Below are 127,373 nucleotides of genomic sequence, written 5' to 3'. Positions count from 1 at the left end.
TTGTTATTCTTTCCATTTAGAAATTTCAAATGAAAAAATCCTTGAATCAGACTGCTATTTATATAATTGAATTCGAATTTTAAATGTAAAATTTTTCATGAGATTTTAAATTCTATCCAATCGAGTTTAATTCAAATATCAAACCAATAAAAATATAGAAGGGCATGTGGACACGGTAAAGAAGGCGACTGCCCACTCACTTCGACATCGACAGTGTAAATTTTCTTCTTCAACTTCAATGGTGTGTTGGATTAGATGGTCATAAAGTAAAAAATTATTAGTACTGTTTTATCCATTACCTTTGATTATTAATTTTAAAATAAATTATATGTATTAGAATAACTTATTTTTGTCAAAAAGTTATAATGATAGTAGTATCAAGGTTAGTTGTTTCGTGATAAACTAATCTTTTTATCACCTACCCATTGCAATACCATTTTAAACTAATCTTTTTATCACCTACCCATTGCAATACATTAAAATGGTTGAAAAATACTAGCAGGCTTCTATGTTCTCTATATAATATAAGTAAAATAATAAAATAATTTGTTTACTTACTTATGGGATGACTCGACACGTGAAGTCATTAATTAATTAATATAAGACAGGTTCAAAAAGTCGTTCACCGCAATGAGGTGAGCTCATAAATAAAACTTGCATACTAGACGTGTTCTATTGAAATTGTCCTAGTAAATAGTGTACTTGCTACTTTGATATGTTATGTTAAACTATAACCTTGCACGTGACATCTTATATAATGATCGATTTATTTAGCGTAATCCAATCCACTTTAATTTATTTAAATTAAATTTAATCCGCCATTTTATAACCCTAGTTATTTTGAGTCCAACTTTTCTACAATTTTTTTATTGAAACTGTCTTATTACACTTGTTTTGTTGATTTTTTCTTGTGAGAGCGTGTGTTCTATACGTGCAAGTTATCATATAGAAAAAAAGCTAATGTTAGCTGTGAGGAATCAAGAATTTTTTATCAATGACTTGGATCTTGAGTGATAAAATAAGGCGGCCAAAAACAATGTGTAAGTTATGATCGAAGCTTGTGTTTTTCACTTGTCTCAAAAATAATATTGTCACATAAATTTTGCATAAAAAAATATGACTATTGCTAGTTTACCTTCCAAAAGGTGACCATATAGGAAGTAAGGGAAACGTAAAACATCATTATTGTATTCAAGATTTATTTATTAAGTACTCCTATTATTTATTAGAGAAAGCACTTCTACCACAAGAATAAAGATAGTGCTCATGACACATCACTTTAAAAGTATATTATAAAATACAGATGGAAAGAGGAATCTCAACGACAAGAAAACACTTTGTGATGTTCTACTACATTTACATCTTTTGACCTTTATATTCTTTCTTTTTTCAACGTTTGAACTAAATGCCAGAGCAAGTGAAGTTGCTTAAAGAAACGAATGTGACATAGGGTTCATTTGATATAATTCAGGTGACCTCTAGTAGCAACTATTTATGATAAATAATAAATACTTTTTAAATGTGGTTGATTATACAAGAATGATATGGCTATTTGCTTAAGCTAAACTCAAATGTATGTATTTATATAACATCTCAAATTATTCATCAGACTATGATTTAAACCGTTTCACCTATGAAATTAGATTCAAACTTGGCGAATTTGATTGTGATTAGGTGTAAAGGTCAAATATTAAGAGTGGGAATTGTGTATTGGATGTGAATTAAGCTTATAAGGGAACTTTAGCGCATAAAGCTTAGTTGAAAGCTTCTCTACGATTAAATTTTCTGATAAGTATATCTCCTAGCTAGAATATGAAGAGTTACGTGACACAAAGCATATCTCATATGGGATGAGCAAGCACTGTATCATTGATCAATTCCTACAATTCTTCTCGTGTTTGTAGAAGCCAAAAAGTTATACACGATTAGAGTTTTGAAGTTGTATCATTAAAAAGCTATATCAAATAAATAAAAAAAACATATTAAAAGGTAAATTAGGTAGATCATAATTTATTTTATTAATGATAAATAAGTTAAAATAATTGTTCAAAATAATTAATTAAAAAAGATAGGCGTAACATTGTTAATCACAATGAAGGTTTTATGAGTAAATTTTAGATTTAGCAAACATAAAAATCATATTTGTATGCTATAACTATAGTTTGTATAATTGCGCTCCATAGCAAACATGACTATTAATCTGTATATTTTGGTATACATATACATTAAAAAATAGGTATTTGGGTCTATTTGTATATTTCGGTCTATTTGTATATTTTGGTATACAAATGGATCCTGCATTTGTATATTTCGGTATACAAATGGGTCCTGCATTTGTATATTTCGGTATACAAATGGATCCTGCATTTGTATAATTTGGTCTATTTGTATATTTCGGTATACAAATGGGATGACAAAAAACATGAAATGTTTGCTGCGAATTACAAAGAGATAAGTGTTAAAAACACACCTAAACTATCCCTTTTTTTTCGAGTTTCATACCTAAATTATTGAGAGTGTGAGTTTCATACCTAAACTATTACTTTTTAGTTTGAGAAACACACCTCACTAGTGTGTATAATACACTCTCTTTTATTTGAAAAAAAAAATTGACACATGACATTCCACATGGATAAAATATTTTACCTTGACAAAAATTAAATAATAAACTATTAATATTAATTAAAAATTAATAATTAAAGTGTTACTATTCATAAAAAAATATTTTTTTAAAAAAATAAAATTTAAATTATTTTTCTTATCCCACTCTACCACCTCCTCCACGTACCCCCGTAATCCCCATCCATTTTTTTAAAAAAAATCTTGTAAAAAATATTTTTTTAAAATTCATACTTCACCCTCCCCTTCCAAAAAAAAAGCCACCCACTCATTCCCACTCATTCCCCCACCCCCCAAAAAAAATTGATATTGTTTTATTTTTTTTTTAAAAAAAATTCTACCCTATCCTATTTAACCTTCCACTCTTAATTTTTTTTATTTTTTTTTTACATTTTTCTCATTTTGTGTTAGATATGTACGTACATATATTTTTAGAAAAAAAATTTCTACTAGTGTACCGAATATAACATAAATAAGTAAAAAATTAAAAAATATCTTGCGGCGGCAAGTAAAAAATATTTTTGATATGTATATATCTAACACAAAATGAGAAAAAATTTGGAAGTGGAGGGTTAGGTGGGGTGGGTAGATTTTTTTTTTTTTTTAAATAAAATAATATCCAAATTAGTTTTTTTTTTGGGGGGGCGGGGGGGAGAGGGAGATGAAGTAAACTAAAATAAATTCTCTTATAAAAGAAATTTAAACAAAAAAATTTTAAAAAAATGCGGGGGGGGGGGGGGGGGGTGAGAGGAAGTGATGTAGTGGGATAAGAAAAATATTTTACATTTTATTTATAAAGAAAATATTATTTTTTTGGATAATAATTTTTTAATTTTTGTCAAAGTTGAATGTTTTGTCCATGGAGTGTGATGTGACAATTTTTTTAAAATAAAAGAGAGAGTGTATTACACACACCATGATGAGAGTAGTATAAAAGAGAGAGGTGTGTTTCTTAAACTAAAAAGTGATAGTTTATGTATGAAACTCACACTTTCAATAGTTTAGGTATGAAACTCAAAAAACGGGTATAGTTTAGGTGTGTTTTTAAAACTTATCTCAATTATAAATAAAAGAAACTATGACTATAACATTTAATTTAAATTAATAATTTGCTATTTCATACAATTTTTCCTTTTATAAAGCTAAATCTAAAGGGAGTTTTCTAAATTATTCTAACAAAATATTATCATGAGCTAAATGTCACAAACTGTAAAATTTAAAACAAGTATATTTGTATGGGAATTCAACAACCCAAATTTAGGATAACAAATTTTTTTTACCATATTAAACGCTCCCTTCATTTAATAAAGAATGACTTAGTTTGACTTGACACATAATTTAAGAAAATAAAAAAACTTTTCAATTTTGTGTTCCTAAACTAAAGTTATGTCAAATATACCAAAATATTCTTTAATCTTATAGTTTTAAACATGTCATGTGGAAGATTGAAATTAAAATGTTGTCAAAAAAGAGAAAGGAGTCATTCTTTTAAAACAAACTAAAAAAAAAAAGTAAATTATATTTTTAAAGCAGAGAGACTAATAAGAAAATCGCACAATAATTTACTGTTGAAGCAAAGTTGACAAGGACTAATGATATCCTTTGACAAAATATCTCGGATCTTATCTTATTAGTCGCAATGCGGCAGAAACGTAGTCATGTTGAAAGTCCTAGATAAGACTGAGTTAAATTTAAAAGGAAAACTTACGCGTATAAGTAAATATATACTAGTTAATTAGTTAACATAGTTATAGTTTGAATTAATTACAACTTGCAATTTAAATTTAGTTGTAATTACGTTGCTTATACATATACAAATACAAATTTTATATATATATATATATATATATATATATATATATATATATATATACACACAATTATATGACAGATATACAAACACAATTAGCCTCTCTGCCCTCTCTCGCTCGCCTCTCTCCATTCCTCTCCCAATCTCGCTCGCCATATATACAAATACATATGTATACCAGTTACATATATCCTATTATTTGACAGATATACATATACAATTCGACAAATATACATATACAATTCACCTCTCTCCACTCTCTGTCCTATCTGGCTCGCCTCTCTCCTCGCTCTCCCAATCTTGCTCGCCTCTATCCTCCCTCTAACATGTAGCTACGAATCGTAATTAGTAAACTATAACTATGAGACATAATTAAGTTATTACAGCTATATATGGAAATTCCCCAATTTAAAACCACTAAACCAAGTACTTTTTGCCTAAAAATATATTGAAATCACTAAATGTTGAAAAATTTGAAAATCATAGACAAAACTATTTTTTAATAAGTCAAACTAGATTTGAACTATTTAAAATATATGAAATTATTATTGACATTCCACTTTCGTGGTTCAAATTGGCATTACTAGCCACTAGGTGATAAAAAAATTCAAAAGCATTACACTAACCTTGGGTATTTTATAAAATATTAGATATCTATTTTAAAATGGTAGAGATTTGTGCAAGATGGTTCAAAGGTCAAACTTATAAACAAGTTTTTTTATATATATATATATATATATATATATATATATATATATATATATATATATATTTTATAAAATATTAGATATCTATTTTTAAATGGTAGAGATTTGTGCAAGATGGTTCAAACGTCAAACTTATAAACAAGTTATTTATATATATATATGAATCTTAATTTATAAATACAAACTGCTCATTTTAGTTTGACCTTAAGATACTATCTTTATCAAACCATCCTTAATCATAGAGTTTAATTATTTTTTTAAATAAATAAATTTCTTATACTACAATCAAACAATATAAAGTAAACTAGCCAATAATTTTCTCCAGGAGATTATAGCCAGGGGCGGATCTACGTAGAGCGTGCCGGGTGCTCGAGCACCCATTGACCCCGACAATTTTTTTGTATATTTATATAGAAAATCTGCAAAAATGAATATATAATAGATATAAGCACCCATTAAGATTTTGAACAAAAGCACTGATGGGTGCTTTGGTTCAGGGCCCGGTCTTAAAAGTCATGTGTGCGGGGCTGTAGGTCGAGGGATCGATTCTCCCCAGTAGCAACCCATTTTTTTCTCCATAAATATACATTTTCATAATTAGATCTCAACCTTTTACAACATTCATAAATGTTCTTCCATAGTCTTTTTTAGCTGGATTTGACCACACTACATAATTTAGGTTGGAAGTTAGATCTCATTCTTGAAAATTAATTAATGAAGCCTTAGTTATCTTTAGAAACATATCTCCCATTCACATCATGTATTTTCTTGTACATAAAATAAATTATTATTTATAATATCATATTAAAATGCATTTCAAATTGATTCATGAGAAATTATATTTGAATGTTTTGAAAAATTAAAGACATTTGTAATTTCTCATGAATTAATTTGAATTGCATTATATTAGCCCAAATTTAAAATGGGATGAAATAAACAGATCAAATGAGTTCATATAATAAAATAAGCGGATTATTAACTTATCCAAACATAAATGAATTAGACGAATCATGAATATTTGGACTGACTTTGCCCACCCCTACCAAAGACTGATTTGCATGACTCGTGAGTTAACAATAGGTGATCAACATCTGATATAACATTTAAAATTTTATTTGCAAATTATGTATCAATATGTATAGATACAAAAACAAAAATAACATTTAGCGACAATTAATTAACGATAATAACTTAATTACTGCTAAATGTGTATTTTTAGTGGCAATTAGCAGTTCTTGATGTTACATTTTCATTAATGGTAGATACTTTCCAAGAAAGTCCAAGCGTAAATCTCTTGATGTTATATATTCTCATCATTTGCGTGTTGATATTTGTTATGTCTTTATTAATTTACATCTTCAAGAGCTTAATAACTGTTTTAATGTTGTGAGTAGTGACTTACTTCTTGGTATGACTAACTTGAATTCAGTTAGTTCATTTGGTGGTTTTGATAAGAACAAGATAATGATATTGACCGAGTATTATAAAAATGAGTTTGATAGCAATAAGCTTCGAGATCTCAGTTGTTAGCGTGATAATTTTATTTTTATGCTCGTAATTTTGATAAGAGGTTCTTCAACTTGAAGAGAATTAGTGACTTTGCTAAAGTATTGGTGAAGTCAAATTTGCATCAAACTTGGCTACATGTTTATTTGCTTATCAATTTGACTCTCATTCTTCGTGTTGCTACTGTTTCCGTGGAACGAGCTTTTTCATCCATGAAGTACATCAAAAATGAATTTCGTAATAGTATAGGTGATGAATTTTTTAATGGTTGTGCAGTGCTCATTTCCTTAACATAAAAATAAATGAGGAAAGCTTGCAAGAGTAAATTATTAGTTATAATTGGTAAGAGAATCTAGGAAAATTTGGACTTCATTTCTTAGTTTTTCTAAGAAATGAAGAGTTTTTAACTATAACGTTTAAATAGTTGTACACTTATACAGTTATACAATGCATTTATAGTAACTTTATAATAAGAGAAGTGAGCACCCACAAGTCTAAGATCCTGGATCCCCCACTGATTATAGCATGAGAAAGCCGCTATTGAAAGTTGTTATTGATGTTTTGCTTCAAACTCAAACTCCAGCCTAGCAACACTTTCGTAGGCCGTTATTGTTGACAATGAATTTTAGGATGATATAATGCTTGATATAGCGAGTAACCTATTATGTGCTCTTGCCATGTGTGCTAACATGCAATCACTAACAAGGCAATCTCATAGCAGACCTAACCCTTAATAGGACACACCCTAAACAATAACACTTGACATGAGTTTTGAGAGTGATGCTTATAATTCTTGATCCCTCTTAGACTTTGAAGATTGGTGAGTGTTCATGTTCTGAGGATCGAGACTCTTTTATTGCTTTCATGTCTTTTTATTTTGGTTTTTGTATGTGATGTATTAGTTATGTCTCAATCACTCCTTTGATGTAATAGATGGCTTTGAGACGACTTCCGCTACTTTTATCAAACTCTTTATGAATCAAAAATGTCTTTTGAACTCTTTAAGTTCTATTATCTTGTATTGTTAGGACCGAAATAAGCAGGTGTAACGCGGAAGCTAGCAAAACAATCCTCGAAAGACCACAAGTAAGAAGACAAACGAGAAATATACCAAAAGACACAAAGATTTAACGTGGTTCGGTCAATCGACCTACATCCACAAAGGAGATGAGCAATCCACTATAAATATGAGAGTACAAAATATAGAGAGAAATAACCTCAACCAATTCACTCGGAATACATGGGAGGTTCACACAAGTGATAACGTATCAAGCTTGTGACCCACAAATTCTCCCCCTAACCAAAACTCTCAAAGCCCTTAAGACTACATTGTGAATGCTGATTAAGTTAGAAGGAACAAACCTCTATTTATAGAGTCCTAAACCTTTTCCTACCAGAAAAGAACTAGTCAATCCAAAACCTTTTCCTAAAAGGAAAACCTATTTATGGTAAGAAACTCAGGGCAAATAATACCCAACATGTATATGCATGATAAATGGCTTGTATAGGGTCTCCCGGAGTCCTATACGCCATGTTACGACTTACGACTATGGTGTACTTTGGGTCATGATTTTCTAGAATATTTTCTTATGTGCTAACAACCAACTCCTAATAGGCAACCCCTAGCTAGTTTTAAAGAAAAAAACATATTGCTTTTCTGAAATTGTTACTTTGTGCCTGAATTTTGAATTTTGTTTCAAATCCTGCAATCATCCTTTGTTGGATTGATGTGTTTCTCTCAGTTATTCAAAGCAGGTTTTAAAGGAAAATTAGTGTAACCTTGTCTTTGCCATAAGTAAATTATGTTGTAATATTCGTCGATTTACTATGTTATTAAGGATAGAAATAAAGATATGTAAAGAGTAATTTATACATGTAAATAGCCAATATCTGTTATTAATGATTGCAATAAAGACATGTAAAAGTCTGTTCATTTTTCATGTAAAAAACCTTGATTTCTAATTCAGGTTGAAAACATGATAACAGGTTGCAATTGAAAGCTCGATTTTCATGATCAATCCATGGAAGAAACTAAAGTAGTCTTCTTGTGGTTCATTTTGGAACGGAAGAAATTCTTCCACTCCACGAATCAGCTTTGAATTTCGAAAAGTTTTCTTGGCAGCCATTGTAGAAAGTTTCTTCTTTGCAATTTTGCTACAAAGAAGATATAATTATTAGAGAATTTTACTAATTAGTTTCTATTAATTAGTGTAAAATATATTTAACAAAAAAAAAGTTAATTATAAAAAAATTATAATTTCTGACATGGCGATGCCACTGATGTATCGCTGATGCGGTGGCGAGTGTAAAACTTCACATACTGTGAGAATGGTGTTACACGTGGTATTAAATTCACTTTTAAGTATTAAAAGAGTGTAATAAATTTTTTTAATCTAACTTAATTTTGTTGGACAAAATTACCCAATATTAAAAGTAGCAATCATATATATATATATATAAGAAAACCCTAGGCACGTCTATGTGGCGCCATCACACACCAGGATTTCCTTTTAATTTATTTTATTTCCAAAACTAGCCTTCTCCTTTCATGAAAAATTGTGACTTTTATGAATAGTTGTGACTTTTATGAAAAGTTGTTACTTTTATGAAGAGTTGCGACTTTTATGAAGAGTTGCGACTTTTATGAAAAGTTGTGACTTTTATAAATTATTGTGACCTTTTCGAAGGATTGTAACTTTTCCAAAGAGTTGTGACCTTCCAAAGGATTGTAATTTTTCCAAAGAGTTGTGACCTTTCAGATAAGACACAATAAACATTTGTTCACACAACCCTTTGTTGTCTATAAATAGAGGAATTTCCTCTCATTTTAAAACAACGAAAATTTTGAACTTCTTATTCTTCTTCTTTTGGACAGTTAATTTTTTTTTGTGTATTTTGCTCCTGTTGAATGACACACTGACACAATTGTTTTTGTATCAATACTCTGTTGAATAGAAGCGGTTTTATTCCTTTAAACCTCGGGTACTAGAGGGGAATAATTTCCTTAAGGGGACACTGTGCATTCAGTGGGCTCGATTTTTCCATTCTGTTTCATTCTATTGTTACAAATCCTTGTATGTTTTTTACAGTCATTAATTTATGCTTATATTATTAATTATTATTTTTGAGTACATGCTTTAAAGTTTGTTGTTTATGTTTATGCAAAGTTATTGTTATAAGTATTTGTTAGTACAGATTAAATAAAAAACATTAATTAAGTATTCAAGCAAGTTTTCTCTACTAAAATAGTTGAAGGTACAATAAAAGAAGCCCTTACAAATCTCTAATTTCTTCATCAACAACGTCATTCCTTCAAATACAAGGATGATATTTTGTGTTCTTCAGAAAATTCTCTGACAGTTAATAACTTTGCATGCCCATGTTTTTCGGTTGTTATGTTGTTATTATCTATTTTTACTAAATTTTATCTGTGGATATTATGGGTACTCTAAGGATTGAAAGTTGTTTGAAGTGTTCGTCAATTTTTTGAGGTATGTTATTTCCAAACATTGGAACTTTTCTGGTTAGAATGATTTGTTATCATCATTGGATATCTCATAGTTTACTCCCTTTAATGTATGCTTTTTCTCGCTATTATGTTCTCTCCTTAAAATTGTATTGATTATTTTTCATTTGGTATGTATATGATCTCATTTGGACAAAGCTTTCATTCTTTTAATGTTTTTCTTTTTTTCCTTCTCATTCGGCACTTCTAAATATTTTTGTGTGAGTTATGACTGTTTTCGACAAGATTAATTTGAAGAATATGAAACAAAACCTACTCTAAATAAAAGTAATATCTTAAGCTACAAAAGATATGTGTATTAACATAGAGTTGTTGTCCTTCATGTCCCAAGTCATTGTTGAGCGTTTAAGTTATCTAGGTTAGACTCATTTTTAATTTTTTAATGTTCTAGAATATTTCTATAACATGTGTCTAGAATCCAAAATTTTGATCTACTTGTACTTTCATAATGCAACAATTATAGATACATATTTCTGAAAAAGTCGTAAACTTGCATTGATGAAGCATCTAGAAGGGCCTTCAGAGCTGCAGTTTAATGAAGAATGAATCTCTAAAAGGGTCAACAATATTATTTTGCCGTTGTTTCAAATTTGTTTTTCTCCTTCTATAAATTTTGTTAGAGTAACAAAGTAACAATAACGAAAAGTGGTGAAGGTTTGACCTCAAACAAGTAAATTGTTTCTAAAAAAATTATTAATGTTATTGTGGTGTACATTTTTTAACGGTCTTAACTTATTTGTTACTAATATTGATTATTGAGAACTTTCATATAATTTTTTTTTCACAAGTAACCATAAAATTATCAGATTGTATATTTTTCAGGTAGAAAAAATGATGTTTAATCGCTACATAAAAACATCACTCAATTTTAACAAAGACAATTATATCATCAAACATATATTATGATAAATTATGTAAAAGATAAAAATCATTAGATATCAAGATATTTTAATGATTCATTTATATATTTACAATTCTTGAGATATGTGATAATGTCAAATCATTTAATTTATGTTGAAATGTTCTTAAAACCCACTAAATTTACTTATTTTTTTCTTATACAGTCGATTATTGGAAATGTTATTCAAAAACTTAGAAAAATTATTTATACCCGCACAAAGCGCGAGTAAATTACCTCGTAGTTGATAAAACTGTTGAAATGCGTACATACAAACCAAAAGAAGTTGAGAGGGAATATTATAGTAAGCTTTTAATTCCAAATAACCAGGTGCCGTACTGTGGAGATACCTTTTCGTTTCTTGGTGCTTCTTAAGGGAGAAAAAGTCACCAATATTAGGTAGATGAGCAAGGCAAGTTGTGTAAGTTGATTCAATGGAGTATTATACGCTGCCAGCATCCTTTCTTATCTTCATTCCCTTCTTCTTACTCATTCTCAAACAACTCATACCAAAATCTCCAAACCTTCCACCAGGTCCACGACCATGGCCTCTGCTAGGAAATATTCTCCAGATTGGGAAAAGCCCTCATATTTCCCTTGCACAATTTGCCAAAATTCATGGCCCATTGATTTCTGTCAAGTTGGGAACTCAGCTGGTTGTGGTAGCTTCATCTCCTGATTCTGCAGCTGAAATCCTCAAGACTCAAGATCGTCTGCTATCGGTCCGATCTGTGCCTAAAGTCGCTACATATGAACTCTCTGTTATTGATCAACACTCAATTGTCTTTTCCAGTGATTTGAGCAATCACTGGAAGTTCTTGCGGGCATTTTGTCGAACACATTTGTTCTCACCCAAAGCGGTAGAATCACAGGCTGCTCTGAGGGAGAAAAAAGTGTCGGAAATGATAGATTTTCTTAGGTCTAGGAAAGGGGAAACCGTGAAGATTTCTGAAATTATGTTTGCAACCATTTTAAACACGTTAGGGAACCTTTTCTTTTCAAAAGATTTATGTGATTTGGATTATGAAACGAACACCAGCGGGATCAAACATGTTATTAGAAAATTTGTTGAATTCGGAGCTATGCCAAATATATCAGAATTCTATCCTCTATTTGATGCTCTGGATTTGCAGGGATTGAGAAAGCAGACTGAAATATATCAGAATCAATTGATCAACATCTGGAGTGAAATTGTCAAGGAAAAAAGGCAGGCAATTAGTCGTAGTAGCTCGGATTTTTTGGATGTCATGATTGATAGTGGATTCTCGGATTTACAGATCAATATCTTATTGATGGTAATTTCTCAATCCCCTTTGGATCAATTTCATAGAACTAATATACTCGGGTTGAGCCCTGTTTCAAATAGGAGAATTTGATGTAAATTTTTTTGTCAAAAATGATTGAGACTGACATGGAACAATCGTGTTCTTCAATTTCAGGAATTAATTTCTGCGGGTTCTGACACCACTACCTCAACAATTGAATGGGCAATGGCAGAATTGCTAAGGAACAAGGGCGCTATGCACAAACTTCAAGCTGAGCTTACGAGTAAGATCGGAGAAAATGATATAATCACAGAATCAAACATCACTGAACTTCCATATTTGGCTACTTGTGTCAAGGAGACATTGAGGATCCATCCGCCTACTCCCTTCTTGATTCCTCGTCGTGCTCCTGAGACATGTAAGATTATGGATTACACCATCCCAAAGAACTCAAGGTTGTTTGTGAACGTTTGGGCTATAGGGCGCGACTCTAATACATGGGAAGATGCATTATCTTTCAGACCTGAGCGGTTTCTTGACTCCAATGTGGACTTCAGGGGTCAAGATTTTGAGTTCATACCATTTGGTGCTGGGAGAAGAATATGCCCTGGCTTACCCTTTGCTAGACAAGAAGTTCACTTGATTTTAGCTAGTTTGATCCATCACTTTGAGTGGTCACTTCCTAATGGTGAGGATCCAATGCAGATAGATATGAAAGAAAAGTTTGGCGTTACTCTACAGAAAGCAAAGTCTCTACTAGTTGTCCCTATATAATACTAGATGGGTCAAGGCCCGTGATGGAATGCTTTCTACTCCAAGAAAGTGTAGTGGTCTTCCTCTCCACTCTAGATACTGACGGTGGAAGCCTGACCTCAGCTGCAAACATGAACGTCGGGAACTGTCAATATAGGAAAGAATTGATCATCTTGCATAACATAGGAGGAGATTATCTTCAAGTAACTTGTAGTCACCTGCATGGTCATATTATAATCAGTCCTTTACTATGTACTTGGAAGGAAAATAATCTTCTAACATCTGTTAATAAATCTTTTATTTGGAGATGGACTATGTTTTAGTCAATTGATGTACTACTTTTCAGGATATAGAGAGACTTACATGGTTTGCCATAAATTCTAACCGTTCTTCCAAGGCTACCACAATTCGTCCAACTGTTTGTATCATGAAAAAATGGATTTCATACCTCATAGACCAGCCATGTGCAACCTGGTGGTGGATGGTCATGAGGACTATGCTACTACTTTTAGCAATGTCTTTAACTGTTCCAACAACCCTAAAAGTACTTGAGGATCAATAAATGTAGGTTCATCAAGAAACAACAGAGATAACGTTATAACATGTATAACAGACTATCTTAAATCCTTCGACTGATAGTGGAACTATTTTGAAGGTGTGGATGAAAAATGAAGAAATCAATAAGATTTGTGTTCTCCTTGCTGGTTTCATCATATTTTTTTAACCAACAAATAGACAAGCATTTGCAGTCACTGGTGGACAGTATAAATTTGAACTAACCTTGCCTCTATATTTGATGGCTCCAAAGCCACCTTCTTCAGTCTTATTTGAAATGCTGAAGTCATACGAAAACTCCACAGATTTTTCCACATGTATGCCCAAAACTTGCTGCTGAAGCATCATCATCAAAGTCGGTGCCTTATACCTTACTGAGAAGAAAGGTTGGTAATAAACTTGTAAACCGAGCAATCACTCCCCCAGCAGGTTAATTACAGAATAAAGAAAAATTGAATAACCATCGGAAGACATTGAATAAGTATAGAGACATGTAGCGTTTAGATGACCAATACAATAATCCCTTTGATAGTGATTTTATTACTGCCAATATGCTTGCAAAATGTTAATTCATCGGAGAAACCATTAGACACATATGAAAGGAAGCAAGACACCAACCATGAAGTTAAAGTTTAATAGTGAATGAGAGTAAGTGGCTATTTTAAAGAGCATGGTTGAAAGAATCTTCAAAAGAATTTTATTGCGAAAAGCACTTCAACTAGCAGCTTCACTCAGAGGGTAATTATAACTTGATAAAATAAGTATCCATGGATAAAATAGGATTTACAAATAGAAGATCCGTGACACCAATGACATTTTATAATGCCTATCCATATATTGTAATTATTTCACTTGTTGTCCATCAACTACACCTTTGAGCCTGATCTTAGGCCCTGACTCACTCTCCATTTACGAACCTTGCAGAAGAACGCCTAGTTTTTTGGGGTATTGGATTTTCCCCAATAATGTTTGTGTTACTCAAGATGACATTCTCGCTAAATCATATGGATATGTAAAATATAGGATTTCCAATCCTAGCAGTTAAGGGAGAGAACATGCAAATACTCAATTTAAAGTGAGTGAACATAATTTCATACTCAATCTTGTAGATACATATAGAGTGGAAATTTGTATTCGATAGAAGTTGTATGTACGGCTTAGAGGGAGATCATTCATATCTTTCAAGCCACCAGACAAAATAGGTTAAAAGTTACAAAAATGCTAAACAAACCATAAAAAGCAGACAGAAGAATCTTATAGCTCCAAGTCATATAGTTGTAAAACCTCTGAAAGAGGAAATAAATCCCAGTAATGTCTGTCGAAATCCTGTAGTACTAACAGTTTATTTGTGCATTTTTCTACTTCCATAAATCAAACGACAGAATATTTGAAACAACAGATGCATTACTCTATTTTCAGAAATACTCATGCATGCAATATCATCTTTTTGAGTTAACAAATTTCAATATATTCATACAAGTGTAATCATCTTTTTGCAAAATCTTTACCCAAGCGCATGTCCCTTCATCTGACAAATTAGAAATTTTGAAAGGTTAAAGCAAAAAAAGAGAAAAAATATTAATTAAAACGCCAAAAGTACTACCCATAATCACTTAAAGAGGTGTTACCTAATTTTAGTACGAAAAAGACAGAGACAAATATAAGATTTAAATTTCTATCCTTACTGAGTTCACGCATCTCTATAAAAAAGTATAACACTACTCTACATGATCTTGGGCAGAGAGCATGGATTCATGTGAACCCAGTGACCCCTCCTGGATTCGCCCCTGCTACATATCTATATTGACTCAATTACTGAAAGTCTGAAGAGTAAAATGTTTAAGCCGGCTATCATAATTCATAGAGTAACAACAGCTTTGGTAGAGCAGTATTAGCTTATATCATTTTCAGAGAAGATTTGCCACCAAATTGAGAAAGGGATCGTATATTTGGGGCTAAACAAAATAACAGGCTAACAGTAGCACCAAGGGTTGTGACTTCATAGTTAATGAAATAGGAAAATATATTATGAAATTCAGATTCATCCCCTGATTCCGCAGCTGAAATCCTCAAAAACTCAAGATCGTCTTCTCTCAGCCCGGTCTGTGCCTAGCGTGGCTCCATATAAACTCTCTGTTATTGATCAACACTCAATGGTTTGGTCCAGTGATTTGAGCAATCACTGGAAGTTCTTACAAGCATTTTTTCGGACACATTTGTTCTCACCTAAAGCGGTAGAGTCACAGGCTGCTCTCAGGAAGAAAAAAGTGTCTGAAATGATAGATTTCCTTAGCTCCAGGAAAGGGACAACTGTGAAAATTTCTGAAATTTTGTTTGGTGCCATTTTAAACACGTTAGGAAACCTTTTCTTTTCAAAAGATTTATGTGATTTGAATTATGAAACGAACACCAGTGGGATCAAACTTGTTATTAGAAAATTGCTAGAGTTGGGGGCAATGCCAAATATATATCAGATTTCTATCCTCTATTTGATGCTCTAGATCTGCAAGGATTGAGAAAGCAGATTTTTTTTTTTTTTTTTTTTTTTTACCGTGGTTTCCGAGCGTCGCTTTGCGAACCCGACTAGCTGTACCCACCAGGTCCCGCTGTTTCAAGGCGGGTCCACCACGGTTAGTTCCACGGGGCCCTGGAGACGCGGCCGGTTTGTAATGCCTCCAGTGGCCCTGCTGGGGCTCGAACCGGCGACCAGAAAGCAGACTGAACTATATCAAAATCAATTGTTCAACATCTGGAGTGAAATTGTAAAGGAAAAAAGGCAGGCAATTAGTCTTGGTAGCTCGGACTTTTTGGATGTCATGATTGATAGTGGATTCTCGGATTTACAAATCAATATCTCATTGCTAGTAATTTCTTCATCCCTTTCTATCAATTTCTTAGAACTAATTTACTCTGGTTGAACCATATTTCAAATACACGAATTTGATGAAGTAGATGTGAATTTTTTAAATCAAAATTGATTGAGACTGATATGGTACAAATCTTATTCTTCAATTTCAGGAATTAATTGTTGCGGGTTCTGACACCTCTACCTCAACAATTGAATGGGCAATGGCAGAATTACTAAGAAACAAGGGCAAAATGCACAAACTTCAAGCTGAGCTTACTAGTAAGATCAGAGAAAATGATATAATCAAGGAATCAAACATCAGCGAACTTCCATATTTGGCTGCTTGTGTCAAGAAGACATTGAGGATCCATCCGCCTACTCCCTTCTTGATTCCTCGTCGTGCTCCTGAAACGTGTAAGATTATGGATGTGTAAGATTATGGATTACTCCATCCCAAAGAACTCGAGGTTATTTGTGAACGTTTGGGCAATAGGTCGCGACTCTAAAACATGGGAAGATGCATTATGTTTCCGGCCTGAGCAGTTTCTTGACTCAAATGTGGACTTGAGGGGTCAAGATTTTGAGTTCATACCATTTGGTGCACGGAGGAGAATATGCCCCGGCTTACCCTTTGCTAGACAAGAAGTTCACTTGATTTTAGCTAGTTTGATCCATCATTTTAAGTGGTCACTACCTAATGGTGAGGATCCAATGCAGTTAGATATGAAAGAAAAGTTTGGTGTTACTCTACAGAAAGAAAAGTCTCTACTGGTTGTTCCTATATAATATGTGTATCTTTTTTTCCCTCTCCATATACCATATGTACCTTCACTTACAGATTGTTATAGCAATGGTTTGATAGATTGCATTATTTTCTATTGTTACGTAATGTTATATATATAATTTGAATGATAAACATACGAGAAAAGTAGAGTACAAGATAGAGCTATTATAAAAAGATAGGGTAAAAGATAAAATATGATTATTAAATTAATAATAAGTAAAGACAAAATAAGAAGAAAATATTAAGGTAACTACGTGGTTACATCAAATCGGTTGATATGCAAAATGAGACTTTTCGTTGTTATCTAACAATGCATTTAATAATACGATACAATAAATTTAATTAGCAATCAAAACAAGCATTATATTTAAACTAATAGTACAATACAATACAACAGGTACCAATCATCCAAACAAGGTATTTTTTTTAAATGGAGGGAGTGCAATTAGTCGCACATTATTTAATTAATAATACAAAATAGCTAAAGGGTCAATTTCAAATATATACAATAAAGTAATTAGTTTACAATAAATATAGTCATGCTTTATTTACCTAAAAATATCATTAAAAGTAGAAAAAAAAAAAAAAAGGTATACACAAACTATACAATATAGTTTGCAAAGTAAAAAAAATAGTATACATTGACTATACAGTATGACTTACCTATCAAACTATTCATGAAGTATACACTGACTATACATAAAGTTACACTGACTATTCAATCTCGATCAACTCAAAATCACCTCTAAACAGTTTCAAATTTTAGTTATGAAATTTTCTCAATGTTTTGAGTTTTTTGATATAAAAATTCATTCGAAATAATTCATGTTTACGATAGGTTGAATTTTTATTTTTTTTAAGGAGGAGGATTAAGCCTACAATTGAATTTAAATGTAATTCTGATGGTGCTTTTAAAGGAAATACAGGACCTAGTTTTGGAGCCTTTTGCATTAGGGATGTAGGAGAGAACTTTGTATATGTTGAAGTAAGAGGCTGGAGGAAACTAACAATTTAAGGGCAGAGATCAGTGCTATCAAAATGGGACTGAAATTTTGTATTGCAAAAGAATTGCTTCCTATTACTCTTGAAATGGATACCCTTACTGTGAAGAAGATGATAGATGGGGAATGAGAAGTGTATCAGTTGAGATCAGAAAAATAGGGCACTTAATGAAGGAAAGTGAGATTGTGGTTGAACACATTTTCAGAGAAGGCAACAAGGTTGCAGATTTTTTAGCTAAGTTATGTTTTCTATTTTGCAGGTACACAAAGTGTTACATTCTCAACTTTTCAGGAAGTACCAAATGAGGTGAAAGCTCTAGTAAGCAGGGGCTGCAAACTTGAGAATCAGAAAAAATACAAAACAGAAATTATGATAAGAATTCTAATGCACAATAAGGAAACACCAACAGTAGCTTAAGGAAAAGCACAGAGACAAGAAATCATAATGGATAGGATTTACCTGGCCTATGCAGTGGTATTAGTTAATTTCTGGCTCAATCTGCAAGAAAGGGTAAATCTTAGAAATGGAGTTCAAGGATCAGATATCTGCTTAATTGCGAGTTAAGAAGTTGATCGATTCGTACCTGCGTTGCTCAAGCTGTGTTGAAGAGTGTTATTCAATGGGAGTCGTTTCCATGTCATTTAGAGTGTACTGAGTGGAAACGATCCAAACTCAGCCATATATGAATCAATTTCTCTAAAAGGAATACGTTGCTTCTTCGTCCTCCATGGCAGGTGAATCTCAAGCAAGAAGAAGATCAGTTCTACTTTAGTTTTCCCTTTCCTTTTTTCGTTTTCTTGAGTTGGACAGATTGTGAATTATTCTATTTATTTAAAAAAAGAAAGAAGAAGAAAATTGGCCAAATTTTGTACTCCATAAAAGTGTCGAATGACCATTTGCTATTAAAACTATTTTCTGTATAAAAGAATAAATATAATGGACATTTTTGTCTAATTTGCCTTTAGTTAAAACCTACTTTAAGTACTCTTATTTGGTCAATGATCTCGTTACAACTGTTAGCTGGCGTTTGATTATAAATTTTTAAATATTTTTGGCAAATTAATTTTGAGTAAAGTTTCACCAAGTGTTTAGCTTAGATACTAGGAAAATATTTGACTTTTTAAGAAAATATTAATTATATTCATAAGTTCTAAAAATTATTTAAAAATATTCATAAGTTTGTATTTCATTTTATAATGAAAATGTTCCATTAATAGCCGTGACAACGAACATAATTAATATGAATTTAAAAAAAGAGAGGAAGAAAACAAAAGGAAAATATCATTAATTTGTATATAGAAAACTACTATTACTACTTGTAAGTTGTAATTGGAAATGACTTCGGAGAGCAAGCTTGGGCAAAATTTGTATAAAATATGTATATAATGATATAAATTTATGAAATTTAGTCCAAAACTATAAATGATGAGTATTTTAAAAAGGGGAAACTAAGCAAATACCACATAAAATCAAAATAATTACAAATATATATCCCTTTACATTCATACCCCACTAACTAATTACACTATATACCCATCAACTAATTTCACTTAACTGATATTAAAGTAGTATCAAATAATGTATTGGTATCATTAAGACTGATAATTTCGCTTAACTGAATCAGTATCATATATTGTATTGGTATCATTAAGGCTGATAATTTCGCTTAACTGATATTAAATCAGTATCATATACTGTATTGGTATCATTAAGGTTTCTTATTCAGAAATTACTTAACAGTCAATGATATTATAAGTGTATGTATATACAATAAAATATTTATATATACTCTTATAATATCATTGACTAATGAGTAATTTCTGAACAAGAAACCTTAATGATACCACAACAATATACATATACTCTTATATAATTGATACTAAATCAGTATATATATATATTGTATTGGTATCATTAGGGTTTCTTATTGAGAAATTACTTATTAGTCAATGATATTTGTATGTGTCTAAAGTTTCAATCCTGAAATACAGCAAAGAGGAAAGGAAAATAGAAAGTAAACAATAGTATTTGTATTTGAATTTATGTGAAGGTTACAATCTTTATAAAATATTTAAGAAAATATATGTAATCCCTTGATTCTTCTCTTCACGGATGTTCTTGATTTGATGGAATACTTGTTGCTCAACACTTGGAGCGAATATACTTCTTTGTATGTGGAATACTTGCAGATCATCGCTGAAGAGCAAGGATTCTATATGTATTTCTTTGTGTCTCTTTCTGCTCTTACAAAAACCTCTTTATATAGACTTGAGTTAGGGTTTTAAGCGTATTTTGGTCCGAGCAATTTTGGCATGTGGACTTGAAGAACATGAGTTGTGCTCATCTTGTCAACTTAATGGGCTGACCCAAATGTAATTTGGACTTGATTTAAGTCATATGATTTGGCTTAAATATTAATCCGACTTTGTTAACTAGTAATTTGACTTGGTCAACGTTTCACGAATTTAAGATTTAATCCAAATTTAATATGGATTTATCAATAAAACTTCACTGTCTACAATACTATAAGTAGTGGTGTACATAGGTCGGTTTGATTTTGTTTTTCATTAAAAAAAAAACCTAAACCAATTATATCGGTTTATTAAATCTAAAAACCAAATCAACCCACATAAAGTTAGTTTTTTTGGTTTCGGATTTAGTCGGTTCTTTCGATTTTTTTCGATTTTTTTAGTTTTTACAACTATATGGTGTTTGAAAAAGAGATCAAATATATTTTCACTTACCTGTGTGATAAGCTAAACTTAAAAAATGTTAAATGAATAGAAATTTTTCGAAAAGACGGTAAAATTCACTTGAGTACAAAATATTTTTTTTGAAATATCAACGCTCATTATGTTAAATTAATAAGATTAAAGGCTACATGCAAACTGAATACAAAACAAAATATTTTCAAAGTAAATTGTTAACTTTGAATTTGAAAAACTATAACAATATAATTGTAACTTTGGATCTTAATACAAAATAAAATATTTACAAATTTTACAAGCCCAAATTTGAAATAAAATATACGAAAAAGGGCCAAAATACCCCTGTACTATTTGAAAAGGTTTACTATTCGAAAAGGTATAAAAATACCCTTCATCCACCTATTAGACTAAAAATACCCCTCAGTCAATCTTTTTGGTCCACTATTACCCTTTAAACTAACAACCTTATATTTTTTAATTATTACGTGGCGTATTTCTATTGAATAAAGTTTAATTCCAACCCACCAAACTTTCTCCTACCCCACCTGACCCATATTGACGTCCCTTGACCCAAACCCAAATACAAGATCCATTTAAAAATAAAAAAGATTGAATCATCTCTTCTCCCTCTAAACCTAATATCCTATTTTTCTTCTTCCCCTTTTCTTATTAAGCAATTTCAAGATCAATTTCACCCAATTTATTTTATCCCTAAAACACATAATCTATTTTATCCTCATTATGATGAACCCCATTTACACGTTTCATTTGATTTTGCTGCTTTTGATCCTCAACGCCACTCATTTACAAGTAGTTGTATAAATGTGTATGTATGTTGGTGTGTTTTAAAATCTTCAATTATAGCTACGTTGTACTATTACTGTCCATTTATGTAAAGATTGGTACTATGTTGATTAATTTAATTTCTAATATGGAATAATAGGGGTCTTAATTTAAGGTGAAATGCCCGCAAAAATGCGATGTAATTAGCCTTTCAAGAAAATAACTTATGATTATAGTGCTTATGTGCCTTATAATTACAATAACTTATGGTTATTTTGGGTGAAATTGATCTTGAAATTGCTTCATAAGAAAAAGGGAAGAAGAAAAATAGGATATTAGGTTTAGGGGGAGAAAAGAAGATTCAATTTTTTTTAATTTTTAATGGATCTTGTATTTGGGTTTGGGTCAAACTATGTCAATATGGGTCGGGTGGGGGTAGGAGAAAGTTTGGTGGGTTGAAATTAAACTTTATCCAATAGAAAGACGCCATGTAATAATTAATAATAATAATAATTAAAAAATATAAGGTTGTTAGTTTAAAGGATAATTTGGACCAAAAATGTTGATTGAGGAGTATTTTTAGCCCAATAGGTGGATGAGGTGTATTTTTAAACCTTTTCGAATAGTACATGGGTATTTTTGGCCCTTTTCCGTAAAATATATAAACATTGAAAACTACAAACTAACTAAAAATATATTAACAAAGTAGATTATAAATAATATTTTTTATCTATAAATAAAATAAAATTATATTTATATATATAAAATTTTCCAAGCCCAAATTTGAAATAAAATATATAAACATTGAAAACTATAAACTAACTAAAAATATATTAACAAAGTAGATTATAAATAATATTTTTTATCTATAAATAAAATATATATATATAATTTTTCAAGCTCAAATTTGAAATAAAATATATAAACATTGAAAACTATAAACTAACTAAAAATATATTAACAAAGTAGATTATAAATAATATTATTTATCTATAAATAAAATAAAATTATAAATAATACGGTGTGGTTTCGGTTTGACTTTTTTTCTTTTAATACCAAATCAAACCAAGAGTGGTCGGTTTTTTTTCAACCGCCACCAAACCACAAATCGATTTTTTTCGATTTGATTTGGTTCGTTGGTTCGGTTTGACTTTATGTTTTGACTTGTACACCCCTAACTATAAGAGTATATATATACCATAAAATATTTGTGTATATACTCTTATAGTATCATTGACTAATGAGTAATTTCTGAATAAGAAACATTAATGATACCACAACAATATACATATACACTTGTAGTATCATTGACTAATTAGTAATTTTTGAACAAGAAACCGTAATGATACCAATACAGTATATATATATATATATATTGATTTAGTATCAAGTTAAACGAAATTATCAGTCTTAATGATACTAATACAATATATGATATTGATATAATATCAGTTAAGTAAAAATTATCAGTCTTAATGATACCAATACAATATATGATACTTATTTAGTATCAGTTAAGCAAAAATTATCAACATTAATGTGGGGGTATGAGCTATAATTATTTATGAGAGAATGACTATTTGAGGAATTACATTGGGTTTGGGTATGAACTTGTAATTATTTTAGATTTTATGGTCCATTTATATAGTTTCCCCTTTTTATTAAGAGAAAAGGCTCAAATATGTCATTAAACTTTTAAAAAAGACTCATTTATGTCATCCGTTAAAAGTTTGGTTCATCTATGCCATTACCGTTTAAGAAAAGGTTCATTCATGTCATTTTTTTAACTTCGATTATGCAAAACCTTTTTTTACACAACTTTTAACACTTTCAAATATATTCTTTTTGCTTCTTCTTCCTCAAGAACACATGAAGAACATAAACAACTTCAAAATTTTCAATATCTTCAATTCTTCACGAAATCATCTCAAATTTCGGGTACATCATTAATTTCTTTTTTAAAAATCCAAAATTCTAAATCATTTGTAGAGTTTATAGAATTCACCCGTATTAAAAAATTCCAAAAAAAATGAAAATCAGTCCCAAAAATTTTTAAAAATTGCTTTGATTCGTATTTTGTAGTTGTTTTTGACATTAGATCTTTGTTCCCTAGTGTTTGTTGAGCCTATGGTCAAAATTTCAAATAATTTGAACTTGTGGAGAAAATTCTACCATTAAAGAATATTAAGTTTTGAAACTTTGAAGAAATTTCATGTGAATCTTGTTGAGTTAGGTTGAATTCAAACTCAAAAGTTATTGAGTTTTAATATCTAGCTCGGAGGGAAACTACTCTTGAAATTTGAGGTGATTTCGTGAAGAATTAAAGAAGTTTCAAGTTTGAGAATTGTTAATGTTCTTATGTGTTCTCGGTGTTTTAAGGAAAGATAAAACAAAAGGAGTACATTTGATCCAAAAACTCCGTTTTGCAAAATCGGAGATAAAAAATGGTATGGATGAACCAAACTTTTAACAGATGACATAAATAAGCCTTTTCTAAAAGTTCAATGACATATTTGAATCTTTTTCCTTTTATAAAATATAAAAGTTTGGGATAATTTTAAATTTCTAAAAATCCCAAATAGAAGTATTTGACCCAAATTCTAGTTTTTTCAACAACTTGAAAAGTTGGAATGTTTGCCAAATATTTTACCAAGTAATGATAAATTATATGACCAAATGCTAAGTCTCATTTTTTTTTCCATTTCTTTCCAAATATATTTATGGTCAAACCGACCCTTAGTTGTTTTTTCCATTAATATTATGTTGTTATTCGTCATATATTATTTTTGGGAAATGAAAGAGAGTGAAAAAAGAGGCTCACTTTTTGGCAAACTTTCTTTATTTGCCTTTTATTCTAATTATTGCTCCTATCTTCCTTGTCTATATATTTACAAAAAAAATGGTATAAATCTAATAATTAGTACATCTCAAGAGTAAATAATAAATTAAGGTTGATAATAAGTATGCATATCTACTACTCCTTCAGTCCATTCTTAATTGTCATGTTTTTCTTTTTTAAAGTCAAACGATCAAAATTTTGACTAACATTTTACTATGTATTTTTTCATCATATTGATATGCAAAAATTGCATTTTATAGTACTTTTCGTATAATTTTTGAATATCTTAATTTTTTGTTTAAAATAACAAATTAATGTAATCTAATTTCACTTTAAAAATTAGTCAAATTAACTTTCGAAAAACGCAACATTACTATTAAAAATGGAAAGAGGGAGTAGTTAGTACAAAAATTACACCTAAATAGGAGTAAGTATTAGGAGGTAGGAGTCGGTAAAAAATCTTCAAGTCCTTCATATTTAATCTTGAGTAAGTATTCCCTCCTTTTAATAATTGACTTAACATTCTTCTTATAAAGAAAATATATAAAAGAGATTTATTAAATTAAATTAAATTTATTAATTTTATTTATGAAATCTAGATTTAATCACTAATATTTTATATAGTTATTTAATAAGCATAGTATAAGAAGAAGAAACAATTATATGTTAAAATAAATAAGTAAAAAAATCAAATTTTCAGTAAAGAAATCAAATTTTTATGTAAGTGTCAAATAAATGAAACAAAAGGAGGTTCACTTTTAGCAAACTTTCTTTATGTGTTTGATTTATTTTTTTTAAGTGACTTATTACAAGTTAAAAGGCTAAAAATTATAAGTAACATTCAATTTTTGACTTTTCACCTTTTTGGATACTTTTTCAATATTAAAAAAGAGTTTAAAAGTACTTTTTAAGTTATTCAAACACTTTAAAAAGAAAAAAAAAAAACTTAAAAACTAAAAGCCACAAAAAATAAGCCAATTCAAACATCACTTATTTTAATTGTCTTCCTTGCCTATTTATACAATTTAGTATAAACCTAATTTCTTGTAGTGCATCACAGAATGATTAATTAACGTTGATAATAGGTGTGCATACACTTAGTTAGTACTCTCTCTATCCCTAATTACTTGTCAACTTTGACAAATCAAGAAAGGATAAATTCTTTTTACATATTATACCCTCAATTAAATGACTAATTATTTTGAAAAATGTAAAACTTTTCATCCATTTCATAATTAATAGGGGTAAAATGATAAATTCACTATGTCATTAATTATTTTCTTAATAAGTGTGCCAATTCAAAAGTTGATAAGTAATTAGGGACAAAGTAGTAGTTAGTACAAAAAGTACACCTAATTATGAGTTGATTTGAATTTAGTTGGGTTTCAATGTATGCTTTAGATATCGAGAGAAAAACAAAAAAAAGTACTATCTCAGTTCCTTTTTTACTTTTCAGCTCTCGTTTTTCAAAAGTCAAATTATATAAATTTTGATCAATATTATAAGATGTATTTTTTCATCATATTAATATGTAAATAATTACAACTTATAATTTTTTCATGTTAATTTTCGAATATCTAAATTTTAAATTATTCTAATTCAATTTAGCTCAAAAATTAATTAAAATAACTCTTCGTAAAACTAAATATGAAGAGTAAAAAGGGACGAATGGAGTATATAATGTAGCAGGAGTCTTGTAAAAAAAAATCTTGATGAGTATCCCCTTATATAATCTTGAGCAAGTACTATACCCTTCACTTATATATATATATATATATATATATATATATTTATTGCAACCTCTAGTGATTCAATCTTAAAAGTAAAACTATATTATGTGTGCATTTTCATAATGGTATCGTATGCATTAAAAAATAAAGCTTTCATCTTATTTAGCTAAAAATATAACTTCCATTTTAAATTTGTTAAAGTAAAACATGATTTATTATTGATATCACTTCATTTAAGCACATATCACTCTTAAATTGTACATTATTAAAGTTATCTTCATTTTAATTGACATATAAAATACAAGTTTTCAAGTGACTAAAAAAATATATAATTAAAAATATATAATTCAGTAGTAGACAAATCAAAATATAAATAAATATAAGAATCAAACTAATAAATTCATTAAAAAAATTCTATTTATATAATGTAATTTTTAAAATTTTTTTATGCAGAATTATCATAGAAAATAAGGAGTTGTGAAAGTTTTGAGTGTTATTATACATGGTATTATAAATAATGTGAATATATATGAATGTGAAAGTGAGGTATAAAAAGAGGGAGTCAAGTATTATTCCCTCAAGTAATGTTCAATTGCTTAGATCAATATTCTATGCCATGTGGATCATAAAATAAATGATGGTTGCAATTCATTTCAAATTTTACACTTAACAAAAAAATCAAAAATAGTAAAAGTAAAGCTAACGATATCCATTAAAATATTTGATATCATTGACTCTTGAAAAGATTTGTCGGTAAAATGCAAATAAATTTAAATTCAACGATAAAATATTTTTTTTAAAAAAATAAATCATCTAATTAAGATGAACCTAATCATAAGGAATTAAACTATCCAATTCTACAAACTGCATACAAGTATAAGAAATATGATCTACTTTTGTCACATTAACAATATGCTCTCGAGCATGCCTATATTTGTTAATCTTGTGTATGATGGATAAATTGTTATTTTCATGTTCATTCATTTTAATTGACAAAATATATATCATATTTTGGGAGTTGAATTAGAAAAATAATACTGAGTAGTGTTTTTTTATAAGCATCTTGTGCATTTTGCTTCTGCACTTAAAATGAAGAAAACATTAAGCAAAAAGAAATCAGAATAATTTTAATGGGTACCGTCAGCTTTACTGTTACTAATTTTGACTCTTCTGTTAAGTGTAAGATTTGAAAATGAATCTCTACCATAAATTATTATATGATCCACATGGCATTGATCTAAGAGGCCATTGAACATTACTTGAGGGAATAATACTTGACTGGATCTTTTTCCTAATTACTTCTCGATTCCAACATCTTCTCTTTTTGGGATCATTTTTAGCAGCATTAATTATAGTAACACATTTGCTAGAACGTTAAAGATTTTTTTTTCCGTCAACTACTACCGTATGTTTTTCAAAAACATTATGACTAAATAATTGGAACGGGTTGATAAGATAATTAAAATGGATATCTTTTTATCTCTTAAAAAATAGTTTAAAATAACAAATAGATTCAACAAAATTTAAATAAAAAATTATTTAAATTAATTGGGTGACTTTCTAAGAAAAATATCAATAGTTGAGTGACTTTCTAAGTGAAATATCAATAGTTGAATGACTTTTGAATTATAAAATAAAGTTGAGTGACTTTCTAAGTGAACTACCGAAAGTTGAGTGACTTTCTAAGTGAACTACCGAAAGTTGAGTGACTTTCTAAGTAAACTATCAAAATTTGAGTGACCATTTGAGATATTTTCTCCCTGTATTTGGTTTGTTACATGTATAATGGTGAGACTGTTCTATTTTTAGTCAAAAGTATTGACTTCGAACCCTAGATGTAAAGAAAATTTGGTTGAAAGCGCCACTTTAAATGAATCCGGCAATGCACGTACTAAATTTGATCAAAATTCTAATACAAATTTCAAACACCGAATGAAAAACGAAAAACAACTACGGTCAACGATACTTATTCCTTATGAAATGGGGGCAATATATTCTTTTTTTATATGTGCAATCTATTGAAAATGAGAAAAATAATGTTAAACGTGAGTTTGACCTGTTCACATTGACAGTTCTTAGCTTTCTTTTCTTCAAAGAATCAAGGAGATCGTATATTTGGGGTTAAACAAAATACTTAACTGCGAAGATAATATAAGTAAATTTTAATTAATGTTTTTTTTATTTAGTAAGGAAATCAATTAATATTTCTATTAAATTATTTTAATAAGATAATTAACTAATATGAAACAGAGGGAGTAACAATTATAGAAATGTTAATATGGAATTAATATTATGAGCCTTTAATTCTGCATGATTAAGCAGTGTAAGAAGATCACATGCCAGGATTTTCTTGAAGTTATACTTCATCTCTTTCATGTTTACTTGTCATAATTTGATTTGACATACTGATTAAGAAATATAATTATTGATATAAGTATTTTACTATATTATCTCTATTAATTGATATTTAGTATTAAGTCTTAAAAAATAATTTAGAGAATAATATTTATTATTAAAGGTAAAATATTATAAAAAAATTATTTTTTTATATATATCAAAAAGTAACAAGTAAATAAAAATTTATTTAAGAAAAAGTGACAAATAAAAATTAACTAAGGGAGTATTTAGGAAGAAAAGTCAACTATATTTAGATGGACATGTAAGTCAACTTGAATTATTTGTATGCTCCCTCTGTCTTATTTTGTGTGTTACTTTTCAAATTTAAATAAGTTTATATTTGATCGTAAGTTTTTTATAGATCTTTTAAATATTTTGAATTATTAATTATTGTCACTTATAATATTTTTTACGTAGTTTAAAAATATATACAAAAAAATTAAAAATTTCATGTGTAAATTTCCAATCAAACTTAAATTATTTAACTCCCAAAAAATAAAAAATATTACATAAATTGGAAGTTTGGGACACAGGGAGTAATATTCTCTAGTTCAACATTAGCAATAAATAAATTATTAAAAACGTGACAAGATATTAATTAAATAATAATTAATCAATGTATTCTTTTTGACTCTTCTAGAAGATATAGATAATTATTTGGAATTTAAATACTCGAAAACTTTTTTCTTTTTTAATAAAGGGTAATTCTAGTAAAAAAAATAGTGATGAATAATAATTTTTTTTAAAACTCATTTATTTTGGACTATAAATATTCTTTTTTTTACGCTAAAACTCTCGTCATTTTGCTCTCTTACACTTCGTTTGGAGGATTATTACACATTGTTTCATAATGTATCGTATTGTATTGTTTTAATGAATACATTGTTTGGATAGATTGTATCGTTCTCTATCATTACATAATGTCACATATTCATAATTTGAATGATAACCTACAAAAAAAAGTAGGATACTGAATAGAGCTAACAACACGGTCACGCCAAATCAGTCGTTACATAAAATGAAATCTTTTCGTCGTTATCTAACAATAAATTTAAACGATACAATACAATAGAATTTAAATAACAATTAAAACAAATATTGTATTTAAACTAACAATACAATGACAGGTAAGTGTTAATGACTTTATAGTACTTATATGTGTCACGACCCAGACAGTCGTGATTGACACCCACACTAACACTCCGGTGGGAGAACCACTACTACAACCCAAACCAAGTAAATTGTTAAATTAGGTCTTGGGCCTAACTCACACCCCAAAAGCTAGCTCAAAGGGAGGAGGATTGCCCAAGCCATATAAGGAGTTCACCCATCTCATTAATCACCGATGTGGGACATTTGTCATTCTTTAACACCCCACCTCACGCCCAGTGCTTAGCATCTGGTGCGTGGGCAATTTTGATCTTGGGGGCCCCAACATCGGGTGAGACGGGCCCTGCTCTGATACCATGTTAAATTAGGTCTTGGGCCTAACTCACACCCCAAAAGCTAGCTCAAAGGGAGGAGGATTGCCTAAGCCATATAAGGAGTTCACCCATCTCATTAATCACCGATGTGGGACATTTGTCATTCTTTAACATTAATAATCTAAAAACTAAGGCATTTAAATCAATACTAAGGAAATAAAAATAGAGTTCCCATAAACTCTAACAAAAGTCTAACAATAATAACTAACAATGCGGAAGAATAACCTAGAACTTGAAAGTCAATGTACCAAAACATTCTAACAATGAACCAAGTCTAAACAATAAAGGGATACAACCCCAACTAATGAACTAATCAACTAGCTAAAACAAATGTTTAAGTCCGGAAATGGTGGACATAGACGAAAGAGAATCCCATGGTAGCCCGGAAGAGTTGGCTCACCCTTGAATTCGAAGCGACGATCACTGATCTTCTAAGCGAGGTCTTTCAATAGCCGCTTGAAGATCCCTGTACTAAACAAAAATAAAAGTAAGTGCGGAATCAGTACACAACCACAGTGTACTGGTAGGATCACGCGACTATTCTACTAGTGCAACATAAACAAGTCAAACAACATTATAATCACACGCATATATATATACAACATTATCAACATTTACGAACAACTGACAACTTCACATTTTATGTCAAATCATTGGTCCTCTCATGGAACCCAAACCCAAATGTTAGCATGCGGAAATGTGGCAATCGATCCCATATTTATGTCGAAACGTGGCAATCGATCCCATAGTTATGCCAAAACGTGGCAACCGATCCAAGTTAGTTATGTCGGAACGTGGCAACCGATCTCATACACACACCACAATCACAATCACAATCACAATCACAAGTATATCATCAAGATCATACATTTAAGTCATGATTTCATGGCATTCATCAATTCTCTATCTCATTTACAACAAGTGTGATCAACGTTGCAACATTCATACATATACAAGTATCTTAATGAAGCAAGAACAAACATACATCACACAATCATAGAATCACAACCATTACCTACCTCGAAACAAGCATGAAACCCTAAGAAACTTGATCCTTCCCTTTTCGGATTCGTTCCGCTTGTTCTGGTCTACAAACAATCAATATAATACGGGAATCAATAAACAATCATTAACTACCCGGATTACTAACAATTCTATGAACCCTAGATCAAACCCATGATCCCAATTATCCAAATTAGAGTTGTTTCCACTATAAAATCTATAACAAAACCTTCCCCCATCGATATTCACCCATTCTATTACGTTCTACGGATCGAAAAATGGATTCGGGGAGTGAAATCTTACCTTTAGCCTCAAGAATGGTGAAAAACGAGTAGGGGTCGACTGGGGTTCATTCCTTAGCTCTAAAAGTCGAAAAGTGCATAATGAGGTCGTTTAGGAGTTTATTAACGACTTTAATACGCGTCGGGCCCGCCACAACGGCCACCATCCCGCCACAGCGGCATTCTTGAGACAGAGAGTTATTTCAATAATTTCAAAATTCTCATTTCACAACACACCTCTAACCCACGACGCTCAGTAGATACCCTTTACGCTAAGATCGATTTCGGGAGTTCTATTTGCCCGAATTAAATCTGTAAAGTCGTACGAATTTCTTAACGAGTTATCTAACTACTCATGTAGTTAAAATCATAATTACTTCACCCGATTGTTACAATATTTCCCTACACCTCAAGGACTACGATTTTATCCAAATCTGGACAAGGTTGGGAAAATCCAAATACTACAAAAAAGTATTTCGTCCCCAAATTTTCCCCCGTTGACTTTTCTATAACGACGGGAACATGTCGTTACAATATGGGTATGGCAATAGACAACCTTCTCAGCATACTTGCATGTTTTTATTTGGTATGTTATGTCATTGTTGTGGTAGCTTCATCCCCTCATTCCGCAACTGGAATCCTTAAGACTCAAGATCGTCTTCTCTCAGCCTGGTCTCCGCCCGATGTTGTTCCATATGAATTCTCTCTTATTGATCAACACTCAATTGTCTTTTCAAGTGATTTGAGCAATCACTGGAAGTTCTTGCGGGAATTTTGTCGAACACATTTGTTCTCACCCAAAGCGGTTGAGTCACAGATTGCTTTGAGGGAGAAAAAAGTGTCTGACACAATACTATCACAACAATTGAATGGGCAATGACAGAATTGCTAAGGAACAAGGGAGCTATGCACAAACTTCAGGCCGAACTTACAAATAAATTCGGGGAAAATGATATTATCACAGAATCAAACATCACTGAACTTTCATATTTGGTTGCTTGTATCAAGGAGACATTGAGAATTGCATTCGCCTACTCCCTTCTTGATTCCTCGTCGTGCACCTTAGACGTGTAAGATTATGGACTACACCATCCCAAAGAACTCGAAATTGTTTGTGAACGCTTGGGCAATAGGTGTGACTCCAACACTTGGGAAGATGCATTATCTTTCAGGCCTGAGCGATTTCTTGACTCTAATGTGAACTTTAGGGGTCAAGATTTTGGGCTCATACCATTTGGTGCAGGGATAAGAATATTCCATGGCTTAGCTCTTTCTAAGCAAGAAATTCACTTGATTTTAGCTAGTTTGATCCATTACTTTGAGTGGTCACTTCCTAATGGTGAGGATCCAATGCAGTTAGATATGGAAGACAAGTTTGGTGTTACTCTACAGAAAGAAAAACCTCTACTCATTGTTCCTATGTAATATGAGTATATTTTTTATAGTCTATATCCAAGATAGAATGTCAGTGGGAGTACAAAATAAATGATTTATTGTGCGACAAATAAAATAGTAAAAATATTAAGTACAACTTGTTTCTTAGGGTATAAAGATTTTTCACAAAAGTCATGACATTATTGTATGGAGATGCGTTCTCCTATGGTGGGTGCAATGAAATTTCTTTCAGTCTGACAATATATGAAAAACTTCAATACGATAATAAATTATTATTATGTTTAGCTAGACAGTAAATATTATATGAAAATCCTTGAATGATTTAAAAGGTTTTAAAGTTATCCTATTGAATAGTACCCCAATGATTGTGAGATCGTTTTATATAAAGAAAGATTAATTTCAGTCACATTAGAATGAAATCCTCAAGACTCAAGATCCTCTTATATCAGCCCTGGTTTCAAATAGATGTGAATTTTTTAGGCAAAACTAATTGAGGCAGACATGACACAATCTTGTTCTTGAATTTCAGGAATTAATGGGTGTGGGTTCTGATACCACAGCCTCAACAATTGAATGGGCAATGACAGAGTTGCTGAGGAACAAGGGTGCTATGCACAAACTTCAGGCTGAACTTACAAGTAAATTCAGGGAAAATGATATAATCACAGAGTCAAACATCAGTGAACTTCCATATTTGGCTGCTATTGTCAAGGAGACATTGAGAATCCATCCGCCTACTCCCTTCTTGATTCCTCGTCGTGCTCCTGAGACGTGTAAGATTATGAATTCCACCATCCCAAAGAACTCGAAGTTGTTTGTGAATGTTTACGCAATAGGGCGTGACTCCAACATATGGGAAGATGCATTATCTTTCAGGTCAGAGCGATTTCTTGATTCCAAGGTGGACTTCTGGGGTCAAGATTTTGAGTTCATACCATTTGGTGCAGGGAGGAGAATATGCCCTGGCTTAGGTTTTGCTAGACAAGAAATTCACTTGATTTTAGCTAGTTTGATCCATTACTTTGAGTGGTCACTTCCTAATGATGAAGATCCAATGCAGTTAGATATGGAAGAAAAGTTTGGTGTTACTCTACAGAAAGAAAAGCATCTACTCATTGTCCCTATGTAATGTGTATATCTTTTTTGTTCTCCATATGCAACAAGTACCTTCACCTACAAATAAAAACTATACTATTATGTTCCAAAGCTATCTTATTTTTTAGAATGGAATTAGTTTTTGCATTTTTATGATAGGGGTATGGGTAGGGTGAGAAAAAATAAATTAAAGAATGAAGTACAGTTTCAGAAATGTTTTCCTCAATTTTCGAAGGGAAGTCATTTTCCTTAAATTTGAGGAAAATGAGATGATTTGGAAAACATTCTTCAAACATGGAAAAATTGGCCATACCAAACACACCATTTATTTATCAATATTTTCATAAATTGACAACTCTGTTGGTAAGGTGAGAAAGGATAAATGGTTTTTTAATTCTTCATTACGAAAATGATTGGTGAGGTGATTCAGTACACACATGTATGTATTTTACTGTTTTTTATTCTTTATTTTTTGTCGTCATTTTAGAGATGATATTATCAATGAAGATGACTAGATACTTAATTGATATGAGTTTATTTGTTTTGTATTTAGATTTATTTATTACATTTGCAATTTAATTTTGATTAAGACTTAATTTTTCAAGACCAAGAAGAGTTGGTTGATATTGGACAAAGTTTCTAATTATTCAATCGTTTTTAAATAATTTATAGTTGAGTTTTGAATATATTTTGTTTTGATGTTACAGTTTTAATTCATTGAATACAAATAAGTTTTCCACACAATTTTAAAATCCCCCTCCCCCCTCCCCCCACACCTCCAGAATCAAGTAGGATTAACAAAGAAACTAATTAAGTGTCCATCATACTTATTGATAGTGAAGATGCGCAACTCCAATTTCTAAAAATGTGTATATGACATAAGTTTAAGAATGGTATTATAGAATCCTATTGATAAACTATTACCTACGTAGCAATAGATGAGTGACTATGTAGCAATACATGACTTCATATTTTATAGTCACTCATCTATTGCTACATAGGTAATAGTTTATCAATAGGATTCTATAATACCATTCTTAAACTTATGTCATATACACATTTTTAGAAATTGGAGTTGTGCATCTTCACTATCAATAAGTATGATGGACACTTAATTAGTTTCTTTGTTGATCCTACTTGATTCTGGGGGTGTGGGGGGGGGGGGGGGAGGGGGATTTTAAAATTGTGTGGAAAACCTATTTGGATTCAATGAATTAAAACTGTAACATCAAAACAAAATATATTCAAAACTCAACTATAAATTATTTAAAAACGATTGAATAATTAGAAACTTTGTCCAATTTCAACCAACTCTTCTTGGTCTTGAAAAATTAAGTCTTAATCAAAATTAAATTGCAAATGTAATAAATAAATCTAAATACAAAACAAATAAACTCATATCAATTAAGTATCTAGTCATCTTCATTGATAATATCATCAATAAAATGACGACAAAAAATAAAGAATAAAAAACAGTAAAATACATACATGTGTGTACTGAATCACCTCACCAATAATTTTCGTAATGAAGAATCCAAAAACCATTTATCCTTTCTCACCTTACCAACAGAGTTGTCAATTTATGAAAATGTTGATAAATAAATGGTGTGTTTGGTATGGCCAATTTTTCCTTGTTTGAAAAATGTTTTCCAAATCATCTCGTTTTTTCTCAAATTTTAGAAATGAATTAATAAAATTATTTTCTTATTTATAATTTTTTAAAATGCGTGTAAAATGAAAGACAGAAAGAGTATTTATTTTTTTGAAAAGGCACTTTTCTAAGAATATTTAAAAAAAAGGGCTGATAATTTTGCTTGTATTCGCTACTTTCGGCTAGTGCGAATATTGTATGTATATAATATGTTCAATAGAGTTCAGACGAATTAAAAAAAAAGAACACAATTTTTTTGTAGCGCTTAATCTCCTTAATTCGTAATTGGCAAACCTATAAATAATTTGAAGAAAAGAAAGCCAAGAACTGTTAAAGTGAACAGGTCAAACTCACGTTTAACATTATTTTTCTCATTTTAAATAGATTGCTCATTTAAGAGAAGAAAATAGTGCCCCCATTTCATAAGGAATAAGCATCGTTGACAGTATTATTATTTTTTTCACTTGATTCAGAATTCGCATTAGAGTTTTGGTTAAATTTGATTTGCGCATTGCAGGGTCCATTTGGGGTGACACTTTCAACAATTTTTTCTCTATATCTAGGATTCAAAGCCAATACATCTGATTAAGAATGAAACAGTCTCAGCACTGTACATGTAACAAACCAATACGGGACGGAGCTAGAGTGCATTTATTTTAAGAAATTATTAAATATTTCACAATTTTGTAGTTTCCTTACTTTTTTCGCAACCAACTTCTCTGGGGCAGATGAGTAGTTATGAGGAGTCGTTAGTAGAGTATATAAATGTAACATCTCGTAATTTGAAATAACTAGGAAGAAGCTAATAATTGGAAATAGTCATTTTTGGAAAGAATGAAAATCTGGAAATTTGTTCAAGTTAGGAAAAGTTGAGTTTTGGTCAACTTCCAATGGCCATAACTCCTAGCTCAGGATGAGTTAGGTGTACTTCCAGATATGGTTGGAAAGCTCTTGAAATGATCTTTCCAACGTCACCGAGTTTGCACGATTCCGAGTTTTTATGAATAAATTATGCCTTTTGGAAGTTGGGCTGTTGGATTAAGAAAAGTCTAATCCGGATTTTAGAAGGGTTATTTAGTCTTTTCCTTACCTAATTATTCTAATTCGTTTTTAGGAGATTAATTGGGGTAAAACCAGATTTTGATCAGTTTAGAAAAGTTAGAGTTCACGCTAGGGCTTGGAGAAAAGACATAAGAGGATAAAGGAGAAGAGGAAGCAAGATTCATCAATTTCGTCAAGGATAGCTTGTGGATTTCGTCGGGGGTGATCCCTAAAAAGGTATGTGAGATAACATAGCATTGGGTTAGTTCACCCACGCACCAATCATGATTCAATTCAACGAAATATGTGTGATTTGAAAGTAAATCCTTTGAGTTCTTGATGAAATTAATCTGTATTCTTGTGGGTTATTTTGTTGAAGTCTCTTGTGATTTGATTCATGTTTCCAGGTGTAATTTTGATTTGAATCTATCATATATTGAGGGTATAAATGATCCTTAGTGTTTGGGAAAAGAACCATTGAATTTTAGAGGGTTTAGAGTTGAAAAACGGAGAAGAAAAGTCGTCAAGCACCTGGGGAAAGGGGTGGGGAGTCGCGCCAGCCAGAGCACCCCAACTTGGTCTCTGAATGTTGAGGGCTGGCGCCCCGCGCCTCTCAGAGTGCCAGGGACGCCAGTTCTCCCCATTCGTTTCCCACTTTTTCGTACTTGTTCCTTAGAAATGTACCTATATTTTCTAGTTGATTCCAACACTCTAAGGTATATCTAAACATCATGAAATCATCCATAAACATGAGATCATGAACCTTGAATCCATAATCCAATTCAAGGAAAGATAGGATCAACGTCAAGAGAAGTAGGAGTCAAGTCAAGAAAAGTTTTTAGAGTTTTCGAAAAGTCTTTTCCAAATGTTTTAACTTTGTTCTAAGACTTAAATTTCAAGTTAAGCAAAGAGTAAAGAGTTGAAGTTCATTTTCTTCAAAAGTATATGGGGACCATGTATTCCCAAAGAGTTTCAAATGTTTTCACATTTAAACAAGAAAGGAGTAAATGCTTTCATAATTAAGCAAAAGGGGAAACTTTGATTTCCAAGATAGCCTTTGAGCTAAGTTTTTGAGCACTAATCTCAAATCACAGAAGAAGTATGTTTTTAAATATAAGAGCTAATATATATTATATTTTTGGGAGTAGTACTGAGCACCGATATGGGGATGCGAGTTCACATTAACTCAAGTCTCCATAAACCATGTAGCCATCATGGGTAGAAAAGGGTCATACTATTTAGATGAATCATTTTCGCATAGACTAGTGGATCCACTTAGTAGTTCAGGTCCTATACCACGGTAAGGTATAGGATGGCCCAAGCTGCGTGGGGCTAATAACATTGTATCATCACTATAGTTCTTAAGTGTTGGTTGTCGGTTAGAGAAACTCCCACAACAGTAATTGCATGGTTCCTCAAGGGGTTCTGCTTAGTATGGATGGGGATATGAGACTTCATTCATGCATTGCACAAGTAGACTTTGAGAGGGATCATGATATGTTTTTTTATGATTTTATGATTATAAGTTGACAGCATGTTTTAAACAGTTTTCTTTTTCTTTATATTGCACTTGTCTTAAACTGTTTTATAATGAAATGAGTTTAGTTAAGTATTCATGAGTTGAGAAGAGCCAAGGTAACTGTTTCTTTCAGATCCTTTTCAAGCCTATGTTATGTTTAGCTTTCCAACTCGCATACTCGTACATTCAATGTACTGATGCCAGTTGGCCTGCATCTTCTTATGATGCAGACACATGTAACTAGGATCGACATTTCGGCGCATCGTTGATCCAGTGAAAAGTTCAGAGTCTGTTGGTGGGCCTCCTTATATTTCGGAGGGATCCATTTCATTGTTTTCTAGTTTAGTTCATTAGGATGTTGTGGGGTTTGTCCCAACATCTATATCAGTTGTTATTAGAGGCTTCATAGACAGTCAAATGTTAGTTGTTTAGTCTTTTCATTGTCATTATTCCATGTTGAGACTTGAGTTTGCCTTAATGGACAGTTGAATGTTCCTTTATAACATTCCAGTTTACTATATGAACTTACCTTTGTTAAGTTTAAGTCTTTCGCTGAGTTAAGTAAGCCAGACCAAGGGTTCTCTTGGGGCCAACAATGGTCTTCGAGTGCCAGTCCCGCCTAGGGTGTAGGCTCGGGGCATGACAAACTTGGTATCAGAGCACAGAGTTCAAGAGTCCTGGGGAGTCTATGAAGTCGTATATGTAGAGTCTTATTTATTGGTGTGAAGTCATATCTATAATTATGGGGCTGCAACATCTAGGAAAATTTCTCACTTCTTTCACACTCATTTCATGCGTTAGAGCTTGATCTCTAAAAGGTTTCCTTCTAATTCGTGACTGCGTGTGTTTGAGATAATCATGCCTCCATGAAGAGCAGTTAGAGGTTATCCAGCTAGGAGAAACGCTGAGGATGAAGAGTTACCTAATGCACCTAAAGTACAACCTTAAGGGGAAGTTAACCACGCTGAATTTTGTGAGACTATCCGGATGTTAAGCCAAGTTGCGACTCATCAAGTTGGACAAAGAAGTAATCGACATGAAGTGGCTGATACTTCAAGAATCCTTGAGTTTTTAGGGATGAATCCCCCAAGCTTCACAGGTTCAACAGTCACAGAGGATCCAAAGAACTTTGTTGAAGTACTTCAGAAAATTTTCGAGATATTGCATGTTGTTGATACTGAGAGGGTGGAACTAGCTGCATACCAACTGAAGGGTATCACTAGAGTCTGATTCGACCAATGGAAGAAGAATAGGGCTGAGGATACGCCAATAGTGAGTTAGGTTATGTTTGAGAGTGCTCTCATAGGACGTTTCTGTCACGGCCCGAGCCTACACCCTGAATGTGGTCGGCACTCGAAGACCATTGCTGATCCCCAAACGAGCCCTCATCCTGACTGACTACAAGCGGAAAACTGATTCAAGCATACAAAGCTTAAAAACTGAAATAAAAGTTCATAAAACTTAAATTCAAACTTTAACTCAAATGAAAACTCTGAATAATAAAATATATTCAACTCCCCCCAAAATTGGCAACTTAAGTCTTTGAAATATTTAATAAAATAAATAAATAATACAAACTTCTCAACTATACTGACTATCTATGAAGCCTCTAACTGATAAAGAAGGAAGTCGGGACAAGACCCACGACATCCTGACTAAACTGAAGGTAAATGAAATCCTTCGGAAGCAAATGAGCTCACCATAGTTAACTCGAACTCTCGGATGTATCAATGAAGCTCCTGATGATGATCCTGAATACCTGTGTCTGCATCATGAGAAGATGCAGGCCAAATGGCTCGGTACGTGGAATGTACGAGCATGTAAGAGGAATTCTAAAGCATAAACATAAGCTTGAAACTTGATAAAAAGGAAACATACTTACCTCTTCTCAAACTTTCTCAACTCAAGGAATACTCAAGGATACTCAAAGCTACTCAACTTACTCAACTCATAAGTACTCAATGATAAGATACTCAACTTAGAGATTAGATAATCAACTCAAAGATATGATATTCAACTCTGGGTACTCAACTCAATATAAAACAACAATACACATGCAATATTTGGAAAGCTTTATAAAACAGTAAAAACAACTTAGTTCGTTAAAGAAAATGCAGTAAAATACTCAACTTTACTTATATAATAAAGTAATATAGTTTATGTGGGAGATTCTCTAACCGACAACCACCACTATGAGCCTAAGTGGTGATACAACGTCTTGCCCACGCTGCCAGAATTATCCAATACTTTGCCGTCATATAGAACGCTTAAATTAGTGGATCCACTAGTCTATGCTAAAAGCATCTTAAAGAGTCATCTAAAAAGTATGGTTTATGGAGACTTGAGTTAATATGAACACGCATCCCCATATCAGTGCTCAATACTACTTCCAAATTATACTTAGCTCAATGTTTGTAAAAACAAAACTCTTTCTTTGAATTGAGGTAATTACTCAAAACTTAGCTTAAGAGATCTCTTGGAATCGATGTTCCTTTTTCTTGCTCAAATGTGAAAACATTTATAAACTTTTTGGGAATACTTAGTTCCCTTATAGCTTTTTGAGAAATGGACTCAACTCTTTACTCTTTGCTTAACTTGAAACTTTTAGTCTTAAAACAAAGTAAAACATTCGTAAAAGACTTCTTAAAATGAGGTTCATTCCGAATTATGGACGTGAACGACTCAATGCAAGGTTTTCAATAACCATAGATAGAACTCAAATACTTGGAACTCAAGAACTTCAATAATACTACTCACTTCAAGAATGCTCAACTTAGAGGGTTCATGCGGAATTTATGAGCATGAACTACTCAACTCAAGGACTCAAAGATACTTCTCATCTCAAGATTGTTCGACTAATAATGTTCATGCGGAATTATGAGAATGAAAAACTCAACTCATGGACTTCATGGGTAATAGGTAATAGTCCCATGATTAGGATTATAATATCAAATGGGTTATAAACTCAATACTTAAGACTTAGGACATGGAGATATTACTCCTCTCATAGATACTCAATTTATGGAGTTCATGCAAAATTTATGGGGATGAACGACTTGACTCGAAGGTCTACAAACTACATGGAACTCATGTATATGACACTTCTTATTCTCTTACTTACTACCTCAAGACTTAGTTCAAATCGATGGTTGATCTCAAAGGATTCACAATTGAACTCCATGGCTTTCTTGAACTCTACTTTTAACTTTCTTGAATAGGAATTATGAATTCAAGAGTTATGGTTCACGATTTGAAAGATCTCATGATGACAAAGTATACTCATGAGTACATTCTCCTCATCCTCACACTCACTTGCTCAAGTCTTGAAACAAGTTACTAGAAGTTGTAGAAGACTCCACAAAAAGACTCAAAGGGACTTTCTTAGAATATTCAAAAAAATTCTCAAAACTTAACTCTCAACTCTACCTTGAATTTGAATTATGAATTCAAGGTTATGATCATGTTAGGAATGATTTTAGTTGTTTAAAAGTAACTTAGAGTAGTTAGAATCGAAAATGAGTGAATGTGCACTTTAAACGAACTCAAACGGGGAAATCGACGACAAACTGGGTGGGGCAGGCGACCCTGGCGCTATGGGTGGCGCGGGGTGCCAGCTCCTAAACTTCAGAGGTGGGTTTGGGGTGCTCTGGCAAGCGCATCGTGCCAGGCCCCCAACCCAGAAAATCTGACGAGCTTCTTTGCTCGTTTTCTCACCCTAACTCGCCTAGAATCGAACGGTTTCTTCCCCAATCACTTAGAATCAATTACTTAACATAAGTACACTCTAATTTACTCAATACATCCCTTATAACACTCACTTTGATCTCAAGAAATCATCCAAAACTCCACACAACAAGACTTAGAATGAACTTCAAGAACACCTATCAAGAACTCTAATCTTTCAACTTCAAGAGTGAAATTTGCTCTGAAAATAACATGTTTGGCATGTGGGTGAACAAACCCAACACTATGGAAGCTTACATACCTCTTAGGGATCAAACCCATGGCGACAATCCGCAACAACTCTTAAAAACGTCGTCGAACGCCTTCATCCTTTCTCTTTTCTCTTCTTCTTTCTTCTTCTTTTCTCTTCTTGAACTCTCAACTAAAACCCTAGGCGTAAACTAGGAATATAAAACTGAACCTAATCATATTATACCCCTAAAATATTACTAAAAACGAATTAAATCTGATTGGGTAAGGAAAAGACCAAAATACCCCTCTAAAACCCGGTTTTGACTTTCCTTAATTGGAAAACCTAATTTCAAAAGGTCATATCTCACTCATCCGACCTCTAAACTTAGCAAACTCGGAGGCGTTGGAAAGATAATTCAAAGGTATTTCCTACGGTATCTGGTATCACACCTAGCTCATCTTGAGCTGGAATTTATGGTCGTTTGAAGTCGACCCAAAACTCATACTTTGCTTAACTTGCAAAATTTCAAATTTTGCTATTTCCAATTTAATTCTTTTTCGAACTCAAGGTGCTACATCTAGTGACCTTAACACTTAATAAATTTTAATTCCTCGGTAAAATCCTACTCACAACAAAGAACGGTTCGAGTCTTAGTTCAAAAAATTTCTGGGGTGTTACAGCTTTCTTCCTCGTGAGTTACGAGAGGCAAAGATAAGAGAGTTTCTCACCCTTAATCCGGAGTCTATGAGTTTTCATGAGTACAGTCTGAAGTTCGCACAACTTTTCCGCTATGCCCTGGAGATGGTTGCTGACATGAGAAGCAGAATTAGTTTATTTGTTGCTGGGTTGTCTTGTCAGTCAAGTAAGGAAGGTAGGGCAACAATGTTGATAGGGGATATGGACATAGCAAGGCTAATGATCCATGTGCAACAAGTTGAGGAGGATAAGCTGAAAGATAGAGAAAAGTTTAAGAATAAGAGGGCTAAGACATCAGGGAACGAGTTCAGGCAGCAAAAGAGTAGTACGAACTGGTCTTCCTTCCAACAGAAACAGAAGGGACATTCCCCATCATTTGCTAGTGCACTTGTACCTAAGAAAAAAAGTGAGTATAATAGTCAGAATTCCTAGAGTTTCAGAGCTAAACCTGGATATTCTCAAGGCAGTATGACATAAAAGGGTTGTAAGCCTCATGCATGTGCTAAGTGTGGCAGAAACCACTCAAGTATTTGTCGTGAGGGCTCTACTGGTTGTTTCAAGTGTGGTCAGAATGGTCATTTTATGAGGGAGTGTCCTGAGAATATGCAAGGTAATGGTAATAGGGGCAATAGGGCCTAACTTTCTTCAGTTGCTTCACCAGACAGAGTTGCACCTCGAGGAGCTACTTCAGGTACTGGAGGGGAAACAAACCGCTTGTATGCTATCAATAGTCACCAAAAGCAAGAAAATTCGCCAGATGTGGTCACTGGTATGATCCAAGTCTTTACTTTTGATGTTTATGCTTTGCTAGACCCAGGAGCAAGTTTATCTTTTGTTAACCTTTATGTTGCAAATAAGTTTGATGTTATTCCTGAGAAACTGTGTGAACCCTTCTGTGTTTCTACACCTGTTGGAGAGTCTATTCTAGCTTAGCGAGTTTATAGTAATTATGTCATTTCCATCCATCACAAAGACACCATGGCTGATTTAGTTGAGTTAGACATGGTAGATTTTGATGTCATTCTTGGTATGGATTGGCTTCATGCCTATTATGCCTCAGTTGATTGTAGAACTCGAGTAGTTAAGTTTCAGTTTCCAAATGAGCCAGTCTTAGAGTGGAAAAGTAGTTCAGCAGTGCCTAAGGGTCATTTTATTTCGTACCTTAAGGCAAGAAAGTTCGTTTCTAAGGGGTGTGTCTATTATCTAGTCCGAGTTAATGACTCTAGTGTTGAGATACCTCATATTCAGTCAGTTTCAGTAGTACGAGAGTTTCCAGAAGTCTTTCTTGATGATATTCCCGGAGTCCCTCCTGAGAGAGAAATAGACTTCGGTATAGACATTCTTCCAGATACTCGTCCTATCTCTTTTCCGCCATACAGAATGGCACCAACATAGTTGAAGGAGTTGAAAGAGCAGTTAAAAGATCTATTAGATAAGGGCTTCATTCGACCAAGTGTCTCACCTTGGGGTGCTCCGGTCTTGTTTGTGAGAAAGAAAGATGGTTCCCTTAGGATGTGTATAAATTACCGTCAGTTGAACAAAGTTAATATCAAAAATAAGTATCCTCTTCCGAGAATTGATGATCTTTTCGATCAGCTTCAGGGTGCTTCTTGTTTTTCTAAGATTGACCTCAGATCTAGCTACCATTAGTTGAAAGTAAGGGAATGTGATATTCCCAAGACAACATTCAGGAACCGTTGTGGTCATTATGAGTTTTTGGTCATGTTTTTTGGTTTGACCAATGCACCAACAACGTTCGTGGACCTTATGAATTGAGTCTTCAAACCTTACTTAGATATGTTTGTTATCGTCTTCATTGATGACATACTAATTTATTCAAGGAATGAAGAAGATCATGCTGGCCATTTCAGAATAATTATTTAGACTTTGAAAGATAAGGAGTTGTATGCTAAGTTCTCGAAATGTGAGTTTTGGCTTGAGTCTGTGGCGTTCTTGGGCCACATAATTTCCGGTGATGGAATTAGAGTTGATACCCAAAAGATTGAGGAAGTGCAGAATTGGCCTAAACCCACATCTCTAACTGATATTAAGAGTTTCTTGGGTTTGGTTGGCTATTATAGAAGGTTTGTAGAGGGGTTCTCATCTATTTTATCCCCTTTGAGCAAGTTAACTCAGAAGATAGAGAAATCTCAATGGTTTGAAGCTTATGAGAAAAACTTTCAGGAATTGAAAAAGAGGTTGACTACTGCCCTAGTTTTGACCTTACTAGAAGGTACTCAAGGTTTTGTGGTGTACTGTGATGCATCTAGAGTTGGATTGGGTTGTGTCTTAATGCAGAATGGCAAAGTTATAGCTTATGCCTCCGGACAGTTGAAAGTTTATGAGAAGAACTACCCCACCCATGACTTAGAGTTGGTTGCTGTAGTATTCGCTTTGAAGATATGGCGTCATTACTTGTATGGTGTGCATGTTGATGTATTCACTGATCACAAGAGTCTTAAATATGTGTTCACCCAGAAAGAGCTTAATCTTAGACAAAAGAGGTGCTTAGAATTACTCAAAGATTATGACATGAGTATTCTTTATCACCCAGGTAAGGCTAATGTTGTTGTTGATGCCTTGAGCAGGTTGTCTATGGGTAGTACCGCCCATGTTGAGGAAGATAAGAAAGAGTTAGCAAAAGATGTGTATAGACTTGCACGATTAAGATTTCGATTAATGGATTCCATAAGAGGAGGAATAATGGTGATGAAAGGGGCTGAATCATCATTAGTGTCAGAAGTAAAACGCGAGCAAGACCAAGACCCTATCTTGCTTGAATTGAAGGCAAATATTCTTAAGCAAAAAATATTAGCTTTTGAACAAGGGAGAGATGGTATGTTAAGACATAAAGGTAGGTTGTGTGTATCAATGGTGGATGGAAACCAAGAGAGGATCATGAAGGAAGCTTAAAGCACCAGATATTCCATTCATCCGGGTTTCATTAAGATGTACCGTGACTTGAGAGAAGTCTATTGGTGAAAAAGTATGAAAAAGAGATATCCACATCTCTTCGAACCCAGAGAAGTTCCAGATCAAGGTACTAATCCTTTCTTAGTATTTATTTATGAGTAAGCATGTTGTTTGTTGGGTGTTTGAACTTGATGTTACGCCTTGAGCTATGTGAGAATAATCTCATTTGAGGACGAATGTTCCCAATGGGGAGATATTGTAACATCTCGTAATTTGAAATAACAAGGAAGAAGCTAATAATTGGAAATAGTCATTTTTGGAAAGAATGAAAATCTAGAAATTTGTTCAAGTTAGGAAAAGTTGAGTTTTGGTCAACTTCAAATGGCCATAACTCCAAGTTCAAGATAAGTTAGGTGTACTTCCAGACATGGTTGGAAAGCTCTTGGAATGATCTTTCCAACACCACCGAGTTTGCACAATTCCTAGTTCGTATGAATAAGTTTTATGCCTTTTGGAAGTTGGGTTGTTGGATTAAGAAAATCTAATCCAGAATTTAGAAGGTTGTTTAGTCTTTTCCTTACCTAATTATTCATATTCGTTTTTAGGAGATTAATTGTGGTAAAACCAGATTTTGGTCAGTTTAGAAAAGTTAGAGTTCACGCTAGGGCTTGGAGAAAAGAGAAAGAAGGAGAAAGGAGAAGAAGAAGCAAGATTCGTTGATTTCGCCAAGAATAGCTTGTGGATTTCGTCGGGGGTGATCCCTAAAAAGGTATGTGAGATCACATAGCATTGGGTTAGTTCACCCACGCGCCAATCATGATTCAATTCAGCGAAAGATGTGTGATTTGAAAGTTAATCCTTTGAGTTCTTGATGAAATTCGTCTGTTGGTTGTTTTGTTGAAGTTTCTTGCAATTTGATTCATGTTTTCGGGTGTAATTTTGGTTTGAATCTATCATATTTTAAGGTTATAAATGATCCTTAGTGTTTGAGAAAAGAACCATTGTAGTTTAGAGGGTTTAGAGTTGAAAAAACGGAGAAGAAAAGTCGTCAAGCACTTAGGGAAGGGGGTGGGGAGTCGCGCCAGCCAGAGCACCCCAACTTGGTCTCTGAATGTTGAGGGCTGGCGCCCCGCGCCTCTCAGAGTGCTAGGGACGCCAGTTCTCCTCATTCCTTCCCCACCTTTTCGTACTTGTTCCTTAGCAATGTACCTATATTTTATAATTGACTCCAACACTCTAAGGTACATCTAAACATCATGAAATCATCCATAAACATGAGATTATGAACCTTGAATCCATAATCCAATTCAAGGAAAGTTAGGATCAACGTCAAGAGAAGTAAGAGTCAAGTCAAGAGAAGTTCTTAGAGTTTTCCAAAAGTCTTTTCCAAATGTTTTAACTTGTTCAAAGACTTAAATTTCAAGTTAAGCAAAGAGTAAAGAGTTGAAGTTCATTTTCTTCAAAAGTATATGGGGACCATGTATTACCAAAGAGTTTAAAATGTTTTCACATTTAAACAAGAAAGGAAACCTCAATTTCCAATGAGCCTTCGGGGTAGTTTTTAGAAAAGAGTAAATGCTTTAAGAGGGATCATGATATTTTTTTGTATGATTTTATGATTATAAGTTGACAGCATGTTTTTAACAGTTTTCTTTTTCTTTATATTGCACTTGTCTTAAACTATTTTATAATGAAATGAGTTCAGTGAAGTATTCATGAGTTGAGAAGAGCCAAGGTAAGTGTTTCTTTCAAATCCTTTTCAAGCCTATGTTATGTTTAGTTTTCCAACTCGCATACTCGTACATTCAATGTACTGATGCCAGTTGGCTTGCATCATCTTATGATGCAGACACATGTAATTAAGATCGACTTTTCGGCGCATCGTTGATCCAGTGAGTATTTCAGAGTTTGTTGGTGAGCGTCCTTGCATTCCGGAGGATCCATTTCATTATTTTCTAGTTTAGTTCACTAGGATGTTGTGGGGTTTGTCCCAACATCCATCTCAATTGTTATTAGAGGCTTCATAGACAGTTAGATGTTAGTTGTTTAGTCTTTTCATTGTCATTATTCCATGTTGAGACTTGAGTTTGCCTTAATAGCCAGTTGAATGTTCCTTTATAACATTCCAGTTTACTATATGAACTTACCTTTGTTGAGTTTAAGTCTTTCGCTGTGTTAAGTAAGCCAGGCCAAGGGTTCGCTTGGGGCCAACAATGGCCTTCGAGTGTCAGTCCCGCCCAGGGTGTAGGGTCGTGACGTGACAATAAATTTAATGCTAAATAGAGTATATTAGTAATGTTTGATTAATAATGCTTGTATTAATTTGTAATGCTTGTATCAATTATAGATAAATTATTTGTATGCATTGTTTAATTAGGTGCATTCAAAATAACATGTATTGCATAAAAAAAATTATTTACAAAGATACTCTTCACAATTATGGTGGAAAAGATGTAAAAAAAAAGTTTTAAGGGGCAATTGGATCTTTAACCATGCTAATGCATGCATTAAAACCATTGCATTACTAATACCTAGAATCCATGATATTAGTAATAGTGTAATACACACTTTAATACACAATAGAGAGTATAACTAATGTTTTCATTAGTTATAAATAGGTTGGAAAAAATACCAAACAAGGTATTAATAAAACGTAAAGTAATAATTTCTATTTCTAGCTTTATTATTATATATAAATTTTATGATAAATTATTGTTCAGTATTAAAGTCTCACATTAGTTAAATGTATGAGATTCAGTTTTGTTATATGGTGGAGATGTGAGAGAAGTGATCAAGATATTTATATGTTATATTAAGAAAATGAATAGATTAAAGAATATGTAAAAAGACTTTTTTTTTTGTATTTTAGCTTCTGGCTAATACACGTAGAGTGTATTAGGAAAAATAATGCATGTATTAGCTTTGTGTATTACTATAAATAATGCTTGCATAAGTTAAACACTCTATTGTGTATTAAGGTGTGCATTACTAATACCATGAATTTCTAGGTATTAGCAATGTGCTGATTTCAATGCATGCATTAACATGACAAAAGACTCGATTGTCCATGAAAACCTTTTTTACATCTTTTCCACCATAAAGTGGACGGTATCTTTGTAAAAAATCTTTTTAATGCAATACATACTATTTTTAATGCATTAAACCAAACAATGCATTAAAATAATCTATGTATAATTAATGCAAAAATAACTAATACATGCAGGAGTCGTTTCATAGAGTGTATAAAAATAATGCTCAATAGAGTGTATAAGAAATACTTGCATTAATAATGCTTGTATTAGTTATACTTGCATTAGTTGTACATAAATTATTTCTTATACATTGTTTGGTTTGGTGCATTAAATATAGCATGTATTGCACACAAATATTTATTTACAAAAATATCCTTCATAATTATGGTGAAAAAGATGTAAAAGTATTTTTTGTGTCTTTAAAATGCTAGTGCATGCATTACTAATACCCAAAAATTTCATGGTATTGGCAATACACTCCTCAATACACAATAGAGTGTATAATTACTGCTTGCATTAGTTATACATAGTATGAAAAAAAGTATCAAACAAGATATTACTAACACACAAAGCTAATGCATGCATTTGTTAATACACTCTACCAAATGACTCTGCACTGCTTATGCAAGTATTACTAATACACTCTATTTAGCATTATTCTTATACACCCTACCAAACGACCCGGTACCGGGTCGTTTGGTAAAGTGTATAAGAATAATGCTAAATAGAGTGTATTAGTAATGTTTGCATGTATTAACAAAAATAATGCTTGCATGCATTAGCTTTGTGTATTAGTAATATCTTGTTTGATACTTTTTTTCATACTATGTATAACTAATGCAAGCAGTAATTATACACTCTATTGTGTATTGGGGAGTGTATTACTAATACCATGAATTTCTAGGTATTAGTAATGCATGCATTAGCATTTTAAAGACACAAATACCCTTCAAAAATACTTTTACATCTTTTTCACCATAATTATGGAGGATATTTTTGTAAATAAATATTTGTGTGCAATACATGCTATTTTTAATACACCAAACCAAACAATATATAAGAAATAATTTATGTACAACTAATGCAAGTATATAACTATTACAAGCTTTTCTTATACACTCTATTGAGCATTATTTTTATACACTATCAAACGACTCATGCATGTATTAGTTATGTTTGCATTAATTATACATATATTATTTAATGCATTGTTTGGTTTAATGCATTAAAAATAGTATGTATTGCATTAAAAAGATTATTTACAAAGATACCCTCCACTTTATGGTGGAAAAGATGTAAAAAAGGTTTTGAGGGACAATTGAGTCTTTTGTCATGTTAATGCATGCATTGAAATCAGTGCATTGCTAATACCTAGAAATTCATGGTATTAGTAATGTACACCTTAATACACAATAGAGTGTTTAACTTATGCAAGCATTATTTATAGTAATACACAAAGTTAATGCATGCATTATTTTTCCTAAGACACTCTAAGTGTATTTGCCAGAAGCTAAAATACAAACAAATAGTCTTTTTACATATTCTTTAATCTATTCATTTTCTTAATATAACATATAAATATTTTGATCACTTCTCGTACATCTCCACCATATAACAAAACTGAATTTCATACATTTAACTAATGTGAGACTTTAATATTGAACGATAATTTATTGCCAAATTTATATATAATAATAAAGTTAGAAATAGAAATTATTACTTTATGTTTTTATTAATATCTTGTTTGATATTTTTTTCCAACCTATTTATAACTAATGTAAACATTAGTTATACACTCTACTGTGTATTAAAGTGTGTATTACACTATTACTAATATCATGGATGCTATGTATTAGTAATGCAATGGTTTTAATGCATGCATTAGCATGGTTAAAGATCCAATTGCCCCTTAAAACTTTTTTTTTACATCTTTTCCACCATAATTGTGAAGAGTATCTTTGTAAATAATTTTTTTTATGCAATACATGTTAATTTTAATGCACCTAATTAAACAATGCATAAAATAATCAATCTATAATTGATACAAGCATTACTAATTAATACAAGCATTATTAATCAAACATTACTAATATACTCTATTTAGCATTATATTTGTACTCTACTAACGACTCCTCATAACTACTCATCCGCCCAGTGAAGCTGGTTGCGAAAAAAGAAAGGAAACTACAAAACTGTGAAATATTTAATAATTTCTTAAAATAAATGCACTCTAGCTCCATCCCGTATTGGTTTGTTACATGTACAGTGGTGAGACCGAGACTGTTTCATTCTTAATCAAATGTATTATATTTGAATCCTAGATATAGAGAAAAATTTGTTGAAAGTGTCACCCCAAATGGATCCTACAATGCGTAAATCAAATTTAATCAAAACTCTATTGCGAATTCTGAACCGAGTGAAAAAAAATAATACTGTCAACGATGCTTATTCCTTATGAAATGGGAACGTGAATTTGACCTGTTCACTTTAACAGTTCTTAGCTTTCATTTCTTCAAATTATTTATAGGTTTGCCAATTAAGAATAAAGGAGATTAAGCGCTACAAAAATATTGCATTTTTTTTTAATTCGTCTGAACTCTACTGAACATATTATATACATACAATATTCGCACTATAGCCGAAAATAGCGAATACAAGCAAAATTATCAGCGCTTTTTTAAAAATATTGTTTTAGAAAAGTGTTTTTTCAAAAAAATAAATATTCTTTCTGTCTTTCATTTTACATGAATATTAAAAAATTATAAATAAGAAAATAATTTTATTAATTCATTTCTAAAAAGAAATTAGAAATTTTACAAATAAATGTGAATATTTTTTAAAAAAAAATTATAGAGGTAACATAGGTAAATTTTTATTGATGTTTTCTTAATTTAGTAAGTTAAACGACTACTCCATTTGTTTCTAATTACTTGTCCACTTTTCTTTTTTAAGTTATTCTTAATTATTTGTCCATTTAGACAAATCAAGAAAACAAATTTATTTTACCTATTATACCCTTAATTAATTACTTTGAAAATGTAGAATTTTTTGAATGTTTTAAGTTTTAATTCATCCATTTCATAATTAATAAGGATAAATTGATAAACTTACTATGTCAATAATTGTTTTCTTAATAGGTGTGCCAATTTTAAAAATGGACAAATAATTAGGAATAGAAAGAGTATTTTCTTCAAAAGTAAAATAATCAACTAATATGAAAAATGAGTGTTTAGTTCGGCGTGATAAAGCCGTGGAAGAAAATCACATGCCAGGATTTTGGAAATATCTTTAAGTTTCTTAAAGTTATTTAGGAAGAAAAGTAAACTTTTATTCTCCTTATTTAGAAGTGGGAGTTGGAAAGGACCAACACAACATCAAACAGTTGTACATTTAGAAGTGGGAGTTGGAAAGGACTAACACAACATCAAACAGTTGTACTACAAGTAATGAAAATTGTACCATAAACTTGGGGCCCATTTTATTTCTTTGTTTGCTTAAGTCCACGTGTATTTTAAGTTCACTCTCCCCGTTTTCCTTCTTTTTTTTTGGTCAAAAACGTATTACCTTGTTTTTTACCTTTGTGAGAGACATCTGATTTTCACTTTCTCCCCAAATTTCTTCAGCTTCTCACTCCTTTCTCTACAAAAATTGATGCATTCCTTCGCTCGAAATTGGTTCTTGAACAAGGTTGGTCAAAGAGCCCTTCGTATTTTCTCCTTTTTCGGTCAGTTTATTTTTCTGAAAATTTTGATTGTCTTCTATATTGGGAAGATTGGATCGGGTAATGTGCAGAAAGTTCAGTACTTAGAAAAATAAATCACGTACTGATTTTGTTTATCTTCTATGTCCAAGCTTTTAAGAAAAAGTTTGCTCTGCAAAGTGACCGTATTGTTCATGTTCGTCTTCATGGAAGGCATAGGGATGTCCGATGAAACTTTACCAATTCTCCATACCAACTACCTCTTTTATTATCTTCCAATTGTTACTTTTTAACCAGCTTTCTTCCATCTTCTTTCAAATGTTATCATCAATCTTCCCACAGAATTCCAATAGTATCTGACGGCTATCGATATTTGTGCTTTTATTTCTTTTGTTTTGAATTTAGTTTTTATTTTGTCGATTTTTTATTCGATTGGTTCAATTTTTCATTCAATTTTGCTGATCTATTTCGCTTTTCTGTTTTAGTAATGTTGCATGCACTGGATTTAGGGTTAATTAGATGTTGCTTCTGGTTCTTTTTCTCCTTCTCCTGTCCGTTTCCCTATTTATCAGTTTAATTTTTATTTTTAAAAAAAAATTGGTTATTGAAATTTAGTTTTCCTTACGCTTTGTTCTTGATGTGAGTGTTTTTAAGATTTATTAATTTTTCATGTGTAGGTCTTTGCATTTACTTGAAGGAGAAATGAGAGGATTGCAAACATGATATGCAGGGATGGGCATAGAAACTTCATATTCAAAAAAAATCTACTCAATTTCTCCAATTTTCATAGGTAAGTTCATAGATTTCTGGTCTGCGATCTAAATAGTTATACTCCTTAACTATGCTTCATCTTCTCTAATTTGATTGTGACAGTTTGTTTCATTTTTTCCTTGGCATAGTATTATACTTGCTCATATTCAGCTTTGTCCGTGATATGTGTGCTGTCGATATTTTTATTTCAAAGCATTTGCTATAATTTTTGAATGTAGAATCTTATGTGAGATAATCCCTTTTGTGGGACTAACCTTCAGGAGTTACATCCTGCTACCATTATAACTGTTCTTCATTTTTCTTTTTCTCGATCATTAGTACTCTATTAAGCCTTCAAGGGGTTTGAAAGCTTCTTTGTTCACTTATATTTTCCATTTCATGTTGGCTAAATTGAATGAACTGAAAATCCAACCATCTTGGAACTTAACAAAATAAAACAAACAAGAAGCTAGCGAAAGCTGGATTACCTTTCAGTGTACATATCTCTTTTTCAGAAATTGGCACTGACTAAATGAATAATGGATACGTTGATAAATATTTTTCGTCATTCGTATTCTCCTAAAGAAATTACGATCTTCATGTGTTTTTAGTCAACGTGTTTCTCATTAGTTTCACCTTTATATTTTGGTACGGTTAGAATAAATTGTCATCTTTGTTTATCGATCATTAAATGTTAAAGTTTTGTATGGACTATAATGTCTTATACTTGAAGATAAAACGATTCTGCTAAATTTGGAGGTGTATGTAAATCTTTCTGATTGAGGCAGATCACTTCTGTTACGCGTCCCTCTGCTAAAGCTGTGTATATACTTTTTTCCTACTAATCGTTATCTCCAATTTCTTTTAGATTTACAGGTAACGCAATCTGTCACTTTCTTTTAGTTATTTCAAATGAGTTTTGCTTTAACCACATGGGTTCAGTAATATTTTGTACATATTTACTTCCTTATGGATTTGACATTTCACCTTTGCTAGATTGTGAAGATTTTCTCTTTGACGTTCTGAAATGTTTGTATTTAAAATAACATGATATATAATTTTCAGTTTTTCTCCTTCTCTATCCTTCATTCACTACTTAGACCAAAACGGTAATATTAAACATTGATGCACTAGAAAATGAATTCAAGATTCCATACAAACAATTCTTATATTCACCTATTTTAGTCTCTATGCTTGCTTTACCTTGCAAGATAAATGAAAAGGATAGATAATCCATAATGATATAGCCCTCTGAAAAATGATGTGTTGAAATATTCTACTTTTAATAGGAAGTTGAACAAATGTATGGTCACAACTGGATCTCTCAGATGATAATGTTGACAAAAAGGGAGATGCAAGAACATGTACTGCTGATCTCAACACCGCTTGTAACATTCTCACTTCTCTTGATGCTCAAGATGACAATGTTTGTGATGCTTGTGTTAAAGAGAAGCATGTCAGACCATCCTTCAAGTAGAATAAGCAGTATTTTAATCTTTCAAAGAACTTTTGGGCTGAAGTGGTGAATACTACATGTCTTGTGACATAAAGGATGATATTGGGAAGTTTGATCCAAATAATGATAAAAGAGTGTTTGTGGAATGTTCTTCCTCCAGCAAGGCTTATCCGGTGTATAAAAAATGTGTGGATTGAAAAAGATGTTCATGTGATTTTTGATGATTCTGGAAGAATTGAGAAGCAAGTTGAAAAACAAAGAAGATTCTGAGATGGAAAAGATGTTATAGATTTAGAAAGATGACCTAAACGATGAGCTTGTTGAAGAACATCCTCTTTATGAATCCAGCAATCCCAAAGAAGCTGATGCAGATGATGAACCTGATGAGGGACCAGGTCCGGTAGACAATGCTGAACAAAGATGATGCAGTTCAAAGTATGACACTCAGTTCCCGGACAAGCTGACAAGAAAAACATTGATGATTATTCAAGTATATATCGATGATATCATCTGTGAAGCAATTTTTGAGATGTTATGTGAAAAGATTGCCGCACTCATAAGTAAAAAGTTATAACTGAGCATGATGGGAGATGTCTTCGTAAAGGTACAGATCAATCAAACCTCTAAAGCTTTTCAAAATGGAAGATCAAGTGGCTGACATCTTCACCAAAGCCCTAAGCAAGGACCAGCTTGTCCAGAACAGAGACCTGGTTCAAGCTCAGAGAAGCTAGTAAAGAACTTTCATATTATGGATGCCAAGTCAACTGATAGTCCCATAGGGACCAACTTGAAGTTGGGTGCTGATGGATCCGGTCCAGATGTAAATGATACAAGTGTTAGGATTTATGCAAGATACCAAGCTTTTCAACGGAATCACATTTGAAGGCTTCTAAGAGAATCCTAAGACTTTTGATGAAGATAGGGACCTGGTTATACTCTATCCATCGGGAGATTTTGTGTTGATTGAAAGAAGATGGTGATTGTCACGCCCTGAGCCTATACCCTGGGCGGGACTGGCACTCGAAGAGTATTGTTGGCCCCAAGCGAACCCTTGGCCTAACTTACTTAACTCAGCGGAATACAAAATTCATATCTATAATGATAAATGAACTTAACTCAACTGAAATAAAATAATTGAGAGTGTTTTAAAGATTAAACATTCAACTTGGACAAACGTGGCAACCCAAGTCATAACAATAAGAAATGATAATGAAAAGACTCAAAGGAATAACATCTGACTGTCTACGAAGCCTCTAATAACAACTGAGATGGATGTTGGGACAGACCCCACAACATCCTAAAAAAAACTAAACTAGAAAACAATAAAAAGAGTCCTCTGGAATGCAAAGAGGCTCACCGACTAACTGAATTAAGTTCTGTTTTTACCCCAATAAATCCCTAAAAATGAATTAGGAAATTAATTAGAGAAAATACTTTGCCCTTCCCTAAATCCGGATTGGGACTTTCCTCAATCCAACAGCCCAACTTTCGAAAGGCATATCTCACTCATACGATGTAAAAATCGTGCAATCTCAGTGGCGTTGGAAAGATATCTCCAAGGGATTCCGACCATATCAAGAGCTGCTCCTAACTCATCCTGATATAGGAGTTATGGTCGTTTGAAAATAGTCAAAACTCACTTTCTTAACTTAGACAAAATTTCCAGATTTCCTTATTCTTTCCAAAAATAAATATTTTCATATTTTAAACTATTTATAGTCGTTTCTAGGTGCGAGATGTTACAATATCTCCTCCTTGGGAACATTCATCCTCGAATGAGTTTTATTTCACTAAGCTAAGGGTAGTTACATCAGTTCAACACTCAACAAGCAAAAAAACAAGTAACAACATGCATACTCATAATTTAGCTAGTACTAAGAAGAGGATTAGTACCTTGATCTGAATTTTCTCCGGATTCAAAGAGATGTGGATATCTCTTCTTTATATCCTCTTCAGCTTCCCAAGTAGTTTCTTCAATAAATTGGTTCCTCCAAAGGACTTTAACTGATGCGACCTACTTTGTTCTCAATTTGCGAACTTGGCGATCTAAAATTTGGACCGGAATCTCCTCATAAGATAAATTATCCTTAATCCCAACATTTTCAGTTGGTACTATCAATGAAGGATTTCTCATGCACTTCTTTAACATAGAGATGTGAAATACCGGATAAACCACTGCTACTTCTTATGGTAGCTCCAACTCGTAAGCAACACTACCAATCCTCTTGGCTATGCGATAAGGTCCAATATACCGGGGACTAAGCTTTCCCTTCTTACCAAACCTCATAACACCCTTCATGGGTGCAACTTTCAAATATACCCAATCATCTACTTCGAACTCTAATGGCCTTCTCCTAACATCTGTGTAGGATTTTTGACGACTCTGCGCCGTTTTCAACCTCTCATGAATCACCTTCAACTTCTCCATGGCTTGGTGAACTAAATATGGTCCTATCAACTCTGCTTTACCAACTTCAAACCATCCAATAGGAGATCTGCACTTCTCCCATAAAGAGCTTCATATAGAGCCATCTGGATGCTAGAATGATAATTGTTGTTATAAGCAAATTCAATGAGAGGTAGGTGATCATCCCAATTACTCTTGAAATCAATCACGCAAGCTCTCAACATATCTTCTAAGGTCTGAATAGTGCGCTCTGCTTGCCCGTCAGTTTGAGGATGAAAGGCAGTGCTCAAGTTCACCTTTGAGCCCAAACCTTTCTGGAAAGATTTCCAGAACTGTGCTATAAATTAGGCACCTCTATCTGAAATAATGGAGACCAAAACCCCATAAAGTTTTACCATTTCTTGGATATACAACTTGGAAAAATCTTATGTTGAATGAGTAGTCTTTACCGGTAGAAAATGGGCTGATTTAGTCACTCTATCTACAATCATCCAAATGGAATCATGTTGTCTGCGAGACCCTGGAAAACCTATGATGAAATCCATATTAATCATCTCCCACTTCCATTCTGGAAGCTCTATATTCTGGACCAAACCACCAGGCCTTTGTTATTCAACATTCACTTGCTAGCAATTCGGACATGTGGCAACAAACTCTGCAATATCCTTCTTCATACCATTCCACCAATACACCTTTCTCAAATCACGGTACATTTTGGGGGAACTCGGATGGATGGAATATCTGGAGCTATGAGTTTCCTCCATTATCCTCTCTGGGAGTTCATCCACCATTGGTACACACAATCTACCTTGGTATTTTAACACACCATCTCCCCCTTGTTAGAAAGTTAATACTCTCTGTTTTTGAACATTTGCCTTCAAGTCAAGCAAAATGGGATCTTGGTCTTGCTTTTCTTTCACTTCTGACACTAGTGATGATTCAGTCGCATTCGTCAAAACTATTCCTCCTTCTGTTGAATCCATCAGTCGGACTCTTAAGCGTGCAAGTCTATGCACATCTTTCGCTAACTCTTTTTTTTTTATCAACATGGGTAGTACTACCCATAGACAACCTACTCAAGGCATCATCAACAACATTAGCCTTACCTAGGTAGTAGAGAATACTCATGTCATAATCGTTGAGCAACTCTAACCACCTTATTTTTCTGAGATTGAGTTCTTTCTGAGTGAACACATATTGTAAGATCTTGTGGTCAGTGAATACATCAACATGAATACCATACAAATACTGACGGTAAATCTTCAAAGCGAAGACTACCGCAGCCAACTCTAAGTCATGCGTTGGATAGTTCTTCTCATGAACCTTCAACTGTCTGGAGGCATAAGATATCACCTTGCCATTCTGCATTAGGACACAACCCAAGCCAACTCTAGATACATCACAATACACCACAAAACCTTGAGTACCTTCTGGTAAGGTCAATATTGGGGCAGTAGTCAACCTCTTCTTCAATTCCTGAAAGCTTTTCTCACAACCTTCAGACCATTGAAACTTCACTATTTTCTGAGTCAACTTCGTCAAAGGAGACAAAATGGACGAGAAACCCTCTACAAATCTTCTGTAGTTGCCAGCTAAACCCAAGAAACTCCTAATATCAGTTAGAGATATGGGTCTAGGCCAATTCTGCACTACCTCAATTTTCAGAGTATCAACCTTAATTCCCTCTCCCTTCACAATATAGCTTAAGAATGCCACAGACTCAAGCCAAAACTCACACTTAGAGAACTTGGCATACAACTCCTTATCTTTCAAAGTCTGAAGAACTATTCTGAGATGACTAGCAAAATCTTCTTCATTCCTAGAATAGATTAGTATGTTATCAATGAAGACGATAACAAACATATCTAAATAAGGTTTGAAGACTGTTCATAAGATCCATAAACACTGCTGGTGCATTGGTCAAACCAAAAGACATGACCAAAAACTCATAATGACCATATCTGGTTCTGAAAGCTGTCTTTCGAATATCACATTCCCTTACTCTCAATTGATGGTAACCTGATCTGAGGTCTATTTTCAAAAAATAAAAAGCACCCTGAAGTTGATCGAAAAGATCATCAATTCTCGAAAGAGGATACTTATTTGTGATAGTAACCTTGTTCAACTGACGATAATCTATACACATCCTAAGGGAACCATCTTTCTTTCTCACAAATAAGACCGGAGCGCCCCAAGGTGAGACACTTGGTCGAATGACGCCGTTATCTAAAAGATTTTTCAACTGCTCTTTTAACTCAATTGGTGCCATTCTGTATAGCGTAATAGAGATAGGACGAGTATCTGGATTAAGATCTATACTGAAGTCTATCTCTCTCTCCAGAGGGACTCCGGGAAGATCATCTGGAAACTCTTTTACTACTGGAACTGACTGAATAAGAGGTACTTCAACACTTGAGTCATTAACTCGGACTGAGTGATACACACCCCTTAGAAACCAACTTCATTGCCTTAAGGTACGAAATGAAACGACCCTTAGGCACTGCTGAACTGCTTTTCCACTCTAAGACTGGCTCATTTGGAAACTGAAACTTGACTACTCGAGTTCTACAATCAACTGAGGCATAACAGGCATGAAGTCAGTACATACCAAGAATGACATCAAAGTCTACCATGTCTAACTCAATTAAATCAACCATGGTACTCTTGTGATTGACAAAGATGGGACAATTACGATAGACCCTCTCTGCTAGAATAGACTCACTAACAGGTGTGGAAACCCTGAATGGTTCACGAAGTTTCTCAGGAATAACATCAAAGTTCATAGCAATATATAGAGTTACAAAAGATAAACTCGCTCATGGATCTAACAAGGCATAAACAGTAAAGTCAAAGACTCGAATCATACCAGAGACAATATCTGGCGAATCATCTTGCTCTTAGTGACTAGTGATAGCATATAAGCGGTTTGTTCCTCCGCCAGTACCAGAAGTAGCTCTTCTAGGTGCAGTCTTGTCTGGTGGAACAATTGAAGAAGATTGGGCTCTATTGCCCCTATTACCCTACCGGTTCTTTGGACACTCTCGCATGAAATGTCCACTTTGACCACACTTGAAACAACCAGTAGAGCCTTCACGATAAATACCTGAATGACTCCTACCACACTTGGCGCAGGCAGGAGACTTACTACCCCTTTGCGCCGCACTACTCTGTGAATAGGTAGGTTTAACTCTGGAATTTTGACCATAGTACTCACTATTGTTCTTAGGTGCAGGTGCACTAGAAGATGATGGAGCAGGTCCCTTCTGTTTCTGTTGCAAAGACAATCGGTTTGCTTTACTCTTCTGCTGCCCGGATTCATTCCCTATCTTGGCTCTCTTGTTTTTGAACTCTTCTCTATCCCTCAGCTTCTTTTCCTCTACCTGCTGCACATAGACCATCAACCTCGAGATGTCCATGTCCCCAATCAGCATTGATGCCCGACCCTCCTTGCTTGACAGGCGACCCATACCAGCAACAAACAAACTCATCCTACTCCTCATGTTCGCAACCATTTTAGGAGCATATCGAGACAGTTGGGTGAACTTCAACCCATACTCATGCACACTCAAAGAATTCTGCTTTAGTGTGAGAAACTCACATACCTTATCCTCTTTCAGTTCTCAGGGAAAGAAATGCCCCAAGAAAGCCTCTTCAAAACAGGCCCAACTCACAAGTGGTGCATTCTCAGCTCTACCCCCTTTGCACTGATGAAACCAGGTCCTAGCAACATTCTTCATCTGATATGCAGCTAGCTCAACTCTCACAGTATCAACAACATGCATCACATCGAACACCTTTTTCAGTTCTTCAATAAAATTCTCTAGGTCCTCTGCAGTTCTCGAACCGGTGAAACTTGGGGGATTCATCCTCAAGAACTCATGAATCCTTGAAGTGTCGGCCTCTTCTTGCCGAACCCCTCTCTTCTGCCCAACCTGATTGGTCACAACTTGGCTAAGCATCATTATAGCCTCTCTAAACTTAGCATTAAAGACCTCTCCTTGCGGTTGCACTTCAGATGCATTAGGTAACTCTTGCTCTTCAATATTGCTCCTAGCTGGACAACTTCTAACTGCTCTTCGTGGAGGCATGGTTATCTGAAAACACGCACAAGCACGAATTAGAGATAAAACTTTTTAGAGATAAACTCTAACACACGAAAAGAGTGTGAAAAAAGTGGGATAGTTCCTAAATGTTACAGCCTCCTAATTATAGATGTGGCGCGCTTCACACCGATAATAAGAACTCTACAGACACGGCTTCATAGACTCCCTAGGAAACTTGAACTCTGGGATTTGATACCAAGTATGTCACGCCCCGAGCCTACATACCCTGGGAGGGACTGGCACTTGAAGACCATTGTTGGCCCCAAGCGAACCCTTGGCCTGGCTTCCTTAACTCAGCGGAAGACAAAATTCATATCTATAATGATAAATGAACTTAACTGAACTGAAATAAAATAACTGAGAATGTTTTAAAGATTAAACATTCAACTTGGCCAAAAGTGGCAACCCAAGTCTTAACAATAAGAAATGATAATGAAAAGACTCAAAGGACTAACATCTGACTGTCTATGAAGCCTCTAATAACAACTGAGATGGATGTTGGGACAGACCCCACAACATCCTAAAAAAAACTAAACTAGAAAACAATAAAAAAAGTTCTCTGGAATGCAAAGAGGCTCACCGATTGACTCTGAACTGCTCACTGGATTAACGATGCACTGGAATGCCGATCCTATTTACCTGTGTCTGCATCATAATAAGATGCAGGCCAACTGACATCAGTACATTGAATGTACGAGTATGCGAGTTGGAATGCTAACAAACATAGGCTGGAAGGAAATCTGAAAGAAACTGAATAACTTACCTGGCTCAACTCAACTTAACCTGATGACTCATATCAATATAAAGCAATTTAAAACAAGTGCAATATAAAGAAAAGTTGTTTAAAAACATGCTATAAACTCTGTGTGTATGCAAAGATACAATAAATTTGAGATGTATGTAGAAATACAAATAAACTGATGTATATAAAAATACAATAACTACTGTGGGAGTTTCTCTAACCGACAACTATCACATAAGAGCTATAGTGATGATACAGCGATCTACCTTACGCTGCCAGAGCATCCTATACCCGGCCAAAGGTATAGAACTTGAACTGCCTAATGGATCTACTAGTCTAATCTGAAAAAGATTCATCCAAAAAGTATGAACCTCTTCTACCCATGATGGCTACATGGTTCTATGGGGGCTGTGGGTTCTTTGAACGCTCCCCCAATTCGGTGCTCAATACTACTCCCAAAAATGTACTGGCTCTTATGTTTTTAAAACATATTTCTTCTGTGATTTGAGATTAGTGCTCAAAAACATAGCTCAGAGTCTATCTTGGAAATCAAAGTTTCCCCTCTTGCTTCATTTAGGAAGCGATTACTTTTTTCTGAAAACTAGCCCGAAAGCTCTTTGGAAATCCCAGTTTCCGATCTTATTTAAATGTGAAAACATTTTAAATCTCTTTGGAAATACTTAGTCCCCATATACTTTTGAAGAAATGAACTTCAACTTTACTCCTTACTGAACTCAAACTTAAGTCTTAAAACAAAGTTAAAACGTTTGCAAAAGACTTTTAGAAAACTCTAAGAACTTCTCTTGACTTTGATCTAAACTTTCCTTGAATTGAATTATGGATTCAAGGTCCATGATCTCATGTTTATGGATGATTTTATGATCTTTAGATGTAATTTAGAGCGTTGGAATCAACTAGGAAACATAGGTACATCACTTAGGAACAAGTACGAGAATGTGGGGAAAGAATGGGGAGAATTGGCGTCCCTAGCGCTCTGAGTGGCGCGGGGCACCAACCCTCAACATTTAGAGAGCATGCTGGGGGCTGGCGCGTCGCCCCACATCTCCACATTCAGAAACTGCTTTGGGGCGCGCTAGGTGGTGCAACGCCCCACCCCCTCCCCAAGTGTCTGACGACTTTTCTTCTCCATTTTTCATCTCTAAACCCTCTAAACTCTAATGGTTCTTTCCCCAAACACTTAAAATCATTAGTACTCTCAACTTACAACAGATCTAACTCGAAAATCTACCCAGAAACACGAAGCAAATCAACAAGAAACCTCAACAACACAACCAATCAAGAACTCAACGATATCCTTCAAGAACTTCACTTTTTAACATGTAAACGACCCAAAATCGCTGAATTGAAACAAGTTGGTGTGTGGGTGAACTAACCCATCACTAAAATGTCTCACATACCATAATAGGGATCACACCCGACGAATTCCACTTCAAACGCTTGACGTTCTTGGCAAAATCTTGGCTTTTCTCCCTTTCTTTCTTCTTTTCTCCTTTATCCAAGCCCTAAGCGTATTCTAATTTCCCAAAACTGAATTAAGTTCTATTTTTTCCCCAATAAATCACTAAAAACGAATTAGGAAATTAATTAGAGAAAATACTACTTTAACCTTCCCTAAATCCGGATTGGGACTTTCCTCAATCCAACAACCCAACTTCCGAAAGGCATATCTCACTCATACGATGTCGAAATTATGCAATCTTAGTGGCGCTGGAAAGATATCTCCAAGGGATTTCCAACCATATCAAGAGCTGCTCCTAACTCATCCTGAGCTAGGAGTTATGGTTGTTTGAAAATGGCCAAAACTCACTTTCTTAACTTAGACAAAATTTCCAGATTTCCTCATTCTTTCCAAAAATAAATATTTTCAAATTTTAAACTCTTTATAGTCATTTCTAGGTGCAAGATGTTATAGTGACACTGGTTATGCTGGGTATCAAGCTGATAGAAAGAGCATGAATGACTCATTTTATGGGATCATATCTCATTCATAGGAATAAAAGGCAAGATTTTGTTGCTCTTTCAACAATTGAGGCAAGGTATGTAGCAGATGCATGTTGGTGTGCTCAACTCATATGGATCAAACAACAACGTGAAGTTCTTAGAGTGGTTACTCTGACTATCTGTTTCCTATGTACTATCACAAGTGCTCTCACTATGGCTAAGAACTCAGTCCACCATAAAAGGACTAAGCATATTGATGTGAGACATCACTTTCTGAAGGATCATGTTGAGAAAGGAAATATCAGCTTGTAATTCTATAAGATCAAATCAATGATATCTTCACAAAAGCTCTGACGAGAGGCCTGGTCAAGATAAACAAATTGAAGTTGGGAATGCTGAAACTAAACTGAATGGATCCTGCCTGAAGCAATCAACCCTCTCATGACTATGCAAAAGGAGCAGGTATCCTTGCTTTTCAGTTATATATGTTTTAGCAAATTCAGTCTCATACGTTTTGCAGGTATACACACATGGCAAAATGGATTAAGGAAAAGGGAGGTCAGGACAGATCTAGGCAATCACATTCAACCTACAGAGAGGAACCTGGTCCGTTCTCGAAGGTTAGCACTCTTAACATTGCATCTTGAATTATGCATGAGAACCGTTGCAATTGTCACATGTCTGATCGTTGTGCCATCTTTTGAATACCAAGATGACACTTGCTTCCATATGATACACTCTTCCACTTCCCTTGTACTCCAATTTCTTTCCATCTCTCCAGAAAATTCAAATTCCCTTCCTATAATCAGAAAATTTCAAAACCTTTTTTTTCTCTTCTCTCTCAAGAACCTTCAAAATGTTTAAACCGTTGTTCTTACAGGAGAACTTTTTGATAAACAAATTTTTGAGTGTGAAGAGGGACCAGGTTCATCAAGCAAAAATGAAGAAGATGTTCAAAAGGAAAATGTTGACATTCTGAGAACTCAAAGTATTATGAATAGGGTGTCTGGTTTTTTTTTAAATGATGACGAAAAAAAATTGAAATGGTTCCTCAATTATTGATCTATTCATCTTGGAGGCTTTGAGTAAGTTTAATCTTGCTAATCCTTATGTCATGAGTAACTCAGGCTTGATATGAAAGTTATGACAGTTGCTCTTGCTAACAGGGATACTAAAATAGTTTGTTTGAAGGCTTGGCTTCTGGAGGAACAATCAGAGGGACCTGGTTGTAAAAAAAATTGGCAGCCCTGAAGGTTGGCAGCAAAGCATGTTGAACATTAGGAGAAGCTTCTAAACACCATGCTAAGGGATATGTTCTACTAATTCTATTCTTTCCATCCCTTGCTCCTAAGCCATCCCCTCTCTCCCTAAATTCCCATGTCAATCTTCATTCCTCTTTTATATCGAAACTTAGTGGGTATTGCCTTGGTTCTCATTCATAATGATGTCTGCAATGCTTGGATGACTGATCTTTTATTTGTGAATGAAAAATGTCTTGTTTCTACTAACTTGTCTCATTACTTTATGCATTTTTACTCATGCTCAGTGTTGCCTAAGTGGCCGTGAATTGGCTTGAACTACATTTGTGGCAACTTGGTTTAATGTTTTAACCCTTTTTTGTGATGTCAAAAGGGGGAAGATTGTTAGGGTATGAGATCAATGATGACATGGTGATCAAATATGACATGGTCATGTCGTTAGGGGGAAGAAGTGCTACTTAAAGAAGATATGGTCCTGCCGATAGGGGGAAGAAGTTGAAAAAGTTTGTCATCATCAAAAAGAGGGAAAATGCTATTTTGTTATTGATGTGAAGTTTTGATGATTTGACAAACTTCGAGAATGATGCAAAAAGGGGACCACTCCAGTTACCTCAAGAGGCATGCTGATAGGGGGAACCGTTGAAAGGGGTAAGAAGACTTAGGGATCTAACAAGGGACCAAATCCTTGATATTGGGACTGACGACATGGCAAATGAATGAATAAACTCAATGTGAGAAATATTTGTGTGTCATCATCAAAAATAGGGAAAATTTTATATTCTAGGTGTTTTGATGATCCTTACAAATGCAGAGTCTAACAAGGGACCAGATCCAGGAAATGGTCCTCTAGTATTGAGACTGATGAAAGGGGTAATGAATGAATAAACTCATCATAAGGATTATTTGTGTCTCTTGATCAAAAAAGGGGAAAATGTTATATTCTAGGTGTTTTGATGATCCTCAAAAATGCAAGGACCTGGTCCTTGGAAGAGTACCTCCGTCCAGATTAAAAGTGGTGCACAGCTGTAAAGCTATCTTTACAGCTGTCTTGTCAGGTTGAAAAGGAGTAATGAATGAATAAACTCATCATAAGTATTATTTGTGTGTCTTCATAAAAAAAAGGGAAAATATTATATTCTAGGCGTTTTGATGATCCTCACAAATGCAAGGATTTGGTCCTTGGAAGAGTACCTCCGTCCAGATTAAAAGTGGTGCACAGCTGTAAAGCTATCTTTACAGCTGTCTTGTTAGGTTGGTTGGTGAGATGTGTAGCGTACTTCACCAATAGGAAATGAGGACGGAGTTGTTTGTTTAAGTGGTCAAAACTCGAGTTGGTAACTGATATATACAACAATAAACAAACAACATTATTCATTCAAGAAGAGAGAAAGCTAGCAAGTCTTTTTCAAGAACTCAAGCAGCAAAAACGTAGCAAGGGACCTGGTCCCGAAAAGTCTGCGTACGAGAAAAGGACGAAAAGACAGTTGTCAAAAAGCTCCCAACTCTGATGTGGTTGGTGCACAGCTTTTCATGACAGCAGGCTCTCAGCCAATAGCCTCGTCCCAAGGGTTTGTGTCCACTTTGATAAAGTCTCTTCTCCAACACACAAACTCAAGATTTTTGGCAAACAAAAACTCACAAGCTTATAAAGAAAAACCCGTCTTCAAGGAAGAACAATACTCTTACTCAACAAAAGGATCTGATAAAGTGTTGAAGCATCTTTGTTGAGTTTGAGTTTTGTGTCTATCATTTTATAGGTTTTTGCATCTTGAAAATTCTCAAGCATACAAGCAAAGACCATCTTGGTGAAGTATTCTCCGGCAAGCACAACAAGGACTTGATCGAGCTGCAAGCGTCAGAGTGTGTCTTAAGAGTTATGCTTTCGTGCTTATATTGTAAATTTGTTCCTAATCTATAAAAGATTCAGATCTTTTGTTTCGGTTTCTAAAAGTCTAAGTCAGTTAAGGTTGACTGGTTTAGTGGGCAACATTGTTGTTGCTTAGTCAAAGTTTAAATCGTCCAGAGGGTGGTGGTTTAGTGGGCAACCTGTGTGTTGCTTAGTTGAAGTCTAAGTTGTCTAGTGGTGATAGCTTAGTGGGAAGTGTGGTATCTGATTAGGCTCTTTAAGTAATAAAGTTATTATTTGGTTGTGAGATTAATAACTTCTTCTCACGTTGGCTGTAATTGTGGTTCGCTTTTGCTTAAAGAAGATTAGTGAAACAGTTGAAAATCCTGTGAGACAAGTCGTGGTTTTACTCTCTTGAGCAAGGAGGTTTCCACGTAAAATCCTTGTGAAGATTTTACCTTCAGCTATTTACTTTCTGCACTTATTTCAGCTACTATTCTTGCTGAGTCAAGGGACCTGGTCCATTGACGTATAGTGGATGCTAACTACTGCCTGTGTTTACATTTTGTTCTTATTGTGTCAAGGGACCTGGTCCATTGACTCTTAGTGGACACTTATATTCTTCAGTTGTCAATGGAGTACTATACGCTACCAGCATCCTTTCTTTTCTTGATTCCATTCTTCTTCCTCATCATTAAACAACTTATACAAAAATCTCAAATCCTTCCACCAGGTCCTCGACCATGGCCTGTGTTAGGAAATATTCTCCAAATGGGGAAAAACCCTCATATTTCCCTAGCACAATTTGCCAAAATGGATGGCCCATTGATTTCTGTCAAGTTGGGAACTCAACTGGTTGTGGTAGCTTCATCTCCTGCTTCTGCAGCTGAAATCCTCAAGACTCAAAATCGTCTGCTATCGATCCGATCTGTGCCCAAAGTTTCTACATATGAGCTCTCTGTTATTGATCAACACTCAATTGTCTTTTCCAGTGATTTGAGAAATCACTGCTCAAATCACTGAAAGTTCTTGTGGGCATTTTGTCGAACACATTTGTTCTCACCCAAAGCTGACGAGTCACAGACTGCTCTGAGGGAGAAAAAAGTGTCGGAAATGATAGATTTTCTTAGGTCTAGGAATGGGGAACTGTGAAGATTTCTGAAATTCTGTTTTGTACCATTTTAAACACGTTAGGGAACCTTTTCTTTTCAAAAGATTTATGTGATTTGAATTATGAAACGAACACCAGTGGGATCAAACATATTTTTAGAAAATTTATAGAATTGGGAGCTATGCTGAATATATCAGAATTATATCCTTTATTTGAGGCTCTAGATTTGTACGGATTGAGAAAGCAGAGTCAAGTATATCAGAATCAATTGATCAACATCTGGAATGAAATTGTAAAGGAAAAAAGGCAGGCAATTAGTTGTGGTAGCTCGGACATTTTGGATGCCATGATTGATAGTGGATTTTTGGATTTACAGATCAATATCTTATTGAGAGTAATTTCTTCATCACCTTTGAATCAATTTCTTAAAACTAATAGACAAATTTGATGAAATAGGTGTGAGTTTTGTTTTTAAAAGATGATTGAGACGGACATGACACAATCTTGTTCTTCAATTTCAGGAATTAATAGGTGCGGGTTCTGACACCACTACCACAACAACTGAATGGGCAATGATAGACTTGCTAAGGAACAAGGGCAATATGCACAAACTTCAGGCGGAGCTTACAAGTAAATTCGGGGAAAATGATATTATCACAGAATCAAACATCAGCGAACTTCCATATTTGGTTGCTTGTGTCAAGGAGGCATTGAGACTCCATTCGCCTACTCCCTTCTTGATTCCTCGTCGTGCACTTGAAACGTGTAAGATTATGGATTACACCATCCCAAAGAACTCAAAATTGTTTGTGAACGCTTGGGCAATAGGGCATGACTCAAACACTTGGGAAGATGCATTATCTTTTAAGCTCGAGTGATTTCTAGACTTTAATGTGGACTTCAGGGGTCAAGATTTTAGGATCATACCATTTGGTGCATGGAGGAGAATATGCCCTGGCTTAGGTTTTGCTAGACAAGAAATTCACTTGATTTTAGCTAGCTTGATCCATTACTTTGAGTGGTCACTTCCTAATGATGAAGATCCAATGCAGTTAGATATAGAAGACAAGTTTGGTGTTACTCTACAGAAAGAAAAGCCTCTACTCATTGTTCCTATGTAATATGAGTATTTTTTCTATAGTCTATATCCAAGAAATAATGTCACTGGGAGTACAAAATAAATGATTTATTGTGCAACAAGTAAAATTGTAAAAATATTAAGTATAACTTGTGTCTTTGGGGTTTAAATATTTTTCGCAAAAGTCATGACAGTATTGTTTGGAGATGTGTTCTCCTATGGTGGATGCAATGAAATTTGTTTTAGTTTGACAATATATGAAAAACTTGAATAAGATAATAAATGATTATTATGTGTAGCTAGACAGTACACATTATATGAAAAATCCTTGAATGATTTAAAATGTTATAAAGCTATTCCATTGAATAGTACCCCTATGATTGTGAGATCGTTTTATATAAAGAAAGATTAGTTTTGGTCACATTAGAATGAAACGAAAATATCATTTTAGTGCAATTGGTGTACTTATGTATCATGAAAATATTAGAGTGAACCAAATATTGATACAAATTATTTGTTTTGATCAATCATGTCAAGGTTTATTGATTATGAAATAGTAGGTGATTCAAATGAAATTTGATCTCAAGAAAGTTGTATGTCTTCATGTGGAAATGTTGTCATGTCAAATCATTCCACAAGACAATCAATTTTATATATCGAAATAGTTCATCTTCCTCACTGAACTTATTTTTTTTTATAAATATCAAAATTGTATAAATAGTTATGTTATGTATATATAATGTATATATACATTCATATATATTGTTTATATAATATTTATACATCGAAATAGTTTATCTTCCTCAACAAACTAATTTTTTTATTTCGATCCCTGACTATTCAAATTTCTTTTAAACTGTTACAAATTTTAGAGATGAGCTCCTATTAATATTTGATTTTTTGATATATTATTCACTCAAAATAATTCACATTTACGACATGGCTGAGTTTTAAAATTTGTGTAAAGCGCTGAATATACAAAGAATTGTTTGCTTGACTATTATTAATACAATAAAACAAAATAGCAGTAGTGTAAATGTTGTTAATGAGCTTATAAAGAGATTTTTCGCTTATAACCACTCAAAAATAACTTAATTATGTTTCATAGCTATAGTTTGTTAATTACGATTCGTAGCTACATGTTAGAGGGAGGAGATATGCAAGCGAGATTGGAAGAGAGAGGAGAGAGGCGAATTGTATATGTATATATGTCGAACTGAATATGTATACATGTCAAATAATTGTATATATGTAACTGATATACATATATATTTGTATATCTGGCAAGTAGGATTGGGAGAGGGAAGAGAGAGGTGAGCGAGATTGGGAGAGAGAGGAGAGACGCGAGCAAGAGGGTAGAGAGAGCCTAATTGTATTTGTATATCTGTCATATAATTGTATATGTATATGTATAATTTGCATTTGTATATGTATAAAAGAGGAGAGAGGAGAGAAATGACGTAATTATAGCTAAAATTAAGTTATGAGTCGTAATTAATTTATATCATTATTATATTAGCTAATTAACTACTCCGTGTAATTTTCCCTAAAATAATACTATAAGAGAAGTTTGACTTGTTTTCTTCTAGAAAAAGGAGGTGAAATCCTATATGGCGGCTGGTGAGTATGACAACTTGGAATATTTTGGTGTTATATATGTCTATTGACCAATTATGAAATACCTGTGCATTATACTTGTGTTGATTTAATGGAGTATTATATGCTGCCAGCATCCTTTCTTATCTTTATTCCATTCTTGTTTCTCATAGTTAAACAACTCATACCAAAATCTGGAAATCTTCCACCAGGTCCTCGACCATGGCCTGTGTTAGGAAATATTCTCCAAATGGGGAAAAACCCCCATATTTCACTGGCAAAATTTGCCCAAATTCATGGGCCATTGATTTCTGTCAAGCTGGGAACTCAACTGATTGTGGTAGCTTCATCCCCTGATACTGCAGCTGAAATCCTCAAGACTCAAGATCGTCTTCTATCAGCCCGGTCTCCGCCCAGTGTTGTTCCATATGAACTCTCTGTTATTGATCAACACTCAATTGTCTTTTCCAGTGATTTGAGCAATCATTGGAAGTTCTTGCGGGCATTTTGTCGAACACATTTGTTCTCACCCAAAGCGGTAGAGTCACAGGCTGCTCTGAGGGAGAAAAAAGTGTCGGAAATGATACATTTTCTTAGGTCTAAGAAAGGGGAAACTGTGAAGATTTCTGAAATTCTGTTTGGTACCATTTTAAACACGTTAGGGAACCTTTTCTTTTCAAAAGATTTAGTATGTGATTTGGATTATGAAAGAAACACCAGTGAGACCAAACGTGTTTTTAGAAAATTTATTGAATTGGGAGCTATGCCAAATATATCAGATTTCTATCCTTTAGTTGAGGCTCTGGATCTGCAGGGATTGGGGAAAGCAGACGGAAATATATCAGAGTCGATTGATCAACATCTGGAGTGAAATTGTCAAGGAAAAAAGGCAGGCAATTAGCCGTCACAGCTCGGATTTTTTGGATGTCATGATTGATAGTGGATTCTCAGATTTACAGATCAATATCTTAGTGACAGTAATATCTCTATTTTTTTTAGAACTAATTTACTCTGGTTTCAAATAGGAGAGTTGATTTCTCAGACGGTGACTCAATTAATAGTTATTGTCTCAAAATGATAACACTATTAGTTAAGTGACAATCTAAGGAATCAACCCAACAAAATTTGATGTGAAATTTTTAGTCAAAATTAATTGAGGCTGACATGACGCAATCTTGTTCTTAAATTTCAGGAATTAATGGGTGCGGGTTCTGACACCACAACCTCAACAATTGAATGGGCAATGACAGAGTTGCTAAGGAACAAGGGTGCTATGCACAAACTTCAGGCTGAGCTTACAAGTAAATTTGGGGAAAATGATACTATCACAGAATCAAACATCAGTGAACTTCCATATTTGGCTGCTTGTGTCAAGGAGACATTGAGACTCCATTCGCCTACTCCCTTCTTGATTCCTCGTCGTGCTCCTGAGACATGTAAGATTATGAATTACACCATCCCAAAGAACTCGAAGTTGTTTGTGAATGCTTACGCAATAGGGCGTGACTCCAACACATGGGAAGATGCATTATCTTTCATGCCAGAGCGATTTCTTGACTCCAAGGTGGACTTCAGGGGTCAAGATTTTGAGTTCATACCATTTGGTGCAGGGAGGAGAATATGCCCTGGCTTAGGTTTTGCTATACAAGAAGTTCACTTGATTTTAGCTAGTTTGATCCATCATTTTAAGTGGTCACTACCCAATGATGAGGATCCAATGCAGTTAGATATGGAAGAAAAGTTTGGTGTTACTTTACAGAAAGAAAAGCCTCTATTTATTGTCCCTATGTAATATGCCTCCATATGCAACATGTACCTTCACTTACAAATAAAAACTGTACTATTATGCTCCAAAGCTATCTTATTTTTTAGAAATTAAAGGATGTTACTGATTGTGAAATGATTGTATGCCGAATGTATTACTGGACTTACGTATCGATTTGGTAGAATATTTAAGAATAGTATTGAATAGAGTGTAGTATGAGTTATCCGAATTTGGTGGACTTTATATGATTTGATAGGCTCGATATGAAAGTATTATACTAGAGTTTGTGGGAAGAAAGAAAAGAAAGGAAGTATCTCCAAAATCTCTTAAAATTTGATTTCTAGTTTTTGAAAATTATAGGCTGACAATCCTTAGCATTGCCTAATAACTGAGATTGGAGAAACACTTTCTGCCCATCCAGCGTAATTTTTCTTTGGACAACTTTTGCATATAGCCACTCAAAAATAGCTTAATTACGTTCCATAGCTATAGTTTGCTAATTATGATTCCTAGATACATGTTATAGGGAAGAGAGTGGCTAGCGAGATTGGAGAGGGAGGAGAGAGGTGAGCGAGAAAGGGCAGAAAGTGTGAGAGAGGTGAATTGTGTATTACGTATATCAGCTAGATAATTGTATATATGTAACTGGTATACATACGTATTTGTATATCTGACGAGAGAAATTGGGAGAAGGAGGAGAGAGGCGAGTGAGATTGGGAGAGGGAGGAGAGAGGCGAGCGAGAGAGGGCAATAATTAGTATAATTCGCATATCGTTTATATAATTCAGGGGTACATTTGTATAATTCGCATGTTTTTGTATAATGGAGTGATATAAAGTCTAGAATTATACAAATATGATAAAACTCGAAATAACGAATTGATACAAACTAAACATTTGAACTTTAAACGACTATAAAAATTATATTATACAAATTACATTATATAAATTATATTATACAAAATCCGAAAACTACATGTTTATACAAGCTTTAAAAAGTTATTTACAAAAAGATTGAATGTATATGGTGACGAAACTGAAAAATCAAAGGAAATCATCGTCATATACAAATACAAACCATTGTATACAAATACAAATCAAACGAAGAATTGTTAGTTGCGAATTATACAAATGTGGTGAATTATACAAACGTGACTAATTATACAAACTCGAAGTCAACCCACGTAATTAATGATTAATATTAGTCACAAGTGGTAATTATAGCAAACTATAACTATGATGACTAATCAAGTAATATAAGTTTGATTAACCGCATAATTTTCCCTTTTTTTTTTTACCAAGTAAAATTTTGACACATTTATATCACTTGATGAGTCAATTATGATCAAAATGACTCCATATTCATCTTAGCCTATTTTGTATATAATTTAAATAGGGAAAATTGTATATAATAGCAAACTATTAATTCAAATTAAATGTTATAAATATAGTTTGATTTAATTGTACCTCATAGCAAACTATTGTTATTTCACCTCTCTCCTGGTGAATCTCGCTCGCTACTCTCGTTCTCTCCCTTGCCTCTCTCGTTTTTTATACAAACGCAAGTGTATAAAGTGCGTTTGTGTTTGTATAAAGCGCGAGAAAATTGTATATATACATATATTTTCGTTCCCCTCTCCCCCCTCTCCCAGATCTCGCTCGCCACTGTCCCAGATCTCACTCTCTCACTCGCCTCTCTCACTTTATACAAAAAACGCAAATTGTATAAAATGCGTTTGTGTTTGTATAAAGCGAGAGAAAATTATATATATACATATATTTTCGTTCCCCTCTCCCAGATCTCGCTCGCCACTCTCCCAGATCTCGCCTCTCTCACTTTATACAAAAACGCAAATGTATAAAATGCGTGAAAATTGTATATATACATATATTTTCGTTCCCCTCTCTCCCCTGTCCCAGATCTCGCTCGCCACTCTCCCAGATCTCGCTCGCTCCCTCGCCTCTCTCACTTTATACAATTGATCTTTTTGTATATGTATACCAAAGCAGATTATACAATTGCTTTCTTTTGTATATGTATAGCGAAATATACATATTTATGTTTGCTATGAAGCGCAATTATGCAAACTTTGCTATAGCATACAAATATGAATTTTGTGTTTGCTATATGTGAAAGTTGCTCATTTAAATATTGATGAACATTTTGTCAAGGCCACTAGAGATGTGATCGAGTTCGCTTACCTTCCACTAGTGAAATTTGACGATATAAAGATTTATACATAATATATTGCATATAATTTTCTTGAGTCGACGATTAATGTATATCCTTTTTTATATAAGAACAAAAAATGCTGGAGAAAATATTTGGGGGCTCTGGGACTCATATCACTAATTTAATTTATAGTTTTTTCAGGGAAAATTATGGAAAATGACAAAAATGTCAACATATATGCAAGGCAATGAAAAATAGCTATAGTTTAACCAAATTATAAAGAGATGAGTGTCAAAAACACACTAAAACTATCATTTTTTATTTTGTTTCATACCTAAACTATTGAAAGTGTGAGTTTCATACCTAAACTATCATTTATCAATATAGGTAAGAGTTTTGTATTTTATATCAATTGTATTCAATTCAATCAAATATAAGTGAGAGTTTTGTGTTTTATATCAATTGCATTCAAAAACCATATTTGTATTTTTGTATCAATTGAACTTGTATTCATACAAATACAATATGCATTCATCTTCTCAGTCAAATATATTCAATATCAATTGTATCCAATCAAAGAGTGGATGAATACAGTTGTATTCGTTGTATTTCGAATACAATTGATACATAATACAAAATAGTTATGCACTAAATAAATTCAGAATACAATGCAAAATAAATACAAAATACAATCCTTTCTCCTACCTCTCTCGATCTCGCTCATCTCTCCTCCTAATATGTACTCATTTTGATACATATCAATTTGTATTTGTATTTTTTCCTATAAAATTCACGAAAAAATATAAAAATATAAATGCGTAACAAACCATAATATTGTTACGAATTGTATAATTAGTTAAAATGTAGCTATGATGTCCTATTTAAGGGCTAATGTTCGTTGTTTTCTGGAAGTTTCCCAATTATATATTTTTTTGGCATAATACATAAACATGACCGTTAACTTGGCATCAACTGGCAACTATGACCTTTAGCTTTGGGTGTGCATAATTAGACACTTAAACTTGCATAAAATTGAACAAATAGACACATTCATCCTACATGACATCCTACATGATCCTATGTGGCGTCTTACGTGTATTATGTCATGTATGATATGTGTGTCTACTTGTTTAATTTTATACAAGTTTAAGTGTCTACTTGTGCACACTCAAAGTTGGAGGGCATAGTTGTTCGTTGAAGTCAAGTTAAGGGTCATGTTTATGTATTATGCCTATTTTTTTGAGTTATGAACAAGAGCTTGAAGAAAAATAATTTATTTAGAATATCATAAATCTCTGAATAATTTCATTAACTCTCCACTACAAGAAACTAGATAGAAAGTGAAAAACCTATTATTCCTATATAAATTTGACTATAAGTTCTATTTAAACATGAATTAGATAAACTAAAACAAGTATCAAATCCTATACAAAATTATATATATTCCCTAGTACAACTATATGAATTAGTCTTTCAACAAATTAAAATTCTTAATTCCTAGTACATCTTTGAATAAGAGCTTCATTACTCATACTAAAAACTTAATCAATAATACATATAGTATAATAGTAGGGACATTTTAGGCTGGCTGCCAATTGCAATGGAACTAGCTAGTTCAAAATAGATGCAGCTAGAAAACAATAAGAGTAGTCATCATCATCAATTAAAGCCTCCCCCAATAGTTTTCTCCATTCTCTAGCAATCTATTTTAGTTTCTACCCCATTTTGTTTGATTCCTTGACAATGACTGACATTTTATGTGGAAGCCAAGAGGCAAATTAATGTTTAGGAAATGCATGTATATATGTCCACAGGGCTTGGAGCCTACCCTAACAAAAACAAACGATTTAGCAGTAATAATATAATTGTCGCTATATTATATTTAGTGGTAATAATTAATATGAGTATTTATAACCAACACACTCTATATAAATGTCGTTAAAGACTTTGAAAAGACTCTTAATGTAATGACATCAACTCAATTGTCAAAATTTATTACCGCTAAATGTTTCATGGTTATAGTGCTATTCAAGTACAAACACGTTTTCTTTCATTAGCTACATATATTTTCTTGAATTTATTGTATCCGGAGAAATTTTTTTGAGTATACAAGATCAGAATGAATAATCTTAAGATAATTGGTAGGTTAGTTCAAATAATGTTAAATAAAATTCATTGGACATGTATTCCCTAGGTGTACCTCCAACGAGATATTATGCATCGATCTATTATTGGATCATGTGCAAACGTCTCACAATGGGAAGTTGATAAGAAAAAATAAATACATATCAGATATAGTTATATTTTAATCGTTTGAAATTATTTTTGGAGAGAACTATTGTGGCTATGCCTAAATCATAGCTAAAACTTATAGCAATCTAGGTTGGGAATTTTTTTCTTATATATGATTCAATAAAGTTAAAAATTTAAGACAGATATATTAGTACATGATAATCCTTTTTCTATTTTAGGATTAGTTAAATATTCTCATTCAAACATTTAATAATTTCCACTCATATTCAAAAGAAAAAAATAATAATTAACAACTGGCATTAGCACACAGCTATGAATATAACTATGCACATGCACTAACATATAGCTATTCTATAAAAAGTTAACTGAAGATTAAATGCGAGGTGAATTAACGTGCAATTTATCTTTTGCTTTGAGATCACAAACAAATGAATATATCAAATTAAGCATTTGAGGAAAATCTTGCTTTTGAAAAGAATATACTACTATTAGGAGTAGACTATATTATATAATTATTATAAATATAGAGATTACGTACGATAAATGGGGTGGAAATTAAGGTACGCCATTCTTTAATTATTTGACTAGCTAGACTAGCATGCATGTCAATTCGGAGGTTTAATTATTTAATTTAGTTTAACTAAAAAAAAATCCCGATTTTCTATGAACATTAGGGTCCATCTAACTAGACTTGCACTGAAAAGTCCCACGTTAGGAGTAAAAGACTTCCTAAAACTAGCGACTTCATATCTGATAAAACTCAAATTCGCGATCGCTGATTAAGAATAAAGAGATAGGTACTCCACTGCAAGGACCTTTAGTAATTTTAGTTTTATTTAGTCCAAGCGAGTGGCTCATTTGATCTCGAAGTAATAAATTAGTAATATTTTCCTATTATAAGTCAAAGTCGTTCACGCACGCTTCGATACCATATGTTACGTTCAATGAAATATTAAAGTTTATGCACTTGCTGTGTAGTTAGACTAATTAATTAATATATTCATTAACTAATCCCATTACTGGCATATTGTAATGACTTTCAAATCTAAGAAGGCGACTAATTGAATATTCATTAAGTGGTGGGAGAATTAGTCAATTTTTTTTATAAATAACAAATATCTTTTTTCAAAAATAATACTAATAAAATGCATCCAGCTATATATCTGGATAAACTGAACTAGAAAAGTTTTCAATTTTGATATAATATTACATTTTTTTTATCAAACTATACACCCCCAACCTTACGTTTAGCTTTTTGTGTAATTTGTACTCAACGCTTAAGAGAGAAAAAGAAAAACATTAAAGTATGAAGTAGTTGGTAGAAAGAGAAAAAAAAAAAAAAAAAAAAAAGAATGCGTAATGTCGGTGTCACAATGAGCGCAGTGATCTATACGTATAGATTTCAGTTGCGAGTTGCGATTAGCGTTTGACCATGAAAATAAAATTTTATTTTTCTAATAGATATTGTTTTTGACTAAACTGTTACAAATAAATATTTAAAATTTGAATCTACATTTTCTAAATATAAGTTATAATCCCCTCATTTTCTAAGAATTAGAACAACCTAACTAATTTATCAGAAACATAAATCAATCTTATGTAACATAGTACTCCTTATATCTCAAAATATAAAGTTGTAGCAGCAATAATTACTATATAAGAAGAGGGAATAAGTATTCCACAAGTCAACATGTGTTCCAATAAGAAGAGAGAATAACCAATATATTTATAAAAAGAAATGACATATAAAATAAAATGGAGAGAGTGTTGGTTTTTCAAAATGGAAAAGGACAAAACACATATAGAATTAAAAGACATATAAAAAAAGTTGGTTTAACTCTCAAACATAAAAAGTAATATATGTTACTAAAAACTTTAATAAAAAGTACTATAATTTACAATAAATAATAAATTAAAATATCTACAAGACAACAAAAAAAAGACTATTTTTTGTACTGCTTCTGTCACATAAATTAGGATTGGGATGATTTTAAAATTTTAATTTTGGTTATACATTATAAAATAGCCGAAAAATTGAATGATATAAAAAAAATTTAAATAATCGAATGAATCGTCCTATCGATAACCCTAATGTTACTTCTACTCTGTTTATTTTTACTTAAATTTAGAAAGATATGCTTCATTTCTACCCTCAATCTTATCGCTACATTTATTTGCTATTTGAAATTGAAATTAAAAAGACAAATGACAAATAAGTTTCTATATTAGCTCACTTATGAGCAAAATATATTATAACAATCTTTACTAATTTTATAACAATACATAAACTATACTCCCTCCGTCCCATATTAGATGGGCACTTCCAACTTTACACGGTGATTAAGAAATCATTAATACATTGGAAGACTTCACCATTTTGCCCTTTGTTTATATCAATGCACATTGAAATGAGTTACAAAAAATACACATACAATATAGGAATGGGCATATTAATTGTAGGGGTAAAATGAAAAAGAATTAATTAATTCTATCCTAATTTAATAAGTGCTCAAATAATATGAAAAAAATATTTTTAGAAAGATTCTCATCTAATATAGGACGGAGAGAATAACAATATAACTTTATTAATGTTGGGCCCGGACAGCACCCGGACTTTCTTTACTAGTCTAACTATAATAGGCAACGCATGCTGTTCAATTAGTTAGCTAGTGGAGTTTTAACGTGTGGAAATTTGTAGCAATTAAAATTTGACGGCTTCCGAGGAAGAGATGCCATATAATAGTACTCTACTACTCTTCTGTCCTTAATTACTTGTTCATTTTTAAATTGACACACATATTAAGAAAATAATGATTGACATAATAAGTTTATCATTTTATCTCTATTAATCACTCCCTCCATTTCAAATTAATTGAATTGTTGAGGTATTTCACACCCTTTAAAAAAAGAAGACAAAGACATAAATTAGGCATAACTTTCCATTTTTATCCTTATTAATTATATCAAATTTATGATTAAAATAACTAAATATTAATTAATGAAGGGTAAAATTGGAAGAACATTCTAAAAGTAGTCTTGAAAATTGAACAATTAAGTTAATTTGAAAAAATGAAAAATGTCTCAACAATTCAATTAATTTGAAATGGAGAGAGTATGAAGTAAATGAATTAAAAATTTAAGATTTTCAAGAAGTTTTACTTTTTTCAAAGGAATTAATTGAGGGTTTAATATGTAAAAAAAAATTTTTTATCCGTTCTTGATTTATCAAAATGAACAAATAAAAAAGAAAAATTAGACAAAGAATATAAATTTAGCGTATTTGGGGATTTGAGAAGAGCCTCCGTTGCCTTCACGTTTGGTGATCACCATTAATTACTTACTCCCCTATTCGAATGTTTCCTGTGAAAAAACCTATGACTTAAAAGATAATATTTGTAACGTATATACATATCGAACACAAAAAAAAAATCATTTATTCTTTAAAAATACGTTATGGTTGGCACAGAACGTATCCTTAATGAATGTGCTCAGTAGAATTTCAGCACTGTAGAATAGACAAAGAAAATGAATTGGTATGTGATATCTCACTTTTTTTATGTTCACAATTGTAAGGGGACCAATGTAAGAGAGTGTGAGTAGGATATTCATTTAAATGGCAAAACATAACTCATATCTTACATTACCTTAAACAGAGGCATCTATGGGACAGAGAAATCAACACCTAATTCTAACGGTATACTCCTATTTCAATTAATTTACTCTAGTTACTTCTTTTATTTTAAAAAATAAGTGTTCATTTAACTAATTTTAGTATGTGCAGTAACGGTAAAAATATCAAATTATTAAACCATTCTATGAAGATTTGAGAAGAGGGAACTAAATATGATAGGGATCATGTCTATTTTTGATAACCAGTTCGAATGAATCATGGCGTGGCATATAGGAGACCGGTGAAACAATGTAAGAGAAGAAACATGGACTTTCACATGGTGGTCATTGACTTTAAAAAAATTTATTGACAAGCCTCCGAGGGAAATTCTATAGAGGTGCGTGGAGGCTAAAGGCCTTTTTATTACATATACTAGAGCGATTAAAAGCATATATGATGAAGCTAAGATCCGAATAAAGAATATGTTTGGGAACTAAGAACATTTTTCAATTGTGATAGGGTTGCACCAAGGATTAACTTTCAGCATATTTTTATTTACCGTGGAGATGAATGAATGAATGAATGAAATCTAAAAGGTTCGAGTTGAGCAGATACACATGAATCACACACTTAATAGGAAAATTTTATTAATTTTCTCTTAATTCTATAAATTGATAAGTAATTTGGGATAGATATTTTTAATAAAGTGGGCAACTTATATGAGACGGAAAGAGTACTAATTACTCTCAAAGTTTCAATATTTTTATCCTACTTTCTTTTTTTGTATGTTCAAAAAAAAATATTCACCTGCATTTGATGAGATTGTTAATTACTTTACATTTTTAATAGAATATTTTGAAAATTATTTTTTTTAAAATTTATATTCTTAAATATTTTTCAAAAAATATGTGTCATATAAACCCGCTATTCATAATATAAACTAGGATAGAGTAAACTCCCCTTCACATGTCCAACTTGGAATTCTTTTTTTCCAACACTTCTCAAATCTATATCTAACTCCCCCATATCCGCCACCCCAGCTTGCTTGTCTTCTTCCTAACTCCTATAAAAGTACTGGCCACCAAAATTCATCATATCCCTTCAAACCAGAGGACCATTTTTGCTCTGCCATGGCGGGTTCTAATCAAACCCCATACTATACTCCAACTTCCAAACCTTCACAACCTACACACCCTTTTTCTTCTTGGAAAAGACTCAATCTTTACTATTCTTTAGCTGCCATCACTTTCCTCTGTTGTGCTTGTTATTACGCCGGCCAATTACAACACACCACCACCACCGTTGGCCTTCACCTCTCTAACATTGCTTCTAGTTGCTTCTCTTCTCAAAACACAACTTCCCCTGTTTTTTCATCTTCCCCTGTTTCATCTTCCCAATTGGATTTCACTACTCACCATTCCGCCGGCGATGGCGCTGGAGGAGCTGTGGTTCCAGATGACACAGTCAAGATTTACCCCCCATGTGACGTTAAGTACACTGAGTATACTCCATGTGAAGACCCCACAAGGTCGTTAAAGTATAACAGAGACAGATTGATATACAGAGAAAGACATTGTCCAGAAAAGAGTGAATTCTTGAGATGCCGTATACCGGCGCCGTACGGTTACAAGAATCCGTTCAAGTGGCCAATGAGTAGGGATCTGGCATGGTATGCTAACGTGCCTCATAAAGAATTGACGGTGGAGAAAGCTGTTCAGAACTGGATTCGATTTGAAGGTGACCGGTTTAGATTTCCCGGTGGTGGTACTATGTTCCCTAATGGTGCTGATGCATATATTGATGATATTGGAAAATTGATTAATCTTAAAGATGGTTCTATTAGAACCGCCATTGATACAGGATGTGGGGTAAATTTTTTACTTTCTTTATCATCTTTTAGTATGATCAATTTCTTGCAGCTAAAACAGGGGTATAATTGAATGCCTCACGCAAAATACTTTTTTTTGCCTTTTATGGGTGTTTTCTTCTCCGTTGTTTACGCTCCATGAATCTTGATTTTTACTATCTTGGATTAGTTTTCATTTCTTGATTTTTTTTTTTTATTTTATGTAATAAAAGCTAATTTCCCACCTTTTTAGAAATCAGGGGAAGTCTGAAAAAAGTCTTATTTTGGTTGAGCTTCACATGCTCATTTCTTGGTTGGCACTGCATGCATGATGTTTCTTCCTAATTCTACAGTGAAATTTGGCAGTATTGCATAAACCATGTTTTAGATCACAAAATTTAAAAGTCATGGTTGATTTCTTTAACTTTGTGTTAATGTCAAATGACGGTTATATAAACTGGGACGAAAGGAATAGTATCTATGAAGCTGTTAAAAATTTACAATATACGCAGGTGGCGAGTTGGGGAGCGTACCTTTTGTCAAGGAATATCCTAGCTATATCATTTGCACCTAGAGATACACATGAAGCACAGGTTCAATTTGCTCTTGAGCGTGGAGTTCCTGCTTTGATTGGAGTTATTGCTTCCAAGCGACTCCCTTATCCCTCTAGAGCATTTGATATGGCTCATTGCTCTCGTTGCCTCATTCCTTGGGGCGAATATGGTGCGTACTAATTCTGTTAGTTTTGATCATTAGTTAATAACGCTGACATCGCGATTCTATTGTAATTGATGTTTTGATGGATGGATCGATCAGATGGTACGTACTTGATTGAAGTTGACAGAGTCCTAAGGCCTGGCGGATATTGGATTCTTTCCGGTCCACCAATTCATTGGAGGAAATACTGGAAAGGCTGGGAAAGAACGAAAGAAGACCTAAATGCTGAACAAACAAAAATTGAGAAAGTGGCTAGGAGCTTGTGCTGGAAAAAGTTTGTTGAGAAGGATGACATTGCTATATGGCAGAAGCCATACAATCATTTACAATGCAAGGAATTTCGAAAGACATCAAAAAATCCACCAATGTGTCCTGCTCAAGATCCTGATAGAGCCTGGTTTGTCCCTCTTTCAATCATTGAATGTCGATTACAGGCTATAATTTTAATTTATACTGAGGATTTGTCGTATTGATGTATACATTCAGGTACACAGAGATTGAAACATGTTTAACTTCCTTGCCTGAAGTTTCGAGTGAAGAAAAGGTAGCTGGTGGACAGTTGGAAAAATGGCCTAAAAGATTACACGCGATACCACCAAGGATTAGCAGAGGAACTGTAAATGGGGTCACGTCGGACACTTTCAACAAGGACTCACAGCTATGGAAACGAAGAGTTTCGTACTACAAGACAGTGAATAATCAACTTGGCCAACCGGGGAGATACCGAAATCTATTAGATATGAATGCCTACTTGGGTGGTTTTGCTGCCAATTTGGTTGATGATCCTGTTTGGGTCATGAACATAGTTCCTGCTGAAGCTAATGTTAACACGCTTGGTGTTATCTATGAACGAGGATTAATTGGAACATACCAGAGCTGGTAATTTCACTAAACAAAAATTACTACTACTACGTACACCTCAATCCCAATCAAGTCAGGGTCGACTATATTACTCATATATGAATTCTCACTATGCTTTATTCAATTTTAGTTTACCTTTCTTTTCCCTTTGTTACATTTAGACATTAGTATATTTTTTTAATTTACCATGAACATTTGTTGCAGGTGTGAGGCTATGTCAACTTACCCAAGAACATATGATCTTATTCATGCTGATTCTGTATTTACTCTCTATAAAGACAGGTAATAATTTTTGAACCTTTTAAATTGATCTATATACAACGGTGAAAAACTACACAATCAAAATTATTGTTTTATGTATATATAGTTGATATTGAATCTCTTCGTATGTTATATTTTGAGTGAAAATCTTGATTGTGTATATATACAGATGTGAAATGGAGGATATATTACTTGAGATGGACAGAATATTAAGGCCAGAAGGAAGTGTAATAATTAGAGATGATGTAGATACATTGATCAAAGTAAAGAGGATAACAGATGGACTGAACTGGGATAGCCAAATAGTGGATCATGAAGATGGACCATTGGAGAGGGAAAAACTTCTCTTTGCAGTAAAGTCATATTGGACAGCTCCATCTATCCAAGAATCTTAAAAAGTCCCTACTAGATATTTTTATTTTTTTTGAAAAAAACTTTTATAGATTTCTTCATATGATTCCTCTGTCTTTTTCATCTTTTTACAATTGTGATATATTAAGCTCATATGATTCTTTAGCTACTTCAATCTCTTGACTGACATGAATGAATGCAGTGGAGTTCCTTTAGTTTTGGCTCAAAAGATGATTAGTATTAGCATAACAGCACTAGCAAAAAGAAGCTGCTAATTGATAAAGAGACACACTTATCATCTTGTTTAATTAAACATAATGCCTTCATTCAATCTTTAAGCTGTTATGATCACCTTTAATTACCAGATTTAATTTCTTAATTCAAGTGTTGGATTTGCCATTTCTTTAGGTGGATCAATTTGTTTGATCCAATCCATTATCCTACCTTTACTCTAGTTGTCATATTTTCTTTTTACCCGTCTCTTAAGAAGAAGAAAAAATATACTCCTTTAATAACTACTTTACCTTATGTCTCTACAATAAATTATTTAAGAACAAGAATAAGCTGATCTTATTTCAAGAACATTAAATACTAAGGATAAAACATTGTCCCAAGAATAGTGAAACATTGAATTTGAAGTTATGCAACTTGAATCTGGTTTTATTAGTATATATATATATCTGGGGATGGGAAACTATTTAATTTTATAGTCCAAGATTTAGGGAAGTGGATTGCTGACATAGATGTACTACAACATTTTAATTATACATTTAAAGCTGTTCCCTTGTTAAATTAATTAAGCAGCCCTGCTTAGTACTACTTCATCTACATTATTAAATTCATTTTTAGTCAAACTCCCTTGACCAGATAGTTTAATTAATTAGTTAACTAGAGTATAAAATATCCGTCATACTAAACATTTTAGGATGTTGCTTTAGTTAATTTGACTGAATTGTTGAGAGAGGGAGTTAAAAATTCTTGTAAAAGGCAGCATGTTTAAGTGATGAGCTTGAATTCCGTTATTCAGTTAGAAAGCTGACTGAGGCAGAGAGTGTTATAACTAATTCAGAGAAGCCAGTAGTACTCGATCGTTCCTACTCCCTAATCATTATGCATTCAGGATAGGCGCCATGTTGCAATTAGGGATCGTTTGATAGTCTATTGATAAGGTTAAGATTTAGTTATGTTGGGACTAGTAATACTGGGCCGGGATTACTTCTTATCCATTGTTTGGTTTGGTATATTGAGGACAATTCTCCATGTACTAATAAGTATTGCTAATATCATGATTTGTTATGTAGTAGTATTAGTTATACACCCTAAATACTGAATATCCTATTAAATAATACGTCCTACCAAACGACTAACAATATTGTTTTAATTTCGATATACTGAAAAAAGAATTTGTAACCTGCAAAATATAAAAGTGTTAATCTGTTACAAGTTGTATCCACATATGTGGAGGCAGAGCTGACTGTTGTGTATCAAAACTCAGTATTAGGTTGGTCATGCATAATGGCCTGTTTCATTCTCATTATTACTTATATAAATAGAATCCTTGCTGGAACAACATACATTAACTCAGCTGATACATACAGTTCTTTTGAAGAAATAACATGAAGTCCATTGTGGTACTAGCAATTGTGCTGCTTCTTCAAAGCCAAGTGATTCAATGTCAGGAGCAGATCACAACATGCTCACCATCACTTAACAACTTGAACATCTGCGCGCCATTCGTGGTGCCAGGGATAACCAATCCAAACCCCAGTTTCGATTGTTGTTCTGCCCTTCAATTAGTGGACCATGACTGCATCTGCAACACTTTCCGCATCACTGCTCACCTTCCCTCTCAATGCAACCTTCCTCCCCTCTCTTGTTGGTCAGTAATATGAAAAATGAACATATTAGTTTCTTAAATTTAAAATCATATACCTCTCAGTGACTCATATATACCTCTACTTAGGGTGTACAAAATCAAATCGAACCGCAAACTGAGTCAATCCGAAAAAAACTCGACTAGTGGTTTGGTTTGACTTGATTTGGTTTTGAAAAAAAAAAAACCCGACTATATTTGGGTTGGTTTGGTTTTAACTAAAAAATACCAACCCGAATTTATATATATAATTTTAAAATTTTATTTTATACATAAAAATATTTACTTTGATATAATTTTTAAATATTTCTTATACTTTTCCATAGTTTTTATCTTTTAATATATTATTTCAAGTTTGAAACTTAGAATTATGAATGGGCCAATAAAGATTATAGTTCACAAATGTTGGTAATTATAATAAAGTTTAAATCAAAATCAAATTAATACTAATGCAAAAAGAAAATCAATTCAACGCTAAGAATGACAATAATATTGAATTTTTGTTCTTTAGTTTTACATTGGTTTAGACAATTAAATTACATAATCTAATTTTAATCTTCTTTAATATTTAGTCATGTAACTAATACTTATTAAACTTAATTTTAGCATGATTTAGTACTTTTAAATTATGATCATTTTCATTATGACTTGTTAATTTGCAATATTTGTTTTACGCGATTTCATTATTATTATTTTTGTTGGATATTTTAGTGTCATTAATCATATCATATTGTGTTATATTTTTAAGAAACATCTTAGATAATTGTATTTTGGTAGGACTAAAGAAGCATTTAAAGTACAAGTAAATTATATGTTTGTATGAATACTTTACCAGAAAACCCGAAACAACCCGAAAAACCGAAAAAACCCGAGGTTGAAAAATCCGAGTTTTATTGATTTAATTTGGTTTATAAATTTAAAAATCCGACACAAATGATTTGATTTGATATTTAAAAAATCTGAACCAACTCAACCATGTACACCCCTACCTCTACTGTTATACTCCCTCCGTCCCTATTTACTTGTCCATATTTCCTTTTTTAGTTGTCCCTATTTAGTTGTCCATTTTGACAAATCAAGAAAGGACAACAAATTTTTTCCTATTATACCCTTATTTACACTTTTTGAAAATTGTAAAAGTGTATGTTGTTTCCCTCCAATTTATTTCACTTAAATTCAAATAAGTTGTTGTAATTTTGAAGTGAAAAGTTGTCATAAGGGTAAAATTGTAACTTCACTGTGCTAATCATTGTTGCCTTAATCTGTGTGTCATTTCTAAAGTGGACAACTAAAAAGGGACGGAGGGAGTATAAATAGCTCACATTCTTAGTGCTTACTGACTTTTATTTTTTGCTGCAGAAAACTGAGCTGTATGTTGAATGCTGCCAATTATTCCTAGCTATAGCTATAGGAGAATAATATTCAGATTTTCTAAGGCAATATACGTCGTCGCTTTATTTTTTGTTTGTGTTGTTGTTTAGGGAGATATGCTATGTCCTATGTGAACTGCAAGTTAGCAATCTGATGTAATGTAGGTCAGTTAAGAGTCCTTTATGTGTCATGTGAAATCAATAAGACAAACTACAGACTCTGAGTTTGATATTTGGAGCTAGTTTCTAAATTTGTGGGGGCAGAAAAGATTGTCTTATAAATCTGATTCTATTTCACAAGAAAATTATGTCTTGGCTTTTGTTTTTATATGTTGAAATTATATTAAACATGATTTTACATATCATAGGTTTGTTATATAGAACAAATAAAAGGGTTATAAAAAGGAATTTCCATATTAGTTGGCAACAAATTGTGAGAACCAATTATTAAATTAAGGCATAATACATGAATACGCCTTTTAACTTGAATTCCACTTACATTTATGTTCTTCAATTTTGAGTGTGCACAATTAAGAATTTATACTTGTATAAAGTTGAACAAATAAACATACGCGTTCTATATGGCAATTTACATCCTATGTGGTGTCCTACATGTATTATGCCACATAGGACACATGTCTATTTGTTCAACTTTATACAAGTTTAAATTCTTAATTGTGCACACCTAGATGGAGGGTATAAATGTAAAATGAGGTCAAGTTAAATGACAAATTTATGTATTATGCCTAATACATAAAGATGTCCTTTTAACTTGGTTTCAACTAATATTTATTCCCCCAATTTTGAGCGTGCACAAGTAGACATTTAAACTTGTATAAAAATAAATAAGTAGACACATGCATCCTACATGGCATAATACATGTAGGACGTGACGTATGATACAAAATTGTCACGTAGAATGAATGTGTCTATTTATACAAATATAAGTGTCTACTTATGTAGGCATATGCGTAAACTGACTACCACTTTTGATACTTCTACTTAGGGGAAAATTATTACAATTAAACCCCCCATCTTTGTTCCATTGATCTAAGAAAATAAATTTAAATGATGATTAATGTAGGACTTTAGAGTACACAATTTAAAGCATCAACCCAACAATGCTAGTCCAAGACCAGGTTACGTGATTAGGGGACAACATTGCCCTAATGGCCCATGGACCTGTGTCTGTTTTGTGTATCAGAGGACGATCTCCAATATGTGAAGATCTTTTTCAGTATGTAACTGGTGGCAAATGGGCGAGTTGGATCAAATTTGGGCAGGTTGAAAATGGGTTAACATAAAATGGGTAATAATTCAATCCGCTCATATTTGATATGGGTAAAAATTGATTGGGTAAGAAATGGGTTGGGTAAAATACTAGTTTACTCATATTTTCATGAGTAAATAGTACTTTCCTTAAGAATTCAACATGGAGAAAATATTTTAGTCTTTTTTTAGATGAAAAATGTTGAAAATGCTTCATTTAGTTTTATTGTTTCATAAAAGTAAAAAATAAATAAAAAATTATAACTTTTCAATATAAAATAAAATTATGTAAGGGGAAAATATTTTTTATTTCAAAGTAAATGAATATTTGCATTTTAGGACTAAAACATGCTTAATGCACTTTAAGCAATGTCAATACTAATACATAATTTGCTTATTTTACACTATGTATTTATTATCCAATATAAAATTAAACAAAAAATATATATAAGTAACAAAAGAAATGTTCATTTAAAATATATATTTTTGGAGGGCCAAAAGACTTCACCTTTTCAATTATAGTGGAAAATAATTAGTTCTATAGAAGAACATAAAAAGCAAGAAAAATTAAAATATTTTTAGTGATATCATGAATTTATAGTGAATAAAAGTTAGAAGTTTAACCCATTTGACTAATCCATACTTTACCCATATTTTTATGGGTTGAATATGGGTATCAACCCATATTTTACCCATGTAAAAAATCACTCACCCAACCCAATTAAAATATGAGCGAATTGGACGGGTTACCAAAATATGAGTTCATTTTACTGGCAGTCTGGCACTATGTGACACAAATCATTTTAGTTGGTTAGCTATCTCAACTGTCTACCTTCTTTGGTGATGATTTGAATACTCCCCTATTTACTTTCACCATTCTACTAGGGCTGTACAAAACTTAAATTAAAATCAATAACCTAAATTTAAAAAAATTGTTATTGATTTATTGGTAATTGGTAAATGATTCAACAGTTAGTTAGCGATTTAGATTTAAGAGTTTGGTCAAATAGATTATTACACGTACATATATAACTAATGATTAGTTCATCTTTTTAAATTGTGTTCCCCTTATTAGGATGAAAAATAAAAAGAAAAACTATTTATTATGGAGTATCTCATATTAATCTTGATCTTAATTAAAGTGCAATGTATTGGAGAGAGATAAGAGTAAAGTAGTAAAATTTACGTTTTTATTTAGGCTTAATAAATAGTGAGACCTTTAAACTTGATACGATATTTTATTTAGACACTCAAATCAAGTCATGTTTCAATTAAACACATTCAATCCAAAAATTGAAAAAAATTACTCGTGCTTTCATTTGTCTATTAGATAATTATGTTAACTACATTAGAATATGTCATTTCCTTCAATTATACGCATTAATTTCAAGTAGAGAATGTATGAGTTTTTACAGTTTATTGAGGTATATGCATATAACTAAAAGAAGTGATATATTTTATATGATTGATTTAACTATCTAATTGACGAATGAGAAAACACGCAAAAAAATCTCAAAATTTGAACTAAAAGTTATGAAAAATATGTCAGAACATACCTCAAATAATATGTGATATGTGATAATGTGTGATACGCTCTCTTTTTATTAATAAACATTGTCACATGAATTACCATTGTGAAAAAATAATTTATTATGGGGTAGGGGTAGTGGATCGTAGGTTGTTGTTCATTTTCAAGATCTAATATTGAGGTAACGAAGGTATTTGAGAAGCTATCTTGGTGTTGGTTGCAGAGGAAATGAGGATTTTTTTTTTCTTTTTAGCCCTTTTCACCAACGTGTAGATTTTTTAATTGAAGATTTTGAATGCAATTTTGATCAACTTTCGTTATTAACTTATTATATTAATTGTGATTCAAAATTTCGGACGTTAGGTGGTGTTTTTTTCCTTTATACTGGGTAATACTTAGGTAATATGAATTATTAAAAGCAAGCCAGATAAGTACTCATCATGTGGCATTTTTTTCACGTGGTAATTCATGTGACATTTTTTTTTACAAAGAGAATCTAATATATATACCATTACGAGATGCGTTTGTCAAATTTATGAGTTATAATATAAGTGTGTTTTTACCCTCATCATAATTTAGGTGTGAAACTCAAAAATAATAATTTAGGTGTATTTTTGACACTTCATAATCTAAAAATGTGTAAGCAAAAATAAAGAGAAAATGACATAAATAGTCCCTTAACTATAGGAGTAGGTCTAAAATAGTCTATTAACTATACACTTAACGGATTTAGTTTTTTAACTATTCAAAAACTTTTCAACTTTGGTCTCTTAATTATACGCTTACCGGTTTTAATCTCTTAGCTATAAACTTACCGATTTTAGTCCTTTAAATATTCGAAAACTTATCAGGTTTGGTCTTTCTCCATTTTTTTTAAAATACAAATAGCTTAGGTTTATATTAACAGAATCAATGCCTCGAGAAATTAAATCATTTAGCAACTTTTTCTTCAAATTAAACTTATGCGAAGAACCTTAACCTCAACGATTTAAAATAAAATTCACGAGGAAAAAAATTATAAATCATAATTTTATTCAACAGAGGATAAAATGAAGCATATTATTGTCACTAATGACTTGAATATGCTAAACTTTATTATATAAAGAAAAAAATTATTACCCGTTAAATCCAAAGTTTGTACTCCAACTTCATTGAACGGAATTTGTTTAATTTTTCAAAAATTGAAATTTATAAAATGGTAGATTTGTAATTTTTTTTTTTAAATAGATCAATTTGATTATTCTATTCATTTTATTTTACGTAAAGAAATTTGAGTAAATTAAATAAAATCTACACGAATTAGCATATTCAAGTGCAGATTCAAGTCATTAACAACAATTATATGCTTAATTTTATCCTCCATTGAATAAAATTAGGACTTATATCTTCTTTCCTCATTAATTTTATTTTGAATCGTTGACGTTATTGTTCTTTTCATAAGAGTAGTTTTAAGAAAAAAGAGCGGAAATAGAGAAACAACTTAAAAAATGGATTAAAGATTTAATTTCACGAAAATTTCCGTTAATATAAACCTAAGCTATTTGTATTAAAAAATGGACAAAGACCAAACCTGATAAGTTTTTGAATACTTAAAGAACTAAAACCGGTAAGTGTATAGTTAAAGGACCAAAACTGATAAGTTTTTGAATAGTTAAAGGACTAAATTCGTTAAATGTATAGTTAATGGATCATTTTAGACCTATTTCTATAATTAAGAGATTATTTATGTTATGGAGACGGAAATTCATGTCCTACATGCCTAAGTACGTGTATACACACATTTGATCTGCTAACATTGATATGTGTTTATTAAATTAATAAGTGATAATTTAGATATGTTTCTCACACCGAGCCAGCAGTCAAACATGAATTCTGTGATGTGGACATTGTGCTATGGTAACTCTTGTTGAAAAAAATGACTTTATTAACCCAAAAAAAGTATATAGAGAAGCGAGATATTGTGATGTGAGGACGGAAGAGTGGGTGCCAATGGAGAAGCACAAGGACCCAATTCTTACCTGTCAAAACTCGTCGTCTTTACATTTATAGGGTCCCAATTTCCAACCACCCTTATATACCCACGCCCATACTCCCGTCAATTCATTACCACTGTCTCAAGATCCACTCAAATCCTCTCAAAAATGAACTCATGATACATGGGTAAAGCCAGCAGATGGTTACGTTCGCTTCTCGGTTCCAAGAAATCGCCGTCGGAATCATCACCGCCGGCGATAGAGGGAAAGAATAACAAGTGGGGTCTCCGGAAATCTTCCAATGGAAGTGGGAGAACCACTGGAGCTGAGATTGCTTATGGGAATGAAGACCCACCGGCAAGCCCTTATGCGGAAGCACTGGACGCGAACAAGCACGCCATAGCGGTTGCGGCAGCCACTGCCGCGGTTGCAGAGGCGGCACTGGCCGCCGCTCAGGCTGCGGCGGAGGTTGTTAGGCTTACAAGTGGTAAGAGGTCTGCTTCGGCTTATGCGAGTAGCAACACCGAACGCCGCCGTGAATGGGCTGCCGTTAAAATTCAGTCAGAATTTCGAGCTTACTTGGTTAGTGTTTTTTTTTTTTGATTCGTTTCAATTTGTTTGTTTGATTTTAATTCGAAACTTTTTAGAACGAGGATTAAAATTAAAACAAATAAATTGAAACGTAGTTAGTATAATGTTAATATGATTTTAGTAAAATTAGTTGTTATCAATTTTTGTGGTTGGGGAGGGAGAATTGAAGGAGACAACTGACAAGTTGCACAGTAACTTCGCAATCTTAACGAAATGATACCATGGGTTTCAAAACTATCCACTCCTTCGTGTCTGTTAAGTCATTGTCACTCTTTTTTGAATCTTCCATTAATTAATTTTTTGACCTTGTGTCCTCTTCACTTCTCCTGTACCAACAATAATTTGTTCTTTTTTTCATTTTTTTTAGCTAAACCTCTTGGGGTTTCAAAAAGTGTGTATAAAAGATTGCTTTTTTTTTTTTGTTTTTTGGCAGTATCAGCAAAGAAACACTGTTCATTCAAGGTTTTAAAAAGAAGTATTAAACTTTTTTTTTGACAAACCTCATTTTCCTACCTACCTGGATCCAAATCAATAATTAAAACAAGGAGGGCGGGCATAGCATACTAGAGAGTTGGTTCATCTAATGTCTTGCTGAACTTAAGTAATGGACTAGGTGAAGTGACTTGTCTTTCTCTACTATAATGGAGTAAGATTTTTCTTCTTCTTATGTTAAGTGTTGTCAAGATTGAGGAAAAGGACTTCCCAACCACCCTGTTTCACTCCAGTTAACTTAACAAAATAATAGCTCATTGGTGTCCATACTAATGTTATAATCATCATTAATGGTGATGAATATAGTGACAAGTCTTTAATCTTGTTTCCTGGAGAAATTTCTTGAGACAAGTTGACAATTTTAGATTAATTGGAGTGCAGTGTGCTGCAGCACTTTGTGATTTTAGGTGCAGGTTTAATATAAGTATATGTTTTTTCAACAAATTTCAGTTGTATATGTAGAGTCGGATAGGAGGAAAATGAGTCTACCTTCAGCTGCTGCCGACAGTATAGATCTGCAACAGGTGCTAATTGAACACTTAAAAGGTTCAAAATTAAGCTGCCTATGGACTTCACTGGATGATACCTACTAGATAAAATTAATATAACTCATGCAGCATGATTCAAGAAGAGGATCAAGCACATTGCTGCTGTTTTTTCTGTTTGGTCCTCATAATTTATTGCCATAGTGCTTTGTATTCAACTATAAAGAATTATTGCTTAACCCACCCTGATGTATGGGATCAAATAAAACTGCAATATCTTTTTGGGTAATACAGAATTTTAATTCATGAGCTAGGCACTGGATGCTACTGGTTAATTGCGATGGCTAAGATTAATTGACATTTTTGTTCTGTGGGGGGCATGTTGTAGGCTAGAAGGGCACTGAGGGCACTTAAGGGACTAGTGAAGCTGCAAGCACTAGTCAGAGGTCGTATAGTGAGGAAACAAAGTGCAGATATGCTCCGACGTATGCAAGCCATGGCTCGAATCCAGGCCCGAGCTTCTGCCAACCGGAATGTAACTTCAGATCCTTCTCATTCCAGCATCAGAGCTTCACGATTTGAGCATCCTGTAAGTATTATATTTTAGAGATGAGCCATGGACAGCCTTGTCTAAACATACTCTAGTCTTGACCTCATGATCTCAGTAAAAGCTAGGGTCTTTTGAATGTTCTTTTGTCGACAAACTATTGTTAATCTACTTCAACTGGTAAGATCTTGAAGTGTAAATGACTCATGCAGGAATGTTCTAAGACTAAAATGTTGCCTCAATATACTTGGTCAGAGCGACTGTTTACACTGATCAATTTTGAACTTGTACATTGATTGGATTGTATGGTAACCATTTTCTATTTCACCAAAAATCTTGCAGGGCATTGCAACTCCGAGAAAGTATGATCCACAGCAGTATTCATTCAATTGTAAATATCATGGGCCAAACCTGAAGGTAGCACTCACCAGTAATTCTGAATTATATTTTATTTTCTCTTCGCAAACTTCACATGGAGGCATATTCATTCTCAGAGATGTCGGCAGTTCCTAGAAGTAAAAGGGACCTTATTTATCCAGTAAAACTCATTTCAGTTAGATGTCTGCCAATTACAATCATGCATGCATTAATGCATCTTCTTTTTTTTCCATATTAAATGCAGAAATCTGGTTCCAAATTGAAACCACATGAGAGCTTGGGTCAGGATAGGTCACATTTGGCTTCACAATATATACATCACTGGATGGAGGAATGTGCAAAAAATGGCTACGGAGATACTTCCCTGAAAAAAAATGGTGGAGATCATGATGAGAGCACTGACAAGATACTTGAGATAGACACATGGAAGCCACGTTTACACCCCAAACGAAGTGAGAAAAAGTCTCACAATTCACATTATTCATCTTGGAATGACAATGCACACGGAACAAGAACTGTCAACTCTATGTCGAAACATTTGGCAAACCATATGAAACCAAATCCTAGTATATCTTCAGGGGAAGTGTCATCTTTGAGGTCACTGGCATTTTGTCAAGATACTGATCAGCCAGTTGCTTGGACTGTTGAGCACAGCCCTGGAGTACACTCCACATTGTCCAGACCAGGGAGTAGCAGTAGAAGAGGCCCCTCTCCTTCGAGAAGTGAGTGCTCACGAAGCTTGTTTGGGGACTACCTAGGTCACCCCAACTATATGTCTAATACGGAATCATATCTTGCGAAACTTAGGTCGCATAGCGCACCCAGGCAAAGAGTGCAGTTTGAGAAAATTGGTTCGACAAAGTATGTTGATGGACTTGTGGATGCAGATACAAATTCAGAGAAGAGTTGGAGATCACTTGGTAACTTTAGGAACAAAGCAAAACCAGGATCAGGTCAATCAGACCGAGTAGGGACACCTGATCATCGCAGTGCTGTCCGGTCCAGCTCTCCCTTTGGCCCGAGACAATAGAGTGATGCTTCCTTTGACATGCAAAGCAATTTAGTCTTGCTGTACAAATTCTAGTAGTAAAAATCAACCTTGGTCTCAATATGACCTAAGGTAAGTACTTGCCAAGTTGATGACAAGACTTATGTTTGTAGAGTGAAAATAACAGGTTGCTTGGATTGTCTTCTGTTGAGTTACTAAATTTTGCTTGTAACAATGTTGAGTTATTAATTATTGCCTGTGACAATGTTTGATAAAATGTAGTACTACCATTCTTAAATGACTTGTAATATGCCTGATGTGCACTATTAATGTGCCATCAAGAACTTTTTTTTTTTTTTTTGATAAAAGTGAAGTGAGAAAATTTCATTAAAGGATGCCCATAATTACAGCATCTAAGCAAAAAAGGTAGTTCATGTACAATGAACCTGCCATTACTACTAGACATCTAGATTTAAGTGCTTTTAAAAGGAAAAATGACCCCTCAAAGCAGTGGGACAGGAATAACTATGAAGGGACCAAAAGAATTGGGAGATTGGTGAGTCACTTTTGCCAAAAGAATAACAATACATATTACTTATTAGCTGATATCCATTTTTGTGATTTGTTGGTCTTATGTTTAATTATTAACTCTTACCAAATACTCAGACAATAAGCTATAGGTTTGTCTTCACAATTGTCGGTTTTTCCTCCCATCAGTCACTTCCCCTCACATGAACTATGCATTCACGAAGGCAATACCTTTTATGTTAGGCTAAAAATCTTTACTTTAAGCTGCCTTTTCGATGACATTAGACCCCAAATAGTTGCTCAATCATTCGTAAAATTGAAGATCCAAAACTGAAATGACAAAAGAAAAGTAGTAATCAATATATTCCCAGAAAGTTTTCATCCCACATACTTTGATTTGGGTCCCATGGATGAAGAAAATGCCCAAAATAATATTCTTTCCATGCTTTTGAACCAAACAGCCCCACAACATGAAGCTGATGCCAATGTTACTTATTACATGAAGATATACAGCTGCACTTTTTACTTTTCTCTTATGCTAATTGTTGAATTACCCAAGTTGGTGATATGCTGACTAAGAAAATTCAAAGCAAGAAGTAGGCAAAAGGTTGAACTAGTTGTTGAATTGGTACCTTGAGACAATTTTGTAGTCTAAAGTAGTATTAGTTTTGTCATTTTTCCTCCTTTTGTTTTTTAGTCTCAAGTAGGATTTTCCTGCTGTAATTATTGACATCCTTTAATGGAATTGTGAGTCAATGGGGAGCAATCTTAAGTATTATTCACATCATACTAGTCATCAGAGGAAGTAAAGACCAACTCTTTGTTTAGTTTCCCTTTGGACAACCATATTAAAAAACAAAATACAAACTGTTCTTGTAAGGTTGCTCGTCTTGATTCGAGTGACCATAAGTTCTCCTTCTTCAGCATCATTTTCCAGACACCAATTTGTCATGAGACGCTGCAAAAAGAAAAGAAAAGGATTGATAGGACGTTGTACTGAAAGTCTGAAAGGTTGTGGTGAATGGCTGGATTCTCTCATCCCTAAATGAGATGTCTCGTGTAAAAAGTTCTTTGTAGAATACACTTTAACCCCCTTATTTGTCCTAAAAAGGAAAAAAAGGAACTGCAAAGTATTTGGCGGTAAGAAACTCATGGTAGTCTTACTATTCACAATCAGTGTTAGGGTCAATGCTAAAACCAAGAGAAACACCACAGAAACCAGGCAGAGTGGCAATGGCAGTAGCATTTGGATTGTAAGTAGTAATAAGATCCATCATGCATCTACTGACAGACTGGCGAGTCTGAATGCCAGTGGAGCTTGCTATGGTGCTTAGAGTCGTTATAGCAATGCAGCATGGTGCACCTGGAATTGGATCTGGTGTGCCATAGTTCACGAAGCTGGCGCATGCTGATACCAGTGATGTCACTGTGCTGCACTCGTCATCAGCTGCAGCTTTGCGAATTATTAAGGCAACCCTGAAAACCATCACCATCCAAAATACAGATTCATCTTCAGAATAGTTGCAAGTTGCAACTGATATAATAGAATCTCTTCTACTTGTATTCAAAATAAACATGAGGGTGATTGTGTGTCCATTTCATCCAGGTTGCATGACAGAGTTGTCAGGTCCATCATGCATCCAACACTGGACTCTTAAATATGTAAATAGATATTAAGTCATGTGCCTTAGTACCTTACTAGTATTTCTTTTGTCTTTGTTCTGCTAATTCTTTCATCTCAGCAACAAACATAACAAAATGAAGGCTTCTTTTTGTTATGTTTGTTGCTGAGATGAAAGAATTAGCAGAACAAAGACAAAAGAAATACTAGTAATGAAACGCTCTAGATATTTAATTTAGTGGTAAAAACTAGAAAGAAGAAAACATGCTAAAAGAAACAAATGATTTAACTACTGCTCTACAGGCTTTGTGCTAGCATCTCTAGTTACTGTCCATTTAGAGGTGGGAACACAGCTGAGGTAGTGACACCAATGGCCATGAATCATGATCATATCCATTAACCCCTCGGAACAGCAACACCAGTCCGACTATAATTAATGCAATGACTCCATCCTATAGTTTCTAATAGAAACACTGTCTGAACCTTTCTTTCGATTGAGGATGTAAAATTGGACACTACAACAATTGTTTTGGAATCCATTACCACCTTGTTAGTGTAAATTGACAAAAAGGATGCTACCCAGATATGCACAGCCAAGAAGATTTGAGGGAATCTTGAACCAAGCCTTTAGCTTATGCTCAAGGATTGATTATTAAATATATACTCGTAAATCAATCCTATATATATACTAATATTTTTGAACAACTCCGACCCCCTAAGTTTCATGTAGCTCCGCCCCCACCAACTAGAAACAAAGAGTGCCCCGAAGATTAAAAGACCACCTTTTACTTTGTTTACTTAATTATTTCAACACTCAACCAACCAAATTTATATATATATATATATATATATATATATTATTCCTATTTCCCAGTTAGGGTTTTTAGGACTTAGAAGTCAAAGCGCCACTAATACAGTCCTCAGGCGAGGCGACGGCAAGTCTCACTCCTCATCCACTCAGGTGACGACGACAACTCCACGAGTCACAATTTCACTGATTCATCGTGCTCACAAATTAGAAGCTCGAGTCTTCTCACTTCTTATTGACTCTCAGGACTTAGAAGCTCGCAATTTCACTCTCCGCTCACAAGTAAGTCTCAAAAATTTTAAATTCACTTAATTTCAAGATTTCACTGTCAAGGGTGATGTTTGGGTTTGATTTATGAGAAAATGATTGTGAATTTTCACTTAGGTCTTACAAAACTCAGTCGCTCACTGCCTCCATTTCACTCTCAGAATTACAACTCTGCTCACGCGTTCACGATTTCTCAATCTCTGCAATTGTAAGTCTAAATTGCACTTTGATTTCACGATTTCACTGCCACGTTTGGATTTGATTTATGAGAAAACTACAATTGAAAGAGTTGAATTGGCATTACTGTTTTTTTTTTTTTTGAATTGGCATTTAACTTGGCACTTTGGATCATTTGTTTGTACTTTGTAGTCTTCTACTTGCTGCCTTGTGTCTTGTGTGTAACTTCTGATTCTACTTAGCATTTGTAGTTCTTGCTACAATAAACTATTGTTTGAATTGGCATTATAATTTGTTTTAGCTATTGTTCAGTCTCTGTTTAGTTCCTTCAACAGTTCATCGGCCTCTTATAAGAAATTGTTCAATGAATGATTATTTTATATGTTTTTGCAGTCTTTGGTGAAAGTATCATGGCTGAAAATATCATAACTTGTAAGGTTGTTGGTGAAAGTGGAGCTTCTAATTAAAATGCAATAGGTCAAACTCAAACTGCTCAGTCCAAAGTAAAGAAAGAAAGGAAAAAAAGATCCCGTGCATGGGATCATTTTACTTGTAAAGCTAATTCTGATGAAAATGATAAGGGTGTTTGTAACTATTGTAAGCAAGAGTAGTTTGCTGACACAAAAGAACATGGTACGACGGCAATGATTGGTCATATACCTAAATGCAAGAAGATGCCTTATAATATTGATATTAAACAATCAAAATTAGCATTTCAACCAGTGATATGGGGTAACAAGGGTGATCTAGTTGTTGTTCCATGGAAATTTGAGCAGGAAGAGTGTAGGAAGGCTTTGTGTCGTATGGTAATTCTTGATGAACTTCCTTTCAGATTTGTTGAAAAAGATGGTTTTAAACAATTTATGGAAGTAGCACAACCTTGTTTCCTCATTCCTTCTTGTACCACTGTGACTCATGATTGTTTTGATCTTTTTGATGAAGAAAAACATAAAATGATGGCTGTTTTCAAGGAAACACAACAAAAGGTGTCTTCAACCACTGATACTTGGACTTCCATACAAAGAATCAATTATATGGTCATTATTGCTCATTGGATTGATAAAAAATGGACTTTGCATAAAAGAATTATCAACTTTTTTCCAATCTCTAGTCATAGAGGTGAAGATCTTGCAAAGTCTATTAGTAAGTGTTTACATGAGTGGGAATTGCATCGGATTTTCACTGTTATAGTTGATAATGCTAGTTCAAATAGTGTGGCAATAACTGAGTTGTCTAAGCAATTAACTAAGTGGGGGACCAACCTAATGGGTGGTAGTCCAAGTGAGTCTCTTCCCAAGCTCGTAGAATATACAAAACTTTGAAGCAGCTGATTCTGTAACATAAAATTCAATTCGCTAGAATTTATCCTCTCATTCAGTAGTTAAAACTGGTAGCAACCTAATAAAGTATCAACTAATTAGGAAAATGTATTGAAAGAAAAAGTATTTATGTTGAAAGCTCCACAAACAAATGTATTATCAATACTGATGGTTCAAAGTAGACGAACCCTTGTAACATTTTGATTCGTAACTGTTATTTCTCATTCAGTTGAATAAAGTGCTTATTGTTAACTTACTTGTTCTTCCATAGGAAGAGTGTTGGCCTGAGTAAAAGAGGAAAGAGGGACAGATTTTCTTAGGTGCAGATAGAACATAGAAGAAAGCCTCAGTTTTTCCAGAACAGTTTAATATGAACATTTTTAATCACAATTTATGTGTCTCAGTTATTCTTCCTTAAGAATAATGTTGGCCTGAGTAAATAATTGGCAAGTGGTGATTTTGTGGAACTCTCTTTTTTTGAATTCTAGAAGAATCATATCTAATTGTACTCGTACTTTAATTTGACGGTTTTACTTACTAGCTTGAGATCATTGTCCTAAATTCAGAACCCATAAGTCCCAAATCCTGGCTCCGCCTCTTTTATGGATAGATCACTCACTGAGATCTTTTGTTCTGTTATGAAATTATTAGGAGATTAACTAGAGAACAATTTAGCTTTTCTGGGCTATTAGATTCTGTTTTATTCTTATTTGGGTGCTCATTTTCTTTGTAACTTTATTTGAAAGCTTTTAGTATAATGACTGGTAATATCTAAATTGTTTAGAACTAAAATGACGATGGAGCAAGATAGTTGCACAAGAGATACATGTGATGCTGCAATGCAACAAAAGTTGTTAATTCTAAGCAAACAATTAATACTTGCTTTGTCCCGTATTATGTGAAGGTGTTACTGTTTGGGAGTCAAATAATCTTTCTTCTTTGCAGAAAAAGAAGAAGCATAAATAGGCACTGAAAGCCAGACCCGTGTTTGTGATTAGAGCCACGGGTGGCTGTATCACAGTAAACTGAGCAAAGGCAACTGAGACTGAGAGGATGGAGAATACAACGAGTGTATTGCCACTAGTCTGCAAAATCATTCACATACCTGAAAAGTCATCCTTTCTTCCTCATCTCCAACCCACAGTTAACGTGCTTGCTTCTGTCATTGAACCCAAAGATGCCAATACTCTAGTCAGGAAGTTAAATAAGATTGCACCACTGGAAAATTTGCAACATGTGAAGCGTGTGCAGAAGAAAAGCATTGATGGGGGGAACCTCAATTATCTCTGCTTTTATGTATGACTGTTGGAAATGATGGTGGAGATGATTGCATGCCATACGAGATTCTTGAACTTGTCAAATCATACCAGTTGAGTACTTTCATCACAAAAGTTTGCAAATATGCTGCAACATCAAAAGAAGAATGGGACGAACAGTGCAAGCTCTGGCCTACTTCGTATCATCCGCCAACCTACAACATCAGTGGCATAACTGGATTTAGTGAAGAGGAGTCGCAATCAGTTGTCGGTTTCATGAGACACACCATTAATTTGGCAACATCTTCTATTGGTCAGGTGGTCAATGCTGCTGTTATTGTAGATCCTTCAACTAAGCAGGTCATTGCAAGTGCTTGTGACCAGGTAATATCCTCGGCCAGTCTTGCAAATGGGGTCAGCAAGGAAGGTAGCTGCTCGAACTATCTAGAAAACCTCAAAGCCTCTAATTTGGAAAACCAGCAAATGTCACTTTTGGATGGTTCAATTAGTGAATTCAAACCTATAACTGACAATGTTGCTTGTGTACATCCTTGGCAATGGGCACTGCAAAACTCTAGTTGCTGGCATCCTTTGCGGCATGCGGCTATTGTTGCCATTGAAAATTCTGCTGCCAGGGATCTACAACTTTTTCCTGATCACAAAGCTCTATCTCCTTTGAAAAGACAGAAGATCGAGGAGTCTGGCTTCCAAAGCAATGGCCATAGTTATCAATCGCTCAGACCTTATCTATGTACTGGATATGACATTTATCTGGCCTGGGAGCCATGTGCAATGTGCGCAATGGCGCTTGTACATCAAAGAGTTAGACGGATATTTTTTTCTTCCCCAAATTCCAGTGTTGGTGCACTAGGAAGTGTTCACAGATTGCAAGGGGAGCGGAGCTTAAATCACCATTATGCTGTTTTCAGGGTCGTGCTGCCTGAGGAGGTGTTCAGGAATAAAGTTGTAGATGGAAAGACTTCTGGAAGTGGTTGAAACAAACACTAATCAGCTTTTTGGGGAGGTTAGGTCTTATGACACTTTAACTAAGTCAGAAAAATGTTAATGTGCATAATTATCCATGACATGTACACTCGGTCTCCCTTCTTATGTATATGCAAGTAAGGGTGCTACTGTGTCGGTGCAATGATCTGTTCCCTTGTGGTGAAAAAAAGGTTCTTTGACTACAATTTTCTCAAGCTATTTTTAAAATATGTAAAATTTTATTTTGAAGATTCCATACATGAATTCATAATCAAAATCAATTGTTTGATCCTCGTACTCCGAACCCCTTCACATAACTTGGGACAAAGGGAGTAACAAATAGTAATTCATATTTATGTGGTTATCATATTACAAATACAATTCATATTTTACCTTGGGAATTTATATTTGAAGAACTGCTGAAGGTAGATGTGAATATTTACATGGAGAATAGCAAAGGAAAAATGGAGTCATGATTATGAAATGTATTACTTGTTGGTATCTTCCAGCTTCTTTTTCTTCATTCTGTTATTTGTTTTTAGCTTTTCCATCTTCAGAAGAAGGATTTGGTAGTATTGTGATGCACTCACTAAATCTGTGAAATGGATGAATCACCTCATACTACCTCCTTTGGGGCATTTGGCTTGAAAAATGATAACTTTGTATATTTTAGTTGCAATGTTCCTGGAACGAGATCATAATAATTATAAGAATCTTATTGTTTCCATATTATTTATTCTTTAACATCGCTTCATTTCTTTTCTCTTGTAGTCTTTAAAAATTAAAGATAAATGACAAGTGACATGTTACCAACGATTCAACAAACCAAGAATGGTTCTTATATGTGGATTATCCGGAGGGGAAAATTACTGTCAGCATCAACCAGAAGATTGAAGTCACAAAAGAGAAGAAACTGTTCCAATGAATCAAAATTTGGTTCACCAATACTTATCCATGTTTAGCAAGATATGCCGAGCTGAGTACGATATCCCACAACATTTCCAGATGGGAGTTTGAATCGAATACATATGGAATTTTTTAATATCAAGATTTGAGAATAGATTTGGGTAGTGCATTTGATTAAAAGTTATGTAACCATTAAATTACTCTGAAGATTTTTTCATCTGAAGTTTTCTGATGGTTCCGAAGTGGGTGATTTTAACATTCATATGAATATTTCACCTGTGCAACAATATGAAGGCCAGATTTGCTGGTAGAAAACCAGTTTCAGAGAGCCAAGAAAAGAAGATTGTGGAAGGACAATAACATTGTCAAGCACATCTTGGTAACTTTCTTCTTTTACTGGATTTTTAAATGGATATTGTTTGAACTAGCTGTGGAAACAACATCTTGCAGAAATGCAGGGTCTGGCCCTTGTGGTATGTACAATAGACCCTTGTGGTCTGACCCTTCTCTGGACCCTGCACATAGCAAGAGCTTAGTGCACCGGGCTGCCCTTTTTTAGGTCACATAGCGCACCTAGGCAAAGAGTGCAGTTTGAGAAAATTGGTTCGACAAAGTATGTTGATGGACTTGTGGATGCAGACACAAATTCAGAGAATAGTTGGAGATCGCTTGGTAACTTCAGGAACAAAGCAAAACCAGGATCAGGTCAATCAGACCGAGTAGGGAGACCTGATCATCGCAGTACTGTCCATTCCAGCTCTCCCTTTGGCCAGAGACAATAGAGAAATGCTTCCTTTAGGCTTGCTGTACAAATTCTAGTAGTAAAAATCAACCTTGGTCTCAATGTGACCTACGGTAAGTACTTGCCAAGTTGATCAAGACTTGTGTTTGTAAAGTGAAAATAACAGGTTGCAATTATCTTGTTTGATGGTCGTTTAAGTTGTTAAATTTTGCCTGTGGCAATGTTTGATAAAATGTAGCAATCATATATTTCCAGAAAGTTCTCATCCCACATACTTTAATTTGGGCCCCATGGATGAAGAAAATGCTCAAAATAATATTCGTTCCATGCTTTGGATGGCACCTCCTTTCTAACCAAACGGCCCCACAACATGAAGCTTTTTACTTTTCTCTAATGTTACTTGTGGATTTACCCAAGTTGGTGATATGCTGACTAAGAAAATAGAAAGCAAGAAGTAGGCAAAAGGTTGAACTAGTTGTTGGTGCCTTTTTACTTTCTCTCTTAGTTAAGACACTTATTCTCAACTAGTATTAGTTTTGTCATTTTTCCTTCCTTTGTTTTTTAGTTTCAAGTAAGATTTTCTCCTTTTAGTTTCTGCGGAAACTTTTACTATCATGCAATGCAAATTCTGTTGTGAGTCAATGTGGAGCAATCGTTAAGTATTATTCACGTCATACTATAGACATCAAAGGAAGTAAAGACCAAGTCTTTGTTTAGTTTCCCTTTGGACAACCCATATGTAAATAGCAAATTACAAACTGTTCTTGTAAGGTTGCTCTTCTTGATTAGAGTGACGATAAGTGTTTCTTCTTCAGCATTCACTTTCCCGACACCAATTTGTCACGAGACACTGCAAATAGAAAAGAAAAAGATTGATCAGACGTTGTACTGAAACTATATACCACCAAAGGCAAAGGTTGTGGTGAATGGTAGGATTCTTACGACCCTTAACCAGATGTCTCATGTAAAAAGTTCCTTGTAGAATACACTTTAAACCCCCTTATTGGTCCTAAAAAGAGAAAAAAGGAACTGCGAAGTATTTGGTGATAAGAAACTCATTGTAGTCTTACTATTCACAATCAGTGTTAGGGTCAATGGTGAAACCAAGAGAAACACCACAGAAACCAGGCAGAGTGGCAATGGCAGTAGCATTTGGGTTGTAAGTAGTAATAAGCTCCATCATGCATCTACAGACAGACTGGCGAGTCTGAACACCAGTGGAGCTAGCTACAGTGCTTAGGGTTGCCATAGCAACGCAACATGGTGCACCTGGAATCGGATCTGGTGTGCCATAGTTCACGAAACTGGCACATGCTGATACCAGTGCTGTCACTGTGCTGCATTCATCATCAGCTCCAGCTTCGTGAATTATTAGGGCAACCACCACCATCCAAAATACAGATTTCATCTCAGCAGAGTTGTACTTTCATCTCTTCTACTGGTGTTCAAATAAATATTAGGGTCCAATTCATGCAGGTTGCATGACACAGTTGTCAGGTCCATCATGCATCCAACACTGGACTCTTATGTGAAGTTGATTTTAAGTCCTGTGCCTTAATTAGTATTTATTTTGTCTTTGTTCCGCTCATTCCCCTTTTTTCATCTCAGCAACAAACATAACAAAAAGAAGGCAAATATGTTGAAAAGCCAAGGCAAAATCACCAACAGGAATTATCTACTAAGAATCATTTGTTTCGTAAGGGGAAAACAGTAAATGAATAAACACAAACTAAATCTAGATATCTAGTGGTAAAAACTAAAAAGAAGAAAACATGCTAAAAGAAACAAATGATTTAAGTACTGCTTTACAGGCCAAACTGTGCAAGCATCTCTAGTTAATTCCATCACACTTCCATCTAGAGGTTGGAACACAGCTGAGGTAGTGACACCAATGGCAGTGATCATATCCATTAACCCCTCGGAATAGCAACACCAGTCCAATGGTAAACCTGCAATTTTAAGCACAAATGGATAATCTGGTCAGGGTGCATTGCGATTTTCTTTCAGATGAAAAAATAAAAATGACAAATACATATATATACTTAATTATGTATAAACTCATACTATTACTTTTAGAGCCAAAGTTGTGTCTTATACTAACCCTGCTACAAGCAGAACAAGAGAAACAAGCCCCAGCCCGTATTGGTAAGCCTTGTATTTAGAGTTCACACGAACACCAGCTGGAAGATTCCGACGTTGCATCCACCCTAGTTGAGGGCGTGGAAGCAGAACAAAGCCAAGGAGAAATCCAGTCAAGAATCCACCAATGTGAGCAAAATTATCCACATGAGGCAAGATTCCAACTGCTAGATTGATGGCAACTATCACCAAAAGCGTCAAGAGTGCACAAACCTATGCCAAATATCAAAATGATGATAAGTATACATATATAGTGCATTGTTCTGACTCCGTCCTATAGTTTCTAACGGTAACACTATCTGAACCTTTCTTTCAATTGAGAATGGAAAATTGGACACTGTAACAATTGTTTTGGAATCCATTGAGTGGCATTATCACCTTGTTAGTGTAAATTGACCAATTCGTAATAAGTTCTGAAAGCATAGCTCCAAGTAGGCCAAAGAGTGCCCCTGAAGCACCAACAGAGATGTTCCTCTGGATAAACAAGGAAGATAGTATGCTCCCACCAATGCCAGACAATAAGTATATAATTCCAATGCGCACTGCAAAACAAAAGATGACTTTTAACTGAGTACATAATTGCATTTCAAGACCCAAACTAGAAAGACCATTACACATAACATACCAAAGCCACATTGCTGTTCAAGACGTATGCCAATAATTACAAGACTCAACATATTCGCAATCAGATGAATAACACCAGCGTGTAACCAGATACACGTGATAAGCCTCCATCCTTGATGTTGATGGACCACTTTCTTCCATTCAAGTCCCCCCAGCCTCTCCAACCTTCAGCAATAACAAAATGCATAATTTACCAAAGACATTTAACCATCCTAATATAGGCCATTATATTGAGGGTAGAAGTACTTATAAACTTTGTATACTTGATATTTCATAAGCCAAAAAAAGAAAAAACAATCACTTCCAAACCAAAACTACCATATGTGTGGACAGTTATTAAACCTTAAATAGATAGACAACATTGATGCCTAGTAAAAGTTTGCCGTATTAAGTTGGGAAGAAGTCTTTGCATGCACCAACTTGAGGCATACAAATAACAGGTCCATATACAAGAGTAGGACAGGCATTCAGATAAGACACTTTCAAGTAGTAACTCCCACCAAGAGACACACAAATTGGAGCAAGGTCCCCACAATAAATCTATTCAAGAACTGTACAAGACTAGAAGTTTCTATCCTCAGTGCCACTTATAGCTTTCTCCGGTGAAGACAAACAGAACTGCAGTTTACAATATGTCAGTAAAATCTCTAAATCTTTTATGTGCAAACCATAGGGATAGGTTGACAGTCACCAAAACAGTTAAACGATGATAATGAATATAGAATCCCATATGTTTATTGTTGACTAGTTTGGGATAAATGTAAAACTGACTTCTATATAACTAATCGTAGCAATCAAACAGACAAACAAAAGTTGAAAAGGATGTAGAGGAAACTGGCGTAAAACAGTAGAAATCTGCTTACTAGTCACCTCAAACAGCAAACGAAAAAAAAAATACAAATCTCACAGCAGCTACTGGAAAGGTTGAACAAGAACACAAAGGTCTAAGAGGTAATCCAAATTAAAAATTATACTATATTTCTTTTACCGCGCTCTCAACCGACACTTTTTGACAATTAAACAAGAAACAGTAACTGAAAAGGAAATCCTATAAGCAAACCAAATACAGCTAGTAATTACATAACAAATTGTATCTCCTATACTTAAAATTTCTTTTAACACAAACAAGCATCAACCATAAAGACTCAACCTTTAACCCAATAAACGACTCAAGAACACATAAATATCCAAAATTACAACATGGGGTATCTAAAAAATTCAAACTTACGTTGAAGAGGAAGGTCCAAACAGAGGATTTTCCCTCAACGGCTGAAAAGAAAACCTTCCAAGAAACCTAGCTACACAACCCTGATCATGTTTGGAACAATTGTTGAAATACATGACAATAACAAACATAACAACATTAGCCACCACAAACAAAGGAATCAACCAAGAAAGCCACGGCGTATCTGTGTCTTCCACAGCATGCGAAGAAGCATGATTGCTTCCCCTGTTTTTTTTCGCCTCTGCTTTCTATATCTCCTCCTCTCATATCTCTCTTATGTAACAATAACAACTCTGTATCTTCTTTTTTTCTTCAATTTCAACTCAAAATTAGAGACTTATAGTTATGTTTTTAAGTAATAAGAGGGGGTTTAATGGGGGGAAGGAACGTGGGAATGTGTGTAGAGAGAGAAACAGGGGAGTTGTTATTTTTGTTTGTGCTGATGATTGATCGTGGGATAATGGGATTAGTGCGTTTTAGTTTTGTGGTTTTTATTAATTACTTGTAATTAATGGGTGGATAATGAGAATTTATAGGATATGAGAGAACAAACTAAACTTTATTCAAGATTTTATGGAACCGGTAAGATATGCTCTTTTTTGCCTCTTCACTACTTCTATTATTGGAAATATTTGTCGGTTATACTATTAGGATAAGTTATTCTTATTTGGGTAAAATAATAATCATAATATAACTTATTTCAAAATAAAATATTTTAAATGACAAAAATATCTTTATGATACTATTTTTTTAATAAACCAAATATTCACTAAAAAATAATATCAGAATAACTAATTTCTTCAAACCTAATGACCCTTCATTATATAAGTCGTTATCAAACTTGAGAGGGACAATTGGTGAAGAAATTCATGAAACATTAGTACTTTTTCATTTTGATTTTGTATAAAGTTTAAGACAGTAAAAGTTACTTTTGACGAAAAATGTTCTTTCATTCTTTGGTCTTCAACTTAAAAAAATTTGTCTAAAGAAATAAATTTTTTTTTAAAAGAGACTAAAGAGAAAAATATAACAAACAAATTGAAATAAAGGGAGTAAAAAAAAGAGCAACTTTCACATATAGCAAACATAAAAATCATATTTGTACGTTATAGCTATAGTTTGCATAATTGCGCTCCATAGCAAACATAAATATGTATATTTCGTTATACATGTACAAAAGAAAGCAGTTGTATAATCTGTTTATGTTTATGTTTCGGTATACATATACAAAAGATCAATTGTATAATATGTGTTTGTATAAAGCGAGAAAGAGAAAAAGACAAAGGAAAACTGGGCAGGGAAAGATCGTATTTGTATAATCATAAGTGTATAGAATAAAAATATATGCATTTGTATTTGTATATACAATTTTCTCTCGCTTTATACAAACAGAAACGCAATGTATACATTTGTGTTTGTATAAAGTGAGGAGGCGAGTGAGAGTAGCGAGCGAGATCTGGGAGAGTGGCGAGCAAGATCTGGGAGAGGGGAGAGAGGGGAGAGAGGGGAATGAAAATATATGTATATATACAATTTTCTCTCATTTTATACAAACACAAATGCATTTTATACATTTGTGTTTGTATAAAAGCGAGAGAGATGAGGGAGACTGCCAGCGAGAACGAGAGTGGCGAGCGAGATTCACCAGGAGCAACAGTTTGTTATGGGGTACAATTAAATCAAACTATGTTTATAGCATTTAATTTGAATTAATAGTTTGCTATTATATATAATTTTCCAAAAAAATCTGATGCATGAACAACTTCTTTTTTTTTAGCAAAGATGGCCAAACAGACCATAATATATATAAGAGAATAAAGTGAGTAAAGGCCAAAGCCCACAAATACGAAGAAGCAAAATTTAAGGCATAAAAAAAAAGTATAACTTACATGATCCCTACTCTTTTTCTAATTACAATAATCCCTTAAAATTTGTACCTTCCGGATACATAAGTCACAATTCAGATACATTAAATCACCATCCGGATACATTTATTCTAATACAAGAAGAATCTTTCTGTTGCGCTAAAAAGGGAATAAAATCTGAAAATCTAATTAAATCCCATAAATTACTCTTACGTTTCTTCTTACTCTCAAATTCAAAATTTCAAATTGTTCCCCCTGTTCAGTAAGGAACCTTTCAGACTTGATTAAAAAACTTTAGTCGGAATTTTGGGTTAGCAAGGTGAGTTATGAAGGATACAAAAGTGATGGAATTGTTGTTGGACAAATGATTTCCTTTTGAATCTTCAAGTTCATCGAAGATCCTTTCAATTTTGATTCAAGTTGTTTGGATTTGCTATGTATACCCTCTGTTTTTAATTTTTGAATTTGTATTGATATATAAGTCGTAATACATTACTAGTTTGATGTATATGTAATGTGTTTTTAGATCTCAAATTTCTTCTTTCTCAATTTTTGAATCAAACTTGTCGACAAAAGTTATGAAATTGTTGTTGTTCAAAATATTGGCGTTGAACTTATAAACCCGAGCTAATCAAAGGTTATTTCGTTTTTCGCTTGGGGATTGGGGGCTATTTGTTTTCTTGCGTTGCTTGTTTGTCACCATTTTTGCCATTTATTGTTGTTCTGAACTCCTGATTGTTGCTAGTTTTGCCATTGATTGTTGTTCTGAAAAATATGATGTTGATAAAGGTGGGCATTTTGCTAAATATATGACAAAGGACATTATGGTATTGATATATAAGTCATGATACATTACTGATTACAAATTGATACATTACTAGTTTGATGTATATGTAATGTGTTTTTAGATCCCAAAATTCTTCTTTTCATTCTTCCAAACAAATTCTCAATTTTTGAATTAAACTTGTCGACAAAAGTTATGGGATTGTTGTTGGTCAAAATATTGGTTTGTGAATCTCAAATCAGCCATTGCAACTGAATTAGAGATCGATGAGTTGAGGAAAAGATTGGAGATCAGATACATCGTTGAGGTGAATATGTAAGTCATGATACATTAGTGGTAAACAACGCGCGTGTATTGTAATTTTGCATCTATGGATTATGATGTGGTCATTATTTTATATATGGATGTGATTTGTATAAAAATGTATCATCATAATATATTGTATATGATACATGCTATAAATGAATTAACAATTGAGATGGATCAGATAAGTTTTGAATATCGAGCGTGTGTATCACATATTTGTATAAATGTATCATGCTATTATTATGTATATTGTACATATAAAAAGTGTAACAATTGAGATATGTAAATTACTTATTTTGATCAAGAAAAAATGTGAATCATACATTAATATATATTATGACACCTACATATAATTGAATGAAAAGGTTGAAATGTAAGTCTTCCAATTCTAGGCACCTTTACATCCACGTAAAGAAACAAACATATATACATGAGGTTATGATAAGCCTAAACTTTATTAGAAAAAAGATGAGAAAAAGAAGACGATGATGAAGAAAAAAGAAAAGAAAAGAAAATAATATATTTTATTTTTAAAATTGTTGAAGGTATTGATAGATCGGAGAAAAAGAAGGAATTGTGTTGGTGTGACTAAAAGTAGAGAGAAATTTGTGGAGTGAAATAAGGAAGGGATAAACGTTGGTTTTAGGAGTTAGGATTTATGTATCTGGCGTTTGGGGGTTTGGGAGTAAAATAAGGGATTTTGGAAAATTTTAAAACTAGTAGGGAATAATGGAAATTATAGAAAAAAAAGGTGTGTATATAAGTAATTTATCCTAAAAAGAACAGATCCCCAAAATGGCCCAAAACAAAACTTTCTAAAATCAGATTCCATGTCTGTAAGAATTATTATTAAATATTATTTATAGTATTACTTGGGTTATAAGTAAACTTGGGCCTTAAGTAAGAAATAATTAATAATAATTCTTACATTCTCCCACTTGGCCCAATGACCATATAACATTAATATTTCATAAACACTAGTGGCGCATGTAATAAATCTCTTCTATAATGTCCAACATGCATACCACAATATAACAAACTACTAATGCAAGTTATAACAGTTGTACATAAATTTTAAGCTACATACTTCATTCCATATACTACTACATTAGCAACTCATCATATTAGGTTCATAAGCTATAAAACATATAACATTATGGTCCACAATAATGTCTCATAGAGACTTATCTTGTAATATCTCAGAACAATAATGTGTACACCATTATGAGAAACAAGAAATTCATTAATGTATATCAGAAACACATAATTTGAGCTCAGAGTGTAAAAACATCATAAATGCATCAATCATAAGTACAACCAAGACACATTATTTGAACATGTTCTTTAAATGTCTTTGGATGTAAGCCTTTTGTTAACGGAACTGCAATCATGAGATCGGTTCTAATATTCTCAAGTAACACTCTTTGTTTCTGAACTCCTTCCTTGACGGTAGAGTACTTTAATTCCATATGTTTGGCACCTTTGGAGTACTTATCATTCTTGGAAAAGAATACTGTTGCAGTATTATCACAATAAATTTTCAGCGGCTTGGTAATGGTGTCGACAACCCTAAGTCCTAAAATGAAGTTTTGCAGCCATAATGCATGAATTGTGGCTTCATAACATGCCACAAATTTTGCTTCCATTGTGAATGTAGCAATGACAGATTGCTTAGCACTCCTCCACGATATTGCTCCTTCAAGTAACCAAATGTGGACTTTCTAGTGTCAACGCATCCAGCAAAATCTGAATCTGAGTATCCAGTAACTTCTAAGTGATTGAATTTCCTATACATGAGCATGTAATCCTTTGTTCCTTTCAGGTACCTTAAGACTTTCTTTGCAGCTTTCCAGTGATCAATTCCAGGGTTACTTTGATATCTCTCTAGCATTCCGACCGCAAAACTAATATCCGGTTTTGTGCAAGTTTGAACATACATCAAACTTCCAACAATAAAAGAGTAAGGAATTGTTTCCATTTCTTTTCATTCTACATCATTCTTTGGGCATTGCATGAGATTTAATTTGTCCCTTTTTTGAATATGAACTATTCTTGCTGAACAATTGTTCATGTTAAATCTCTTTAGAACTCTTTCGATATAGCCTTTTGAGACAGTACCAATAATCCTTGTGATCTACAACGGAATATATCTATCCCTATCACATGGGATGTCTCACCGATATCTTTCATTTCAAAGTTCATAGAGAGAAAGTCTTTCGTCTCACGCAATATGTCTAAATCATTAGCAGCAAGTAAAATGTCATCAACATATAGGACTAAAAATATAAACTTACTCCCACTGATCTTTTGGTATATACACTGATCATCGATAATCTCCTTAAATCCAAAAGATATTATGGTATCATTAAACTTTATATACCATTGTCGTGAGGCTTGTTTGAGTCCATATATTGACTTCTTTAGTTTACACATCATTTGATCTTTTTATTTAATTTTGAAACCCTCTGGTTGGTCCATATAAACATCCTCCTCGAGATCTCCATTAAGAAAGACGGTTTTCACATCCATTTGATATAACTTTAAATCATAATGAGCTACCAAAGCCAACACAATTCTTAATGAGTCTTTCTTCGAGACCGGTGAAAAGATCTCTTTATAATCAATGCCTCTTTTTTTAGTGTATCCCTTGGCAACAAGTCTGGTTTTATATCGTTCAATATTACCATTAGAATTGCGTTTGGTCTTGAAGACCCATCTACACCCGATTCTTTTAGAACTTTCTAGTAATTGAACAAGATCCCAGACTTTGTTGTATTCCATGGATTTTAACTCTTCATCTATGGCCTGTGAAAATGGACCTTAATTTCTTCCCCTTTCTAAAGATTAATGGATTGAATCTCTCAAGAGATTAATACCACCATCAAATCTAAAAAATTAAGTTGAAACTAATGTCCATGTGTGCTACACTTTGCTTGATCTCTGGAAAGGATCTACTGGACAAGAACTTGAATTAGTTGCAGAGACGGAGCTTAAGTTAAGAGGCTGGGGGTTCTAAATCAATTTTGTTTGGGGGACCATATGTTAATATACATATATTTATTTAATTTTCTAATGCAAATATAGGATCTACAAAAAAACTAGTGGGTTCGTCCGAACCCATGAACCCCACCAAGATCCGCCTCTAGTTAGTCGAGATACCCACTAGAAGCATCAAAGCCCTAATTTGGTATAGAAATACACCAAAAATGCTCTCACCAGGTGTGTTACCCAAATCTTTAAGAAATTCTTCTGACTTTTATACTTACTCTAGACATAACCTGTGTTAATGCATTTTCTTGTTGATATTGGTCTCTCTTACTTTACGTGGTCTGGTGGAACTGTATAGCTAACTACAATCTAATACTTGCCTTCTTAGATGAGGAATGCCCTGCTTATCTAGATTTAATATATTTTTGCCTTCGATTAAAAACGTAGTCACCTGCAAGAACAAAAACTAGGTTAGCGAAAAAATCAGTAAGAGTATTTCCTTCCAGCAGGGAGTGTTGTACTCTTGCTGATATAGTTCTTCTCAATTTCTTGATATAATCAACCTCCAGCACCACACTCCAAGGGGCTTTCCATGTGCCCTCCAGGATTTGTACCATTGCTATAGAATCTGATTATATGATAACATTGAAAATTCTATGAACCTTACAGTACTCCATACATTCTCTAATGGCTCTGGCTTCAGCAACCAAAGTTGTTGTATCTTGTATTTTAACTCCTTTCGCAACCACCAAATGCCCCAAAGAGTCTCTAATACTAAGAGCAGCAGAGTTGGGTCCTAGGTTTCCTCTGGAAGCACCATCGGTGTTACACTTAAACCAACTATCAGGGGGAGGAGACCATCGCACAATTCTGAAGCTATATGATGGTATATATCCTTCTAAGGAAACAACCATGTATGACCATTGATATGTTTCATTTTATCTTGAATCTACACATGATAAACTTCCTAATGATATCATTAGCATCTCCAATACTCTTCTCGGTTGAATAAATCCCTCCGTGAAGTATATTATTCCTTCTTTTCCACAAGACCCACAAAATAATCATAGGTACCACTTAAAAGGCCACTTTGACTCTAGCATTACCACTGGTATCCCATCACTTTCTTATAGATTGTTTCAAGTAAGTTAAACGATTTATCCCAGCAGCTCCATTAAGATATCGCCAAACTACCCTAGCTACTTCTCCATTCTGAAAGTGTTGGAATGTATGCGTCCACCTATGTAGATGGACTAGGTCCTCAACACAATTACAATAATAAACAGTAAAGAACAAATGCTAAAAGTAAAGATTGACAATCAACTTTACGTGAAAACCTCCTTGCTCAAGGGAGTAAAACCACAAACTGGCCTGCCAGGACTTTTCAAACTGCTTTCACTAATCTTCTCAAGCAAAAGTAAAAGTCAGTTTACAAATTGAGATTAACATACTAATCCCAACTCTAAGTAGTACCTCTTATTACTTAGCTGAGCCAGAGCAGATACAACTCTGCCCACTACACTAATCCTAACCGATTAGTATAGACTTTAGAGTAAGAAACTAAGTTATCTTTAACCTAGTTCTTACAATGATTCACACAAGTTTGAAACGTTTCTTTCACAAGTGAAATCAATCCTACAATATAAGCATTATTACAAGCAGACAAATGCAGCTGGTACTGAAAGCAAATAGAAGCACTTCTATCAGGTCCTTTGTTGTTTTGAAGATTGAAAGTACCTCTCTTTGAATGAATGATGAATGATGTTGTTTGTTGTTTGATATATACCATGAGGAATCATTATCCAACGTACAAACAACCTCGTCGTTTCTGATTGGTGAAGTACTTTGCAGCTTCACCAACTTTCTAACGTGGACAGCTTTACAGTTGTTCAGCACTTTGACACTGGACTAGTATTCATACTCTGCAGAAGACCAGGTCCCTACACTTGTGAAGAGATCATCAAAACATATAGGAACATAAGTCTTTATCAATTTCCCTTTTTTTTATGATGACAAACAATCTTCATTAACTCCTCATGAGTGAACAATCATTCATTCAATTTCAATCACTGGTGTTCCCCCTTAATCGATTCCCCTTTAATCAGTTGTTCCCCCTTAATCAGTTCCCCTTAACAAGATGCAAACAAAAGTAGTTTCCCCCTTTTGACATCATTGAAAAGGTAGAGCAGTAAACATATTTAAGTTAAAATGCGAGGCATGCAAAAATTCAGGGCCACACAAAACATGCGTATGACAGCAAGAAGAGATAATCAAACCACACACGAGCAAGGCAGAGACATAAGTAGCATTAGATCACAAATACTGACCATTGTAGGTAGTCAAAACAACACTAAGCCACAAAAGTTTAAGATAATAAGGTGGAACAACAAAAAAAGAAACTAGAGAGACAAGACACATTTAGGACGGAGGATGGGAGGGATTAAAAGTGCGCATCAATATCATTATGCGCTCGTTTGCACTTTCATGGGCCTATATCAGTTGCCTGGTTAGGGACTTAATTTCTTCATTGAGAGAGGCATTTGTCTCCAGCAGCACTGTGTTTTCATCCCTCAACTCCTTGAGCACCTGGTCATGACCTTCACCGGTACCAGGGGACCTGGAAACAGCTTTCTGCAATTCAGACTTGAGCCTTGTGATTTCAATCTCCTTGTCGCTCAGAATCGTGGTGAGATCAGTCACCTCCCTCTTAAGAGTAACATGCTGCTCCAGTACATCCGCCATTTGATATCTTCCCCTAGCCTGTCCCTCAACGCACTCACATTCTAGTAGAGTAGACATAGTGAACATCTGCTTGGTGGTACCAGGTACCCCTTTTCCAACTGGAACTTCAAAATGATTAAAGATAAAGGTTAGCAAATACCCATAAGGAATGTCGTGTTTGGCATTCTGACATGTCTTTACTCGATGCCTATGTTCCAGCATAATAGCAGGGAGGTTGATTTCCTCAAGCTCAACCATTTTTTCCATGAGGAAAAGATCGGTAGCAGAAGCAACTGTTCTCTTTTTAGTCCTGGGCACCATTACTTTGTTAATGAACTCGAACATCAACTGATACTCCCCTTTAAGAAACTTTTTAGGGAGCCCTGCACGCTTGGCATCTCCTCGTTTGGTAGCAAGCTTCGAGAAATCACCAGTTGGTTTACAGCCATTTACAACCCTCAATAGTTTGAATTCCTACCACAGGCACTCCAAGAATGATTCCTAGAGTCTCTTCATTAAGATGAATCTCCATATTCTTGACAACGGTTTTGATTCCACCCCCTTCTAGTAGTTCCATTTTGTAGAAAAATTCACGCACTTCAGGTTCGTGCAAGTATGGAACTGGTGGTTCAAAAAGATAATTCTATCCTTGAATGATGACAGCATCAACCAGATTGGTCATCCCAAATTTTGTCAGAATATCAGGATCAAAGACTCTACCATTCAATACTCTTTGTTGCTCCATTTTCTCTATCCGCTCCTTTCTGGTCAATTCCTTTTCTTTTATTTGGTCTCTAACCCTGGGACTAGGTCCCTTTACGGATTGTTCCTTCAACTGCCTTTTTTCTTTTACAAGAGGTGTCTGCTTTGTAACCTTCACCCTCTTTGCATGTGATTTCTTTCCCCCTTTTTGATTTCCCTTGGATTTAACCCTTTCTTCCTCAACTTCTCTTTTCCTTTTTGCCACATACTTGGCAGCATCCTCAGATTTAGTTTCATTGTTCTCAATAGACAGGGGAGCAAAGGCAGGTTGTTCAGGTTCAACCCCTTCTCTCCTCCTTTTTCTATTTCTCTCAGTTTGGGCTTTGCTTGCCGCAATCGTACTCCCCATAACCTTTTGTGTTTCACTTCCTGTAACATACTTTATGTTGTCTCCTTTAGGATGAGTCGGTACCAACTTTCCCTTCCCTTTTTTCTATCGCTTTTTTTCTTGTTTGCAGATTCATCAACAATGCCAATACTAGGGGTGGCTTTAACTGTTTCCAACTCAGGGACATATTCCTGAGATTTGTTTCCTCCTCGCATTCCCCTTGAGTTCCATTTCAATGGAATTTCTTCTTCTTCTTCCTTATCGCTCCCAACATCGAAGGATTTTGGTGTTTAGTCGAAGATAGGTTCACTTCTATAAGGGACCTGATCCGGTGACCTCAGTTCTTGGTCCAACAATGTGGACTGAGTATCTCCTCTTAGTGAGGCTAAACTTTGAACAACCACTAGTTCTGCCCCTGCTGTTAGTATACAAGAATTCAGACCCTTTCCCTCTGGTAGATCTCCTTCAAATAGCCTTTCAAATATGGTAGACGACACAGCCAGAGACCCAACCTTTGTTTCTTCATAAAGAAGTTCAGCACTAGGTTTTCCTACAGATTGAGCCTCTGAATTCTGAGATTTGTCACCAGAAAATAATAGGGTGGGAGAACAGACCAAGACTTCGTCAGACGAAGGAACATGGGAGGCTGTGATTTCAGTCTGAGGAGAGAAATACTCATCCATTTCACCACCCCCACAGACTGGGGTAGAGGGAGAATCCTCAGGAATAGGAATGGAGAAGTCAAATGAACTAGGATTTTCAACTTCTTGGGAGAGTGGAGCCTTTGAAGATGACTCAGAGTTAGACATTTTGAAGAGAAGAGAGAGACATAATACGCAGAGAAAATTTAAGATTTTAGAAGAAGGTTTAGGATTGACAACCTTTGATTTTGAATGTTGAGAGAAATTTGGAGAGAATTAGGATTTAACGTTGAAAGGGATCGGGTCCCAAAAGTGGCGACCTTTGGTCTTAAAATGATGGGACATTTAAAACTGACGTGATGAATGGGAGAGTGACACGTGGCAATGATGTTGACGTTTAGACAGTGTAGTATTAATGATACTAACCTCATGAGGACCAGATCCTTCTTTCAATTTGTAACTCTGCCTGTGTGATTTAACTTTCCTTTCAGCTAGACAAATCATGAGTGTATACCTGCATTAAGGCACCAAAAATGAATTCTTTTATGACACATATTAAAACAAGTATAGATACCTGCCCTCCTTAACATAATCAACATGGAGGATTTTGTGCAAACTTGTCAAGGAATTAGATGATCTTGTACATCCCCAGCCTCATCCTATTTTTGATGAAGCATTCTTTACTCAAAGGTTTGGTAAAGATGTCAGTTAATTGATTTTCAGTCTTGTAGAATTTCATCACCACATGTTGCTTTTCAACATTGTCTCTTAGAAAGTGATGTCTCACATCTATGTGTTTTGTCCTCATGTGTTGGACAAGATTTTTAGCCATGTTTATGGCACTGGTGTTATCACAAATGAGAGGGATAGTGTCTGTGAGTACACCAAAGTCTTCCAACTGTTGCTTCATCCATAGTAGTTGTGCACAACATGATGCAACAGCCACATACTCTGCCTCTGCAGTAGACAATGCCACGGAATTCTGCTTCTTTATTCCCCATGAAATCAAGGCTGATCCCAGAAAGTATGTCATGCCTGATGTGCTTTTTCGATCAACCAGAAAACCTACATAATCAACATCAGCATAACCTGTTAGATCAAAAGAGTCACCAGTAGGATAGAAGAGGACCAGGTCCTGAGTTCCCTATAGGTATCTCAGGATGCATTTGGCTGCCTTCAGGTGAGACTCTTTTGGTGCTGCTTGAAATCTTGCACACATCCCTACACTGAACACTATGTCTAGCCTACTTGCAGTGAGGTACAGGAGTGACCCAATAATTCCCCTATACATGGTTTGATTGACCTCCACGCCATTTTCATCTCTATCAAGCTTCACATTTGTTCTCATAGGAGTGTCCAGCACCTTTGTCTCAAGAAGGTTAAATTTCTTGAGCAACTCCTTGATTATTTTCTTAAAATTACTTTTTTTTATTGAATTCCATTAAAGCCGTAATTATCTTAGTAGATCTGCCCTTGAATTCAAATCAAGTTACAGAGCATGTGTCTTATATACACAAAAACTCATAATTGATGAATTCTTAATGGTTTATAACACTAGCAAAGTGTTGTTTTTTACAAACTACTCCAATCGATTGGAATAGTACTCATATTGTGTTATTTGAGGTTCAAAGCCAGAACTTTTTCATTTAAATGGATATCCATTACCATTGCGCCAAAGGCATAGCTTATCAAGGGTGTCCAACTTTAAATATATATCCTTTAAATGTAGAATTTGACATATATATACAACATATTTTTTCAACGGACACCCAGGGATGGCTGTAGCTACGCCACTGGTGATTAATATCGATTTTTTGCCAAAGAAGGTGACCCGGTAGACATTTGGACATTCATTATGAAATCATTATATTAAATCAACATTTAGATATGTAATATGGGATCATGCTTTCAAATATCAATTTCTTCAAAACTCATGATTTGGAATTTCGCATCGCGATTTCAATTATTTTTTTAAAATGTAAAAATTGTACTTATAGATTAAGATTTTGGAAAAGAAAAAAAAAACTCCTCTTTTTATATTTTGCGAAAGAAGATTTATGTTTGGTGTGAAACGATTGTCTATGTGGCATGATTATATTAAAGAATTAACTAGTTACTACTATTATTGACTAGTGAGTCATTATAAAATGGACAAATTACAGAAATCACATACTTTTAAGGCAAAATTACAGTCTATCCCTTAAAAGTTTATAATTACAGAAATCCCTCAAACTGATACAATAATATAAGCGTTGATACATTAATTTGATGCGCGAGATACATTAATCGTTAAGTAAGATACATTACATTTTATACATGATACACTAATCTGATGTACATTTTATACATGATAGACTAATCTGATGCGCGAGATACATTAATCTGATGTGCGAAAATGAGGGATTTTGGAGATTTGTAAAACTTATAGGGGATAATGGTAATAAGTAAATTAAAATGCAGGATTTCTGTAATTTTTCCTTATAAAATTATGTGTATTTGAAAATTTGCAATCACAAACATATCTATTTAAAAAAAAATGGAATATATGAATATCAATGCGGCACTTAAGATTAAGGTTGGGCATATTTTTAATTTTGCTTTCGATATTTTGATTTTAAATTTTAAAATTTTAGTTGTTCGGTTTGATTTTTTATTTTTAAATAATTTACTTCGGTTAACCGAAAAATCAAAATATTGTAAAACCATTTAATTTTACATCGAAAAATTGCATAACAATAATTTTAAGACTTTATATTACCATACATAAAGATACTATTTATTATTTACATTTTACCAAACATAATTTTATATTACAAAATGTAAAAGATTGGGACAATCCCACATCTTTAGGCTAAAATCAGTAATTTGTTTTGTTTAGGCATAACTATTGATAGTTACAAATTACTAATACAATTCTCAATTTCTCATCACTTCTCTAACACTCGATCTTTCAGTGTGATGTTCTCTCTCCCACTTTAAGTCACGATTTTATATATTTTTCATTATTGTTAACCTAACGTTAAAGACGAAGAAGATTAGAGACGCTATCCAACATCACTATTATAGTATTATTAAACAATTTTCAGATTAAGAAAACATCATTAATGTCAGTTTTGAATTTTGAATTTTGAATTGAAATTTAATAGTTTCGGTCAAATGTGTGGATTGGGCTGTATGTTTTTCAATCCAATCTCAATTCTTTTTTCAAATTATGTATAAAAGAAATTGAGATGTGTATATAAATTTGTTTATAGATATTATATGGAGTATATTAATATTGTAAGTTTGTTTAGTACTGACTTGTGTATTTAATGTGTATGGATTTTCTTGTTTCATTATATCTTTTCTGGAATGAATTTATAGTATGAAACTGATATATAGCATGGTATATAAATTGATTTACTAATATATTTTTTATAGACTAGATTATTTACAAATATATATATAATGGATATATGGTTATACACAATGGCTTATATAATCTTTTTTATATGAGGTAATATACAAACATATATTAGTGTATGGAATGGAATATATATATATAAAATATGACATACAATTTGATTTACTAAAAGAAAATTAACCAAAATTTTATACAAACATATTTCAGTGTATGAGTTTTGTATAAATTATGATAAATATAATTAATTGAGTGAATTCAATGAAGATTTTTTTTTAAAAAAAAAAAAAAGAAGAAAAAAGAAATAGGGTATGTAAAATGTGATATCCGAATGGATCTTTAAATGAGAGAATACGAGAGGACAAAAATATAAGAGAAATTTATCAAATGAATATTGAGTTTTGTGGTTGAAAGTTTTTATTTTTATTTTTATACCATGCCACCTTTTATTTTTTGTTGAAATAAGAGAATAGAGAAAACAAAAAATATAGGGAAAATTTAAATGGAAAACTGTTATCTCCTTATTTTAAGAAAATAATTTTACCATATTTTTTTAACCCCTTGAAAATAAAACTATCATTATCAGATTATATATCCACGGCCCATAAAAATCTGTCCCAAATTAAAATGTAAATAGGGGAATATATGGAACCCATTTACCCAAATCAGAAATCCCTAAACTCACTCACTATAATTTGTTGATTTATGGGGTTTTGATGTTTGTGTTGTTGAGGTTCTAAGTGTGATTTGGCTTTTGTGGCAGAAGAAAGGTGCACCAACTTAAGATGCCTTGATTAAGTAAGTAAGGAATGTTTTGTTAGTGTGGAAGCAGAAATACAAGGTATGAGTAAAATTTGTCCTTTATGTTTTGTGAGTGATGATTAATAATACATGTGAATTCACATCAAACTGAGAGTGTAGTCTGTGAAATCATCCTTTCTTCCTCACCTCCAACCCACAGTTAACGTGCTTGCTTCTGTCATTGAACCCAATACTCTAGTCACAATGCTGAATCAGATGAAAATTTGCAGCATGTGAAGCGTGTGGGGGGAACCTCAATTATCTCTGCTTTTATGTATGACTGTTGGAAATGAAGATGATTGCATGCCATATGAGATTCTACAACTTGTCAAATCATATATACCAGTTCACTACTTTCATCACAAGAAGAGGAGTCGCAATCAGTTTTCGTACCATTACTTTGGCAACATCTTCTGTTGAATGCTGCTGTTATTGTAGATCCTTCAACTAAGCAGATCATTGCAAGTGCTTCTGATCAGGTAATATCCTCGATCAGCCACTCTTGCAAATGAGGTCAGCAAGGAAGGTAGCTGCTCTAACTATCTAGAAAGCCCCTCTAATTTGGAAAACCAGCAAACATCACTTTGGACGGTTCAATAGGTAAATTTGAACATATAACTAATAATGCTGCTTGTCTACATCCTTGGCAATGGGCACTGCGAAGTTCTGGTTGCTGGCATCCTTTGCGTCATGCAGCTATTGTAGCCATTGAATATTCTGCTACCAGGGATCTACAACTTTTTCCTGATCTCCTTTGAAAAAACAGAAGATTGAGGAGTCTGGCTTCCAAAGCAATGGCCATAGTTATCAATCGCTCAGACCTTATCTATGTACTGGATATGACATTTATCTGGCCTGGGAGCCCTGTGCAATGGCGCTTGTCCATCAAAGAGTTGGACGGATATTTTTTTCTTCCCCAAGTTCCAGTGCTGGTGCACTAGGAAGTGTTGAGCGATTATGCTGTTTTCAGGGTTGTGCTGCCTGAGGAGGTGGTCAGGAATAAAGTTGTAGATGGAAAGACTTCTGGAAGTGGTTGAAGCAAACACTAATCAGCTTTTGGGGAGGTTAGGTCTTATGTCACTTTAACTAAGTCAGATAAATGTTAATGTGCATAATTATATATCCATGACATGTACACTCGGTCTCCCTTCTTATGTATATGCAAGTAAGAGTGCTACTGTGTTGGTCCAATGACCTGTTCTCTTGTGGTAAAAAACAAAAAGGTTCTTTGACTATAATTTTCTCAAGCTTTTTTGAAAAAATATTTGATTCATTAGCTATATTTACTTGTAGTACTTTTTGTGTAGTTTTCAAATATGTAAATTTTATTTTGAAAGTTTTGAAGAATCTATACATGAGTTCAAGTCTGTAGAGATGCACCACGAAGCTCTCCAGGAGGCACTCCCTGGTGACAATGTTGAGTTCAGCGTTAAGAATGTTGCTGTTAAGGATCTTAAGCGTGGTTTTGTTGCCTTAAACTCCAAGGGGGAAGCCAGCTTCACCGCCCAGGTCATCATCATGAATTATCCTGGCCAGATTGGAAATGGATTATTCACCAGTGCTTGACTGCCACATTGCTGTAAAGTTTGCTGAGATCTTGACCAACATTGACAGGTGTTGAGGTAAGGAACTGGAGAAGGAGGCGAAGTTGTTGAAGAATGGTGATGCTGGTATGGTTAATATGATTCCCACCAAGCCTGTGGTTGTTGAGACCTTTGCTGAGTACCCAACATTGGGTCGTGAGAGACATGAGTCGAACTGTTGCTGTCGTTGTTGTCAAGAATGTTGACAAGAATTAAGGATCCAACTGGTGCCTAGAAAAAGGGGAAGTGAACAGTGCAGTGTAATGCTGGTGTTTCCAATGCTATCTATCGTCATCAAGTGTGCTATCTAGACTCTGTTTTATTTACTTCTGCTATAGTTTGGTCTTTTATTTGCCTTTTAGGTTCTTGTTCTCTGCCTTGTATGTCATGTAACCATTCTCAGAACTGGTCTTTGATTTGGACTCTCTTTTCTTTCTGTTGAGGTGCCTTGCTTTGCCATGGTGGCTCAGGATTTTTGCTATTGGTGTTGTTTGAGTTACTTTATTTGAGATTTTTATATTTTTCTAATAATATATGATTTCATAATCAAAATCATAGTTATGTGATTATCATATTCCAAATACATTTCATATTTTACAAATGTATGTATAATGTATTTGTTGTGTATACTCAATCAGATTACTGACTTTGTATATTTTTCTATTAATTTGTGTATTTAATTATATATTTTGTATCATGATGATATTTAGATGATGCTAAACTAAGCACAGACGACAAGATTTATTTGATGATCCACATGAATTTCATGAATATTTTATATGTATATGTATAATCAATAATGTATTTATTATGTATACTCAATCAGATTACGTACTGACTTTGTATATTTTTCTATTAATTATTTTGTATTGTGATGATACTTTTAGCAATTGAAGTTGTATATAAATTGTATAAGGTTCATTCTCATTCTCATAATTTAAGAAACACTATGTACAAGATTTGCATTGTTTATGTATATGATTTGATATTTTGGCCAAAAACTCAATTTTGGTTCTTCATTCTGCCATTGCTTAAATTTTGGGCCTTGGGGTGGTTGATCTGCCTCCCCGGATTAATAGAATGAAGGAAATACAGAAAACTTGAAGTAAGATTTAAGATCTTTTGAGTATCACTTTTAAAATGCATTTCGAACCTAGTGGAATTATCGAAGAACTAATTTGTGATTGTCTTAACCAAATGTTGATTGTAGTCAGCCCAAATTCCTTATCACTATCAAGATTTAATAGAACCGTCAAAACTCAAATCCAAGCTCGTTACTCCAAAATGTTGACTTTTGTCAAACTTTCATGATTTTCAAAAATTAAAAAATTTCTTCTCCATATACCTGATCACCTCAAAAATTGTGCTGCTCATCTCTACAAGTCATAAATAGCATAATAACGCTACGAAAAAAGATCTTTTATGCAAAAGGAATTCCAAAACACAAAGGGACCATGGGAATCGTTACATGTATTTCATTTTCGAATCATATATTATAGGTAATGGAGAATATATAGAACGGAGAAGGAATTAAAATGTTCTTCAACTATTTGAATTGGTACAAAAAAAATTGTCATCCACCTTTTGACCCCCAAATACTCTTGACGTCAACATTTTAACTCAAAATTGCAAGGTTATTAAATTCCTAAGATTTTATGGATGGTGAATCATTGTGAAATTTATGAATCATCCTTCCTGTTTGGTACATTGTGCATGGTCCAACATAGCACACGCTTTCTCTTGGTCCTATTTTATCTTCAAACCCAAGTAAATGAAATTCACAATAATCTTATGGATCAATACTTATGGAGTATATAACTGATTATGGTGGTGTACATCCGATTTTTCGATTTTAAATTTTTGCTAAAATGTTATCCAATCCTAATCAAGATAAATTTGATTTAATTCAATTCTTCTCTTTGTTATTTGACTTTTTGGGTTTGGTTTTTCGATTATTCAATTGTATCATATAAAAAATACAAGTCTATTATAATTGAATAGTTATTTTGAATGACAGAGAGAAATACCTATTTATAAAGAATGAGAAATGGTTAAATCAAATTTCTTAATATAATTTTTTTTTTTAAATATTGATTCACATTATTGAAATAATGGATATCATTGACAAGATATCAATATATATTTGATTAAACAGTCAACCTTTAAAAGTATAATGAAACATGACAACAAAAATAAACTTACACGCATAATATTATTTAATGCCAATCGATTGCTTATCGACTATGTACCAAGAATGAAGTGTAGTGTAAATAAACACAATATATACTCTATTAAATATTTTGATTTTTTGGTTTTTGTTGTTCAAAACCTAAAACCAAACCAAGAAACTAAAAATTTTAAATGTTAAATCTAAAACCAAACAAAAAATTGAAAAATCATACCGAATAAGAGAAAATGCAATTCGGTTTGATTTTTGGCTTAATCTAAATAATGCACACTCCTCCTAATTACAAGTAATTAATTAACCGGGATGCCAATTTAT

The 127,373-nt window shown here is 33.5% G+C and overlaps 7 protein-coding genes and 5 pseudogenes across 8 annotated transcripts; 8 read left to right on the top strand and 4 right to left on the bottom strand.

The window, feature by feature from the left end:
- The first annotated feature begins 11,500 nt into the window (after positions 1-11,500).
- LOC125813220 (probable (S)-N-methylcoclaurine 3'-hydroxylase isozyme 2) lies at positions 11,501-34,098 on the top strand. Its single transcript, XM_049492700.1, has 3 exons — positions 11,501-12,361; positions 12,506-12,877; positions 33,794-34,098. The coding sequence occupies exons 1-3, from the start codon at positions 11,501-11,503 to the stop codon at positions 34,019-34,021; spliced, it is 1,461 nt and encodes a 486-aa protein (XP_049348657.1). The 3' UTR covers positions 34,022-34,098.
- Positions 34,099-67,613: 33,515 nt separating this feature from the next.
- On the top strand, positions 67,614-69,212 carry LOC125813222 (probable (S)-N-methylcoclaurine 3'-hydroxylase isozyme 2; annotated as a pseudogene).
- Positions 69,213-70,867: 1,655 nt separating this feature from the next.
- On the top strand, positions 70,868-72,600 carry LOC125813218 (probable (S)-N-methylcoclaurine 3'-hydroxylase isozyme 2; annotated as a pseudogene). The gene is made up of 2 exons (XR_007442052.1): positions 70,868-71,742; positions 71,958-72,600. The product of XR_007442052.1 is annotated as a probable (S)-N-methylcoclaurine 3'-hydroxylase isozyme 2 (transcript).
- A 9,057-nt stretch (positions 72,601-81,657) lies between these two features.
- On the top strand, positions 81,658-84,646 carry LOC125813214 (probable methyltransferase PMT15). Its single transcript, XM_049492693.1, has 6 exons — positions 81,658-82,433; positions 82,924-83,134; positions 83,228-83,525; positions 83,615-84,007; positions 84,194-84,271; positions 84,420-84,646. Exons 1-6 carry the CDS (start codon positions 81,696-81,698, stop codon positions 84,643-84,645), a joined length of 1,944 nt encoding a protein of 647 aa, XP_049348650.1. The 5' UTR covers positions 81,658-81,695; the 3' UTR covers position 84,646.
- Positions 84,647-92,595: 7,949 nt separating this feature from the next.
- Positions 92,596-96,349, top strand: LOC125813219 (protein IQ-DOMAIN 23-like). The gene is made up of 4 exons (XM_049492699.1): positions 92,596-93,196; positions 94,571-94,771; positions 95,072-95,146; positions 95,352-96,349. The coding sequence occupies exons 1-4, from the start codon at positions 92,798-92,800 to the stop codon at positions 96,135-96,137; spliced, it is 1,461 nt and encodes a 486-aa protein (XP_049348656.1). The 5' UTR covers positions 92,596-92,797; the 3' UTR covers positions 96,138-96,349.
- A 1,437-nt stretch (positions 96,350-97,786) lies between these two features.
- Positions 97,787-98,200, bottom strand: LOC125813311 (putative non-specific lipid-transfer protein 14). The gene has a single exon (XM_049492804.1). It carries the CDS (start codon positions 98,198-98,200, stop codon positions 97,787-97,789), a length of 414 nt encoding a protein of 137 aa, XP_049348761.1.
- Positions 98,201-101,764: 3,564 nt separating this feature from the next.
- On the top strand, positions 101,765-104,846 carry LOC125813226 (tRNA-specific adenosine deaminase TAD3-like). Its single transcript, XM_049492705.1, is given in 3 exon segments — positions 101,765-102,079; positions 102,082-103,095; positions 103,827-104,846. Coding segments are annotated over 2 exon segments (1,197 nt in total). The 5' UTR covers positions 101,765-101,868; the 3' UTR covers positions 103,068-103,095; positions 103,827-104,846.
- An 863-nt stretch (positions 104,847-105,709) lies between these two features.
- Positions 105,710-106,111, bottom strand: LOC125813260 (putative non-specific lipid-transfer protein 14). The gene has a single exon (XM_049492749.1). It carries the CDS (start codon positions 106,109-106,111, stop codon positions 105,773-105,775), a length of 339 nt encoding a protein of 112 aa, XP_049348706.1. The 3' UTR covers positions 105,710-105,772.
- Positions 106,112-106,358: 247 nt separating this feature from the next.
- LOC125813237 (RHOMBOID-like protein 2) lies at positions 106,359-108,958 on the bottom strand (annotated as a pseudogene).
- A 4,264-nt stretch (positions 108,959-113,222) lies between these two features.
- LOC125813310 (secreted RxLR effector protein 161-like) lies at positions 113,223-113,624 on the bottom strand. Its single transcript, XM_049492803.1, has one exon. It carries the CDS (start codon positions 113,622-113,624, stop codon positions 113,223-113,225), a length of 402 nt encoding a protein of 133 aa, XP_049348760.1.
- Positions 113,625-120,861: 7,237 nt separating this feature from the next.
- LOC125813309 (tRNA-specific adenosine deaminase TAD3-like) lies at positions 120,862-124,324 on the top strand (annotated as a pseudogene).
- Positions 124,325-124,654: 330 nt separating this feature from the next.
- LOC125813258 (elongation factor 1-alpha-like) lies at positions 124,655-125,105 on the top strand (annotated as a pseudogene).
- The last annotated feature ends 2,268 nt before the right edge of the window (positions 125,106-127,373 follow it).

This window comes from Solanum verrucosum, unplaced genomic scaffold (assembly GCF_900185275.1).
Source record: "Solanum verrucosum unplaced genomic scaffold, falcon-dt-bn FXZP01000189.1, whole genome shotgun sequence".
In the NCBI taxonomy this organism is placed as follows: domain Eukaryota; kingdom Viridiplantae; phylum Streptophyta; class Magnoliopsida; order Solanales; family Solanaceae; genus Solanum; species Solanum verrucosum.
This window is presented reverse-complemented; position numbering and strand designations above follow the sequence as displayed.

What these genes read in the sequence shown, in the direction of transcription:
- LOC125813220 (XM_049492700.1), top strand. Translation starts at nt 11,501, where the DNA reads ATGGAGTATTATACGCTGCCAGCATCCTTTCTTATCTTCATTCCCTTC. An exon ending in AGATCAATATCTTATTGATG is followed by an intron (nt 12,362 to 12,505) that starts GTAATTTCTCAA and finishes CTTCAATTTCAG; the next exon opens with GAATTAATTTCTGCGGGTTC. An exon ending in AGCGGTTTCTTGACTCCAAT is followed by an intron (nt 12,878 to 33,793) that starts GTGGACTTCAGG and finishes CTTGATTCCAAG; the next exon opens with GTGGACTTCTGGGGTCAAGA.
- LOC125813214 (XM_049492693.1), top strand. Translation starts at nt 81,696, where the DNA reads ATGGCGGGTTCTAATCAAACCCCATACTATACTCCAACTTCCAAACCT. An exon ending in CCATTGATACAGGATGTGGG is followed by an intron (nt 82,434 to 82,923) that starts GTAAATTTTTTA and finishes CAATATACGCAG; the next exon opens with GTGGCGAGTTGGGGAGCGTA. An exon ending in CAAGATCCTGATAGAGCCTG is followed by an intron (nt 83,526 to 83,614) that starts GTTTGTCCCTCT and finishes GTATACATTCAG; the next exon opens with GTACACAGAGATTGAAACAT.
- LOC125813219 (XM_049492699.1), top strand. Translation starts at nt 92,798, where the DNA reads ATGGGTAAAGCCAGCAGATGGTTACGTTCGCTTCTCGGTTCCAAGAAA. An exon ending in CTTCACGATTTGAGCATCCT is followed by an intron (nt 94,772 to 95,071) that starts GTAAGTATTATA and finishes AAAATCTTGCAG; the next exon opens with GGCATTGCAACTCCGAGAAA. An exon ending in ATCATGGGCCAAACCTGAAG is followed by an intron (nt 95,147 to 95,351) that starts GTAGCACTCACC and finishes TATTAAATGCAG; the next exon opens with AAATCTGGTTCCAAATTGAA.
- LOC125813311 (XM_049492804.1), bottom strand. Translation starts at nt 98,200, where the DNA reads ATGTTTATTTTGAATACAAGTAGAAGAGATTCTATTATATCAGTTGCA.
- LOC125813260 (XM_049492749.1), bottom strand. Translation starts at nt 106,111, where the DNA reads ATGAAATCTGTATTTTGGATGGTGGTGGTTGCCCTAATAATTCACGAA.
- LOC125813310 (XM_049492803.1), bottom strand. Translation starts at nt 113,624, where the DNA reads ATGGAAACAATTCCTTACTCTTTTATTGTTGGAAGTTTGATGTATGTT.